Below are 110,913 nucleotides of genomic sequence, written 5' to 3'. Positions count from 1 at the left end.
GCTGCGGTCACAATACTATCGTGTCCGGGGCGATCACAAGACCATCATGAAGAAGGACATGTCCTCTCCTCATGAAATGAAGCGCTATGATATTTTAGTTAGGGTTGTGTGACGAACTAGCTCCGCAAAATAATTTGTTGTACATGCAACGGTGACAATGGGTAAAAAATTAAACTTTGTTATTTCGTTACTTTTGGTACTCGTTTACTGAGGTAGGTAGCGAATGACCTTAGGCTCTTGTCATCGTTTCAGAGAGAGGAAAAAAAGAGGCGTTTTATGAGAGCATGCTTTTTGATAATAAATAGTTCCCAGTGATCTCTCTGTAACCAGAGATTATCATCTTGCAGCTTTAATGAAATAGAAAGGCCCGTACACTAAATGCTAGAAGATTTAGCAGCCCCTGAAATCGCCAACCTAATAAATGCAAAATACAAATGACTAAGTAACTTATGGTTTGGCAAAAATAAATAACGAAAACTTCAATACCCAATCCTGTTACTGTGCGAGGTGTTTCCCTAAGTGCAACCTGTTCGTCGAGGTAGTGCTTCGGTGACGGTACTCGGCTGCTGACCCAAGACGATGGAGGCGAAATGGCAGAGGCCTGTGTTCTTTTCAGTTCCAGCGGCCGCAAGCAACACGAGTGATCATGCTTCAGGAGCCCTGTACTGCAGCGAGCCTTACATTCATACTATGGTTTAGTGCGTAAAACTGCAGATACTAACATTAGTCTAGTCATTATTTTGAAACATTTGCAAAAACTTTAACATAAAGTTAATTGAATTCTTGATCGGTACTTTCGCAATTACTTAAATTATCTTTACAGCAAAAGCTCTTACGAGATCACGACTCGCATGCCATGACGAAGCCACTTCTAGTCATCTAGGCTACACCCGAACATTGTGCCGACTACAATGAAAGTACTACTGGCCAATGTTGCCTGCTACTGAACATCACTTCCAAGCTTGCACAGACTGCCAAAGACGCAAAGCGCCTCCGAGCAAGTCAACTGGTTTTTTACATCCAGTAGAAGCACCAGCAAAGCCGTTCACCCAGATTGGGATAGATTTCCTGGGTCCTTCATAACTTCCACTACAGGGAACAGATGGATTATTGTGGTCCCAGATTACATCTCCCGTTATGCGGAAAATAAAGCTATGCAGCGCCATACAGCAGCTGAAGCCACTCATTTCTTCAGAAATTTTGTCCTTTGGCAAGGCGCACCAATAGCAGTGATCACAGACAGAGGACCTGCCCTGACCGCAGAGCTTTTGGAGTTGGTTCTCAGACTCAGTGATACAGCTCACCGGAGAACATCTGCATATGATTCTCGAACAAACGGACTGACGGAGCGCCTCAATTGGACTCTCACAGACATGATCAGCAACTACATTGATATGGAACATAAAAACTGGAATTAAATATTGCCATACGTGACCTCTGCCAGGAATACCGCTTCACAAGTATTCACAAACCACTATAATGACACCGCTCAGTCTGATCTATGGTCGTAAAGTCACGACAACGTTGGACGTTTTGTTTCTGCATGACTGTGACGACATCCATGTAGACGCTGAAGAATTCACTCAGTGCGCTGAGGAAGCCATACCGCTCGCGCGCGTGTGCATCTGTTATAGGCAGCATCAAGATTCACAACGGTACGACCGCCGATACACGTTCATTAACTACACACCAGGCTACAAGGTCTGGGATTCGGATACGTCGACGTGGACTGTCTAATATACTTCTAAGACAGTACTTTGGCCCACACAGCGTCACGCGACGCCTCAACGACGTGAACTACGAAGTTTTGCTCGACACTGATTGTAGTTGTCAGCGCCAAAAGCATTTATCCAAAGTTGTGTCTGTCATGCGTATTAAACCATATTTATCTAGTTAATTAGCTCTTTGTTACCCTGTTTGCACGACTACTTCGTACGCCTGACAGAGCGCCTATGTTTCGCATCGGGACGACGCCTCTTTCGGAGGGAGGCAAATGTCACGTTCTTCCGGCAAGAAAAACTATGGTAGTTGTGCATGTGCTATGAAGCATTATGAAATGGACGAAAAAGAACTCGCTTGCGTGTTCTATTAAAAAGACCGTCCTGCCTCTGGTGTCTCAATCTCTGCGGCAAGACCTCTGTTTGACGTCGTGACAATATTACATTGTCATTTGCGTAGGCGAGTAATTTTATTTCACTAGCGTTAACTTTAAAATCTTAAATATCTATATTATGCATTACACTTAAGAAGAATGGTTATAAAAATTGGCCAAAGAGAAAGGTGAAATAGTACCTCCTTGTTTTACACCCGACCTGATGTTAATGCGGCGAGTTACTGTTTGTTTAACTACAATTCGTGTTGATGCTTCATTGAAGAACATCTCTCCGCCTTCATAGAATCGAACCTACATATCCGTGTTTTATGACATTAAGGAGAATTTCATGCGATGTCTTGTCGAAAGCCTTGTCTAAGTAGTTGTATCATCGCAACTTTTTTCGAGAAGTCATCGCTGCACTTGACGATCTTTCTTGCAACGTGAATATTTGGTGTTATGGACCTCCCTTCATCCAACACATTGAGTGAAGACTTACCAGTTGTCGTGCAACATTTTAAAGCCTGCTTGTGAACACTTTCGCATATATCCTATAGTTTGTGTTCGTCAAGCTAATGGGTTGATAAATTTCAACTGATAGCTGTTTTTAGGGTCACTCAATTTTGCGAATAGCGCTGCAAGGTTTCGCCGAAAAGACTGTGGTAATGTTTCCTTATCATACGCCTTCGTTATTAGATCGTTCAAGACCCCGGCTAGCTCTTCCTTAAACACTTTATAGAAGCTGCACCAAAACCATCTTGTCCTCGTGACTTACCATTGCTCAAGTTTTTGTTGTGTTTTTCTATACCCGTGATGTTTATAGAGGCATCTATGCTTTCTCTCTCACTATCATCGAACTTTATCATTTTATGAAAAAATACTTCATTGAAACTTTCTGAAAAAACATCTTCCGAGTCTCGCACTATTATCTCATAATCGTTTTCAAAAGCACCGAGAAAACGTCTTTTACTCGGCTTACGTCAGTCTGTTACGTTATGGCTTTCACCTCATTCCTTTCAGCATAGCTCTTTTCATCAGATATTGACCGCTTCGTTGGTTCTTCACCGAACCAAAGTTTTCGGCGCATTCGCGTATAATGGTACCTTCATAGATTTCAACGTCCAATTGTTACATTTAAGCCTTCTTTCTTGTAATTCTAACGTGGAACTTCAAGGATTACTTTTTCCTGGTGAGGAGAAGTAGATGCAGATGCAAGTGTAAATCCTAAACATGTGGCTCACACACACCATAGGAGATTGGCCAAAGAATCGGGTTGATTAACTTTCATGAAGTAATATATATATTTAAATACTAGCCAAAAGACTATTAAAAGTATTGATTTTTTGTAAATAATTCCTGACAAAATTTGCGATGTATTAGTTCCTACTGAAGGAGCAATAAATGATTGATATCAGGAAAAATTTTTCAATAGTCTACATTGGTTAACACAAAACCTTTTGAATTGAGGTTATTGAGCAAATTTCTTTGACTGTACAATGAAATCATGCACGCAACGAACACTTTCCCGTTGCTGTGCCACAAGGTATGTGCACCTATAGAGATAGTAAATATGACATTGTCAAAGCTAATCCAAAGATTCGTAACGGAATATTTAGTGACACCTTTCTTAATGCTGAAAACTTTCTACAAGAGATCAAAAAGTGTTCCACAGTTTCGTATTGTCCACAAAAAAACAGAGCGGGGAGGGATTCAAGCCTGCTCTAATGATGATATGTAGGGTTTAACGTCCTGAAACGACCATATTACTATGAGAAACGCCGCAGTGGAGGGCTACGGAAATTTCGACCACCTGGGGTTCTCTAACGTGCACCCAAATCTGAGCACACGGGCCTACAACACTTCCGCCTCCATCCGAAATGCAGCAGCCGCAGCCGGGATTCAATCTCGCGACATGTGGGGCAGCAGCCGAGTACCTTAGCCACTAGACCACCACGGCGGGGCAAAGCCTGCTCTAAACAAAATAAAATTTAATCGAGGAATACGACAGCGCAATCAAGATATTAAAGCTCCTAGGTGCTGGCTGTGGCATGAGGAAGTTTTCCACGGTGTCTTAAGATAGTGGAAGTCCAGATAATTTTTATAGATGGGGTAGAAAAATCTCGCGTCATCATTTGCCTCCGAAATTTGGAGGCTACTATAAAGGTTGTTGTAGGGCTAATATTTATAGCTGGTTCGTCTAACGCCGCTTTCGCTTGTGCATCAGCTGTTTCATTTATAGTTATGCCCCTATGCCCCGGCACTCATTCTATTCGAACCCCAGTTAAGTGATTTGGTACTACAAATTTGAATTAGCTTACTGCTTTCGATTCACCAGATTCAGTGAGCGCACAGCAGACCGATGAGGAGTCCGTTATTGTTACGGCGGAATTTATTGATGTTGGCACTTTTCGAAGGTCCAGTGCTACAGCTAAAACATTCTGCAACAAAGATAGGTGTGAAATCGGGAATTCAGAGGGGAAAGGACCAGTCTAAAACAGGGTAGAATATACCGATTTTTTTCATCTTTTCATCTTTCTGGGAAGGGTTCATCGCAATGATGATCGGCGCTTGCCTTCCTAGCAGGTAGTCCTGTAAAGTACCTCTTAACATATCATTCGGTAGGTGTTTATACTGTTCGACAAAATGTAATCAAAGTATATTTAGATAGAACTTCTTCAGCTACAAATTGGAAGAACCTCCATAATTTGCGTGGCAGTGGGCTGAGAAGATAATGTACAAACTTTACTTGAGGTGTGTAACATCTAGGCCAACGACAATAAAAATAAACCAGGTTGCGCAATAAAAACTGTTTCTCAATGCCCTAAAGGAGATTGAAATGATCTTAAGTACGTTTGCAGAGTCAATATTCTGGATCTGGCGAGGAGTGAGAGAATTCTATGTTCTATATATAAAACGTTATTCGCTACAAATTTAGGTGGCCCTAAGCACATGCGCAGTGCTTGCTTCTCCAGAAGAACAAGAGGACGCAGCTTATCAGTAGGTGCCCCACATCCAAGTTGACACATCCAAATTCGAGAGCTGGCCTCACATACATGCGGTATACTGATAATAACATGACTCTGCGCATTCCTGATCTTCTGTTGTTTATCCTTCATTATAAGCCGACTGCCCGAACACCCTTTGCCGTAATACCTTCGATGTGGTTTCGCCACCCTAATTCTGGTAGATCCCTTTCTTTTCTTTTTTCAGCCTTGTTAGTAGACATTATCTTTCAATGGCGTCTAATTCAAGTTGCTTCTTAAAATATTCTCACGCTTCACAGCAACTTGTCTTGTGCATTTCGTTCACCCTAATAGAAGTTTAACTTTGCTTAAAAATTCGTCATCCTGTAAAATTTTGTCGTAATATTTCCACAGTTTTTAATTAAACTTTCAGTTTTTCTTCGAACCTATCTACATGAAACGCACTGCAGCCACTAAATCACAAATTTCTTACCCCACATTTTGTCTAACCTCACATGACTATATTTCTAGTAGTGCGTGAAATTTTGAATTTCTGAGTTTGCAAGTACACCGCCAACAATCGTAATTTTATGCCATTTTATCATTTTGGCGAGAGCTTTTGCACTAGTATGAAGAATCGGCGGAAAACATGACCCTATACATTACTCACACAGTTGAAATAATCGATCATAATCATCAACCCTTCGGCATTCAAATAAACATCCAAAATATAAAATATGCTCACCTGGTCACTTAGTTCATTAGGTGCGTACAAACAAATAACACGCCACTTCACTGCACATAACAATAATAATTTGCACATGACCTGGCCCACTGTGGCGTCTTCGTGACCCGATAAAAGCCACAGTGCCGAGCTTCCGCTGATTAAGGACGTCGGACCAGCACGCTGTGCATCTCTGACTGATGAGCCGCCGACGCTCAAATCAGTACCCGATGTCCAGGCATGGCCCCTCGGAGGCGCCTAGACCGCGATCGCCGTTCGACAAAGCTTGGGTGGTCGGCGCGAGCGGCGAGATGACAAGCACGTTTCAAAACGCTTGCTGGAAGCGAGATTCGCCGGAGGAGGCAGCATCGCTGGGGCCATAGAGGTGTTTGGTTTGTATACGTGTGTTTGTTCGGGGTTGTGCCGGCATAAGGACACTCGTGCGTGCTGTGGGACATGTTATTGGACAGTGCCGTATAGACCTATCCTCCGATCTAGGTATCTCGGGAAATGATAGTGTATTTATTAAGCCCTCTGGGGCTGCTTGAGGTGGTTAACAGAACTTGTTCAATAAACATACTTTTTTAATGTATAGCTTCAGGCCAGAGAGCCCGTGCCACGTAAATAATGTAAATAAACCCCATCTACGAAGTTCAACCTCCTCCTGCCTCGACATCTTGATCCCGGATCTCCGGTGCCGTGAGCCCCAGTTGCAACACCCTTTGTAGCTTAAAGAACAAAATTTTTGCATGAAGCTCGTATTTGCATTCTCTTTAGACGTTTCAACCCATTTTCACCATGATTTTTACCATATATAGATCGGTATAAACTGTGAAATGCAGGTTAAAAATCACGTGATAGAAATTTTCCTACGTGGTAAAACTGGATTTCGACATCATTTTACTACGTGCTTCAGAGGTGGTGGTAAAACTATATCATTTACCACCTTTTACTCCAACACGAGGTGGTAGTTTTAAACTCGAGAGAGTTTTCCGAGGTCATAAGCCGCAAAAACCCAAAACTCGGATAGTTTTTGCTTACAGTGGATGTTCCATCAGCGCACATGCTTTCCGCACGTACCCGATTAACCACTTATCTATATTTTCTTTGTCCTTGGCTTCTATTTCACTTTTCATTTTTTCAAATATTTCGATATATCTTCCCAGCTCTGCACTCTCCATTGAAATAACGAAACTAAGTTCCTTCTGAAGCTCGTGGTCTTTCATTCGTTCATATTAGCACCTGGTGGTGCCTATTGAGGCTGCGACCATCTCTTTGTGGACCTTGAATTCTTCCTGTGCTTCCGCGTAAATTAAAAACGTATTTCTCATCAACTTTCTAATCTGCATCGTCTCATTATTCATAAATTTGCCACCATCCCGGTGATCTTCAATAAATTTCCAAAGAGCCCAATCAAACTTCATTTTTGGGCTTGGTACCTAATGTAAACCACACTAAACTATGCTCACTGCGGGACACCAGCTGTGCAACATAGGTATCGCACGGAGACACTGGATTTAGGGATATAAAGACTCTGTCAAGTTTTGGCTGACTATCTTGCCAACAGTGCATAAACCGCGGCGTGAATGTACTGGCCATGAAGCAGCCTACATTTTTCAGGTTGTGATCACTTAATAAAGTGTTCAAGAACATCGCACTCTGGTCTCGGGGTACGCTTGGCACAATCTTCTGAAAAATACACACTGGTAAAATCGCCCGAAAGGATTATGTGCCTTCAGCCTTGCAGGTATTGTTCGACATATGTGAAGAGAAGTTCCCTTTCGTTTGTGTCATTTAAGGCATACACGCAAATGAGTCTCCACTGTGCTCTGCTAAAATGGAAATCACAGACTATCAGCCATTCGTGGTCGCTTACAGCGACGACCTCTTCAGTTATGCCTGTGCCCATTTGGACCAAGACCGCTCAGCCAATAGACGTGCAGAGAGCGTGGCCAATACTCACGTTGTAATATCATTTAAGGGGACTATTCATTTTATTCGTCTGCTTTTCACTTTAAACTTTTGTCTCTTGTATGGTGATGCTATTTAGGTTATTTTCGAATCATAGTCGGCTAAAACTATTACCGCCTCCGCCTTGCAGCGAGGCTGCGTACAATAATAGTAGCAACACAAAGTCCTTTCAGCAGATTCATTGTGATTATATGACAAAGAAAGTCTAAACACAAACACGTAGTCACACGTAACTCCTACATGTACTCAGTAGAATGAACAGTTGTTCATTACAACCAATTTAGGAAGCTTACTTTCTAATCGAATATAGCACACAGTGTACCTCGCTAGAAGAGCCACATCCCACGCCGCATATATCGTAGTGCTTAGTTAGCACTCGACGTCTCGCGCCCGAGTGCCTCCGTCTTTCAGTCTACTCTGGTGCGAGCGAAACTCTCGGTGCCTTTTGCGGTGGTTCCTCGCTGTTCAGAGCGTCATTCTTCGTGCCGTCGTTTCTTCTCGCCTGTCGTGTATCTTTTCCTATCGAGCTGCCAGTATTGGCAGCGTCCATAGGTTCACCGACAGCTGGTTCCACAGTCAGGGTAGGCGTTCTTTTCATTACGGCGCCTTCATTACGGGTATTAATGGCCGAGTCCTTGTTGACAGGTTTATAGGGTTGCCAGGCACACCTACTGCTCTGGCAACAGGTTGTCCCTGAATTTTCGGTGATTTCGTCGACACGCCCTTCACCTCCTTCACGCTTCCGGCCGAGGCTTCCGAGGCTTCCACTTCATCCAAGAGAAGTTCTGCGTTTTCATCTGCAGCTGTTGGTACCGCCTCGTTTGCGTAAGTCCTCACACACTGTGACTCCTTATGGCCGTCACGGCGACACCGTGCGCAGCGCGGAACATAGCAGTCGCGCCAATGTGCCCTGTGTTGCGGCATCGAAAGCACAGTGGTGCCCCTCCAGGAATCACAACTAGGGCTTTCTCGCCTACTATGCGTAGCAAATGGCCGACGTCATCCGCACCCACATCTTTCCTCGGCAGCAGGGTGACCAGTCGCGTCAAAGAACCTTTATTCAGAAGGCCAAGAACACGACACGTTTCCCTCGCCATGTCAGTGACCCAGCCGAAGGCCGCCAAGGCTTTACGGATGCTTTATTCGGCACGTTATTCAGCCTCCAACGTAGTTTGAGGTGCCCAGATTGATTGCGAGGGTAAATGATGGTGTACCGCTGTCTTTCACATTCACTTCTTTTGCCCGTAGAAATTTCTTCACTCATTCACAGGTTCTGAACATTACGGTCTATTAGTGACTGATTCGATATGCCTCCAGTTCAACTACATCTGTGAGCAGCTTCATGCTTGAAAATATATCAAGAAGATGCTTCGCCCTGCATAGCATTGCACGTATCTTTGTGTAAAAATAAGGTATTCGTAACAAGTCACCCTGTCGGCAGTTGAGGCCGAAGTACCTGGTAATTTGGATTCTCGTTGGCAAAAAACCTTGAACCGCAACACTGCTGGGCAACTGAAGCCACTCCTACGTAGCTCATGTCAAACACGTCCGCACCCTACGGAGCCGCAAGTACTCTCGCATGATACCACTACACCCGCGGCGCTTCTGCGTATGGTATGAGAGAATGGAAGCGTATTGTTTAAACTTCATCAGAACGAAAAATCCACATCGCACCTGGGAATAGGACACGGGACTCAAGGATAGGAATATTGCATGAAACTGCCACACCAGATGCACTTTTTTGTTTATTTCTGGTCTCAGACCGGAAATAAACGAAAAACAAAAAAACGGATTTTGAAGAAATTTTAGGTAGAAAAACGGATTTTCTACCTAAAATTTCCTCAATGTTGCCGGAAGTTATAACCTCGTCAGACATTCTGGCACGCCCTCTTGCATTTTTGTAGCCTCAATGTAAGCAGACATGCTTTCCCTGAAATCAATTCTTGCTGGCTTAGCATCGGGGTCGTAGTGGTATCCAGACATTCGTGCACGCCATATACAGAGGCCCGTCAACAACACTAGATCAAATGGTATTCCCTCATCATTCTTTACAGCCAGATACCTGATCTTATGTGGATCCAGTGGGAAATCCTTCTTTAATGTTTTTTTTTTCAAAATGCCCTCCCGAAAAGACCTCTTCCCAACAGTGAAAAAAACATGATCTATTGTTTCAGGCTTCTTGAAAATCAAGCAATGTAATCACCATGGAAAATAACAGCCCCGTTTCTCTGTGAATGTCTTTGCTGATGGTGTTCCGATGTTTAATTTCAAAGAAAATGTTTTCATTTCTTTAGGCACCTGCATGTTTTCACTCGTTCAGTACATTTTTCGCCGCTCTTCAACTGTATATGATCCTGTGCGACGACACTGGAAAAACAACGTCACATGAATCTCTGTAAAGTTATTTTCTTGTAACACTGGATAGATAATCAAAAAGAAAAAACGAACAAGTAAAAAGCGTAGCTATTTACTAATTCCTTGAGATAACCTAGCAATGTCCCCGGCATGCTTTTATCAGTGTGGATGGCGAGATTTGGTAAGGTGCAGCTTAACCTGAGTTGTCATGCATAGCGTACGCAGAAAAGGATCACTGACGCCACGGAAGAACAAGAGTCTATTTACTACCTGTCTTACAAACAGGCATGCAAAACCTAGACTCCCGTCCTACATGCGCCGGAACAAATTGGTCAGGCTGCACTTTTTTCATTCCAAGCCTCATATAAAGATCACGAAAACTCTCTGCAGCCTTTGCACGTTTATCCTCGAACAATGCAGCATCTGCATCACATACCATAGCTTCGTGATAAAAAATATGTTGCACGCAGTGAGTCTAAAAAAACAGACATGTTCATGCGTTTACACTTGTCTGCCTTTTTCTTCGTTTATCTTGTTTGATGCGAGCAATGCTGCTTGCTGCCTCTATAACTTTCAAAGGTAGCACCAATGTACCTAGTCGGTGTTTCAGTCCAGCACACATTCGCAAAATAGGCCAGTTTTGGAGGCCATCTTCTATGCCACAACCCGACAGACTTCCCCCAGTTTAGTCGGCTCACTGAGTAGGTACTAAAACGCTTGACAACACCTATCGTTGTGTCAACACTTTTTCTGTTATACAATGCACCGCAATGTCATATGCATATGCCAGCAGCTTAACTTCTGCGGCCGCCAAGCTGAAACCACGTATTTTATCGTTTTCACTGATTGCCAGAAATATGGCTTTAATATAAATAGAAAACAAAAGTGTACTGAGGGGGCAGCCTTGACGCACAGAACGCATTACGTGAATGAGGGCCCCCAAAGGCTTAATAACAGTGAAACGTGTTGTGCAGTTTTCGTGCAGCAAGGAAAATCTCTGCCTGACGATGGAATCAAGAATAACATGATCGAAGATGAAATACAAAATATTATGCGCAACAAAATCAAATGCTTTACTCAGGTCAAGCTGGGGCACAGCAAGGCCACGTAACGCTTCGTGACAACACTAGCACGCATCGCATCCTGTGAATATTATTGCTAATTGTTCTGCCGTTGATCCCACACGTTTGGTGTTCTGCCACTATTTTTTTGATGACACCCTGAAGCCTCGCTGCAAAAACATTCATAAGAATCTTGCAGTCTACAATGGTCAGCAATGTGTGCCTGTAAGATGTCACCAATTTTGCGTTTTTCTACTTCATCAATTTTAGAAATCAACATTGTACGCGCTTTGCTAAGTGGTGGTGTCAGTGTTTTCCTTTTGTTCATCTTGTTGAACAGCCTTGTAAACAACGGGGACAGTCCTCTCCTAGACGCCTTATAACACGCTGCCGTTAGGCCATCCGGTCCCCACGATCTTCCGGGTTCAAATGAACAATCGCGTGCTCGACTTAGCTTTCTCTTTCAATAGCTTCTTTGTGTTGTCTCTCAGCCGAGGTATGCGCCAAAGAAACTTATTTTTAAAACATTTCAGATCAGCTTGTCAAAATACGAAAAGTGACTAATAAACATTGGCAGATCCCACGTAGAGTGGGAATCGATCATATGCGAAGCACGAATGATAAATGTTGACTAACATTTTAAAATCAGCACAACGTTAGGAGGTAGAGGTAAATAATGCCGTACATGACTTCCGTGTCATGATTATCATGTTTCGATGTGTCGTTTACCTTCGTCATCTATTCACGTCACGTGATACCAAATTTATTAAATGTAAACATTCGACAGAAGTCTGTCTGGTTGTGTATGAAACTGGAAGATGATGCCGACAAGGGCAATTCGACGGTGGTGTTGGACAGCGGCGACTACGATTGGAAGGTTTCAGCTCTTTTAGAAGGGGACGCATACACGCAGATAGCAAAGGACCCAACTAAGCAAACCCAGACACAGCTAAACAAGCTACTCGCGGAGATTTTCAAGCATTACCTGGATCTCAGAACACTTTACCTGCGACTAATTTGCCGTAACAGATCCGCACCGAATTTTTTATGGACTACCAAAAATTTACAGACCTGACGTCCCCCTCTGACCGATTGTAGACTTCGCTTCCTCCCCATTTCGAGCCCTTTCAAATTTTCTACACCAAATCTTCACCCCACTAATCTTCGCCCCACTAAGACACCAACTCATGTCCATGACGCCAGCCACTTCGTGCAGCTAGCGTCAGATGTGAGCATCGGCGATGACGAGAGCATGGTCTCATTTGACGTCATTTCATTGTTCACCAACGTGCCAGTTCCCTTAGCTGCTCCACTGCCCGTTCTGCGTTTGAGGTGGATGCAAGCCTGACTGAAAGGACTTCCTTGGTGGTTGACGAGCTCTGTCGTCTACTGGAGTTCTGCCTCTATAGTACGTACTTCTCCTACAAAGGAACCATTTTCAGGCAGAACAGTGGAACCGCGATGGGAGCTTTCATCTCCGTCGCGATGGCAAACGTGACCATGTAGTACATAGAAGAAAAAGCACTCAGCTCCTTCTCGCCGCGACCCAAGCTTTTTCTTCGTTGCATGAACGACTCCTTTCGGGTCATTAAGATGACTGAAGTTGAAAACTTTAGACAACATCTAAATTTCGTGCACCCAGCCATACAATTCACGACCGAGTGTGAAAGCAACCACTGCCTGCTCTTTCTCGACGTCCAGGTGGCAAGAAATTGCAAGGTCTGGAGTTCTCCGTTCATAGGAAGCCAACGCACACTGGCCGCTATCTTCAAATCGATTCTTTCCACCCCGCCTGCCACAAGGCCTCGGTTGTGCCCATGCTACTCGAGAGACCTAGGAGCTTATGCTCTAATGACACCGAGCGAAAGAAAGAGGAGGCCCGCGTAATTGCTGACCTAAAAAAAAAGGGAACCCAAAAAACTTCATTCGAGCCGCCACCCACCGCACAGAGCAACAGAGGATACGAAAACCCCAATCAACCTTAATTGGCAGCCCCGCGAAACGCGTACCGGTTCCATACGGTCAGGGAACTAGCGAGATGATGGCGTGGATCTTGGTGGTGGTGGTAGTGGTAAGAAGATGAGAAAAGGCACCTAATTTCTGCAACCTGGTCGGGAGCACGGTGCAGTGCCTCGTGGATCTTCAGGAAGTAAGGGGTTCGCATCGCGCACGTGCCTTCGTGTACGCTGGGCTGCCTCTTCCCCCGCCCGAAAGACCGGCCAACAATAGACAGGAGCCCCACTGTCATTTACAAAATTCCCTGCGCCGAGTGCCCCTCGTCGTATATCGGCGATACAAAAAACCTACTGGAACGACTGAAGCAACACGCCAACGATGTGCGGAAGTTCTACAAAGAACGCAGCGCAGTCGCCTAACTTGCTGAGACGTTCGATCACAAAATAAATTTCAAAAGCGACGGCCATCCTTGAAAGCGAGCCGAACTGCAGGAGAAGGTTGTTACTCATGTCATGGCACATATAAAGGACAGCCCATAATATCAACCACTCTCTCGGAACCCTTCCCCCAGTGTATTCACACGGACTGCGCTCTACGGCAAAACGAGAGCGAGAATTACCATGTTTGCGCCAGTCATTTATTTCGCCATCCATTGATGTTACGTAACACCGAATTTGGTATACGTGGAGCTAGAAAAACGGCTGCGAGCGCATCATGAAGGCCCCGCCTAACATACTGCAATGTAGCGCTGACGCGCGTGCACGCTGGGCACAGCGACGCTACGTTTCCAAAACGCTACCACTCTATAGTCTGACGCCAGGCGCGACCAGCGTCCGTCGGCGCGGCCTGACGGCAATGTGCGCGAAATGCGACATGCTGCATTTCACGCCGATGTGTTACCCAAACAAAACTGCCTCTCCCTCTTTTCGTGACGAAGGGATGCCGGACGTGCTGAAACGCGTATGCGTCAAAGCAACGCGGTGCAGCCTGCGCCTGCGAGTATATGGCAGGACCGGTGCCTGGAGTGGCAACGCCGGCGTGAGGCAACAAAATGAAGGAAGGCGAGCACGCGCACCGCGTCACGTCAAAATGTATTGGCGCCTTGACTGTGGCATGTAGCCATGTTCCCAAATGACACACATCTCATGATTATGTTTGCGCCAGTCACATACCATGGTTCTCTATTGACGTCACGTGATATTGAATTTGGCCAATGAAAAGCTAGCGAAACGGCCGCGAGCGCATAATCAGTGTGGCATGTAGTCATGTTGTTACATGACTTGCATGTCGTGATTATCATGTTTGCACCAGTCACATAACTTTGTCATCTATTCACGAACTGCAATATCAAATTTGGTATACGTGATGCTAGCGAAACGCCGCGAGCGCTTCATGAGCGTGGCATGTAGTAAAGTTGTTGCATACACGCATATCATTATTTTCAATTTTCATGTTAGGGTTTGCCGCTTGTGTTCACCATGCAATCAGGTTATACCATACCAGTTTTGCAACATGTCATGTGAACGAAACCACCGCAAGCATTACAGGACCATGAAATGTAAATCATGGCATTCTTGACATACATATGATTTTTATGTTATGACTAGTCAAATATGTTCTACATACAGCCATGTTTTGCCATGCCAAGTTTGGTATCGATACCATTATGGAAACGGCCAGGAGAGCTTCAAGTCGTAGGCGGCTAGATAGATAGATAGATAGATAGATAGATAGATAGATAGATAGATAGATAGATAGATAGATAGATAGATAGATAGATAGATAGATAGATAGATAGATAGATAGATAGATAGATAGATAGATAGATAGATAGATAGATAGATAGATAGATAGATAGATAGGCTCAAAGTCGCCTAAGTTCGCTGAGAAAGGCTTCGCATTTAATAGGCTAAAAAATCTAGTTCGATGGTGTCATTGGCGCCTGCGAGTGTGCCATTGCAATACACTATGTGGATATTATTACGGCATGCTTGCGCTTTTTCTAGACCCAGCAGCCTTTTAGAGAGCGTCTACCTCGCGACCTGTTCTTTTGCTCGAGCACGGACCCAGCCGCCTTTATAACGCTCCTTGTGATATTGTTCAAGTTTTTCTTTTACATCGCGCACCTCGACTTTGCAGGTCCCAGGCTCTTTGCTTTCGAGGGCTATCAACTGCTGCAGTGTTTTATTTAGACTTTTTTTTTCTTTTTTTTGCCCCTCGAATTTCGGCGAACTCAATCTTTCAAGCGCTTTCATTTATACCTTTTGTTCAAAACATTGCCATGTCTGTGCTATAGTTCCTGTTTCTTCCGCAAGCATTTCATTATTGACCTCGTGCACATCTACAAATCGATCATCACTTAGCAATGACGCGTATAGTTGTGGTTGCTCTCAATTAAAAGTCTTTCGTTGTTGCTTCATACCTATGCGACAGTCAACCAACCAATGATTCGAAAAGATACTGGCACTAAGGAGATGTCATGGCACATTGTTATAACGTGTAGCAATAACTAGATGTGGCCGAACCGCGCATGGCTAGTACCTTGAAATCACGTTTATATGACTCCCCGATTCGCTTCGACGCATTCGCACCCGTCGTTCATGTCATGGTCACAAATAATTTACTTAACACGTCCCTACTTTTGTCACAAATGCTAGTAATGTTGACTCTATCACGAGCATTTAAATCACAATGGAAGTTTCCCAAAAAAAAACAATCTGCTTAACGCAATTCATTCACTGAAACAGATTTGCAAACAAAATTGGGCATGCTCTTCTACACAATCTTGCGTGTATATGCACATTACACAAAATTCTATGTTGCAAAATAGAAAATCACAATAAACAAGATTTCCGGACTGACATGAATATATACTTTCAATAACAGGTTTCTGCATCTGCAATTTTTTCACAAAAAAGACACACACCGCCGGCATCCCTATGGCATGGTCAACGGCTGCATAGTATCTGTCAGTGAAACGGCGCATCAAGCTCCCGGTATCCTTCATTAAGTCAACTTTAGTTTCCTGGGCGGCTAGGACATCCATGTCTTGGTCAGTGACCAACTGCAAGAGCTAACTTTGCCTACGCCTAGCCGCCAACACTCTGACGTTCAGCGTAGCTATGCTAAGTGAAGCGGTCAGTGCCATGGTGACTTATATGCTAAAGGAGTTGGCCCACAGCATGGTGCTTACCTTTCACGCCCAGCCACAAGCTAGCCGCCTCCAGGACCATCCTTCTTTCCGGCTTTTTTTCAGTTTGCCTCGCCCGGAAGTATAATTTCCGAATAAATGTTCGGTTTAGGTTTGAAATGCCACTGCCTTCCTTGAGGAGTCTTTGCAGGGGGCTCCTAGCTGTTGACGGTCGACTTCTTGTCACTTTCGGTTATCTGGTCAAACACACGCTTTATCCTGGCACTGGTGACCCGCATGTCCTCGCTGCCCGACGTCTCTTCCTGGGACTCTGTTGCGTCGACCGTGTCCACGGGCAACCCTTCCTTGAAGGCGCATTTAAGCTCATTGTTGGCGGTGTGAAGTCGGGTGCCGTCATGTGCCGAGGAGTCTTAGCCACCTTGGGTTCATCACCCGACGCCTAATGCCCCGTTTTCGCAAGAATCACTAGGTTGCCGGTACCTTCAGCGGCTTCCTCAGTCTCGGACATGTCCATGACGTGCTCGGTCGCCCCTTCATTTTTCGTTGTTCCGGTTGCCGAGGCATACGTTCTCACGCAGTCAGCCTCGACGTGCCCGAAGCTTCTACAGCGAGAGCAGCGGGGGACTTGCTTTTGCGGCATACGTGGCCAGTACCTTCGCTACGCAGGCACTGCATAGGACGGCGAGACCCCACAACCAAGGCCAACTCACCGTCGACAAGAATGTGATGACGGAGGTTCTCAACCTTGTAGCCGCTCTTGAGCTTGAGCAGCGCCATCGTTGTCATGAAACATTTGTCGGCGATTCCGCGGACGCGCCACCTCTCATGGTTCACTTCCACAATTTTCCGAAGTTCACAATAGTCATTCCTACATCTTCATCACTTACACTGTGGGGCAGCCAGTGCTGCCTTATCTTCAGCTGCTGGTCGACGACGAAGCAACACCTGAAGTTCCTTCAGCGCAAGTAGGTGTTTTGTAGGAGCGGCGTCGTTGAAGGCCACCGCCCATAAGTGGTTGATCTGATAAGCACCGAAGCTCACCACAATAGGCAGCCGCTCATCGACATCAGCTCATCACGGAAATCTTCAGCTTTGTAAGGCTGAAGAAACAAAAGAAACAACATAAAAAACATAAACATAAAAAAGAAACAAAAGTAGTCATTGCATGATAAGTAGTCATTGCATGATATTTCAGTGAACGTTCGATTGACGACGCGTGAAATATAGCTTGAGCCTTGACACATGCACCACATCACTTTGTGGAAACCAACGTGATTGTCTTGAGGTGTCCGCAGTAATAACTTCGTATGTAACGTCGCTGAGTCGGCGTAGAACTTTGTACGGGCCTAACTAGCACCGCAGCAACTTTTAAAGTGACCATGCTATCGAACGGGCGTTTACACAAACTTCATCGCCTAGTTCGAAGGTAACCTCTCGGTGTGTACGGTTGTAGCGGCGTGCTTCGGCAGTTTGGTGAGTCTGAATACGGTGTCAGGCGAATTGACGGGCCTCCTTGGCGTCTTGAGCGAACAAGGCAGCGTCCTCGTTGAACATGCTCAGGTTCTCGGGAAGGAGCATTGCGTCAAGCATAGCAGTGACCCCTCGACCACAAACTAAGCGAAATAGGGTGAAGCCTGTACTCTCTTGCACTGCCGTATTGTAAGCAAAAGTTTAGTAAGGGAGTATATCGTCCCGGCAAGATATCTTGCCGGTACTTAGCTACGGAGCTGAAACCTGGAGACTTACAAAGAGGGTTCAGCTTAAATTGAGGACGACGCAGCGAGCAATGGAAAGAAAAATGGTAGGTGTAACCTTAAGAGACAAGAAGAGAGCAGAGTGGATTAGGGAACAAACGGGGGTTAAGGATATCATAGCTGAAATCAAGAAGAAGAAATGGACATGGGCAGGGCATGTAGCGCGTAGACAGGATAACCGCTGGTCATTAAGGGTAACTGACTGGATTCCCAGAGAAGGGAAGCGGGTTAGGGGGAGACAGAAGGTTAGGTGGGCAGATGAGATTAAGAAGTTTGCGGGTATAAATTGGAAGCAGCAAGCACAGGACCGGGTTAACTGGTGGAACATGGGAGAGGCCTTTGTCCTGCAGTGGACGTAGTCAGGCTGATGATGATGATATCGTCCCAGTTGTCATCAACGGCAACATACACTGACAGCATACCTGCTATGGTCTTGTTCAGCCTTTCAGTGAGTCCGTTTTCTTGGGGGGGGGGGGGGGTTGATAGCCCACGGTTTTCAGATGTTCTGTACCACTTAGTATCAGCACTTCTTGAAGCATCTCTGCGGTGAAAGCTGTCCCACAATCAGTAATTGTCAAAGCTGGCGCTTTGTGATGGAGGACGATGCTGGTGACAAAAAACTGGGCATTCTCGGCTGCGGTAGCTCTGGGCAGGGCTTTGGTTTTGCTGTAACGTGTTAAATAATCGGTGACAATCACAATCCACCAATTTCCAGACGAAGATGTAGAAAAAAATCCGAGCAAGTCTATGTCAGTTTGATGAAATTATATTTTTGGTGTGGCGATAGGCTGTAGTAGTCCTGCTGGTCGCACAGGTTGAGTCTTACGGCGGTGGCAGTTGCGGCATGTGCGGACGTACTGCTTGATTTTCTTCGCGAAGCGTAGCCAGTAGTAGGAGCGGCGAATTCTTTCCAAAGCGTGCGTGTAGCCAAGGTGTCCGGATGATGGTTCGTTGTGACAAGCATGTTAAATATCGTCACGAAGCGAGGTAGGCGGAACCAGCAGGTAAGTAGCCTGGGTATGGTCGAAATTCTTGTTATGGAGTACTCTATCTCTGATGCAGAACGAGGCCAGCGAGCATGTGAAATTTCAATGAAGACTGCTTTTGTGGCCTTCGAGGCAGTCAACCAGCGGGCTTAGCTCCATGTCGGGCGTTCTTGTTGAGCCAAGTCGGCGCGTTCTTGTTGAGCCAAGTCGGTTGCTAATACAGAGGAAATGAATGTATCGTCCTCTTCAACGTCCGCATTCGTACTTGCGATTGGCGCACGTGACAGACAGTCAGCGTCGGTGTGTTTGTGTCCTGACTTCTGAATGATTGTAACGTCAAATTCTTGCAGCCGAAGGCTCCACCGTGCTAGACGACCGGAATGATCTTCGGGGTTGGCGAGCCAGAATAAAGATTGGTGGTCGCTAACTTCCCTGAATAGGCGACCATACAAATAGGGCCGAAACTTTGTAATATAGCTCAAACAACAGCTAAACTTTCTTTTTGTGTTGCAGAGTAATTTTTCTCTATAGATGATAATGTTCGACTTCCATAGGCAATCACGCGCTCTGCGCCGTTTTGCCATTGAAACAATACAGCTCCAAGACAGACATTGCTAGAATCCGTGCGTAGCTCTGTGGCAGCGTTATCATTCAAGCGACCGAGAACAGGTGGGGCTTTGAAATAGTTTCGTAGCGTGTCAAAAGCGTGACTTTGATCCTGACCCCAAACAAATATTATGCCATATTTTGTAAAATCATTTAGTGGTTCAGTGATTTTAGAAAAGCCTTTGACAAAGCGTCTGTATTACACGTACAGTCCCAGAAATCGGTGGAGATAGCACTTGTTCATTGGGACAGAAAACCCGGCAACAGCAATCATTTTCTCAGGGTCATAGCGTATACCGGTGCGGCTCACAACGTGACCAAGAAACTTCAGTTCCTCGAAAGCAAGGTGACATTTCTCGGGTTTGAGACAAAGTTCAGCTGTTCGAATCACCTGAAGAACTGTCTCTGTACTGGACGAGCTGCTAAGACGTGTACGAGAAGATGACGACATCGTCGAGGTAGACAACCCACGATTGCTATTTTAGCCCAGAAAAAACCGTGTCCACCATTCTTTGAAAAAAGGAAAGGACCTTGAGCTCGTAGAGTCCATCAGGAGTAATGAAGGCGGTCTTTTCGCGGTCGCGCTCATCAACAGCAGTTTCCCAATAGCCACTGCTTAGATCCATGAAAGAAAAGTAACGAGTGTTCCGAATGCGGTTCAGTGAGTCATCTATTCGTGGTAAAAGATACACATCTTATTTGTGCTCTTATTCAACTTTCGGTAGTCGTCTCCAAAGCGCAGGATACCATCAGTGTCCAAACGTCTTTATTTTAGAGAAGGCATGTTGCTTGCTTGCACAAGGGGGCGGGGGGACTGCCTTTAATTTGGCTGTTTCTCCTGTGGTCGTCAATCTAGTGAAATGTTCAGCTTCGGCTTGAACGATATTCATCGCGTCAAAGCCGTCTTAGGTGGTGTTGCGACGCGACTTGCTCCTTTTGAAAGGTTCGTGTAGTCGACGGTGTCACTGTGCCCTCGTTTGGCAGACATCGATGCAATGCCTTCCATTGCTTCACCGTCATTTTTTGGTGGGTTACATGATGCAGTGGCTCCAATCGCACAGTTTTCGGTCGTATTACGTTGGAGTGTCTCACATTTTGGTCCCGCCGACTTTTTCTACAACTTTTTAGGGTCGTTCTCTTGTCACCCGTTAACCTTTCGCTCTGGGGTTGTTACCTGCTTGTTTGGTTCATCTGGCGCCGCCGCTGCTGTTTCTTCGGCTTCAAGTTCGTCCATCAAACTTGTAGAATGATTGCTGTTTTTCGTGGGCGCTGCTATGTTTGCATACGTAGGCAACACTCACTTTCGTCGTGGCCAAACCGATGGCGCCGCTGGCATGGAAGTACTCAGCATTCACGGCGAATGTGATCTTTTCTTTGGCAGTGCAAGCAGAGAGAGTCTTTCCAGGAATTACGACAAGGGCAACTTCTCCGGCAAACACCTACTTTATGGGAAACGCCCTCAAATGTGACCCGTGCCTTTATCTTTAGGCTTGGCACACGTGTTGCTGAACCTTTCTCTGACACACCGAACATATGCCAGCTTCTTCTGTTCACGTCAGTGATTTCACTCTACGGCTTGAAGGCCACACGTGCGTCATCATTAGTCACATCGTAGATCACCCAGTCACGTGAGCCATCTGGTTTTTTGGGTCTATTACCAGACACCTCCTGTTTTTCACTTTAATATGTCCGGCAGCCAAAAATCTCACATACCTTTACGACATTTCAAGGTCACGGCCCACAGACGTTTCATTTGAAGCACACCTAAGGCTTTCACCTCAGGTAGCAATTCCAGTGGAGCAAGCACATCCCTGTAGTCTTTCACTCTATACGGTCTCGATTGAAAGTCATCATGAAAAAATGCAATGTGGCAAATATACGACCTTTTGGTAGATGTGGCAGCACTTTTTAATCATCCTGGTTATCTTCTATGGTGGCCCTGTTTCCGCGGCTAAACTGTGCCACCAGCACTGGCTCGTTGGAGCCCACGAAAACATGTCCGTCACCCGTGGCAGCCAGAAGTGGAATCCACAGTGGCACCTCTGCGGATGATATGAAATAATGAAAGCGTACACTTGAACAGAACAAAAAATGTCCTCTGCACCGCCCGGTAATCAAAGCTCGGACGCAAGAATTGTAATCTCGCACGACACCACTATACACCAGAGGCACCTCTGGCGGATTGTATGAAATAATGGAAGCGTATATTATAAAGTTAAGCAGAACGAAAAACATTCACCGCACTGCCTGGGAATCAAACCCAGGATGCAAAATTGGGAAGCTTGCACAATATCACTACACCAGCAGTTTTTTTTTCTTTATTACCCGTTTTTAGAGGTTGTCCCTCATAAACATGAGGGAAAAAATAATCTTGCAACAATTTTTGATCCGAAGTGTTCACATTAAGTTTTTTCAAGTTGCATATATAAGATTGCTAACCAGCTGGGAGGTTGTTGTTCTTGCTTACACACCGCAGTAATATACCATCTATTTGCAATAAATTCTCCCGGATAGAACGCAAATTTTGGTCAAGATGTCTGAAAGCCATTGTGGTCGTTGAGATGCATTGAAGGCTGATGAACATAACCATTTTGTATGGCAAGCTGCTCTCATTGTCCACACAAAAAAAACGATTGCCATGGCCCGTAATTGGAAAATTCATTTTCAACGTTCTTTGAAGGATGTCCCCTTGAAAGAGTGCGTCCCTTGAATGAATAAATACATGGTCTATGGCGTCAGGTGTTTTACAAAGTAAACAATTGGTCGTCGACCCGCCACGGTGATCTAGTGGCTAAGGTGCTGACCCGCAGGTCACAGGATCGCATCGTGGCGGCGGCGGCTGCTGCATTTCCGTTGGAGGCGGAAATGCTGTAGGTCCATGTGCTCAGATTTGGGTGCACGTTGAAGAACTCCAGATGGGGTTCCCTAATGTGTGTGTGGGGGGGGGGGGTTCTCTGAGAGAAAACAGTGTGTATCATTGCTTGATTTTGATTGATACGTGTGGTTTAACGTCCCAAAACCACCATATGATTATGAGAGATGCCGTAGTGAAGGGCTCCGAAATTTCGACCACCTGGGGTTCTTTAACGTGCAACCAAATCTGAGCACACGGGCCTACAACATTTCTGCCTCCATCGAAAACGCAGCCGCCGAAGCCGGGATACGAACCCGCAACCTGCGGGTCAGCAGCCTAGTATCTTAGCCACTAGACCACGGCAGCGGGGCAGTTTCAATCGCTAACTGTTTTTCTTCCTACAAAACCATTTCTTGCAGTGTGCCTCAAGGAAGCATCGTAGGGCCAATGCTCCTCAATATAAACATAAATGTGATTGTCGACATAAATAACGATGCTGAATTTCTACTGTACGCAGATGACACCAGTCTCTTTGTTTCATGAAAAAATTCAGCTGAGAATATTGTCAAAGCCCAAAGCGTATTATCAGATGTACTGCGGTGGCCTACTACTAATGACATGCGAATAAATGCGAAAAAAACGAAAGCTGGCTTTTTCAGATCCAGAGGCACGGAAACTAATCTTCACCAATCGTTAACGCTTGAGAGAAAACCCGTAGAAGTAGTGGACAAACATAAAATTCTAGGACTTTTTCCGCTCATATGACATGGTCATGTCATGTGGAATCATTGACTAAATCATTATCGTGTGCTGCTGGAGTATTGTGACGAGGTCGGCACTTTCTTCCGGAAAAAGCTTAAGTCTAAATCTACCATGCTTTGTTTTCTTCACACATGAACTACCACCTTCTTATCTGGGGCACGACAACCTTAGGCAACGTAAAAACTATACGCTTATTGCAAAAAAGGGCACTGCGCTACATTGCAAATATCCCACGCAGTATTTCCGCTGGTACTTTGTTCCACCACTGCAAAGTAATCAGCATGCAACACATTTACAATTTTCGACTCATTAACAACTACTTCTTAGCGAAGGAACACTTCTGAACATTTCTTAAAGACTTATCAAACATAGGTCTTCAACACATGGATTCACGAACCCGAAGCATCGACAGGTGGCTCGTTCCTCGTTCTTGTACAAATTATTTTCTGCAGTCCCTTAGATATACACTACCATCCCTGCCTAATGAGTATATAAATGATGAGCCGAACATTTTAACGCTCACAGAAATAAAAATGCGAGAATATTTCTTCACCCTGGCCTAGTATTTTTCTTTTTATCATGCTATGTTATCATTACTCGATGTACCGCATTTTTTTCAGTCTCTGTCATGTTTATTTTGATACTGTTCAGTGTATTCATGAGTGCAGATACATAGTTATTAGTATGGTCTGTGTCAATTTGTTCTACTGTTGTATTTGTAAAATAGTCGTCTAATAATTTGTTGTAATTGCGTACTTACATTAGAGCAAATCACCTACTTACATTACAGCAAATTTTTAAGAGCTTTAATTTCGAAACTGCTGGCATGTACGTGAGGCCTCAGGCACTCTCAAGTTGTTTTTCAACTGCTTTTTGCCTGAGGAACCCCCCATCTGTTTTTAAAAGACTTGTTGGAAATAAACAATGAATGAATGAATGGTCGAAATTTCTGGAGTACTCCACTATGGTGTCTCTCACAATTATATAGTGGTTTTGGGACGTTAAATCCCACATATCAATCAGGAATTGGTTGTCCATGGTACACCAATTTTCTTTTTTGATATCCACTGTTTTATTATGAGAGTATCGGAACGCAGTTTAAAAAAGAGAGTTTTGGCCCGTGCTTTTATTTTCATCCTTTTCACACTTTTTAAATGCCCTGTCCGAGTCCTTCATTGAATACAGATCTGTACAAAGCAGTTACTAACAAGACATCACGCAAATCCTTGTAACAGTGGTAAGATATTCAAGCGAAAATGCACTTTCAAAAACTCAAAAGGCTGTATAACTTCTCTCGAAATTCCAGTCACATATCGGCCCATATCACTGTTTGTTGACACAACAAAATCCGGGATGCATGATGTCAGCCTTACTTTTATCATTGTAGGAATTCGTTTCTTCTATAGTGAACAAAAATAAAACGACAGACAACTCATCTAATCAATAGATGACATAAACTGACTCCGGCATTGCTACCGGACTGGAATAAATTAGGCCGGCATTTACGATCCCATGGCGATCTACCTACTAATAAAGCAAAAGTCCTGTGAATTTTCTGCACATTTACGAGTGATATAGAGATAACTTGCATAATATAGCAGGTTTTTGATATCAGAAACTTGTTTCTTACACACTCACGTGTGAGTACTAATAAATCCCAACCCTCCCCCCTCCCCCCGAGCTCTTGTTTTCTGCCTAAGAGTTTCTGCTTCACCTTTGCAGTAGTTCGCGTTGACGGGATTGCTGTCCAAGTCCACACTAAGCTATTTTAGGGGTTGTTTATTTACCTATTTTACGTTAAGGTATTTCCAGATGTCGCATCTTAAATACAATGTGAAAAAAACAGTTGTTTTATTTCAGGTACTTACACTGACCGTATGTCATAAAATTTGTTTGCCATGTGAACGACTTCACATATACTCTGTCTAGCTTGGCAGAGTAATCCCAGCTGCGGCGGCTGCATTTCTGATGGAGGCGGAAATATTTTAGGCCCGTGTGCTCAGATTTTGGTGCACGTTAAAGAACCCCAGGTGGTCGAAATTTTCGGAGCCCTCCACTACGGTGTCTCTCACAATCATATGGAGGTTTCAAGACGTTAAACCCTACATATGAAATCATTATATCTTGGCAGAGTACCATGACATCGTCACCGTATGCAAGTAGCTTGCTTTCCGTGTTCTGTCTCTGAAAGTCATGCATACTTGAGTTTTGAATAATTGGTGAGTAAAAGGGTTCTAGGTAGATACGAACAAAATTGTTGAGGCCGCACATCTCTGTCAGTTAGAACTTTGTATTTCGCCCCGTCGCGGTGGTCTAGTGGCTAAGGTACTCGGCTGCTGACCCGCAGGTCGCGGGTTCGAATCCCGGCTGCGGCGGCTGCATTTCCGATGGAGGCGGAAATGTTGTAGGCCCGTGTGCTCAGATTTGGGTGCACGTTAAAGAACCCCAGGTGGTCAAAATTTCCGGAGCCCTCCACTACGGCGTCTCTCATAATCATATGGTGGTTTTGGGACGTTAAACCCTACAAATCAATCAATCAATCAACTTTGTATTTCAATTTATTCGCTGTGCTGTTGTTGGCTATCAGCTGCGTTACACACTGCTAATACGCCATCTTCTTACCATCCAAAATAACGCCACCAACTTCAACCTGCTTCAGCACACTGAGCAGTATTTCTTGCAAGACATGGTCAAACGCTTCCTGTGAATATATCTGCATGATTACTATTAGTTCTGCGTCACAATAATATATCTTGTACACTTCCTACTATATGTATGTTCGTTGTGATGCTGCGACCCTTTATGGCGCATGTCTGGTGTGTTCCTACATTTTTTTCAATGATATTCTGAACTCTTCTGGTTTGAAACTTTCATGAATATCTGGTATTCAGTGTTCAAAAGACTTATAAGGTCGTTATGACGTTACAGACTGAAGCTTGCTGCTATCATCTGTCTTTGAAATCAAGGCAGTATGCGCCTGCATGAAAGAGCGTGGCAGTTTGCTCTTTTCACATGCTTCTGCGATAATTTCCTATAGCGCAGTTGCTACGTCTTCTTTAAAAACTTGATAAAACTCAGCCCTTATTCCATCTGGGCCAGTCATTTTTTCTGTACTTAGGACATCAATAGCTTTTTTTTATTTTTTATTTGCTGTTCCCTGATAGGAGCCCCTAATTTTTATCATGAGTCGGCGTCAAGATTGGGCATGATGTCGAGAAAGATCTCGAAAAATGCCGCGGCCATCGGTGCTCGTTTTTCGAGAAGATCACGATAATGTTCCGCAAACGGGTGCATTATCTGACCTTTTTCATTTGTCAGTCTGTGATTGCGCTATATTTCTTAAATTTTTTTCTTTGTGCCTATTTATTTTTATCACACATAGCTCATTTTGTGGGTGCCACGCCCATTCATAGTTTTTCACTTCTGGCTGTTATTATAGCCCTTTTATACTTCTAGTTATCTAAAATCTTCCTTTTGTTTTTAGCGTTTCTAATTTCGTTGGTAAAAGCACCTGGTTTCACAGTTTCTTCTTGCAAAGCGCTTGTTATTGCCTCCGCAGGTTCCTTTCCTCCCGTTTCTTCTCCAATTTATTCTTAGCAGTTCCTGCTACTGCATTCAATTTAAGCTCTTGTTTGAACATTTCCCACTCCTTTTCCCAGTCATCATTTCGATGCCCGTAGAGTTTCGCTAGGGCATCGGTTCAGGATAAGGTCGTTTAGATACCACAAGTGCCAGTTAGGGAGCCCCGTCTCTAGCACCAAGTGTGAAACTAATCATACAGTTGTCGCCGAAAGAAACCGGTGTAACAACATATTCATCAGAGCACGTAATAAGGTCCAGCGAGATGTACGCTCTGTCTAAACGTGCGTGGCCTAGACCCTAAAAGTGCGTAAACTGATCACAGCATATACATAAGCCAACATCTTCTATCTCATTTTCTGCAATGATTTCATTTAAGGACACTGCGCTTTATCACATGACGGGACTTGTTAGGTGCGGCTATCCTTTCCTCATACGCAGTTAAAATCACACAAAGGATGATATTAATAATTGATGATTGATATGTGGGGTTCAACGTCCCGAACAACCCAATGATTATGAGAGACTCCGTAATCGAGAGCTACGGAAATTTTGACCACCTAGGGTTCCTTAAAGTGCACGCAAATCTGATCGCACTGGCCGAAATCACCAAAAAGTATTTCCTAATTGTCACATTCTAGTAAATTACTTTTTTCTTCAAAGAAAACTTCCCTTTCCCTGCCTCAGTTCGGGGCATAAATGCATATGACACGCCATTCAAAATTAGAGAAAAAAAATTCACACACTACGTAGCGTCCGTTATCACTGCTTGCTACACTTCTTTCAATAGCGCCTATCGATCTTTTTGTGAAGAGAGCACAGCTTCCTGATAGGCCATCAGAGTGGCATACGCAAATGGTATTCATTCAGGGAAAAGGAAACGCCATATGATCGGTATCTTTATTTGCCGCTATTTTAGTTTCCTTCACAGCAATCTCGTCAAAGTCATGCTCAAAAAACAGCCTATTCGTGGTACCACCGCCTTCTAGAAGCTAACTTGAGTACATTTATGCAGGAAAATCGCACTGTTCTTTCAAGTTGCAGTTTCATTTTTTATGGTAGAAGTGGATGCATACCCCACTGTCTGTGCCGAATAGCGGCTGTTTTGTCGTCTGATGCATCTTCTAGGGATAAGGCGGTACCTAATGCCGGTTCCCCCACCCTCTTTTTCCCTTCCGTGATATTAGGCTTGACCGAAAGTCACTGCCCCCGAAAGAAAGCTGCATTCGGTGGTGGTTCTTGATTTCATACATCAATTGGTTTTGATGAGGCTGTGTCGTGGTCTTTTCCCTCCGCTCCCTCGTTCCTTGGCGTCGTGCCACTCTATGGCACCACAGTCTGCAGCTTCCGGGACAGTTTGAGTAGATGTTTCGCTCTCACTTGTTCCAGCGGTAGCGCGCTTTCAAACGTGGGTCTCCTTTGCGTTCGTCAGTAGTTCTGCGTCCAATCGCCCACACGCACTTTCAGTTCGTTTTGCCGCTTCTTTCAACTCCATCACACCTCCTGTACTAAATGTTTTTCTTGCAGAAGTCACCTGTAATTTTACCGATGCATTCCCGATAAGTTACCCTTCCCCACTGTCGTTTGACCTTGGCGCTTCTTTCTGCAATCACGTCGTGCCTGCTGCATTAGGTGTTTTTCCTTCAGAAGTCGCCTTTAATTTCACCAATTCTTTCGACTCGGCCTCGTCTATAGAGAGTTTGAGTTTATCCTTGCTCCTAGTGTTCAGGGTAGCTGCCGCACACGTCCTCGTGCAGTTCACAGAGGCGTGTACAAAACACTTGCAGGTGTCGCACCGCAGGACTCGACAGTCTTTATTACTGTGGCCAGTCAGCCAGTGCGAACACCGTGGTGCTCTTCCGGGTACCACAATAAGTGTAAGCTTCCCCCCAAATTATAACTGGTGGGGTATATCATCCAGTGTAACGTAAGCCTTTAGCCGGGGCGTCATGGTTCTTGTCATGGTATTCTGCAGCGTGTAGCCGTTACATCCACATAAAAAGCAAATGCACAAAAAATCATATTAGTTTACTCCTGCCGACTCTAATAAATTAAAACATTTCATTTTGTGCAATTCATCACACGTCCATGCCACCCACGGGTTTATCCTACGTTCGATATATTTTATTTACTCATACTGTTGGGCTGTTCGCCGTGAGAAGGTGGGCCCCAAAAGCAGCACTTCTGCAAGTCCTATGCTACAATAAAAAAAAACGAACCTGAAAAATAGATTTCGTCAGCAAACATTAGAACAAGAAATGAAAAAAGTATGAAAAGAAAACTTAAGTGCAGATAACGAAATAGATCGTTCATAGATTGTTCAAATTATACAATAACAGAAACGCCAAGTTAAATACCAGTGTTAGAAAACATAAGCCAGCATTACCATACAAGGGAACATTAGCATACATAAGCAAAATACTCTATGCATACATCAATCCAATTAAACAGAACTAACAACCCAAGGCTAACAAATTATTTTAGGGGCACCTACACTGTAGACAACATGTGTAGTACATGTTTGCTTGTTTGATGTCGCGCAAGGTTATTTTTCAGACTTATCTGCACTGGTGCTTTCTCCTGGTAGTAGCGGCAATATAACCTCTTTTGTATTGGTTTCTGGGAAGAATGAAAACGCGTAACTGTAAATGTGCATCCGAGGCACTTCATAAGTACGCCCTTTCCCTATTCACAGTGCTGTAACTTTTTGCGCTTTGAAGTATTGGTCACTATTTATTTCAAACTTTTTTAGTAAGAAGGTAAAAAAATTCTCTTTCTATAGTCGCCTGGTTTCAGAAAGCGTGATGAATTTCTTCGAAACGACCCTTTCGAACATGGAATTTGTGTGAGAGAATAGCGATACAATCTTAGTGTTTTACGTCGACGTCTTGCCAATGTCTGAATCCTCCCTGACTGAAAAGGGTCCCTGATTAGGTTGGCATACTCCAGCGTGGGCCGTATTTAAGTTAGACGAACTCGCGGCTGAATGTAGGTGTGAACTAGGACCTATGTTACAAACGAGCTCTCAGAAAAGCGCACGCCGCCAAATCTTGGCGATGGTGACAATACTAAACGTCAAACGTCAGAGAGGCGTATCAAGGTCAACGCTGAAGAAGAAAACCAAGCATCCAAAGACCCCCCTCCCCAGGGCGCGCCATTTTTCCACCTCGGAAGCGTAGTTTCGCTGACAAACCTCCTCAAATCGGCCGTCGAACAAGCCCTGGAAAGATCTCGAAGAAAAGGGACGTGGTGATGCAGAGTTGCATCACGTGTCGCAGATAACTCTCGAAACGTTTCGCCCTTTCCCCAGCCTTGGCTGTGTGTCGCACCAGCAAAACGATTAGAGTTTTCCGGAATCTAGTACAAAAGGTATTTAAGCGAGCAACGGAGAAGAGAAATCAGGAGATGAAGCAGTTTACGCCAGTGTACGTAGGGAGGAGATGAAGACAATTCACGCCAGTGTGCGTAGGTAGGTGACGAAGGCAGTTTACGCCAGTGTTCGTAGAAAGGAGATGAAGGAAGGTTTGCGCAAGTGTGCGTATGGTCATTCATTCCGCCGTGCGACGAAGGCTTTTGTCGTCAGTGACAAAGCAGGTGATAAAGAGGGTTTCCACCTGAAGTGTGAAGGCTGGTGCTGCCAGCAGAAGAATTGTGGGAGTCTACCACCAGAGCGCGAAGACGCGTCCTGCAATTGCAGGCGTGGGCAGCCGAAGTATTTCCGGCGAAGTTTGGTGCTTTGAGCACCGACATTTGAAGACAAGGTTTCCTGGAAGAGAAACCTCAGGGGCAGCGGATTGACAACACTTATGGACTTTGAGTGAGTCTTTCCTAGGAAAGAAACATTAAATTTTGATACAAGAACTTTGGACTGGCTAAGTGTGTTGGTTGTTTGATTCATGTGATTGCATTATAGCGCGTATTGTTGTTTGTGTCTGGTGTTTCAAGTGTATCTTATTGTACTGTGTAGTCCGTTGTTAGATTGGTGAAACAGTGTATTGAACTATTGCCGAGTGTGCCTATTTGTGTATTGTTTGATCTGCCATATTTGAGAATATAATTTTCTTTACTTTATCAACCCTCAGCTCTGACTAGTTCTTTGGACCACAGCCGGCGTCTGCTGGCCTGCCAAATAGGACCACTTCTAAATTGTCCATGCGTTCATGGTGCTTATCGGGGGACCGGTACTTCAGCCCTTGGAATTAGCCCGGCGATTGCCTCCCTAATTAACGGGAACTGTGACAACCTATACGTAGCATATACTTCCCAGGTATCGGTTGTTCAATCATAACGCTTCCTCTCGCTGATTTTCAATTAGGATTCATATGCCACACTGCCATGCCTGTGATCAAGAGACAGTAGAAGCTCATACATTATCAAGCCAATGAAACACCGCCATGTTTTTGTAGTGCAAAATGACGTATTTCGTTAGGGGTCCTCAGTAGATGTTCTTTAGATGTAAAGCAGCCATGGCAAGTCTGTGTGACGCTGTCCCTCCGTCCGCACCCCTCATCTCACCGCAAGTGTTCGAGCGGTGCCAAGTAGCTGATGACCTCCTGTCAGTGCGCGGTGACGTCTCTCTCCCTCGCCTGCCGTATGCTCGCCGCGTGTCAGCCTTCTCTGGATTCATCCACACCACCATTCATTACGCTTGAGCCCAGTCTCAAATGGGCATAATCTCACCCGCCCCCTTCGCTCCATCTGTTATCGAGAAGCCGCTAGCCGGTGGGTGCGGCCGCCTCAATAATCTGGCAGCGCCGACAATGTGGACAGTGCGCCGCTGCTTGCCGCGTGATCGCGCTGACGGGCTGGACGCCGTCACGGCATGCTTCCCGCTAGTGTGGGCGTACCTTTTCCGGCTGTCGCCGGCGTTGCGAGAGTTAGCGAAGGCCATCGCGTTTGCGAATGGCGACGTCAACATTAACGAGAGGCGAGCCAAGGAAGCCGAGCGCCAGCGTGTTCAACGCGTCCCGCCTCCCATGTCCTTGCGTTTCAAACAATATTTAACTAAAGCAAACACTACACCAAGTTTCGCTTCAAACCTTTCTTTCAGCACCCGCGGCGACATCTGTTTCAACGGGGTCAACGCCATGCGCACCGCTGCTGCTTAGGATCCCATCATGGTTTCTTTCGGTGAGTTGGTCCATAGTTCTTCTTAAGGAGTGTCGAAAACAGACGAAAAAAAGGGAGGGATGAGTCCCAGCAGACAATGAACGTCTGCTGCAACGTCTGAAGTTTGTTAAGCAGAAAACAGTTTGCCGTCCACGGTTAAAATGTGCGCTTGCCTTTAGGCCATGTTTTCATGCGTAAGCTGGTACATAATATTAAAAAGTCGTCTGATATATCAACTAACTGTTATTTTCTTAATTATTTTGAGCACATCTTATCCCAGGCTTTCATTGTTTAGAGACCTATGAAATGGTATGGGGATCATTGCAGTCGTCAAGTTGCGGCACGGCCATTTATTTAAATCATTTTAATACTTTTATAACAAATCAGAAAAGCCTAACCTATACGGACATGAGTTGTCCACCCGAGTTCATGCTATTAGAGTCTAAAAAAATTGAGATAACTTAAGCTTTACGGCGAAGTTCACACACATTTTCTCCAGTATGCACTATCCTCACTTAATTATTTTGGGGGCCATTGCGCTAAGCTTACACAAGTTGTTGGCACAAAATGAAGTTACATGCCATACAGACAAAAATAACCAAGTGAAGTGAGTTTACTTAGGCTGTTATTTTTCTAGATATTTGCCAAGAATGAAGAAGTGTGGCGCTGTAAAAATGCCACTAATTATTTGTCACGCCAATTTTCGTAAGTCTCTGCGTACTTACAGCCAAACAATACATCTGCCTCACCTCCAAGAAAGCCGTTTATCTGCCCACTTCAACACGTAAATGAAAACACAAAAATGAGTCACAAGAAAGCACGTGAAAGAAAACAAATTGGTCATATTCCTAATTCCGCCCTGTCTTTGAACAGGGCTATCTTAACTAATTGGCAAGGGCTACGCATGAGTTTTCTCCTTGCCATTAAAGCCCTATCAGAAAATGACATTACTTTTCTCGATTTTTTCAAAGGCATTTAACCTCATGTTATATTTGTCTCCACCTTAAATAGTAGAAAAAACACGATAATGAACAAAATACTAATTTAGTTCAACGCAATAGCCAAAGTACTGCGGCAGTGTTAGCTGTTGGGCGAGTTGCTGTTTTCACGTCGAAACAATCCTGAGTTGCTCAGCTGCAGGGGTCACACGGGAAGGAATGAACGAGAAGCGCGCCTGTCCTCGTTCGTTCGCTCCCGTGTGTCCTATTTAGTTGCGCTACTCACGATGGTTTTTGTGTTGAAACTGTAGCCAGGTTGTGCAAAACAATTTGTATGAGTCTGCACACTTATGCTCGTTTCGAGCATGCCACATAGATTTTTTAAGGCTCCACTCTAGTTCATATTCACAAATGTTGATGTTGAAGACATTGGTTTTAAAATAACGCTGCACAATGACAATGTATATGCTCTTCATAGAAATCAAGTACTATCCAGATAAACTTCGTCTTACTTATTTTTTGAAAAAAGAACGTAGCCTTCTGATGCTACCGCTCACGTGAGCATGGTGATCTACAACCATCACGACCACAGATTAAGAATTTCAAAAAAAAAGGTCACATGTACTTAGAGCAAAACAAAACTAGAAAAGACCGTTCACACCCTCCTTTGAGAGCGTTCCTCTTCAAACTGTAACTCTGAAAAGTTTTTCGACCTATAACGCTCAAAAGGAATAAGGCATGAAGGCACAGGTTTTTTTATGCTGATCAAACATGCCTAAGTTCAAGCTCTTTCAGCAAACCTCAGCGGCGCTTTCATATCAGCTCTAGCGGCCTCGACTGAGCAGCTCATGTAGATCTCGCACTGAAAAAAAAAACAAATATAATTATTGCTGTCCCCAAACTCTCGAGTGAAGCTCCAATGTGGAGCCAAACGCCTTTCTGCGATGCAAATGCCAGTACTGAGGGGCTCGAGAGCACAACTCTGAAGATTCCGATTTAACTTTCCTGCTACAAAAAACCGGTTCTACACTCCAAAAGTGCGGACGGTAACGCAGGAGTAAAAAGGCCAAGTTACTTTTCAGAGTGTTCTTCTACTCTCGCAAAGCATCAGATAGAGTGAAATTTAATTTCACTCTGTATGAAACGGGAGAGTGAAACAGCTTTCTACTATGTCTCTTTTTGAGAGAGTGAAAAGCCCACATATTTTTCAGGCATGAGAGAGTACAACGCGGTTTCACTCTTGCTCTTGAGTACTTTTAGATGCGTCGACACACCGCGAGTGATTAGCACTACCTAATAACCACCAATATATGCAGTAAAACGTACTGAATTTGTTTTTAGACGTTAGAGATTATTAACAAAAATAATAGCGTTTCCAGTGCGCGCCAGTGAATTTCAGCACACTGGAAGGCACTTGGAACTCTTAATACACACGTTTTTAGCCTGGGATCTGTGTACTAAAACAAGCGAATAATATCTCGTCCAATCAGTCACGATCGAAACGCAACGCAAACGGCTATGACATTCTCCTTATATGTACATTGATGTTTTGCGCTACGACCATCGCACACGGGCGATGGTGCCGTAAACCTAACGTACTGTACAGCTACAGGGAAGTATCGTGGCCTTAGTCATAGAACATGAACAAAAATGTCCAAAGGTATGTCCAAAGAGGTGCTAATAAAAACTAAATTGTTTAGTGTACTTTTCCAATCCGCGATGTTTCGTAGGCAGAAATGACTAACCACTTAGCGAGTCAGTGCAAATAAGTCTCATATAATCAGATGCCCTAATCTTCCTTCTTCCATTGTAAAAAAAACGTGTCGCATAGATGTTCTGATGTAACGAAGCACTAAACAAACACAGTAAACAGGTTAGCTACACTCTGGTTTGTTTTGAGAAGCGCAGAGACACCTAAATATACGCGTCTCAACCAGAAAATTCAGATATAATAAAAACAATATTTATAACATAAATAAATAAACACCTATCCTTGGCCTTTCTGTGAGGTGTAGTGGTTAGTGTGTCAGGCTCGCAGTCTGTTGTGCGTCTAGAGGTCAAAGGTTTGAGTGCAGCTTAGTATTTATTTATTTATTTATTCAGATACCTACAGCGCCCAACTAGGCATTATTGTAGGGGGAAAACAAACAGGAAAAGATACAGGTAGTATATACAACGTTAAAAGCAACAAACATTATGTAGGAATAACGATAACATCAACACTCTACACATAATTAACATTATAAAAAGACTAAACATCACGTTACTAAAAGGTTGATACAGGTTGTACAATACGAAAAAGCAGCAAAACATAATATTAAAGTAAAAACTTTTAAACATAAATTAACTTTATAGATACATAACCTCATAAGAAAGACAGTAGAAACACAACTAGGCAGAAGCTGTAAATGGTGAGCTAAAGTTCAAAATATCCCACATATGTCATGTAAAACCTAGTTAAACAAACATTCTCCGAGGGCTTCATCAAAGGAAGTTGGCAATGACAGTACAACTTCATTCGGGAGACTATTCCAGTCATGGACTGTCCTTGGAAAAAAACAATGTTTATATAGGTTGATCCGACACCTATATTCCCGAACCTTCAGGGAATGGTCTACGCGGGCAGATCTATAGGTAGGATCAAGTATGTAGGTTTCTTTCTTTAAGCCTGTTGCACCTATAAAATGTTTGTGGAACAGTTTCAGGCGTATGCACTTCCGCCTATCCTGCAAAGACGGCCATCCAAGATTGTCCCGTATATCGGAAGAGCTTTTTCTGAAATCATAGTTTGATGATACAAATCGTGCTGCACGCTTTTAGATGCGCTCTAATTCGTCAATACATGTCTTAGGACCGGGGTCCCAAGCGGAACATCCATATTCTAATATAGTGCGAACATTTGAAAAGTAAAGACTTTCTTATAACTTAGGGGGAGCTTGCTTGAAGTTGAGGACCCGACTAGCCTTCGCTGCTACGTAATCAATATGGTCATTCCAGGAAAAGTCATTTTTGTAAAAACCCATAAATATTTGTAGCTGGGTACAATCGTGCGGCTTTCGCCATCAAGAGAGTATTTCGTATGTAAAGTATGACTTTTGTAGAAAACTGGACAATGTTACATTTAGAAAAATTTAGCGTCATATTCCACGTATTGCACCATAGTTGTATCTTGTCGAGGTCACTTTGTAGTTGTATACTGTCATTCAAAGTATTAATTTCACGGAAAAGACAACAGTCATCGGCATACAATCTGAGACGACTTGATACTCCTTCGCCTATATCATTGATAAATATCAAAAAAAGAAGAGGCCCGAGTACAGATCCCTGAGGAACACCTGACAAGACTGCTTTATGTGATGAGGTCATTCCGTTAAGAACAACACAGTGTTTTCGGTCACTAAGGTAAGCCTCAATCCACTGGAAAAGCACCGTGGGAATACTAAGTGCAGACAGTTTTACAAGTAATAAATTGTGTGCTACCGAGTCGAAGGCCTTTTGGAAGTCTAAGAAAATACAGTCCACCTGTTTGCCATTATTAATCGACAAAGCTATATCATGAGAAAACTCAATCAATTGAGTGTCGCATGAGAGACCTCTCTTAAAACCATGCTGTGCTGGGGTGAAAAAATTGTTTTCTTGGAGATGAGCCATTAGGTTAGCGTAAATGATATGCTCTAGTACCTTGTATGAAACACTAGTTAGTGAAATAGGTCTGTAGTTTCGGCTCTGTATGTTATTGCCGCTTTTGAATATAGGAACTACATTTGCTGTTTTCCAGTCACGCGGTAAAGTACCGGAATCAAATGGCTTTTGATAGAGAATCGTTAGAAAAGGGGCAAACGATGCAGCATAATTCTTTAATACATAATTAGAAATGTGATCGGGTCCGGGCGCTGTCTTCGCATTCACTTTTCGTAGTAGCGTTATTATTCCCTGCTCGCAAAAGGATATATCACTCATTTGTGGTAAGTTCAAAACAGTTTTCAGGCCACTGGCCAGGGGGATCGACCGTACGAATGAAGAGAGCGAAATATGGTACAAGAAAGTACTCTCTCAAAGAGTGTGCCCAGCACTCTTTTAGTTTTTAGAGCGTTCCAGCCCCGTTTCGACATCACATGGTTTGAAAGCCGTAAGGTGTTTAGCCCGTGGTCCTTCTGTATATTTTTAAATGGCAACTTCCAAACAAATTCTTTAGCTGAGCTACTATTAAGAAGAGGAAAGCGCGCGAACTTCATGACTAAATGTAGAAAAATGTTCCTGCGGAATGGCAGGTCTCGTTCTTTATCCAAGCATAATCAGGAACGAAAAAAATTGTCCCCATATGTGCATGTAATCTGCAAATGTCGTCGAAAGGCAATAGTCTTGCGTGTGGAGACAGTGAACAAAACATTTATTTGATGTTCTGCACGAGAAAATCGGTGAATGGTATTCCGGAGGCGCTGCGTTAGAGTGCCTCGAGCTTGCAGCGGAGGCGAACGAGCGCACCAAGTCACGTTACACGTGAGACATGAGCGCCATCTGGCAGTTTCTTTTGGAAAACAAAGCGCGTGGCCGTGCGCGCCCGTCTCAGAGGTGATAAGGTGTAGAACGTGAGGCGACGAGTAGGTGCCACTACCATCTCGTCTTAGCAAAGCGTTGGAAACACTCCCCGTTCCGTGAAAGCGTTGCATGGTAAGCGCAGGGTGATCAGCGCTACGGTCCTAAAATTACTTATGCACGCGTTTTATAGTAAGAGATGCATATGCAGAATATATGCGTGTTGTTATGGTGCCCCAGGCATGCGCAATAATTGCTTTTTGATTGACAATTGCACAAGCATGAACGCTCAACCTTGAGCAACAATGGTGGTCGCTGTGTATGGGGTCAGCCGTTTCAAGTACCCAATGCTGGTAAGAGTGGACAAACAGACAAATGTACAGACAGGCAGACACACAGACCCACAGACAGACACACAGACACACAGACACACAGACACACAGACAGACCACAATTTTTGCGTCGAAGGTCCACAAGAAAGACTATCGTCTTTAAAACACGTGATAGTAATGTTTGTGGTTGGTCAAGGACAACAAGAATAACTTTTAAGAACGCGCGCACCTGTGTGTGTGTGTGCGTGTGTGGGCGTGTGCGTGTGTGTGCGTGCGCGAGCGCGCGCGCGCGCGCGTGTGTGTGTGTGTGTGTGTGTGTGTGTGTGTGTGTTTTACCTCTATAATAACCAACCTAACAATCCTCTGCGCCGCCCTTCACGCTACTAGTAATCTGAAATAAACATGCATAGAAATATTGATTATATCAGTAAAACCATCAACAACAACAATAATAACAAGTTTAACCCTAAAGAAATGTATAATTTGGCTTCAGACGAATGTCCAGCCTTTCTTTTTCTTCAATCTTGTCGATCACGCCGTTCTAAGACCTCATGTATGACCTCCAAACGCACGCATGGATACGCTTGGGAAGGCCCACTGCATTTCTTTTCCAAGACACATATTGGGCGGCTCACCATCCCAATTGATCCGTTGAGCAAATGAATGATGGTGTTTAATGAGCCTGAAAAGCATAATGAGGTGGCCTTCGATTGGACCAGTGCCCTCTAACGTCTAATCGAACACGGCTCATGAGAGAGCAACCAACCACATCTCGGCAAGTTTGGTTCGGGAGCGTCGCACTTGCGTCCGCGGGGAAGCAGCGTCTCGGTGAACTTTAGTTTCCTGTTTCCGGTGCGAGATGGTGAACCTCGGGGACATGTTTCCTAACTTCACTGTCGAGACCACGATGGGCACCTTAGACCTTCATGAATTCTTTATGAACAGGTGAGACTGCTAAAAAGAAAGGTGCATGCGAGAAAAGTGCAACGTCCTTTGCTCTCTTTTCGGTGATCCTAGCTTCCTGCAGATTTGAGCTTTGAATAACCCTTTTGTCATGCTCTGCAATATATCTTTTCTTTGAAGTTGAATGAAATTTCAGCTATCACGAAATCTCAGACGTCAGTCTGCTGCGTGTTACAAAAAGACGTCCAAATGGTTTAGACAGGTTAAGATGATCAGCGTGCAATGAGAGGAAAGAAAGACATAACTTAACCACGAATTAAAAAAAGGTCAGCTGACATATCAGCTAAACTTTCTGTCATATTCTTTTCGCTGCACCAGACAAAGGTTAGAAATACCTAAAATCTTGAAAAGGATTGTGTGGTGAACAACATAGTTTTGATTTTAATGCCACTTTTCAGCCAAGTAGGACTTTGGTTCCGCTATGAAGATGCAATGCAGCGCATGGTCATGCTTGAAGGTCAAGTAATACTACTCGCTGTCTCTGCCTTTGGCGTGCCTTTGTGTCCCTTTGTTTCAAAGTACTTGCGTGCATTGACATAATAGGTTACCGTGTTAGCCCAAGTGAAGTGAAGCTACTATATTATGTGGATGACGTACCGCTTATTTGTTCTAACAAGGAAAGCGTTTCAAAAGTAGCCGTTGTGACAAAATAGTTCTGTAAAACATCAGGTGGTGTTATTAACTCTGCAAGTAAGCGGGCATCTTGGATGGGCACTATGAAAGCAGTCCAACAGAAATACAAGTTATCAAGTGGGACGCCTATGAGATACGTTGGTGTTTCGCTGCAGAATTTACGTCACCTTACGGACGTACGAATGCAAACAAGTGAAAAAACAACAACAAAGAAGTTTGGCGGTACAGATTTTTTTATGTGCGCAAGAGCAAACGTATTTATTCCTTTTTTTTGTCTATAGGATCGCGTTGCTACAACAGGCTCTGTGCACCTGAGACAGCTTACCAAAAAAGCAAAGATAATTCACCGTCTTTATGTGAAGATCTACATGTGGGCGTACAAGCCTAGGTTTTCTTCTGCCACTGCCGCCGGTTTCCATAACCCCTATCATGCTAAATCAGAAAACGTGAAACGAAAAACAATTTCTGGCAACTTTGGTGATGGTTACTTACTTTGGTAATCAACCAAGCATTAGCATTTTTAACAGAAGTTAAGGTTACATACCCTTGAAGGGACGCTAAAGCCAACTATTCGGTTAACGTTGATTGTTGAAATTGCAGCCCAGAAACCTCGTAGTGTTACTTTCGTGCCAAAGAAGGGCCTATTTTGAAATAAAATCACGTTTCAGTGCTCTGCACTGGGTTAGCTCTCTTCAAGTTACCCGCCTCAAGAAGCGGACCGACCGAACCATCTCACATACCTGTTGCTGTGCACAAAGTTGCCCGGCTTTACTGCACTAGTACCAGCAGTTTGAGAGAAGCGAGAGCCACAGCTGCAGCAACAGCCTTGATCGATTTCTTGCCATTGGCTTCGAGATTGCAAACACATTTGCATCAACTACGCCACGCTAGATGACACCACCTGTTTCGTGTAACTACGCGAAAATTGAATTTTTCAACCACTCGCGCCATTCCCCATAGTAACGTCTTGCGGTTCTTTTTTCCACTAATCAAACAAAAACGAACAAGTGGAACTTTATTTCGTAGCTAAAATTTATTTAGAGGTAAACCAAATTAACCATGGGCAAGCCTTATAAAGCCATGTTGAGCATCGTAAAACATGATTAGCTACGCATCACTTGGGTAATGAAATCACACTGTGATAAATATTATTTCAGCTGAGCTGAAAATATCCTATGCCTGATGAAGCCACGCAAAATAAGATGTGTGGAGCTTAGCCTAATGCTAGCTAAGATAGAGCCTAAATATAGCGCTAATTCATATAGTTAGCTAAGTAAGCTAAAGATAACATAACATGCCACCTAATTGAGACCAAGCTTCGGATATGCAAATTAGGCCAATAGTTTATTTAAAAATGGAGGGTACCCAGTGCTGCGATTGCGAAGCGATCCTCAATGGAACCCGATCGATACCTAGCAAATTCTCGTGAATTGCAATGTGATGGCGTGAAAAATTTGTCCATGGCTAGTGAACGAGTGCGAGTGAACGTGTGCCTAGCAAAACCTGAACAAGTCAGTGAAAACTTGCTTTGCTCTGCACCAGCCACGACTCAGCAAAAACTGAGAAAATATTTTCCTCTGTCTAAAATATTTTCCTGCGTCAATGTTGATATTTAAGTTACTTAGCTTGTAGCGTAGGTTATCCTTTCATCTTTGCGTTTTTTTTATCTTTTTTGTACTACTTAGCTTTCTCTGTCGGCATAGAAAGCGGTTATACTTCTTATAAAATTGTTGGTGGTTTTGCGATCAAAAATGCGATATGAATGTAAGAGATGTCGTAGTGCACGGCACAGTAATTCGATGACGTGCGGTTAACGTGCTTCTAAATCTGAGCACACGAGCTTTTTGCTAATAGCGTCAATCGAAATGTGGCCGCAAACTCGGTCTCGCAAACTAACACGGTGTTACTAACATATGGTTCAAAGTAGAAAGCATGGCCGCTGTGGCCACAATTTTTATAAAGGTGAAAATACTTGCGGCCTGTGTGCTTAAATAAGGGGCCCCTTCAAGCATCCCTGGCGACCGATATTCTCCGAACCCTCCACTACTGCATAATTCGTAATCATATGCTCGTTTTTGAAAGTCCAACCTCCAAATTTACTATATACTATGGTTATTTAAGTACAAGGTCATCGTTCTAGCAGGTGTTGGTTTGTGGGACAAACTAATTGATACATATCAAACATATGATCCCACACATATTATCTGCTGATCACTTCACTTAGTTCCTACAAGTACTCATCTAAACAAGAAACGCAAACAAAATAACCACATTTTAATGCTCGTTGATACATGATTTCTTCAATAAACTGGAGGTATTAAAACTATCTGGGCTCTCTAGTTCATGATGCGACCATGAGGCCCACCGGAGAGGACTCTCGCAATTGTGACCACATGGTGTTCTTTAGGGTACACTGACATTGCAGACTACACGGTCTTCTACCGTTCTACCTCCATCAAAATGCGACCATTGCGGCCGGTACCGAACCTAAACCTTTCGGGTCACCAGCCACCGACCTCCAAAGGCGCTGTGCAATTGCTGTGGTATATCTGCAGTGTCTCCACCGTCACCAAATTATCCATGAAAAAAAAACAAAATAAAATTTCAAATAGGAGTAATGTATGTCAGGGAGCTATACATATTATGACGGCGGATTGAATGTACGGGGTCTCGAAAGCGTGTCGCAGCTGCTGCTGGAAGGTAGCCCAGTCGAGTAAGTCAATGACATAGTTAAAATGCTATGTCTTTGTGACTCCGGTCAGAAAAAAAGGGACGTAACGCAGTTTGGCGGCCTCGTCCCACCGATTAGCGACACTTACGCGGTCGTACTCATCGAGCCAGTCTTCTACGTCTTTTCCACGAAGACCAGCGAAGAGCGGGGGTGCCCGCTGATGTCATTGTATGTAAATAGGAAGGGCAGCTTGCGTCGGAGCGTGGTTCATGACATCAGCGCCGGCAGGCTCGGTCTGAGACATGCTGCCTGACAGTGGGCGCAATCGGTGGCCTGAACGAAGCTCCAGGGGGTAGAGTGGGCTGCGGGAGGTTAGACGACCGAAAATCCACCTCCACCACGTATGAAGTCTTGGTAGTCTTGGTTGCGACAGCGTTTAATTGAGGAAAGACCTCGCAAAACGAACGGGCAGAGCCACTATAGAGACGATGACGATGATGATGGCACAGAGGGGCCATGAGGAAGAGGCTAGCGGATGATGGTGATTATGATCATGCAGTGATGAGAACGATGTAAGTAACAAACGCCCACAATATATAATCTCTGCAATGTTGGTGACGGTATTTTTAAAGGAGGCTTTCGCAGCGTTGGATTGCGAACAGCATGCGATAACACTTCATGAAGAGTATACCTTAGTAATTTGCGATTCGCTGATGACGATTGCTTTGTTGAGTAACTCGCATAAACTATTGCAACTGTATTGATGAGTGTTGTGTGTCATGCAAAGCTCGGCAAGCACACTGTCAGTGCTAAGCACGAGACCCTCGGCCCGGACGTTGTCGCTGATTACGCTGGCTAGGCCTACGCTCCTACCTGGTCTCTAATAACAGTTCTGACTGTCTCAGTTCTTTATTTTATTTGGTGGAGTTTGCTGGGTCTCCTTGCAATCCTGGAGTTGCGAAGCCAGACCTGACCTGCCGTCATGACAGCTGCACCTGCCACAACATTCCACCTGTGGCTCCCCAGGCCATCGTGTCCTCTGGCGCGGTCCGTCAGTGGGATCCTTCCATATTCAGCGGCACTGACGATCACGACGCCGACGACTGGCTGGCTACTTACGATTTCGTGAGTGTCTTGAACAAATGAGACGAAGTCACGAGACTGGCCACTGTCGGCATTTACCTCAGTGGCTTTGCCCACTTGTGGATTCGGAACCCTGAGCCCGACGTTCCCACCTGGACAGCAATCTAGGCAAAGTTCAGCGAAGTCTTCGGTGGTCCTGCTGTTTTCAAACTTCGTGCGGAACAGCACCTTCAGTCGAGATCTCAACTGCCTGGTGAGAATTTGACAAGTTACATAGAAGACGTCATTGACTTTTGCAAACGCGTCGATGCGAACGGGACAGAGGTGGACCTCATCAAGCATATTTTAAAGGGTATCGACGAGGACGACTTCCAGATGCTCATTCAAAAAGCCCTGCTACTGTTGCCCAAGTTACCAAGCTCTGCCAAAGTTTTGATGAGCTCCGCCGGCAACGTCTCGTCACCCAACGTGCTGTCCCACATCAAGAATCGATGTCCGGCTTAACTCCCTCGCAAGACCTGATCCTCCTCTTGCAGATCAAAGATTTCGTGCGCGAAGAAGTTGCCCGCCAACTCTCGCTCACCTCCTGCCTACCGGAGCGCAGTGCGCCACTTAGCCCAACACTACGGACTGTCATACAAGATCAAGTGTCTGAGGTCCTTCCTCCGCAGCTGGTGCCACCAGTCAATGGACCATTGATGTACGCCAAAGCAGCAGCACGACCACGACCACAGACGTTCCAAGTGCCGCCTCCACTGCCTGCTCCTGTTTTTGCCGCCCAGCCGCCATGACCTCCAGTCCGCCGAGTCTCTAATCCATGGCGCACTGCTGGCAACCGACCGATCTGCTTTTCATGTGGTCTACCTGGACACATCGCACGTCTGTGCCATCACCGCCCACTCCACTCACGTGGAAACCCACGTCCATATGAGAACGATTACACGTACACTCCCAACACTCCAGACCCCGAATTCTACGCTCCTCGAACAAGCCACCGACAAGCTCCACATCGCCGATCTTCTTCGCTCGCCCTCCCCAATGCGCCGACGCCCCCCTACAATCGACGCGGAAAACTAAATGACGCAGTTCCCAAGGCAAGAACTGCGTCCTCGTTGCAAACCACAAGCCGTCTTCGTTCGCCGCCGAATGTAATTAAAGCCGTTCTTGAAGACGTACCCGTACTTGCCCTTATTGATACTGGGGCCACAATTTCTGTCATCGCCGAAAAAGTTTGCCGTTCAATTCGAAAAGTGACAACGCCTTACTTCGGTTCATGTCTTCATACTGCCACTGCACAGCTTGTGCAGCCTGTGGCCGCGTGTACTGCCAGACTTATAATTCAAGGAGTGACCTACACAGCGCCGTTCGTAGTACACCCGCACTGTTCTCTTGACATTATTTTAGATTGGGACTTTCTCTCCCATCACCAAGTCGTCATTCATTACGTCCGTGCCGAAGTCGTCTTTTGTCCCCTTGGTGATGCGCTAGCAGCGCATGATCGCCCTTCCTACGTGACGTTGGTCATTAGTGACAACACCCAGATCCCTCCACACGCTACTGTTTTCGCACCTGTGTCGTGTTCTGCCGTCGTCGACGCTACCGCATTCTTCACGCCTTCCGCTGCTTTCATTCATCGCCACTTATCACCGATCCCAACCGCTCTCCTTACTCTTCAAGGTGGTGCGACCGACGTGCCTGTGGAGAATCCGTTCCCATTCACCATTGCCCCGCTGCGGTGGTCCAGTGGCTAAGGTACTCGGCTGCTGACCCGCAGGTCGCGGGATTGAATCCTGGCTGTGGTGGCTGCATTTCTGATGGAGGCGGAAATGTTGTACGCCCGTGTGCTCAGATTTGGGTGCACGTTAAAGAACCCCAGGTGGTCAAAATTTCCAGAGCCCTCCACTACGGCGTCTCTCATAATCATATGGTGGTTTTGGGACGGTAAACCCTACATATCAATTAATCATCAATCAATCCCATTTACGATTACACTCCTTCGAGGAGCATGTATTGGTTCGATAGAATCATTCGAAACCACCGCTACACTTGACGTTCCTGATGGATCATCGGAAGTCAGTGCCCTCTCCTGTAGTTCCGTGAATAACCCTCCACTACCGCCATTTTCAACCGTGTCATCGACGAAGGCCTAACCCCACAACAGAGGTGTGAGCTTTTGAGCCTCCTTGACAACTTTCGCCTATTTTTGGACAGTCACAGTACTACTTTAGGTCGAACATCTGTCACACCTGTCCCGTTATTAGGGAGGCGATCGCCGGGCTAATTCCAAGAGCCGAAGTATCGGCCCCCCGAACCGCTCCACGAAAGCGTGGACAATTTAGAAATGGTCCTTATTGGTGCGCCAGCGGACGCCGGCTGTGGCCCAAAGAACAAGACAGAGCCGAGAGTTGATAAACAGACAAAATTATATTCTCATTAACGGCAGATCAAAACACAATACACACGTATGCACACTCCACAATAGTTACATACAATACGTCACCAAACAAACAATGTACTACACAGTACAATCAACCACACTTGAAACAATGGACACAGACAACCATACGCACTACAATGCAGTCACATGCATTGAACAACCAAGACACTTAAAGACTAAAGAGATATAAAACCTATTCAGTCCAAAGTCCTTGGAACAAAAGTCTGAATGATACTCTTCCGAGAATCACTCACTCAAAGTCCAGCGTTGTTGTCGTTCCGCAGCTCTCGAAGTCTCTCTTCCAGGAAACCTCGCCGGAGTTTCTATTCCAGGAAAACTCCCGTCTTCAATAGGCCACTCTTCAAACTTCAACTTCTTCGCCGGAAATCCGTCGGCTTCACACACGCAGCTGTTGCCCGCGTCTTCGCTCGATAGCGGTAAACTCACGCTCTTGCCTGAAGCTCGAGCCGTCCCTACGGACCAAAACTTTGCCGACTACACGGCGGACTCTCTACGCACTCTGGCGCTCACTTCCGTCTCCTCCTGTTCTGTCTCTACGGGCAGAACCTTCGCCGACTCCACGGCGGAATTCCTACGCGCTCTGGCGTTAACTTCCGTCACCACCTGTTCTGTCACTACGGGCAGAACCTTCGCCGACTACACGGCGGAATCCCTACGCGCTCTGGCGTTAACTTCCGTCACCTCCTGTTCTGTAACTACGGCAGAACCTTCGCCGACTACACGGCGGAATTCCTACGCGCTCCGGCGCTAACTCTCCGTCTTCTCCTGTTCTCTCGTCTCGGCCGCTCGATTAAATACCTTCCGCGCCACTTTCCAGAATTTTCTCGTCCTTTCGTCGGCGCGATACGCAGCGAAGGCTGGAGAGAGGCGAGTCGGTTTGTCAGCCCTCCGCGTCGGGTGACTCAGCTCGGCGTAGCCACGCCTCCTTCGTTCTGGAAATTTCTAGCGCTTACCCGGCCGCCGCTGTGGGGTGAGGAGGTTCGTCTGCGAAGCCGTGCTTCTGCGGGGAGAGCGCGCGCCCGGGAGCCTTGGATGTTTGCTTTCTTTTTTTTTTTCTTTTTACCTCGCGGCGTTTCTACCGCCCGTTGTCGCAAGGATTTGGCGGCGCGCTCTCTTTTTAGCGCTCGTTCTGTGACACTGCCCCCCACTTTAAGAATATTATCTCATAATATTCAAAACCACACAAACGAGCGCGGAAAGTCACCACACACTCTCACAGACTGTAACACCATCAGTCGCTCATAACACTTCACATTCACAATAGATCACGCAATACAATCTTACATTGTAGTTCAATTCCACAACACATGAAATATAGCCACAGGTACATGCCTACAACACTTCATCCCACATTCCAAACAATACAAACGTACAAAGTTCTGTCGATACAACAATTATACCACACTTTACATCACATCATCGCACAGAACACTGACTCGCTCGACATACACTTGAGACACAGGATAACAAGAACAATAACACAACATATGGCACTCAACCCTGCCAAACACAATCTGATTCCACCTCAGCACCTATCTTGAGTACTTCGAACAGCGCTTGCGCCCTTTCTTGCGGTGCTCGCTCGACTTCTTGTTTTTCCACGTTCCCTTTCGGCGAGCCCTTTCCAACGACGATATCTGAGGCGTCGTCTCAGCCATCGTTGTCTCTTCCGACACCGTTAACGCGTCATTCCATTCGACGGGTCCTGTCTGTTTATTTACCCGCTTGATCATACTTCTACATTTTTCCCGACTGACCAACTCCGTCTCCTTTACACTGTCGGTCGGTTGAAGTCGTGCCGACGTAAGTCCGGTTGCTCGGCCCGTGAACTGATTCGACACGATCGTCTTCTCCTTCGCTGTCTCTTGCGCCGCAGCTTCCCCTTGGGCTCTAGTGAGACCCGTCACGGGATGTTCCTCCACTGTATCTCGCGGCCGCTGTGTTGGCGAGGGCTCTATTTTCGGGTCTTCTCCCAAACATTCTGGATCACTTGGCCCTCGCGCCCCGTCGATGTTTCCGATGACAAGGTCATACAGGGGGGTCGTCATGCATAACGCAGTAACCTTCCCGCTGAAGTACGGGGTTTCAACCTCAATTTCTGCTTCGGGAAGCATCCGGACCGTACGGTCAATTAGGCAAACCGGTTTCGTTCTGCCTGTCAACTCTCTTTCCCGTACCAAATTTCTTCTCACGATAACCGTGGAGCTACCGGTGTCTCTTAGAACCGTAATCTTCTTGCCTGCAATCTTTCCAGGAAGCGTTGGCATTCCCTTCGTAACACCGGTTGGCTGTTTTGACATTACAGCCCCCACAATAGGAATTTTCTCCCCATTCTTCAACTCTACGAATCCATCGGTGACGGCATTATTATCAGATTTCGGTGCCGCTTGCACACAAGATACCTGGTGAGTTTGACTCACTCCGTTCCGACAAGCGTCTGCTTTGTGCCCAGTCTGACCACACTTAAAACATTTTACAACCGTAGGGCTCGTAAAGATCGTTCGACAGTTTTTCGCGCGATGACCCACTCGGTTACACAGAAAACATCGCTGCATGCTCTCTGGTGCACGCTTCTTTTCTTCAGTAGCCAATTTCTTCGAATCCTCGGGACAATCCTTCTTGACCTTGGCCAAATTAGTTCCTCCTTGCGCTTCTAAGAATTGATCAGCCAATTCAAGCATTCCTTCAAATGACTCCGCCTTCCTCTCTTTCAAATACAGCGACAGGCTTGGGTGGCAACTAGTAAGAAATTGTTCTTTAATTAACAGCTCTCTAAGCTCATCGTACTCCTGTGCTGTCCCTGAAAGTTCAATCCATCTGTCGAAATAATGGCAAAGTCGGGCGGCATACTGCGTAGCCGTCTCACCATCAGCTGGCTTTCCTGTCCGAAATCTGTCCCGGAACCCTTCCACAGTGAACCTAAATCGCTTCAACAAAGCAGCTTTCACCTTTGCGTAGTTGGCTGCATCGGTCGGCATCAGCCTACCGTACACACTGAGCGCTTCACCACTCAAGCAAGTACTCAAAGCAGTTGCCCATTGATGTTCCGGCCAATTCTGGCTCTTCGCAATCGTCTCAAATCGGTGGAGGTACGCGTCTAGGTCGTCCTTCCTTTCATCAAACGCTACGAGCAGCTTGCTTGGGTTCAAGCGGAAGCCGTGATCCTCTCGTTCGCTGCTTTCCACTCTAGCTTGGACCGGAGTTTCACTTCGCTGTTGCAAACGGAGCCGCTCGAGTTCTATCTCGTGCTGTCGCTGCCGTTCCCTTTCCTCTCTTTCTTCTTTCGCCCTTTCAGCTGCCAACCTCTCTCTCTCCAGCTCCAACTTCAATTGCTGCTCTCGTTCTTCCTTCAGCTGTCGCTCTTTTGCCTCTCTTTCTTCTTTCAGCTGTCGCTCCTTTGCTTCTCTTTCTTCTCTCGCCCTTTCAGCGGCCAGCCTTTCTCTCTCCAACTCAGCTGCCTTTTCCTCCTTGGCCCTCTCTGCCGCCAACCTCTCTCTTTCCAGCTCGGCTGCTTTTTCTTCTTTGGCTCTCTCTTTTTCTTCTTTTTCCTTCTGGGTGACCCACTTCCGTAGTTCGGCGCCAGAAAGACCCATCTTTTCACCAAGAGCAACTAACTTTTCGAGATCCATTGTGTCTCGCAACTCGCAACTAAAACCTTGCCGCGTGCAAAAAGTATCTGCCTAAATCAGTCTATCGGAACACTCTCCTGCACTCGTTAACGAGAACACTGAACAACACACAAAATCGTTCCGATAGCACTATCAACAACTCGAGGCTCTTTCTCACTACTTTGGACACACTGTGCACCAAAAGGTCCTGTTTCGCGGACGCCAGATTAATTGTCACACCTGTCCCGTTATTAGGGAGGCGATCGCCGGGCTAATTCCAAGAGCCGAAGTATCGGCCCCCCGAACCGCACCACGAAAGCGTGGACAATTTAGAAATGGTCCTTATTGGTGCGCCAGCGGACGCCGGCTGTGGCCCAAAGAACAAGACAGAGCCGAGAGTTGATAAACAGACAAAATTATATTCTCATTAACGGCAGATCAAAACACAATACACACGTATGCACACTCCACAATAGTTACATACAATACGTCACCAAACAAACAATGTACTACACAGTACAATCAACCACACTTGAAACAATGGACACAGACAACCATACGCACTACAATGCAGTCACATGCATTGAACAACCAAGACACTTAAAGACTAAAGAGATATAAAACCTATTCAGTCCAAAGTCCTTGGAACAAAAGTCTGAATGATACTCTTCCGAGAATCACTCACTCAAAGTCCAGCGTTGTTGTCGTTCCGCAGCTCTCGAAGTCTCTCTTCCAGGAAACCTCGCCGGAGTTTCTATTCCAGGAAAACTCCCGTCTTCAATAGGCCACTCTTCAAACTTCAACTTCTTCGCCGGAAATCCGTCGGCTTCACACACGCAGCTGTTGCCCGCGTCTTCGCTCGATAGCGGTAAACTCACGCTCTTGCCTGAAGCTCGAGCCGTCCCTACGGACCAAAACTTTGCCGACTACACGGCGGACTCTCTACGCACTCTGGCGCTCACTTCCGTCTCCTCCTGTTCTGTCTCTACGGGCAGAACCTTCGCCGACTCCACGGCGGAATTCCTACGCGCTCTGGCGTTAACTTCCGTCACCACCTGTTCTGTCACTACGGGCAGAACCTTCGCCGACTACACGGCGGAATCCCTACGCGCTCTGGCGTTAACTTCCGTCACCTCCTGTTCTGTAACTACGGCAGAACCTTCGCCGACTACACGGCGGAATTCCTACGCGCTCCGGCGCTAACTCTCCGTCTTCTCCTGTTCTCTCGTCTCGGCCGCTCGATTAAATACCTTCCGCGCCACTTTCCAGAATTTTCTCGTCCTTTCGTCGGCGCGATACGCAGCGAAGGCTGGAGAGAGGCGAGTCGGTTTGTCAGCCCTCCGCGTCGGGTGACTCAGCTCGGCGTAGCCACGCCTCCTTCGTTCTGGAAATTTCTAGCGCTTACCCGGCCGCCGCTGTGGGGTGAGGAGGTTCGTCTGCGAAGCCGTGCTTCTGCGGGGAGAGCGCGCGCCCGGGAGCCTTGGATGTTTGCTTTCTTTTTTTTTTTCTTTTTACCTCGCGGCGTTTCTACCGCCCGTTGTCGCAAGGATTTGGCGGCGCGCTCTCTTTTTAGCGCTCGTTCTGTGACAACATCTACCGTATGCCACCAGATCGGCACAAGTAATCACCCACCACTACAGCAGCGGCCATACCGTGTTTCGCCGACTGAACGGCGTGTCATCAATCAACAAGTAGGTGACATGCTAAAGCGAGGCGTCGTTCAACTATCAAACAGTCCTTGGGAGTCGCCGGTTGTTTTAGTTAAAAATAAGGATGGCAAGATACGCTTTTGCGTAGATTATCGTCGCCTAAACAAAATAACACGAAAGGATGTTTATCCTTTGCCTCGAATTGATGACGTCCTTGACTTTTTACAAGGCGCAAAGTTCTTTTCCTCCCTTGATCTACGCTCTGGGTACTGGCAAGTGCCTATGAATGCGGATGATAGGCCAAAACTGCCTTTGTTACACCAGACGGCTTTTACGAATTTAACGTGATGCCTTTCGGCCTATGCAATGCACCGGCCACATTTGAGTGCATGATGGACACTATCCTACGAGGCCTCAAATGGAACACGTGTTTGTGCTACTTAGACGATGTTGTGGTATTCTCATCTGATTTTCTCACGCACCTTCGTTGGTTGGAGAAGGTTCTACGCTGCCTCTCTGCAGCAGGCCTTCAACTCAACTTCAAGAAGTGTTGTTTTGGAGCACGCAAGCTGACCATTCTCGGACACGTCGTGTCGACGGATGGCGTTCTTCCTGACCCCGCTAGCTACGTGCTGTTCGCGAGTTCCTGAGGCCCGCCTCTCTCAAGCAGCTGCGTAGTTTTATTGGGCTTCGCTCATACCTTTGCCGTTCGTCCGGCATTTCACCTCGATCATGGCGCCTTTGACAGTCCTATTTCAGCGAGACCGCAATCTATCTGTGTGGTCTCCAGCCTGCGACAGTGCCTTTGCGAAGCTTCGTGAACTGTTTACAACACCACCCATACTGCGTCATTTTGATTCAAGCGCTCCCACAGAAATCCACACAGATGCTAGCGGTGTCGGTCTTGGCGCTGTACTCGCCCAATGAAATCCTGGTTAACAAGAATATGTTGTTGCGTACGCGAGCCGCACTCTTACAAGAACAGACGCAAATTATTCGGTAACTGAGAAAGAATGCCTAGCGATTACCTGGGTCATTACGAAATTTCAGCCTTATCTGTACGGCCGCCCTTTCGATGTTGTTACCGACCACCATGCGCTCTGCTGGTTATCCTCCCTCGAAGATCCCTCCGCACGCTTGGCACGATGGGCTTTACGGCTCCAAGAGTACGACATCTGTGTCATTTATCGCTCAGGCCAAAATCACGCCGATGTCGACGCTCTTTCGCATTCGCCTGTTTCTACTGATATTGCGAGTGTCTCCATCTAAGACAACTTCCTTCCACTATCAGGACCCATCAACATGGCTGCGGAGCAGCGCAAAGATTCATGGATTGCGTTTCTGATGGATTACCTATCTGAAACACTCGCCCACCCACCATCTCGAGCGCTACACCGACAAGCCTCTCACTTCGCCATCCGTGATGGAATACTTTATCGCCGCAACTACCACCCTGACGGCCGCAAATGGCTACTCGTCATACCCAGGCATCTCCGTGCCAGCATATGTGCTGCTTTTCATGCCGATCCGCAGTGTGCACACGCCGGTTTGTTGCAAACCTACGCCCGACTAAGTTTTCTATTTTATTGGCGCGGCATGTACACAATCGTTCAAAAGTACATTCAATCTTGTACAGAGTGCCAATGCCGCAAGCACAATCCTAGCCGTTCTACTGCACCAATGCAGCCGGTATCGTGCCCAGTGCGCCCATTCGACTGGGTTGGAATAGACCTTTATGATCCTCTACCATATACATTAGCTGGAAATCGCAGAAACGGCTGCTCTACCAGCCGTGAGGGCACGTGACGTTGCGTCTTTCCTGCTGCAACGTTTTGTTCTGCGTCACGGTGCTCCACGTAAACTTTTGAGCAACTGAGGCCGCGTCTTTCTCTCAGATGTTATTCAAGAACTTCTTGCTGAATGTCATGTGATTCACCGCTGTACTGCCGCATATCGGCCAGAAACAAATGGCTTGACCCAGCATTTCAACCGCACTCTTGGCGACACGCTTTCTATGTTTGTTGCCTCTAACCACACCAACTGCATGGGATCTTATCCTTCCCTACGTAACGTACGCTTACAACACGGCACTTCAAGCGACGACAGGTTTTTCTCTCTTCTTTTTACTTTACGGTCGAGAACCATCCTCTCCAATTGACACCATTCTCCCCTACCAGCCCGACTCATCTGAAGGCACACCAGTTTCTGAAGCCGCTCGATATGCGGAAGAATATCAGCAATTAGCTCGCACCCTTACAACACAAAAACAAGGGCTACAGAAATTTTGTCACTACGATGGACGGCCCAACTACCAGTTTTCGCCCAACTCTCTTGTTTGGCTGTGGGTGCTTCCCAGTGCTGCTCCTGGTATTTCTACAAAGTTTGTCAGCAGGTACGATGGACCTTATCGCGCCATAGAACAAACTTCCGCTTTTAACTACCTCATCGAACCCCTCACGGCCACTGTGGACCTGCGTCGCCGAGGCCGCGAAATCGTACATGTGGATCGCCTCAAACCATATTGCCACGTTCCATTTCTCAAGTTTTGTGATCGCCCCAAAACACTACACAATTCTCAGCGCAAAATGCGCGTGCAGTTTTTGAGAAGCTTCCGGAGTTTAGTAGGTCATTTCGATAAGATCACGCCCACTCTGTGCTGCGAACTGTACAGATTATTCTGGAAGCTACGCCACTGCCAGCGATAACGCTAGAACATTCGATGGCAAGAGTATAAATGCCGACGCACTTCGCCGCTTGTCAGTAATTGATCGACGGCCGACGCTCCGTTCACTGCTATCTGTGCAAGACTGCTACTGTAATCGGACCTTCCGTTTGCCGGGCACAGGTTCGCCCGAATAAACAGTTTGGTCCCAACATAAAGTCTCCTGTCTTCCGTCACATCACGACCCTGTGACAATATCACGAACCACTTGTCCTCACGACACCTTAGAACACTTACTTGGCACTATCTTCAACGAGAGGGAAATATGTAATGATAAATATAGTGGGTCATGCAAAGCTCGACAAACACATTGTCAGTGCTAAGCACGAGGCGCTCAGCCCGTACGTTGTCGCTGATTTTGCTGGCTAGGCCTACGCTCCTACCTGGTCTCGAATAACAGTTCTGACTGTCTCAGTTCTTTATTATACAACTTTTAATTACTGAATTACACCGCAGATTGCAGACCGTGGGTTTGAAAATTTATATGCATAAAAATAAAATAATGTTGAGCAGCCTTGGAAGAAAATAGTTGTTCCCGGTACCAATATAGATACTAGAAGTGGTAAAGAAATATGTCTATTTTGGAAATTATGTGCTCACAGAGGCGAACCATGCGAATAAAGTAAATAGGCGAATAAGAATGTTGGGTGGTGAATTTGGCAGGTATTCTGAGATAATGAATGAGAGTTTGCTAATAATTTTCAAGCAAAAAGTTTATAACAGCTGCATTTTACTGGTACTTACTTATACGGGAAGAAACATGAAGGTTTACGAAAAGGCGTTTACGTTGATCTTACATTGAGTACGACGCCGCGTGCCATGAAAATATATATGATACGTGTAACCTTAATATGGGCAACAAGCAGCAGAGTGGACGAGAGAACAGATGACTGTTAAGGTTATCTTAGTCAACAATAAGAAAGCAGCCAAAAGGCAACACAACTGGTGGCCAATAAAGGGACAGCGTAGGTTGTAACAGAAGACAAACGCGAAAATGGGAGGTCGAAAGTAAAACGGTCACATCACATTTAAAAGTTTCCGGAGTTCACTTAGGCACAGTATGCACAAGACCAGGCTGATGAGCAACAGGGGGGTGGCATGTACCCTACAATTAGCATAGTCACGTTCCTCAAGGTGATGTTGATGACAACCACTCCCTTGTGAAATGAAAATGCGCAAGTATGATTACATATTTGGTACACAGTTTAAAATCTTTTTATTAACCGTATTCTTACTGTCACAAGAAGTGTGTTAAGAGGCCAATCAGGCTGTAGCTTTAGCGTTTTCGTTGAGCGTAACATGTGCTTAGGTTTCATTGATTATTCGTTTTCCTGTAATTAAGTCGAGTGCCTTGACACTTTAGGGGTGAGTGGAGTACACGTGTGTGACAATAAGAATTATACTAATGTTGCAGCGGATACTTTTATTATTATTTCATGGTTGGCTGTAGGACATCGTACACATTCACCTCGTGAGCTGGTCAACGTGAGAAGGAACGCGAACACAAACACAAACAGGTTCAAAGGCACGGTTGACTATCTAACGAAAATTCTCTAGTTTTGTTTCTAATAGAATTATCGCCACTATTTTCATTCGAAATATTTAGCCGCAGGTTTCGCAAGACGGATCCACCTGCAAGAAATTATGATGCCACCAGTTTTGAAGTAACCATTTCCGAACATCACAGAGAAACGCATTGTCATTCAAATTTTTTCTTAACAAAACATTATTTCGTGTGTCGAAGCCCAAAGCTCAATGATGACATGGTTTAACACTGTTTCACACAGACTTCGAGCAGCCGATGGGCATCACCCATTGAAATCGTGAAAAAAGTTGGCCCCGTATGTGCATGTAATCAACAAATGTCGTCGAAAGACGATAGTCTTGCGTGTGAAGAGAGTGAACAAAACATTTATTCGATGTTCTGCGCAAGAAAATCGGTGAATGGTATTTCGGAGGCAGTGCGTTAGAGTGCCTCGAGCGTGCAGCAGAGGCGAGCGCATCAAGTCACGTCACACGTGAGACATGAGCGCCATGTGGCAGTTCCTTTTGGAAAACAAAGCGCGTGGCCGTTTGCGGCCGTCTCAGAGGTGATAAGGTGTAGAACGCGAGGCCACGGGTAGGTGCCACCACTATCTCGTCTTAGCAAAGCGTTGGAAACAGTCCCCGTTCTGTGCAAGCATTGCATGGTAAGCGCAGCGTGATAAGCGCTATGGTCCTTAAAATTACTTATGTATGCATTTTCTAGTAAGAGATGCATATGCAGAATTTATGCGTGTTGTTATGGTGCCCCAGACATGCGCAATAATTGCTTTTTAATTGACAATTGCACAAGCATGAACGCTCAACTTTGAGCAACATTGGTGATCGCTGCGGATGGGGTCGGCCGTTTCAAGTACCCGATGCTGGTGAGAGTGGACAAACAGACAAATGTACAGACAGACAGACAGATAGACAGACAGACAGACAGACAGACAGACCAAATTTTTTGTGTCGAAGGTCTATCGTCTTTAAAAAGAAAGAAAGAAAAAGACGGCGCAATCGCCAAATTTTTTTGTGCTCTACGGTTTCCTGAACAAAATCACACGTACAGACATCTATCCTTAGCCCCGTGTCGATGACGCCAGAACCACTGGCATCAAGGATCATAGTTTTTGTCTATTCGTTGGTTTCGTGCTCCGGGTACTGGCAGCCCCGATAGCTGAACTTGACCACTCCACGGTAGCCTTCGTTATACTCAATGGCTTATAGAAATGCACATACACGTGATTCGGCCTGTGATACACGCTTGGATCGTTCGGATGCACGATCGATATATTCTTCGCGGCTTCAAATGGCAGATTAATTTTTGTTACCTGGATGGCACTGTGATATTTTCCAACGACTTTGAGATCTATATACATACAAAACGTCGAAGCTATACTCACTACCTTCACCTTCAATGGCTTTGGTGCACAAAAGCGGTTTATTCAGGGCCTTGTCTTCATCTGAGATGGCACAATGCCGGATCCAACGGCACTTCGTGCTGTTGCTGCTGTGCATAGATTGACAATAAAATGCGTTTGCAGCATTTTGTGCCTCTATTTTATGCGTTTAGTTTGCAGCTTTCCCACAATAAAATTGCCTTTCATTGGCCTGTTTCGCGGCCGCGACCTTTCAATGCGGTCGCCACATGTGGCGATGCATCTGGCAAACTCTACTACGTTCTTACGTCGCCTCCAATCTTGTGAAGTTTTCATCTGCTCGACCCTATTGAGAGACAAAGCGAGTGAAGTTGAGTATGACAAAAAAAGCTGAGAGCACCTTAAACGAAACAATGACACTGGCTGTGTCAACTTCGGCACTGTGCTTGCCCAGCGGGAGTGTGTTGAGTTAGTCGTTGCTTATGCCACATATGCACCTACGAAAGCACGCGCGAAAATAAGCAGGTGTGTTAAGCTCCGAACCCTACCTCACCCCACCTGCCTCCGCCGAAAAAAGTTCTGACTAGGGTGCTCGAGTACTATTAGCAGAAGAACTTTGTGGGACGTTACATCCACAACAAATGCTAATTTATGCTACATCAGGGCTTAATGCTTACAATCAAGCTGGTTACTGTGTATGTCGGAATGCCAAGCGCAGTATGGAGCATTTATTTCAAAACTACATTACCAGACAAAGCGATAATTCAGATATTTCGGACATTTTGCCTCCCTCAAAATTTTTCTGTTGATTGTATACGTACGACGCATTACAACTCATTGTCACCGACGTGCTTGTGGAGTGAATCATGAATCCCTTCATCGCTTCCTTTGTGAACTTATTCCATGAAACAACGTTACCTACCCTGCTTAATGAAGTATGGCATCTAAGACTCCATTTAAATCTTCGCGACAGTTCTTTTTTGATTGAGACGAAATATTTTTGATTTAGGCGAAAACGCTGTAGACCCGTGTGCTCAGATTTGGGTCCACGTTGAAGAACCCCAGGTGGTCAACATTTTCTGAGCCCTCCACTAGGGCGCCTCTCATATTCGTATGGTGGTTTTGGGACGTTAAATTCCGCATATAAATTATTATTAATGAGTTGCGCTATAATCGCTACTACCTCTGTGTATTATTCCGTGCCATCTACGTTACGACATAGGCGCCCCTTCAGCGCTGACTCGCGGTGTGCACATACAAAGAAGTGAAGACTTGTACTTTCCTCCAGCTATGCTAACGTGGAATGTACCACTGCATCTACCAATGGCAGAGCTTGGGGGTGGGGGGGGGGAAGGGTTCGAATCAGTTTCTACCCCGAAAATTTTCAATTTCCCTTGCGTATATATACACGCACACATGCAAACGCATGCATCAACATACATAAAGTATGGTTGAAGCCCCCTTCCACCCGATAAAAATTTTTGCCTATGCCCCTGTTGTCCACCGCTACAACTGCTGCGTCACGCACAGCGCCGCAAGAATCCCCCCTGCCATTTTCCTGCTTCGTATTGACCACGGCCCTCTAATTTTTTTGAAATACGTCGACGATAATTCGCATTCTTCTCATTGCTCCTAGTACCAAAAGACAGTTCTTGTAATCGATCACATACTAAGCAGAGACTTCGTCATCGCCGTAGACAAGAGTTTTTCACAGTGATACTTAACGGAAAATCTGGCGTCTGTGAGCTGATGGATGCAAAAGAATGACGGCATGCGCGAGGTTGGAACTTGACTCGGATTTGTACACCTCAAAAACGCGTCTGGTTTCACGTTAAACTGGTTGATTTTTTTACTAAAAAGCGTGTATTAGGCTTATTATTTTTTTAATTCCACAGAAACGTGTTGTATTCCACACTAGAACCATCTACGTTGGTGCACAATTTGGCGAAGCATAAGAAGTAACCAACGGCCGCTAAACTTGGCAGGTAAACGTCCAAGGAAGCGTTCTTTCTGCCACGTTTTTGTTGTCTGTTTCTTTTCTTTGCCATTTGGTTGTGCCATCAAGGCGAGTGAAATTTCGTTATAGAATATTGTTACGTTTTAAAGGGACTGTTAGAGATTTAAAGGGGTCATTACGTTCTGAGAGGCAGCTCAGAAACGGCCGACTGGTTAGAGGTCCTCCTGATCCTCTTTCTCTTTTTTACCTCAGGGCGACAAGTGCGTTCACCGTATATGCTTCGTTGGCTTCGTTCATGTGCGCAACATTCCTCTCCGTGGAGATGAAGGCCGCTGGACGAGTCAGTCGAATTGTCGTGGCGTGAACAGTTTTAGGGGGGCAACATGAACCACTTGAGTTTTGGCAGATCGTCGGCCACTCGCCGTGAGGCGAGCTATTACGTAGGTGACCTCTGCAAGTCCGTCGACAATAATAAAAAGTCCATCGTAAGTGGCCAAACATTTTTGGCATAACCCGCGCTAGCGCATCGGAGTCCACAACCACACCAAGTCACTACGGCGATAAGTCACAGGTCGATGGTGAAGGTCATAGCACGCTTTCGCTTTGTCTTGCAATGCCAATGTGCGTAGGCGAGCTATGCGACGCGCATCATTGGCGAGGCAGAGAGTCTCGGCGACAATGATGTTGTCGTGATCACTGAAAGGTAAGATTGTGTCGATTGTGTGCCGGGGCGAACGTGCATATAGCAAAAAGAAAGGCCTATAACCTGTAGTCTCATGCTTCGCGGTGGTGAACGGGTACGTAATGAACGGGAGTACGTCATCCCATTTCTTGTGGTCAGATGAGACATACATAGACACAATTTTGATAATCGTGCAGTTGGTACGTTTTGTCAGCGTATTCGTTTGGGGGTGGTATGGTGCCGATTGACGCAGGTGCGATTCAGACAAACAATATAGCTCCTCTGCGACATCCACTGTGAATTGTCATCCACAATCGCTGATAATCAGGTGAGGTGGGCCGTGTCGGAGGATGACGTACTGTAGCAAGAACGACGAGACGTCACTGGCAGTGGCGGAGGGTACGGCTGCTGTCTCGAAGTAGCGTGTGTGGTAGTCCACGCAATCCATCGGTTGCCCTTAGCCGATTTTGGAGAACGGCCCAGAAAGTCAATCCCCACTTGTTCGAAAGGTGCACTTGGAGTTGGCATCGGCCACAGAAGACCAGCTGGAGCAGTACATGGACGTTTGTGACGCTGACATTGCATGCAGCTGGCCACGTAAGTCTCAACGTACTTTTGCATACCAAGGCAAAAAAGCGTTTTTTAGTCCGGTGAAGCGTTTGCGCCGAACCTAAATGTCCAGATGTAGGGTCGTCGTGCATGACACTCATAATAACTATTCGCAGGCTCTCCGGGATCACTGGAAGGAAGCGCGCGCCACCGCTGGAAAGGTTTCTTTTGAACAACCGTCCATCACGCACACAAAAACGGCATGCAGTAGTGGAAGCGGATGCAGTGGCGAAGAGTGGTGCTAGTTTAGCGTCCTTCCGCTGTTCTGCTTTGAAACTGGGGTAGTGCAGAAATGTAGGTGACACAGATGATGATTGATATGTGGGGTTTAACGTCCCAAAACCACCATATGATTATGAGAGACGCCGTAGTGGAGGGCTCCGGAAATTTCGACCACCTGGGGTTCTTTAACGTGCACCCAAATCTGAGTACACGGGCCTACAACATTTCCGCCTCCATCGGAAATGCAGCCGCCGCAGCCGGGATCCGAACTCGCGACGTGCGGGTCAGCAGCCGAGTACCTTAGCCACTAGACCACCGCGGCGGGGCAGGTGACACAGACGCTACAAGATGGTCAAGGTCATCGGCTTCACAGTCCGTAGTGCTAAGCGGCATACGTGAAACGCAGTCCGCATCTGCATATCGACAACTCTTGTAAGCGACGCTAAAGCGGTATTCTTGCAGCTGGAGTGCCCAGCACTCAAGGCGGCCACAACGGTCACGAAGGTTTACAAGCCAACACAACGAGTGATGGTCGATAAAGACTGTGAATGGGCGCCCGTATAGGTAAGACCAAAACCGCTGAATTACAAATATTACCACCAGACATTCTTGTTCCGTGACAGTGTAATGTCGCTCCGGCCTGCTTAGGGAGCAACTTGCGTATGCGATGACATGTTCGCGGTCGCCGTAACGCTGTACTAGGAGGGCTCCGATACTTATGCCGCTAGCATGCGTATGAAGTACTAGTGGAGCAGGAGGACTGAAGTGCTGAAGGACGAGTCGTGAGGTCAGCAAAAGCTTAAATTGACGGAATGAAGAATCACACTCGAGAGTCCACTGAAAAGAATTTTCCTTTCGTAAGGGGCCTGTGAGAGAATACACAACGTCGGCAAACTTCGGAATAGAGCAGTGGAAGTACAAACAAAGCCCCAGAAAACTACGAAGTTTCTTTACGGCACGCGGAGCTTTGAATGCCTCGACTGCTGTTGTCTTCTGGGCGCGGATGCCCTTCTTGTCAACGAGATGCCCGTGCACAAGCGTCTGGTGGTCTCCGAAGGGGCATTTCTTCGAGTTAATAACTAGGCCATCGTTTCAGATGCAGTTCAAAACAATATCCAGACGCGAGTTGTGTTCACTGAACGTGCGGCCAAAGATGACGACGTCTTCGAGGTAGCGACAGCATGAACACACCGCGAGTGAAAAAATAGACTTGAAAATATCACACTCCAGGAAACAAATCACTGCACCCTCAAAGGGTGCCAGCACTTGCTGTCCCAGCTAAAAGTGGTCAAAATATTCTAGCATTTTTCCAACGGAAACAGTGCCGCAAACATACATATTTTTTCGCCGTCACATATTATCATATTTGACACTGAACGGATCGAAACATTTCCGGACGTCTCACAGGCCTATCGCTAACCTATACTGCATCATTTGAGATGAATTTGAGTGCATCATTTTTGAAAAAAAAGTCACAGCTTCGCCCAGAGGCGAAGCAATGATTGCGATAGCAACTAATTTTAATATCATGCGAACAAGGCAAGCTGATCGAAACGTGTCCCGCATTGCTCACGCGAATAAGTGCCTCAGCTGTTACTTCGCTGTGTCTCAAAAGAGCGCCCTTTTCGCAAACAGAGAATATGCAGAAAGTGCGGTGTCCTTTGCGCGCAGGGTAACTACAACAGAATGGTTCCGATGAGAGCCCGAAGAGAATGATTCTTCGCACCGCAAAATAAGCGCGCACACGCGTGAGCGTCCACCCTCTTTCCCTCACCGCTGGGCAAAATACGCTTGGGAAATAAGAGCGCGCACCACTGCATCGTGACGATCTAAAGACGCTTGCTGATAGTGCCATTTCGCTGGTAATTCTGGAACACGATAGTTCCCCCAAGATGGGTGTCACCAGAGGTAAGTGTAAATTGCGTAATATATAAATAGTGTAAATATAAATTGCTTCCCGTTTCGATGTTAAAGAAGGTGCTCCTTCGTGGCTCAGTGGCGAATGCCTCACACTCACAAGCCATAGGTCAGGCGTTCGATTCCGCGCACTGGAGTCTTTTTTCTGTTTTATTTTTCTTTCTTGCGTTCTCTATATATAGATACGTATTCATATACGGTGAATGACGGTGGCGGCAAAATCCAGCCGAGAGTCTCATTATAATTTCTATTACGACAGAAAGAAAAAAACTGCGGCCTTATGTATACCCACCATGCAAACGCAGAGCTTTCCACGCTCCAGAAGAGTTGCCAGACGAATGATGGCAGTGCCTGCGGAGTAATAAACCGGCGCCCAATCGCAACTCGAGAAAACGCTTTGTGTGATGGCAACACCGATCAAAAAAAAAAACAAAGATGGCTACGCTGAATGGGTTTAACGCGGCACTTTCGCTTGACGCTGTCTAGAATTTTGGTGATTTTGCTGTTGGATTGCGTTGCTTTGTCGAAGGCGAAAGGTTGCTGGTCGTGAACCACATCATTCTCATCGGTATGGAATATTTCACGGGCTAAACAGTGGAAATACTTGCGCTGGGCAATCAAACAGTGAGCGAGACTCTTCGGCGAAGCACATCAAATTTACTTCAAGTCGAAAAACATGTCTAGTGAGTCCGAGGTTGAAGACGGCAAATGTTAATGCGTAGCAGGCCTCTCCGAAAGGTGCTAGCATTTTTGCCCTATGGCTGCGTTTCTACACAGCTACAGGCGAGGCCTTGACAATTTTCGAGGTAACTGCGCTGTGGCTCGCGCTGCGGGTTGCATGTACCCCATTGTGTTTGGTTGTCCTGTCAAAAGCTGAATACAAATGACTTTCACTTACAGAACAGAGCTACGCCTAAGCCGGTGTATCTTGGGATAAGGCAAATCGTACTTTCGATTGCATATAGGAGTGCGCCTATTTTATCATTCGCAGATCCATGTTATTAGATTTTAAGAGGTCGTGTGCTTCTTAGCCTTCACTTGTTTAAATAGGCAGTAGTTGATTTTCAAAGCGGCTATATGAACGCACACTACCCCCGCTACGACTGCACGGATGATATATATATATATATATATATATATATATATATATATATATATATATATATATATATATATATTTAGTCTAGGCATTCATTAAGCACATCATCTATCTTTACACATATTCATCATCATGAGTGGTCGCCATTTTCTTCTGCTGTGGGGACTTGGCTTGTCTGAGTTCTGTGCCTTGGGCGTGGTCGCTTCATCGTGTCTTCTGGGCCTAATAAAGGTTGCCTTCACCGTTACATCACAAGTGGTGGAGTGTGCTCTACGATCTTCCGTCCTCTCCCAGCCCGATCTGCCTCCTGGAGCTGCGCTCTGGTCGTCGTTTGTACCAGGTGTCCGGTAACATGCCTCAAGACGAGCCAACCGGCTCTTCTGCGTCTACCTCCACGGCCCCGGCTACCACGGCCTATCCATCGTGGATTATCACCGCGCTCCAGCGTGAGGCACCCACGTTCGCCGCACTTCGAGGTGAAGATGTGGAAGATTGGTTGGACCAGTTCAATCGAGCGAGTTCCACTAACAACTGGGATGATCCTACGAAGCTTCGCCGTGTTTCTTTCTACCTCACAGGCGTGGCGAAAACATGGTTTTTCAATCATGAAACGGACATTACGGACTGGACACGTTTCAAGCAACAGCTTCGCCAAATTTTCGGCACCCCGGCGGTTCGTTCAGCTCTCGCGGAGCTGGATTCTCGCAAGCAACAATGCGGTGAGTCCTACACATCGTATATAGAGGTTGTGCTTGCTCTCTGTCACCGTTTCAGCACGTCCATGTCTGAATCAGAGAGAGTTCGTCATCTATTGAAAGAGATAGGCACGGTCGCGTTCAATGCCTTGGTCATTCAAAACCCGACTACAGTCGCTGATGTTGTTGCCACGTGCCAACGCCTAGAGGAACTTGAATCGCAACGGTTACAGCCGGACAGCTCTGAAAACACTACCACGACTGATGCCTCATTGCGTGCCATGATCCGGGCGATTATACGGGAAGAGCTGCAATCTTTCGGCCTCTCAATGACACCGAGTCCACCTCCCCCCTCCAACACTGTTTTGCGGGATGTTATCAAAGAGGAGTTGGCGTCCATGACCGCGCCTGCGTTTGTAGACTCTCCAGTACCTCGACTCCTGCCGACGTACGCACAAGTCCTCGCTGGCTCACCACCCGTGGTACAACCGATGCCCGCACACTCGACGCCTTTCCCGCTGGCTTCGTTAACTCCGAGTGTGACTAGCCAGCCCTTTCACCCACCGTGGCGGCCGCATCGTCCGATCTGTTATTACTGCGGCTATCGGGGACACATCGCACGCGTCCGTCGGAAGCGTCAGCAGGACGAGCGTCGTGGACTCGACACCTACGGACGGAATGATTGGACAAGCTGGTACGCTTTTCAACTTCGTTCTTATGATCCGCCGCTACGCCGCTCACCGTATCCAACTGCGACATCTGAGCCAACCAGTTCCTACCGCTCTACTAGACGCCGCTCACCCTCACCCCTCCGCCGTTCCTCGTCTCCATTGCGACCTGTCTCGCAATTCACCAACCAACGCCCGGAAAACTAACCTCTGCAGCTCTTAGAGGAAAAGCTGCATGGAACGAAAAGACAGAAATTCCTCCAGTGCGTCCATATAATACGATAGCTGTTTTAATAGAAGGTGTGTACGTGGACGCTTTAATAGACACTGGTGCTTCTTTGTCTGTGATTGATCGTTCTTTGTGCTCACGTCTACGAAAAGTCACCACCCCTTATGATGGACCTACACTGCACGCTGCTCAAGGGGACGCCATTAGACCTGCCGCTATATGCACCGCTCGTGTTTTCATAGCCGGTATTCTTCATTTTGTACAATTTGCTGTGCTAAATTCGTGTGACCACCAGATTATATTAGGCTGGAATTTTCTGTCTACGGCGAACGCTTCCATCTGCTGTCGAGAAAACGTTGTTCATATGATGGAAACTGACTATGCCCTGTATGCGAATGATAAGCCCGTTCGCTTGCTCGCTGCTGAAGAGACCGAGCTACCACCTGGTCATCAGCGGATAGTTGCCATCACTTCTAATGTGATCGATTCTGGTGACGTGTTTGTCCAACCAACTGCACGCTGTCTCGTAAGAGGTATAGCCCTTGCTTCACGTCTAGCGCGATTCCACAATGGCTCCGGACTTCTCTACGCTACAAACCAGACTTCTGAGAAAATTCTCATTTCTAAAGGCACCACATTGGCTTGCGTTTCTGAATCTCAACCTGTCTCTGTTGTCCCGCTTATTCCAGCGTGTTCTGACCTTCCTTCTATTGGACGTTCATCAAGCGTTTCTGTTCTTGCTGCGACTATTAGTCCAGAACTGACGTCTTCACAGACAGATGAGTTGCTTACCTTGCTACAAAAGCATAGGAGATTGTTTGATGCCCATTCCTCATCTCTGGGACAGACGTCCATTATTAGGCATCGTATCCAGACCGATGGCACTTCCATCGTACGCCGTCAACCATATTGCGTCTCCTCATCCGAGTGTGAGATCATTGAACAAAATGTAGCCGATATGCTACAACGGAACATTATACGTCCCTCCGCGAGTCCTTGGTCATCCCCTGTTGTTTTAGTAAGGAAAAAAGATAGCTCCGTGCGATTTTGCGTGGACTACAGAGCACTTATTAAGATTACCCACAAGGATGTTTACCCCATGCCACGCATAGACGATGCTTTGGATTCACTGCAAGGGGCTGAGTACTTCTCATGCCTAGACCTTCGTTCAGGTTACTGGCGAATACCCATGCACGAGGATGACAAAAAAAAGACAGCGTTTTCAACACCAGATGGGCTGTATGAATTCAACGTCATGCCATTCGGCCTTTGCAATGCTCCAGCAACATTCGAGCGGATGATCGACACAGTTTTACGAGGCTTGAAGTGGAAGACTTGCTTGTGCTATTTAGACGATATCGTTATTTTCTCGTCAACCTTCCCTCAGCACTTGCAACGACTGGACGAAGTTCTTACGTGCCTTGCAAACGCAGGCCTTCAGCTGAACACCAAGAAGTGCCGTTTTGCGAGCAAGACAATTAAAGTGTTAGGCCACATCGTAAGCAAGGACGGTATTCGTCCCGATCCTGACAAGATTTCCGCTGTCCAACGCTTCCCGCGTCCTGAAAAAGCCAAAGATTTGCGCAGTTTCCTCGGCCTCGCTTCTTATTTTCGCTGATTCATTCGAGACTTCGCCTTAATAGCTTCACCATTGCACAAGTTGCTCATATCAGGCGTCGCCTTTGTGTGGTCTCCTGAAGGTGAAGCGGCGTTTGCCCAACTGAAGTGTGCACTCACATCCGAACCAGTCCTCTGCCATTTCGACGAAACCATGCCTACGCTCCTGCATACAGACGCTAGTGGTCGAGGCATTGGTGGAATTCTCCTACAGCGAGACAAATCTTCACGTGAGAAAGTCGTCGCATACGCGAGCCGTGCACTGACCCCTGCTGAAAAGAATTATACCATCACCGAACAGGAGTGCCTAGTGGTCGTATGGTCGATACAAAAGTTTCGACCTTATCTCCACGGCCGCCACTTTACTGTGGTTACAGACCATCACGCCTTGTGCTGGCTCTCGACAATCAAGAACTTGTCCGGCCGCCTTGGTCGCTGGATTCTTCGCTTACAAGAATACGACTTCACTATCACATACAAGTCGGGAAACAAGCATCAAGACGCCGACGCACTTTCGCGTTGCCCGCTCTCTTCGGAGCCGCTTAAAAAACCCGCCACTGCCACACACGAGAAGCTTTCGGCCGTCTCTTCCCTACATGTTTCGTCATTAACTACTTTGGACCCAGCTTCTCCAAGCGAGTGTGTTTTGTTCTTATCTCACCACCGTGCTGACCCTTACTGTCGCCGCATCATGGACCGTCTTGACAAGACTTGCCGGCCCCCTAACGCCAGTCTTCGCCGACAGCTGACGCAATTCAAGCTCAACAACCACGTCCTGTACCGTCATATCTACCAATCTGATGGTCAACGCTGGGTGCCCGTTCTACCTCGCTCTCTTCGGGCTCAAATCATCAAGACATATCACGAAGACATGACTGCTGGACACATGGGCTTCCAGAAAACGTATGACCACATAAGATGTCACTACTACTGGCCGGGCTTGTCCACCTGTGTCGCGAAGTACGTTGCCTCATGCGCTCTTTGTCAGCGTCGCAAGCTACCTACATCAACTCGAAGTGGACAATTACAACCGCTCCCGTGTCCCCTGCAACCATTCGAGGTAGTTGGCATTGACCTGTATGGTCTCCTTCCTATGACTGTCACGGGCAATCGATGGATAGTTACAGCTGTCGACCACCTGACCCGCTACGCCGAAACAGCTCCCGTGCCTTCTGCATCAGCTTCGGAAGTGGCCGACTTCATCCTTCGAGCAATATTCCTTCGACACGGAGCTCCTCGTGTAATCCTGAGTGACCGTGGAAGAGTATTTCTTTCAGCACTCGTCGTAGAAGTGCTCAAGGCAGCCGGCACTACACACAAAACAAGCTCCAGTTACCATCCTCAGACGAACGGCCTGACTGAGCGCTTCCATCGTACACTGTCAGATATGATTGCGATGTATATCGAACCCGACCACAGAAACTGGGACACCATTTTGCCATTTGTCACTTTTGCGTATAATACCTCTGTACAGCGCACAACCGGTTACTCGCCGTTCTACCTCGTCCACGGTCGCTTCCCCTCTTCTTTCCTCGATGTTTCGTTCTTCTCTGCGCCTGTCAAACCATGTTCATCTTCAAGTGAAGAATACGTGTCTCGTCTACTTCACTGCCGCCAACTGACTCGCGTCATTACTGAAGCCAAGCAACAGGATCGCAGGCTTGAATATGATGCCTCTCATCATGCCGTGTCTTTCAGCCCTGGTGACGAAGTCCTCCTTCTTACACCCATTCGCACTCCCGGACTGTGCGAGAAGTTTCAATTACGTTTTATTGGCCCCTACACTGTCTTGGAGCAAACGTCTCCTGTGAATTATCGCGTGGCACCCGTTCTTCTTCCGACGAACCGCCGCTACAGGGCAGCAGAAATAGTCCACGTATCCCGCATGAAGCCTTTCATACAGCGTTCATCTTCGCTTTAAAATGCGGCCAAGAACTGCGGTCAGGATGACCGCTTTCACGTGGGGGGGGGGGGGGGGAGTTAGTGTAGGCATTCATTAAGCACATCATCTATCTTTACACATATTCATCACCATGAGTGGTCGTCATCTTCTTCTGCTGTGGAGACTTGGCTTGTCTGAGTTCTGTGCCTTGGGCGTGGTCGCTTCATCGTGTTTTCTGGGCCTAATAAAGGTTGCAATATATATATATATATATATATATATATATATATATATATATATATATATATATATATATATATATATATATATATATATATATATATATATATATATATATATATATATATATATATATATATATATATATATATATATATATATTGTGTGCGCGTTTGTGTGCGTTTATATACACACATGCGAAATACAAAATGCCTGCAGCCTAATTTAGAGTCGGTAGCACTACGACTTGCGCAGAAAACGAGCATATGTGCAGAATGCAAACACACACGTAACACAACAAATTTCCTAAAGCGCTTGCTTAAATAAACAAAATATGCTCAGTGCTTAGAGAAACCCGAATATTGATAAGAATGTACACACGCTATATAATGGTGCAATCACCGAATAGAATTAAGCTGTCGTAAGGGAATCGACCAGAACAAACTATACCTTATAGTGTCCGTCACCTGCTTTCCGATGCGTAAGTTTCTGATTTGCGCCGTTCTCCGCAACGCGTCATCTGCAGCTTTCGGGATATATATATATATATATATATATATATATATATATATAGAGAGAGAGAGAGAGAGAGAGAGAGAGAGTGGAAAAAGTTTAGTAGGTCCAGTTCACATATAGTAAGAAAATAAAGGAGCACACGAAAATACACAGCCTGCCTGCCTCACTGTATTTGGAGCAAAGGCCCTTAGTCAGGCTTTTAGCATTTTGCCTTCAGTAAATTTCTGTACTGGCACTGAAAGAAACATTAGCTACAATTTTACTCGCGGCCGAAACGTAAATGATAAAAAAGTATCCAATTTCCTTTTTAATTGTGCTGCATCCTTTACATATATATATATATATATATATATATATATATATATATATATGTATGTATATATGTATGTATATATACTATATATATATATATATATATATATATATATATATATATATATATATATATATATATATATATATAGTGGGAGTAATAATTCATTGAGCCAGTTAGTCTTCGTGAAGGTATGGGATATGGCACAACGGGAGCGTTGTCAACAAGGATAAATATATTTATTTCCCAACAGTTTCGGGAGGGGTCCTCCCTTCATCAGGGGATAAGTTATACTGACATAAACTTCCAAACTTCGTTGCTGCCGCGTCCCTCCCCGTGTACTCAGATTTGGGTGCACGTTAAAGAACCCCAGGTGGTCAAAATTTCCGGAGCCCTCTACTACGGCGTCTCTCATAATCATATGGTGGTTTTGGGACGTTCAACCCCACAAATCAATCAATGCCGCGTCCCTCTCGCCTTGAAAGATGTTTGCGAGAGTGAGAGGGAACTAAAAAAAGGAAAAAAAACAAAAAAGGGGAGAAAAAAGACGAAAAAGAAAAAGAAAGAAAAGAAAGAAAGTTAAAAAGAGGAAGAACCACTGTCAACACTGAGAACGAAACCAACTGTCCGTGTACAACCACATACGGTTGATATGAACCATACACGTGATATGAACCGTATAAGGTTGTACATGGACAGTTGGTTTCGTTCTCAGTGTTGACAGTGGTTCTTTCTCTTTTTTACTTTCTTTCTTTTCTTTCTTTTTATTTTTCGTCTTTTTCCTCCCCCTTTTTTGTTTTTTTTCCTTTTTTTAGTTCCCTCTCACTCTCGCAAACAACTTTCAAGGCGAGAGGGACGCGGCAGCAACGAAGTTTGAAAGTTTATGTCAGTATAACTCATCCCCTGATGAAGGGAGGACCCCTCCCGAAAGTGTTGGGAAATAAATATATTTATCCTTGTTGACAACGCTCCCGTTGTGCCATATCCTATATATATATATATATATATATATATATATATATATATATATATATATATATATATATATATATATATATATATATATATATATATATATATATATATATATATATATATATATATATATATATATATGTATACATAGGGTGTCTGACGTAAGACTAGCCAGATTATAAATATGTGCCGGAAGACGTCATTACGACACGACCGAAGGGATGTTGCTCACCGTTGCCTGGAGTTAGTCACACAGTTTTTTGGGTTCTGAATTATTGTTTAATTAAATTTTTTTATGGAACTAACTAAGGAACAAAGATGCATAAAACATTTACTGGAGAAAGATGTATATCGTTTTGCATAACCTTCAAATAGATAGTTTTTAACTTTATATCTGTTAAGTATTAGTGCTGTTGGTAATCGCAAATGCCCATGAAGTACAAAAAAATACCACGTGACAAACCCGCTCGCGCGTAAGTGCGCATGGTGATTCTAGTGCTCCCTAACGTTCTGCATATGAATGACACGCTTCCCTCGCACCAGTTTATGACAGCGATAAGCAGACACAGTGGTTGTCGTTTTTGGGGCCGATAGCAAAACGCGTTCATCGTAAAGCCACCACCATCATGGAGACCTTGACTTGACAGCACAATGAGGCAAATGCTACGGTCGTTCATGCGTGGAACGTTAGGGAGCACTAGAATCATTGTGCGCACTGGTGCAGGCGCAGGTTTGTCGCCTGGTATTTTTGTATGGCGCATGCACTTGTAATTAGCAGAAAAACACTAGTACTTTACAATTACAAAGTTCAAAACTCTCTAATCGAATGTTTTAAAACCGATTTACAATTTTTTCATTGAAAATCGTTCTCTATTTTCCTATCTTGAACAGTTAGTTTATGAAACATACATAATAAAAAAATGCTTGAGAACACAAATATATTCTGACTAAAACTCTCGGCAACGGTGAGCAACATGCACTCCGGCATACTCTGGCTCAATGCGAGTACACGTACCAGAGAGCACATTACATTTATGCTTATTGTTTCAGCCGTGGCACAGCTAAAACGTTAGGCTTAAAAGTATTGCTTTTTCGACGTGTACTGGCTTGTGTTTCTATATATATATATATATATATATATATATATATATATATATATATATATATATATATATATATATATATATATATATATATATATATATATATATATAATCTGTGTGCGTGTGTGTGTGTGCGTCTTGATGGCGCTGAGCGTACTTCAATAATAAAAAAATTGTTTGCACCAATATGTGCACTAATAATAGCATGCGTAATATCAGCTTTTTCGAAAACATTAAAAATATTTGCTCTCTCTGTATTCTGGAATACTTTTCGCAACTTCTTGTAAATGTATTTCCGAAATATACCGTTACATCTACAGTAGATGTACTTCAGTATCTGTTTCAGCCTTCCAACCAACGTATTTGGATATCTGTTCTCCGGAATACTTTTCAGAGTATCTCTACCCAACCCTGGTAACAACGCGACTATGAATAAACTTTTCTCCACGGAGACTCCAATACTTAAAGCACGACTATATATCCGGCGTATCCGCATATGGTAAATCATAAGTAGGCCCGGATCAAGATGGGAAAAAAGTGCAGTATAGAAGAAACTGTTTTTCCTAGCGATCAGTCAAGTATATACACCTTTTCAGAGAGACATTTATAGAAAAAAGAGGCCCTTCTTCAGCAAAACCAGGTCCCGCTTTGAGGAATATTACTATTCAAGGGCTTAAGGGGTCCTGGCGACGCCAGTGCAAGTTGCATGAGCCAGGAAAAATTCACGTAAAGCTTTTAGTCGTCGCCACTTTAGCCTAGTACTTCGCCTTGGCATAAAGTAAACGGCAATAAACACCTTATTTTTTGAAACAAGACGTCAAATGAACCACTCGCGTTTACGTCTAGCACGCAAGCGTTGATATTTGAGAATCAATGGTAGTCTTCACCGCAGCACAAGAATCAACATTCGCGAAAGGTACATCACATCACTTTGCTTTGAGTCACAGTTTCCATGGTTACACAGCAAACATAGAAGAAAACTCTCAGATAATGTTTTCAAAAACAAAGGCTCAAATATACAAGGTACCTTAATACATTTGAATAATGTCCGTCCCTTTTTCGTTTTGTGCAACACTAAATAACAATTTTTTATTTAAAACTTTACATTAAGTGTGGCTTTCTTCGTTTTAGTACCACAATGGAAAGGCAGCACAAACGTCGTTTTTGTGACGCATATTACTTCGTAGACTCTCAGATTACAGATGGAGGGGGGGGGGCTATTTAAGTAACACATATAAATGTTAAGGTGACGCTGAAATCCGTGCCGTCGCGAGTTTTTTCATTACCGTTGATTTTTTATTTCAATATCAATGAAGTTTTGCAAGATAATGATTCTCTGCGTGAAAATTTATTGCCACTGTTTAGAAACTACTTTCTTTGTTGCACAGAGGCATAAAAACATGAAGGAAGTGCAAAGAAAGCCTGAAGCATTACATCACGCGATTGAAGCTTGGCCCAACAAGTGCATCAAGCGTTATAGCATGTGGTAAGTTTTATTCCTCCGTGGTGAGCCAGGTGGTCTGCATCGAGCACGTGGCGCCGAGCAAGCGCGTTTTGATTAAAAGCTACAGGGCACCATGCGTGACGTCTCGGCAAGTCTCATTTTCATAGGCTGGCGAACTAACTCGGACTCACTCAGACTCATCAAATTGTGAGTCTGAGTGAGCTAGGGTGAGGTATAATTTGGCGAGTCTCAGTCCAGTTTAAGAAAAAAACTCTTTATTGTGAGTCCGCCTGAGTAAAACTTTGCTGATTCTTAGGCCGAGAGAGTCTGAAGCGCAAAATGTATTTCAGGAGTGACTCTGAGAGAGCTTTACAAGTTTTGCCAACCTAGGCTCATTTCTTGCGTGATCTCAACGCAAAAGTTCAGCTGCTGGGCCAACAGTGCTGGCTTAAAAACAGGTTGACTTGCCAAGGCTGGTTGCGTGACGTACTAATCTCTCCTTTTGTTTTCTCTCCATAAAAAATAAGCGCGATGCGGCATCGTGGGTGGAGCCTACATTCATTCTTATGCTGTCAACAACTGTAGTTGTTATCGCCTTTATTTTTCTGCACTTAGCTTACCCCTTTTAGTCCCCGAGAACATTTTGCCAAAAAATAGTTCATTTTCACTGGCTCTCATGATCGTGTCTCTGTATTTTTCAGTATGAATTGCCTCCAATTGCTTATTTCAATGCTTAATTTTTGTCTACTTTCTACGTTCACTGCGAAGTGTTCACTGCGAATTATAATTCTTATTCCTTTTCACTTCTACGTAGCGCATCGATCTTTCAATTGCTCTTATCTTTCATTTCTTCCTAAACAATTCTAGGTCTCGGTTTCACTTACTTGGGGCTCAGCAATCATTTTGCTAAAGATCTCCTGTTCAGCTCTTACAATTTCTTCGTCTTTTCAAATATTTTTTGTTCAATTTTGTTACGTCTGAGTAAAACGCAATCTCTTTTGTTTGGGCTCTATAGTGAGCATCAGTAAGCTACGGTCGCTGAAAAGTACACTTTTTAATTGATAATTTGAACATTGTTTCGATTTAATTTTATTGACATTAGACTCAGTCAAGCATTTCATGGCTCTCGTGCATATATGCACTTCACACACTCTTAAGAGTGTGGGAAGTGTTCTCCTGCCGAAAGCACGTTACCTCTAGTGATGAGCTCTTCTAGGGTGGACACGCGAGCACGTGGCCGACGGCACTATCAGCACTGCCTATCACCCATCGTTGAAAAAATGGCACATGTGCAGTTTGTGTTCGACGATGCATTCTTTCCACCGCGAGCACAACTTCATGCATACGCTTGTTGGTCGTCTTCTACGCGCATTTTTATGTGATAAGATGATGCATCTCTGCATTAGAAGCTATTTCTTTCTTGGCGGTATTATTTCATAAATATTTCAAGTGTAAACTGTTTTAAACTAAATTTTTGCCATTATTGCACCAAGTTTCATCGTAAATGGCTATTGAATGGCACCAGTGTAACCGACAAAAATGCGGCTAGCAGGCGACGAACAAGCTTATCTTTGATGTGGTGGGCGTAGTGGAAAGAATGTAGTGCAGAGCACATGCGCAGGTTACGCGGCGTTCACAGTGCTGTAAGCCACGCGCTTGCGTGTTCAACTTAAAGGCGCCTTTACAGTAGAGAGATACGAGACCTATTTTGGCCTGCTGATTAACTTTAGGAGTGTATTTTGTCTTGCGTTGTCACATTTGCACTGCAATGACACAGACAGTACACCGATGATCACTCGAAGACTCACCACCGTATTCTAGAACGCCCCTTTACTCAACGCTCCACCTCCACTTGAGAAAGCCGATGGAAGCGCCATCTATAGGCAGGGCAAGTCACTGCATATCAGTGATGTTTTGCTGCTATTCTTGAGTAACGCAGTGTCATTTTCAGCAGAGCAGCAGCGCAGTGCTCAACTCTGTCAAGTGAAGGGTGAAAGTCGAGTCTAGGAACGTTTGTAAATACGGGGGTCAGTCTACGCCTTGTTTTGCGCACAGCCTTTTGTTGTCCCATTCGGTAGTTGCACTGCAGGCACACACATCGACACCGACTCAATTTGCGCACCTGCACCTCATTTTGAGCCATGCTTCCTGCTCTGTCATTGTCCCTCTCCGGCTATGTGCCGCAGGCCTCGCCATTATCTACGACGTTGAGAGACTTGGGTGCGCAGACACAAAAGGGAAGCATGGATTTCGGTGGGGTGCGCAAGATGCCTATCCAAACGTCGTGGAAGCCTGGGAAGGGGCATTGTTATCTCCCCTAAAACTTTTCCCTTCGTGGTCGTTTAAAGCAAAGACGTGAACAAATTTTCGCTAAGCCGCAAGTCTCCCGACGACAGGTCTGCCGATGCGTTTTTCTGGTGTTTTTGGTCTGTCACGGTACACTATGACGGCATGCTATCATTTGAGGCAGCGTCGTCGTCGTCATCGGCCTAGTGAGACCAGGGGGTCTGGCGACTTTGTCGGCCGGTGACTCATCGGCTGATGGTCTGCCTCGTGTCTTCATTGGGGTCATGTGAGTGTCGTGCGGCTCTCGTGTAACCGCGTCTTATCAGCGCCATTTGCTGTACATCTTTAAGATGACTTCCGATGGAGGCGGAAATGTCGAGGCCCGTGTGCTCAGATTTGGGTGCACGTTAAAGAACCCCAGGTGGTCGAAATTTCCGGAGCCCTCCACTACGGCGTCTCTCATAATCATATGGTGGTTTTGGGACGTTAAACCCCACAAATCAATCAATCTTTAAGATGACAATGTTCTACAATAGTGTTGAGTAGCTTGGTATTTTGATCATTTATGGCTGCTTTTGTCACCCTGCCTTGAGGCCTAAAAACAACGCAAATATCTGAACATAATCATAATTCCTGCACAACTAACAGGAAAGAAAGAAAGGAAAATAGGATGAAAAGAACGGCAGGCAGGCTAAGCAGCCTCTAGGCAGCCGGTTTGTTACCCTATGCATGGGAGGGGGAGGGGGAGATGAACGATAGAGAGGAGAGAGGGAAGAAAGATAAACACAAAACATTAGGCCGCACACGCGCGCACACTTAGTCATAGTCCAGTCTTGTCTTTCATGGTGTGTGACATTGCTGTTACAGCCGCTTGTTCAAGTCAGTGTCACGTAGGAATTTCAACAGTGCTCTTGTCGCCTTCTGTTGCAATGTCTTCTTTCGCTCACTTGAAAAAATAGTGTCCACAGACATTTGGCTGTTGTCGATGTGCGCAAACTGTCTCTGGATGTCATACAACGGACAGTCGCAGAGGATGTGGTGTAGCGCCTCTTCGCAATGACGGGCATCGCAGAGAGCGTTGTCGGCCATTCCTATGACAAATGAATAAGATTTTTAATGCCACCCCTAGCCATAAGCGATAAAGAATGGTGACTTCTCTTCGGTCAAGCCTAGTGGGCATGCGGAGAGCCATCAAAGAGGACAGGTGGTGTTGACAATTTGTGTCGTTGCTTGGTGGGCACCATAGTGAAAACTTGATTTCACGCGCAAGTTGTCGAAGATTACTGGCAGCATCGGTCCGCAAAAGTGGTATGGCTTTTTTCACAACCAACAAATCGCTGCAGAACAAGTTCGCTTTCTTGAACTGCGCACACACTGGGTCTTGTCGTGGCCTAAGCGATGGTAGAGCCCGCACCGGATATGCTTAGTCGCTTGTGCTCAGGTTTGGGCGCACGTTGAAGAATTCCAGGTGGTCGAAATTCCGGAACCCTCCCCTATGGCGTCTCTTATACACATATGGTGATTTTGGGATGTTAACTCCCCCATGTCAATCAACTCAATCAATCAGAGCCCTCAGCGTGGGTCTCCGGCGCCCCAGTACAAAAGCAGAGTGGTGGCCTGCATGGAACATGCACGAGTGCATGGCCGTCCTCTCCAACGCACGGTTGACACGGCAAGCCTTCCATGGTGATTCCTGCCTTAAAACGTAAGGAAACCAGACACGTGTCAGACTTGTGTCTGCGCAGCCTTTGACGCGTCATTATTCACGAGCAATTTCACTTACGGTTCAGAAAGGCAACAGGGAGGGTCTTGCATCTTCATCCAAAGTAGTATGCAAAAGCGAGTAAATATTCATCCTGATAAATTGATTACATTGGTCTATCACAACACACTTGTGTTCTTTGATGCTGGGGGCCAGAGCTAAAAGAATCACATTTGCGTTTTTGTTCTTGAACCTTATCACCTATACGTGATTTATTCGATTACCAGGAGAATATTTATGTTTAAACGCAGACCAAAAACAACTGCCAGGCAGACTTGCAAGAAGAAGCCAACATTTCGCTTCTTTCGACTAATGGATATGGAATCGTTGGTGATGCGAAATCCACTAGACACGAGGCGTGGGGATGGGGAGGGAGTGGCTTTACTGCATGCATACGGAAAAAGACAACTGTCAGTCAGGAGCAAATGACTATTTTCTCTGCTGACGCCATGCAAAATTTGAGATGCCCACGTGATTCCTGCTACCTTGAAAAAATTTGAACTGCTCACGCATCCTAATTGTAGCTCGGCGTGGTCAACTTTCTTTGAGCAGAGCTTTAGCGCTGGGTGCGAAGCGTACGTCACGTGGGAAGGAATATAGAGTAAACAGCTGCCCTACGTGAGCCCTCTCTTCGTAATAAATGAATCAAGGTGCTCAGCACACTGCCTATCTGCCAAAAGTCTAGTCGTGGCGGATTAAACACTATGTACCTAAAAAGAACTGTCCAACCAGGAAGTCATTCCACAGGAAAAGCTGTTATGGGATCACAACACGGGTTACGCGCAGAGTCATAGTTGTCCACTGCCGCCACCTCTGACATAAGCTGCACACTGTTTAAAGCATCGCGGAAATTTTCAACGTGGTAAGGTCTTGCGTGCACGTGAGCGGGAAAATTATCGTGGTAGTTACGGTCATACCTGCAGGCAACTGGAGCAAAATAAGCTGTAGTTTTAGGTCGTTGTGTCGTTTACCCACGTCCCGGCTGGGCTGCCTAAACCACCCGTTTTCAAATGCACATTACACTTCCGTTGACTACGAGAGTTAGAGGTGCAATCCACACTGCCACGGCTGGTACGACACCTGGCGAATCGAACAGGCATAGATTTCTTCTTTCACAGACCGCAAATCCAGTTACGATTTCAATAAAGAAATTCTGATCATAGAAGATACGAATCGTGTAAACAAGCTTTGACTTTCATATGAGTTCCCAGGGTTATAAGGGATTGTGCCACACCAGTTCCCCTAAAAATTATGCAAGTATGATGGGAAAAATTGGACGCAGCCGACAGAGTTCGAGTCTGTGCGGGGAGACTCTAAATGATTTCATCTCTTTATCCACTCGGCCACGACAGCTACATTTAAGCAATAGCGTTAGAGAGCTCGAGTCGCAGAAATTCCGCCGTCGGCGTCGGCCCTGTTGGTTGTGAGTGAAAGATCGTCCTTGAGCGAAAAAGCTCGTTACAGAGATTGCCGCGGGAGGCTACTACTTGTTCACGCGTGCGCGCGCGTTTACACTGAGAAAGCCGCGCATTCGATGAAAAAGAGAAAAGAAGTGCTCAAGGTACCGAGGCGTGGGTGACGTAGTTTCTTTGTCCCTTCCATGCCTCCCTGCTTAGCTTCAAGCGCTTTCATCGGGACGAGAGAATGCGGTTGCAGCATGCGACAAACTTTTGTAACTCCTTTCACACTGGAAGGATTCTTGAAATTTTTGCTGCGTTGAATAGGCTCTTCTAGTGAGTTCATTCCAAGGTTACTTGAAAAAGTGTTTCAGGGCGCCTTTTACGCATTTTCTTTGACAGGTGTCATCACGAAAACGAGCCTATTCGGTGATTTGTAGGTGCATTTAGGAGGCCTTAAACTACGTCAAAAACGACCGGGATACCGCAGCCATCGCCGCTAAAAACACACAGGAACTTTCAAACAGCTCTAAAAATGGAGAACTATGTCCATCTAGCGGAAAACATATCATGTCTTTCCAAAGGCGTTGATCAAGTAAACAGCAAACGCTAGATAGTGTGCTGCCATCTGTGAGGCATTGTCAGAATCTTTATGGCCTGCCGAATGGCGACCGCGTGGCATGTATCTTGCGGGACATGTGACTATTGCTTTAGACCAAATACATGTATGTACCATTCGCATGCGCGCTCTGGTACATTCTACTGTGTGCGTGTGTTTGCGCGTGTGTGCGTGTATGTAACGAAACAATAATAACTATGCACTTAGCGGTTGAAGGGCACACTAGAGGCCGGATTTCGATATCGCGTTCAACTCCTAAAGGAGAAGCTTAAGGGTTCCCCGTTTTTTTTTCTTTGATAGAACTTATTACAAATGTGCGAATTGTACAACATAGCGAACAAAATGCCTAAGTGAGTTTTTATAATCGGAATGTAAACGTTGCACTGAATAAGGTTTTAAGCAGCAATGTATTTAAAAAGGAATCAGTGCAATGCCTTTCCCGAACAGTGTATACTAGTCTGGCTGCAGTTCTAGGTATTTAGAAAAGCCCCGGATGCGGGACCGAATGCGCAATCGGTCCCGCATTCCTGTCTAAGGAGCAAGTTATCTATAAGCTCTGCATTCTCGTTAGTAAAACCTTGTCAACAAGCAGAATTGTTTTGGGTGGCAGAAGATAACACATGCCATGAGAATTTAAATACAAACCCTTTGCTAGACGTTCCTTCAAAGAATGACAGCCTTACAGATTATGAAACAATGTTCTATGGCCTCTGCAACTGCACAGAGGCGGAAATTATTCGAAGATACAAAAATGCCTATGCCGTTTAACCAGGTCTTCACAGGTAGGGCATTTTTGTGTGCACTTTAAAGACAAACGATTCGTATATTGGTTAAACTATCATTTTCTTCACCCATACAAGCACGTCATGTCCCTGTTTTCGTTAAATTATATCGGTAAAATAGCAAAGGAAATCACATATCTAATATTTCATTACGTAGGTCTATCCTTGAAATAGAAAACAAATATATATTTAATAATCTGACTCTCTGAAAACTCACTGATTTGTACACCGAACGCATAAATCCTTGAAAATTGGGTAGTGGGACAGAGTTATAGGGCACAACTAAACTTGAGAAGACATCGGCAGGGTAGACTTCCAAGAATGATCGAGGCAGCGGGTAGGCGCAGTCTCGAAAGTAGAAGAAACGAGACACTATTTGTCTAACAGAGAGGTACACTAATCCAAATCCACCTGCGCAAACTTGTCTAAGAACACTGTCACTTCTCATTGACTCATAGTTTGTTGACCAAATAAAGGTAACAAATATTAGCCAAAACCTTTGAAGATACACCCCGGAGAAATTGAGTACTTGCAGTACACACAATACTTTTGTTCCCAGAAATAAATTACGTGCTGTAGCTCTGCCAGATATTGAAAGGTCATGGTTTATAAATGTTTACTGGTGTCACAAAACAAGCGCTCAAAAGGGGCGCGCCGCCAAATTCTCGTGACGAAACGCCGGAGTGACGCCGCGAGGCCAACGATAAAAAAAAGAAGAAAACAAACATCCAAAGACTCCCCGGGCGAGCGACTCTCTCCCCTCGGAAGCGTGGGTTCGCCGACGAACCTCCTCTCATCGGCGCCCGAGCAAGCCCTCGGATGTTCTAGACGGAAAGGGGCGTGGTGATGCCGGGTTGAGTCATCCGTCGCGGACGGCCCTCGTATCGTCTCGACCTTTCCCCCAGCCTTCGCTGCGCATCGCGCCGACGAAATGATGAGAACTTTCTGGAATCTCGCGCGGAAGGTATTGAATCAAGCAGCTGAGACGAGAGATCAGAAGAAGACGGAAGTTAGCGCCAGAGCGCGTAGGGATTCCGCCGTGTAGTCGGCGAAGGTTTTGTCCGTAGAGACAAAGCAGGAGAAGAAGATGATTTCCCCCTGAGGAGTGACGACTCGAGCTACAGGCAAGAGCGTGTGTTTACCGCTATCGAGCGAAGACGCGTGGCAACAGCTGCGTGTGTGAAGCCGACGTGTTTCCGGCGAAGAAGTTTGAAGCTTGGAGAGTGGCCAATTGAATACGCGAGGTTTCCTGGAAGAGAAGCTTCGGCGAGGTTTCCTGGAAGAGAAACTTCAGGGGCAGCGGAACGACAACAACGCTGGACTTTGAGTGAGTGATTCTCGGAAGAGTATGCTCCAGACTTTTGTTCCAAGAACTTTGGACCGAATAGGTTTTCTATCTCTTTAGTCTTTAAGTGTCTTGGTTGTTCAATGCATGCGACTGCATTGTAGTGCGTATTGTTGTCTGTGTCCGTTGTTTCGAGTGTGGCTGATTGTACTGTGTAGTACGTTGTTTGATTGGTGACATATTGTATGCAACTATTGTGGAGTGTGCATACTTGTGTATTGTTTTTTATCTGCCAATAATGAGAATATAATTTTGTTTGTTTATCAACTCTCGGCTCTGACTTGTTTTTTGTGCCACAGCCGGCGTCCGCTGGCGCGCCAAAAAGGACCACTTCTAAATTGTCCACGCTTTCAATGTGCTGTTCGGGGGGCCGATACTTCGGCCCATGGAATTAGCCCGGCGATCGCCTCCCGAATTAATGGGACCTGTGACAACTGGGCATAACATTTAAGGTTGATATACGTTCTTCCTAATAAGGTGTGCTTGTCTTATAAGCATACAATGAAACGCCAAGGTATTTTGGTGGTACACAGTACCATGCTCGAAATCTGTTGGTTTACAAGTGCATGGGCCATACCGGATTCCCGAATTCTTAGCAAAATTGATCCGTGCAGCAAAATAGGTTCCAAACTCTTCAATTGTGGACACCATTGTTTTTTACTGAAATTGTTTCTACAAAAGAATGCCAGGTCATCCGCATACGCTAATACTTCGAAACTCATTACCATAAACACTGAAAGCCTTCACTTGGTATGGTGTGATCACGGTTAAGCACAGTGCTTCCGGGTGGAAAAAGCTCCAGGCCTGCACGGAAGAAGCAGAACAATCACAACGAAAGCATGAAGAGTGGCTTTCAAAGCCTCTCTGAACACTGTTGGAAAATTGCTTGAAGCACAGATGCAAGGTATCCACTACGCCATAAATATTCATAACTTCTACAGAGTAAGCCGACATTCACTATGCATGCTATCCTTCGTCATTTTTTGGAGAATCCTAGTATCCGCTAAACACGTGGAACGAGTTTTGTGTTGAATTCAGTGGCTGACGACGATGAAGAATTGCCCGTGAAGTGAGTATGGGCCACAGTTAGTGGGTAATGAAAAACAAGCTTTTGTAATGTGTTGTAGCATTGGACGACCCACTTGTTGCGCGATTTGCATTGTGTGAAGCCTGGTTTTTCCTCTGTCAATATAAAACGCCTTATTACTCGTATTAGCGCGATATCTTTTGCCGACATCAAACCGACCTAGAGCAAGTTTGCAAACGAGTACTCAGCAGCGGCGTGGCTCAGTGGTAAAATACTCGGCTGGCACGCTGTGAGCACTGGTTTTAATCTGACTATGACAATACATGTCCTTGATGTTCTTTATTAGAGTTTTTTTGTTTCGTGTGATAACTATTACGAGCACAGGCGGTGGCGGCCGCAGACAACTACGGTTTTGCGGCTCTGCGCGTAACCCGTGTTGCGATCCCATAACAGCTTTCGCTGTAGAAGCACTTTCTGGATGGACATTTCTTCTTTAACTACATGGTGTTTAATCCGCTACGACTTGAAATGCTGTGCTACCTTTGTGTTCTGTGTGAAACAGCTTCGCTCATTATACCTCTTCAAGAAGTGCAATGACTGCTCGAGTTTTTAAACAAAATAAAGGGTGCCATATGATGATGATGATATCTCGCTGCTCTTTTTTCGACATTTTCTGCACAAGAGGTTGCCACAGTATGGAAGAAAATGTGTTCAATAGTTCTATACATTTGGCAAATGGGCCGTTTGCTGAGAAACTAGATTCATTTATTACGAAAAGAGGCCTCATGTGGGGGAGCTGTTTACTCTATATTCCTTCCCACGTGTTGTACACTTCGCAACCAGCCTTACAGCTCTGCTCAAAGAAAGTTGACCACGCAGAGCTACAATTAGGATGCGTGAGCAGTTCAAATTTTTTCATGGTAGCAACAATCGCGTGAGCATCTCAAATTTCGCATGGCGTCAGCAGAGAAAATGTCACTTGCTCCCGACTGCCAGTTGTCTTCTTCAGTATGCAGGCAGTAAAGCCACTCCCTCCCCCCCCCCCCCCAACCCCTCGTGTCCAGAGGCTTTCGCCTCTCCGACCATTTCATCTCCATTAGTCGAAAGAAGCGAAACGTTCGCTTCATCTTTGCAAGTGTGCCTGGCAGTTGTTTTTGGCCTGCGTTTGAACACAAATATCTCCCTGTGTACCAAAGAAGCGACTCCGTGATCATTACGACGCTGCAGCTCATTTTGAGGAAACGCCGACAAGCTGAAATCATATTGCTTTCAAATTGGCTGCCTTCTTGTGAACCCTTTATCAGCCAATCTCATTCAATCAGGATATTGTGCTAGAAATAGTTATGCTTTTCCCTCTCTTTCTAAAGTACCGTACCATGCAGTGTACTGCATCAAAATTTTCTTCCTGAGCGTATATGACTCCGCCAGAAGTATACGGCTAAATGGGCACGCGTGTCTTTGTTTAGGAAGCACGGCCGACAATAACGATAGCAATTCGTGTCTGATAATGGATCCTTTATTTGTGGCTACGGACTGAAACAAGTTTGACTGGACGTGTATTCTGCAATACGTAAGGCACTGCCTTTTTTTTCTGTGCAGCTGGGGCATCCTGTTCTCACATCCATCGGATTTCACCCCGGTGTGCACCACCGAGCTGGGCGCAATGGCGAAGATCCACTCCGACTTCGAGAAGCACAACATCCGCGTCATCGCCCTATCTTGCAACTCTCTCGAGTCACATAAGATGTGGATCAAGGTGGGCCATTTTCACGGACCTCATTGCTCGTTTTCTGAAATTGAATATGAGCTGGATTTTCAACTTACAAACTTGTTTATTATATTCAGCTGGTTTTACAGGCTGTGAAATCTTATGACAATATATCGTCTCCCTATCTACACCTTGCTATTCTGAGACGCTAGGCAAGAAGAGTAGTTACAGTCGTGGACAGTTTAAAATTACATTTGAACCCCTTAGTAACGAAAGTCGTAAAGAGAGAACTTATCGCCAAAGAGAACAAATTTGGTCTCTCTGGCGAATGTCCAGACATTGGAATGCACTTGCCACATCTCGGCAGAAAAGAAACATTAAATAGCACTCGTGCTATGCCGAAAGTTTTAGACAGGGATCCTTCACCTGTTTTGTCAACTAAGAGCTAGCTGTGATACCACAAGTTTCAGAATTGCTGCGACGCTTATTGGACAAATAGAGTCCATACACTATGGCCAAGAAGCATCGGTGTCACTATTGCTTTCAGATTTGCCAGTTGTGCTTAAAATAAACAAACCTGAGCTTCTTTCTTTGCCGACTCACCCGGAGGAGTTGACAGCCGCCTGCCTTGTTTTTGGGGTGCCTTACATGCATTTTCCCAACAAACGTAGTTATTTCAGGAGCCATCACATTCATCTGTGTGCGTTTTTCGTTCTCTAATAGCTCGCTTGCGGATCTTTAAAGTAGTTAAGTGTTGAAGTCGAACATACCTTCCTGTGTGACTGTGAGCACATGGCACTAGCGACGAAGTGCACTCCCTCGAAGTGCACTCAAGTTGCCCTGCATGACAAGGGTGTCACTCAAGCACTGGCAGACGTGCCTGCAAACAGATGAACACTAACTTGGCGAGAACTCCTAAAATCAACTACATGCGCTCGTTCATTTCTGGAGCTCTCCTCTACGACGTCTCTCATAATCATGCGGTGGTTTTGGGACGTTAAACCCCACAAATCAATCAATAAATCTCACTGCACTGGCTTGGTCTGCACCATGTTGGTTTGTGGTGAATGGCCTCCCGGCGGTGAGGCTGCTTTCGTCACTCCTCGAACAGCCAATGCATACCGCTGAGCGATAAGCCGGAGCGATTGGAGAGCATCCACCGGAGCAAAAGTGATGCGCAGGAGCATTTCCGGAGCAAAAACGAGAGCATAATCATGGGATTAGCCCCGTTTTCCTCCAATTTCCTTCGTCCGGCACCCACCGGAGGAACGGTAGAAAACGAATTTGCTCCGGTACCATCCCGTTTAGGTTAGGCCACCGGAGCAGAGCGGGCACAACATTCGCCGATTCCTCCCAGCTGGGTATATTTTTGTTTACAGTGTATAAGCAAAACACTTGCATCTTATTCAGATATTTGAGTGTGCATAACATTTCCACTTGTGTTTACTGCGTACTACATCTATGCGCCTTGTAACATTGTGGTGATTTTAAAGTGAGATGTCAACCATCATTCGTGCTTCGCACATCATCAATTCCCACTGCACGTGAGATCTGCTCATTTTTTAACGAGTCAATACCGGTGGCCTTGATGCTGATCAATCCGAGAGAGCCGTCACTGAAGAGGGCGAGGATTGTGTGAGCTGTTAGGAGGGATCATACACGGGACAATGTATAGTGATAAAGAGTGAACCAACCAGCCAGCATTTTTGCCTTATGTACGTACGTTTCATTATAGTTCCCGCAACCTAATGTATCTGAAACACCCAGGACATCATCGCGTTCAACGACCTGCGAATGAACAACCTGCCATTTCCCATTATATCGGACGAGAAACGCGAGCTGGCCGTGCAACTTGGCATGCTGGATCCCATCGACAAGGACACCGAGGGCATACCTCTCACATGCAGGGCGGTGCGTATACCTGTCTTCAATGTAAAGGTGTCCCCGCATAGGACAGTTGCCCTGCAAATGCAGTGCGGGCACATTTTTCACGCCTCCAGATTTTGCCATGTAGTGTTTTTATAATAGTTAGTTCAATTTTCACGTTAGTATTGTAATAAACTCCATTTGCGACCATTTCACAAGAAAAAATCTTGTGGACAAAATGTTTTGCAGACATTGTAAACCTCAACGAAAGGGTGCTTCAGTTATATAATGTGTGGCATTCGATTGATTGATTGATATGTGGGGTTTAACGTCCCAAAACCACCATATGATTATGAGAGACGCCGTAATGGAGGGCTCCGGAAATTTCGACCACCTTGGGTTCTTTAACGTGCACCCAAATCTGAGCACACGGGCCTACAGCATTTCCGCCTCCATCGGAAATGCAGCCGCCGCAGCCGGGATTTGAACCCGCGACCTGCGGGTCAGCAGCCGAGTATCTTAGCCACTAGACCACCGTGACGGGGCAATGTGTGGCATTCAACTTTGCCGAAATACATTTTCTTGTAGTAAACTAGAAATGCATCTTCATGTGAAAGCAACTGAAACACACGCCAACTTGTGTCGGGCAAATATATACCGACATATCAGTTCTCAACTTGAAAGATAACGCGCCTTGTTTCTTAGTGTAGCTTTCTGTCTGATGCCCCGTAAACAGCTTTCATGCAAAACAAGACGCGTTTAGATTTGTTGGTCAAAATCAATTGATGTATTACATCGGCGAACTCGGTAGCAGCAGAACTGGGATAAAAGCACGCTTAATTTATGGCGTACAATTCGTTATCATGATAGGATGCTTTTCTGCACGCATTAACCACACCAAATGTTTCGATCGTACCGAAGGCCAGGTCAGACGCTTTAAGATTAATGCTATAGAAATACGACGGCGCTTCATCAAAAAGAAGAATATCAGAAGCAGTTTGGATGAACAAAACCAGAATTTCAACAGCTTTACCCCGTATTTTCGAGAACACATTAGGCTGAGCTAATACATTATGGTTACCAAATTACAAGCGAATCCTTTTTTTTGTTTTTACAGCATTTTGCACTACGGATAGCTTTTTTTTGCAGGTGCACCCAAAGCACGGCTTATTATCACCTTTTCATTGTACCAGCATTCAACAGCAACAGTACTGTGCGGAACTGAAAACCGTGACTTCGACCGTTACAGTAAAGCTTTACATATCCCCACTGACTGTGGCGGGCCATGTTGTCTGTTTGTTTTAGAAATTTGAGAGCCACATTTTGAAAGGGCCCAATGCTCCAACGTAGCTTCTAATCAGTACAGTTGAAGTGCATTGTCATCGGTGGATGTTATTGAATTAGCATACGCCGTTTCAAAGAATTTCATTAAGCCAACGTCGTGAAAATACGCAAAATACATTGTGGAATTTGTTCCATCACGCACGAAGATTACGGCCCGAAATTCAAAAACTAAACTTCTACCTTGAGTTTCTTCGCTAATAAACTTCTGACAGTGAAACTTACGATATCAGAGTTCTCAGTGTTCAGTTTATCAATCTAAAACTCTAAATTGAAATCTAAATCATAATCGTTTCTTCTTAGTGCTCACTTAAAAAATACGTGATTGTTCTGAATAATTCGAATGTTATTTACAACTCAATCTTCATTGTGATACTTGGTAAGCGAGGAAACGCGAAAAAACAAACCGCGGTTAGAGACGCCACCTTCACACTCCCGTACCAGACACTGTGCCAACATACATTTTGAAAGGGTCCACTGGTCCAACGTAGCTTCTAATCAATACTATTGAAGTGCATTGTCATCGATGAATGTCAAAGACTTAGGATGCGCCATTTCAGAAAGTTTAATCCAGCCGACGTCGGGAAAATGCGCAAAATACATTGTAAAATTTGTACCGTCACGTGCGAAGATTACGGCCCGAAATTCAAAAACTAAAGTTTTACCTTGCGTTTCTTCGCTAATGATGAACTTATGACAGTGAAACTTATGATATCACAGTTCTCAGAGTTCAGTTTATCAATCTAAAACTCTAAATTGAAGTCTAAGTCATAATCGTTTTTTCTTAATGCTCATTTAGGACGAACGTGATGGTTCTGAATGATTTGATTGTTATTTACAACTCAATCTTCATTGTGATACTTCGTAAGCGAGGAAACGCGAGAAATAAACCGCGGTTATAAACGCCACCTTCACACTCCTGTACCAGACACTGTGCCAAAATACATTTTGATAGGGTCCACTGGTCCAACGAAGTTCTAATCAATACAATTGAAGTGCATTGTCATCGATGTATGTCAGAGACTTGGGATGCGCCGTTTCAGAAAGTTTAATCGTAGCCAACGTCGTGAAAAGACGCAAAATACATTGTGAAATTTGTACGATCACGCGCGAAGATTACGGCCCGAAATTTAAAAACTAAAGTTCTACCTTGAGTTTCTTCGCTAATTATGAACTTATGACAGTGAAACTTATGATATCACAGTTCTCAGAGTTCAGTTTATCAACCTAAAACTATAAATTCAAATCTAAATCTTAATCGCTTCTTTTTAGTGTCTATTTAAGACATACGTGATGGTTCTGAATGAATAGAATGGTAATTACAACGCAATCTAGATTGTCCTATACCTAATTGACTGTTTTTGCGTCTTTTTTTACCCTCAAAGGTGTTCATCATCGCACCTGACAAGAAACTGAAGCTCTCTATGCTGTATCCAGCCACCAGTGGCAGAAACTTTCCGTAAGTATGCACTCGTAATATTGTAGGGCAACTCCTTTAATTACATAAAGAATTTAGCATTGCCACAGCTCCCGTCTATTTATGCATGCCAATTGAACTGCACACAAACACACACACACACACACACACACACACACACACACACACATATATATATATATATATATATATATATATATATATATATATATATATATATATATATATATATATATATATATATATATATATATATATATATATATATATATATATATATATATATATATATATATATATATATATATATATATTCAGATAAATTGTGGACTCAAGGTGAACCACGAGTTAATTATCTAGACAAGTACATTGCAGCCGTCCAACGTGATATAATCAGGGAATATGAAAAGCACCGACCCATTCGTAACAATCTGTCCAAGGAGGAGTGGGAGGCTTTGCACAGTTTAAGTGCCAGCCAGGGCATCATTATCAAACGTGCTGATAAGGGTGGTGCTGTAGTTGTTCTCGACAGGACTGACTACATCAAAGAAGGGCTTCGCCAACTGGCAGATGGAAATTTCTATAAAGAACCCCCTTGTGATCCGACAGAAGAATATGAAAGTACAAGCAAGGTCTCACTAATATCATTACGTAAGTGTGGTAAGATAACGTATCCTATGCTTAAAATGATTTCACCTGGCAACTCGTCTCCTGGGCGCTCCCATATACTACCCAAAATTTATAGGATTAACAATCCCGGCCGACCTATAGTTTCCAGCAACGGCACTGCTACTGAAAAAACCTCGTTTCATTGACTCTCTCTATAAGCACATCCCTCAATCATTCTCATCATACATTAAAGATACCAGCTCTTCCTTCGACAAGTCTCCAAACTTTATGCGCCTCTATAATGCTATTTGGTCACCATGGATGTCTCATCACTGTAGATAAACATTCCCCACACCGAAGGAATCGCCGCCACAATTACCACCTATGGAAAAAGTAAATCAGCGAGTGAGTTCGACGAAGGCTCTTTAGAGGTGCTCCTAAATCTTGTACTTTAACATAACAACTGAATTTGACCAAAAACATTACCTACAAGTGAACGGAACTGCCATGGAAACCAAAATGGCCTCAAATTACGCAAATATTTTCATGGCCTCTTTGGAGATTCCTTTCCTCAAAAATTCTTCATTCAAACCAATATTCTACCGACGTTTACTTGATGATATATTCTTCGTGTGGGCTCATGATGAGCATATTCTTTCCAAATTGATTTCCGATTTCAACTCTGTGCATGATTCGATAACCTTCACGCACACGTATTTGCAGAAGTGTCCACTTCCTTGATGTCACTGTATCACTCAGTTGCACCACGATATCTACTTCCTTGTATAAAAAAACCAACTGACCACCAACAGTATCTCCGCTTCCACAGCAGCCACCCCCCTCACTGCAAAACAGGTGTTCCTTACTCTCAAGCCCACAGATACAGAAGAATTTGCTCTGAAATTACGCAATGCGTCACCCACGCACAGGAATCAAGAACAGCCTTCTTGCGTCTAAGGTACCCCGAAAAAATGACTGGCAATGCAATTGAGCATGCTCGCTCTTTGGACCGAGAGTCAACAATGGGAGAAATAAGCGGAAATAAAGATATAATGTCAGGGGCAAATTTAATCCTCACATACCCCACCGCCGCCCCTCGGGTGAATTCTATACTAAGCCGCCACTTTAACATACTTAAACAGAGTAGTCGCCTCTCTGCCGTTTTTCAGACTCCACCCAAGGTTGTTTACCGAAGAAATAAAAACCTGAGAGACTAACTGGTCAGGGTCAAAACACACAAATCTGACCACTATCAGGGGTGAACCGTGTGGGGAACCTCGCTGCAGAGTGTGCACACACATGGTGACCACAAATACGGCCGAAGCCTCCTGTTCAGGCTTGTGTACAAAATTAAAAACTACCTTAACTGTGACTCAGCCGATTTGGTATACAAAGTTCGCTGTGAGGTGTGAAAACAGGAACATACTGGACAAACGGAAACCACGTTCCGTTTGCGCTTCAACAACCACAGGGCACACGTAAAGGGCCTCCCCATTTTTCCGTTCTCCAAACATATCAACCTCCAAGGCAACTCTTTCGAACGCGTAAGTATTATACTGCTTCGATCCGGCCTCCAGATCACACGGGAGTGCGAGTAGTGGGAGTCTTACTTGATACAGAAATTCCGATCACTTACCCACGAAATCAACGAGAGCCCTGGGCGACTGATGTGCCTCCGCGAAGTTTCGTGAAACACAGACAGCGAATTACTCAATTAATTTATTTACACATACATAAAGTCGCCCACATAGGATGATCAACCTAGTGCTTGAAAATAAACGAATTCGATGCTACGTGCATCAACCGGCACGTGTTTGCATTATTAATTTATTTATTTTTAAGCACTTTTTATTTCTTTGTTAATGTTTTTGTTTGTTCATTTCCTAAAGAATATAGATTTATTTATTTTGAGTATAGCTTGTTATACACTTTTCTACAAGAGAGGCCAGAAGGGGGAGAGGGCACATTTGGCTTTGCATTGTGGCCAATGTGTTCCTGAAGCTGGAGCAGGCCGTATGTTTCTTGTTTGTGTGTGTGTGGCCCGACCACGTGAACTTTAACTCGATCCATGTGTGGGATGCGAGTAAGCGGAAATATGTTTCACTTTTCTCCTTTTTCTTGGTCGCCACCTCTACAGGCGCGTCTTATCGACCTTTAGTTATAATTACACACCTGCTTCTGGCGGCTCTCCGTCGCTCCTTTATTCTTCTTCTTCTTTTTCTTCTTCTTCTCTGTCGCTTGCCTCGTTAGCCCAGTTTCCTCGTTTTTCTTCTTTCTTTCTTTCTTTCTTTTCTTTTTTCTTTTCGTTTGGGCCTCCAAACTGTGAGGGTGGCTCCGGCTACGGGAACCTGTATCATTTCACCAAGATCCTTCCAAGAAGGCTGGTCCACCAGCCGAAACTGTTAGTAATAAATAAATAAATGATTTTTTGTGTCCCATACTGCCCTATTCTCGAAGTTTGTGATATATATATATATATATATATATATATATATATATATATATATATATATATATATATATATATATATATATATATATATATATTTATATTTATATATATATATAACAATTTTCAATTTACTCTGTCCAGTCTCGAGCTCCTTCTTGTAAACAAAGCAATCTGGTGGTGCTCTTGATAAAATGATGCAGGCGTAATGAAACACGATTATGCTTATTACTACAATAAGCGACTTGATGACCACTCAACGGTAAAAAATACAACCAAAAATGTGTCATCGCTTTTAGGAGCTTATGGGGGTCGCTTATTTTGCAGAGAATTGTTTCGAGCGGTGGCATCCCTGAAGCTCACGGAGGAGAAGAAGGTGGCTACTCCGGCCAATTGGATGGTGAGCGTGCGTGATAATTTTGGTATAAAATGGCTCTGCATGCAAATCCTAACGCAGGAGAGAAGTCAGGACAACAGAAATGGTGTTCGTGGTGTATTGTTTTCATTAATGTTTCCGTGCCTGCACGCCCAATCTTTTACCCCAAATACGTGCTAACTAGATCTGCTCTCTGTTATTCCAAGATAATTTTCAAGAGCGTGCGTATCATTGCTTGGTGTTTTAGACGAGGAAAGCGAGTAATACCACAGTAATGCACACATTACCGAGCCGTATACTGGAAGGTGATGAAGTAACAGTGACGTACGCACGCACGCACGGAGACAGACACAGAAACATACCGACACAAACACACGCACGCAGTCACATACACACTTGAACACACACTGACACACACACCAATATATGCACTCACACTCACACGCAGACACACAGTGATCTGCAAACGCGCACACGTGCGCACGCAAGCACACGCACAGACACGCACGCACGCAAATACGTTCTTTATTGGTGGTCATTATTAGCCTTAATCGTTATTTGCCGTTCAGAAGTGTGCAGTACACGTGGCCTGCACATTACGGAATGTAGGGAAACTCGCTATGTAGACTGCCAGCTTGGCTTTCTGTTGAACAAATGCGCACTTAACAGAGACAACGACGAACGGAAAATGTACGAACAAGGCGTCCTTCCTGCGTTACTCAGACCGAAATGGTGAGGGTTACCACAAAACGCTCAACTAGCTCTACCTTTTTTTTCTCACATGTAGATGAAAATTTTTCCATGTGGGTGCCATAGAATCCAGGATTGTAGCCATAGCTAATTCATCGTAAAATGGTAGAGATCAAATCGTGGCCCGCCTCGTTTGACTTCGCTGTGCTCCTTCATATGCTGTAATTTTTTAGAAACTTGATTTATTTATTGGCTTCCTTGGTGCAAGATTCTCGATTCACGTTTTTTTTTTTTGCTGTTATTGCGATTGTTCACACATTTTCACGCATTTCTATTGCAGCATTGTTTTGCGAACTCCTCAACATCTTGAAATGTTAAACAATGCGCTTATACATCGTAGTTTATTTTCTTGTTCGTGTATTGTAAATATGTAACCGTATGAAACTACCTGGGTTCTTTGAAACTGTAATTGAACATCGATATTTTCTATTCTTTAGCGTACTTTGCGTATTTGCAGCCGGGTGAGCCGTGCATGGTGATTCCGAGCGTGAAAGACGAAGAGATCCCACTGCTGTTCCCCAAGGGCGTGACATCCTACAATGTGCCATCGGGCAGAAAGTACATCCGTGTCACCCCCCAGCCTGATCCATGACTTGGCTGTGGACGGGCGCACCATATACTGCATCACAGGCACCATGTTACTGCATCAACTCACAGGGAACATTCCCGAACGCTTAGACAACTTCACATAGCCAATCCTGTAGTATGCACACTGCTTATTTCATGGGCTTGCTTCAAATTGTACCCGCGCTGAAAAGAAGCAGCAATAAACTCGATTCATGTAACTGGCCATACATATCCCATGCGCGTCACCATTCTATGCTGTCCGCTAGCTTCAAAGTTATATCTGCGTTATATTCAAGCAACCTGGGGCTGAACTTCTTCCACGATCACCCCAAATTTTATGAGAGATAAGATATTGAGTAATGCAAGTGCGAAAAGAATGATTCATCAATGCGTGTGCCATTAAACCAAGACATGCTTTGGAAAAGAGCTCTGTTTAAACAAGGCTGGTTTGTGAAATGAAGTATGAACAAATACACAAACAAAAATCCCAGAGGTTCAATGAACTGTCAAGCTGACTAAAAATCTACTGCGTCATCGAAACCGCATTGGCCAGAGAACTGTCGGCTTACTTGGAAGCAACTGGTTGTGCAATACGCGACATTGGTTCTCGCTTCCTTTGAATAGTCGATATAGCTACCGTGAATAAATAAATGAACAAATTAATAAATAAATAAGCACGAGGAATATCTGTCAGAATTCATCCCCTTAATGCGTGTTTATAAGGAAAGGAAGGAAAACTCAGTGGGACACAGCTAATTTTCATTTTCAATACTGGGACCGAAAAATATGCCATATACATATAACTCTGCACCATTATCCACGTGAAAAGCAGTCACTGGCTGCCACAGCTAGGACAATCACATCGGTTTTAAGACGCAAAACAGCAATCTATATTATTCGCAATCACTTTGCGAGAGCACGACATCATCTAAAAAAGAATGTCGGCATTTCTATAATTCAAAAGAATATAATACAGCTAGAGGTCACTAATAGAGTTAAAGGTCTAACAGAAAGTGGACAAGAAAATGTTCGAATTAAGCGAAGTCATCAGTAACAACATTATCAAGGTGCTGCTTTGTTTGTGGCACGTGATCTTCCATTGACAACAGGTGGCGAGACGAATGAAAACCTAATTTTTCTTGAAGGTCCGTAGACCGAAAGTTAACCCGAAATAAAAGATTCTCAGTATTGCGAAAATTGCAGATAATGTGAAATTTCTTGTTACATTGCGTTGCACGGAGAATAACTTTGTCTTTCACGTTGAAATCTATAATACGTTAATTTTCATGGTTCCCTGGAACTTGTACACCCTTTATATTTCTGACTCTATACATCAGCTTCTTTTATAGTGCTCTTTCGTAAATTATTGCATGAACCGGGCAAAAAAACGTTGCTTACCTTTGGTCCCAGCACGTCTGGTTGAGAGAAAGCTTGGAGAGTCTGCGAGTCCGAGTGACTCCACTTCTGTAAATTTTTGGCGAATGTGAATTCAGCTGAGTTATATTTTTGTTGTATTTTCATTAGTCCTATTCCAAGAGACATATTTTGTTGAGTGTGAGACCGGCTGAGTGATAATTTAGTGACTCCGAGTATGATTGAGGCAGTTTCATTGAAATATTCGTGAGTGTGAGTGAGTTTGGTTGCAGACAATTTTCATGAATGAGTCTGAGCGAGTCTGCTGCAGCGAAATTTGGTGTGTCTGGGTCCGAGTGAGTCAAGTGTAAAATATTTTCATTGAGTGAGTCTGAGGGAGCTCTGTTCATTTTGCCGCCCTATGACAGCATGTGAAAAAACCCCGGGTGTTCAAAACATCTATAGAAGCCCACTGTGGCGTGCCTCATGTTCATATTGTGGTGAAGGTACGTGAAACTGACATAATCTAGGGACCATAGTGAAACCCTTGAAACTAGTATTACACGTACTGTACATAAATTGAGAACGTCCAGCTTGAAATACTTTGCAATTATTAGGCATACTGAACCATACACACACACACACACACACACACACATATATATATATATATATATATATATATGTATACATATATATATATATATATATATATATTAAGTAAATACACATCTATGCTGAAAAACAAAATGTTTCGCGCAACGTTTGCCAGTCCTGTGACTTCTAGTACGAAACGCAGTAATATCGCCTTTTGAACTTGTACTCTCACTTTTCACGCCGCCGACTCCACCGCCTCCTATAAAGAGTGGCCGTGTGCGACCACCGATGATTTACCCGGCATGCGTAAATTCCTTAAATGAAACAACAAATCCGTGCAGGGCGGGGCCTCGCCTCAATGGCTTAGGCACCATTTTTTTTTCTTTGCGGCATGGTGGTCACCGTTTACAATTCTTTATTTTTATCTCTCTCTCTCTCTCTCTTTCTCTCTGGCGGTGCGAGCGCCGTTCTTTCGCGGTATGGGTTGTGCTGTTTCCATTGTGGCCAGAGGTGCGATATGACGATGCCCGAGCCTTTTGACCGACAAAACGTGATCGAAAAGTAGCTCTAAGGGTTACATCATCATGAAGACTGCTACTCCCACGGCTACCTGAAGTCGGATGATGGGCTTGAAAAGGCTCATCAGTGCCAGCATCCATAGAAAATACATGTGTACTTTTGGAAGTTCTAGCTCGTTCAAATGTGGTCAGATTTCCACGGGGATTTCGGCACTGTATTGCATTTTTGTATATGAAGAAATTTTGCGCATACACTTTCTTTTCAGGTTTTTTTTTTTTATTTTTTCATAAACCGGAGGAAAATATCCAGAAAAATTGTACTTGTGTTATATCGCTCTTTTTTTCTTGTCTCTTGCAGACTATAACTCAATTATTGAAATTATTTCCGCAACATTTCCTCTTTTCTCTTTTTCTCAATGTTATGGTATACATTTGAGCTGATCATTCCGACGGTTCACATTTTACAGGCTCAAAAGTGTTGTGTGTGCTTTCTGCGCGTATTTAAAAACCGCGCCTAATTCAACAGGCGCGACGTGGCTCCGCCTGGTGCCACCTATGCTCAGCGATACTACACCCTACCACCAACCACTCATGTGGATGTATTCATGCGCCGCGGAAGAAAGAAATGGACGCGCTCACTGCGCTTGAAAGAGCCTTTTTTTCTAATGTGGGGTGGTAGAGGCGGGGGAGGATCGTAATGGTTTATTTGTTCCCGTTTTTGTATTTTGTAGATATCTATCGATCGTGCACCACGCAACATTGAAGATGAAGGCTGTGTGTGCGCTCCAAACACAAAGCAGCGTTTGGATGAACACTTTCTCAAAGCAGGGTCACCCTAGCAGGTTGTCCGGAAATGCTCGGTGTTCAGAGATTATTGTTACCAAAGTAGTTATTCCCTGACCGTGCCTAATCATCGCACTCAACGACGCAAGGGCTTGATCTGGTGGCAAGAATAACCGCCATGGCTTCTGCAAGAGAGAGACTTATCCGCGTTTGCTCCCTTAGGGCGATCGGGGTGACGCTGATTCAATGACAAGAGCGACATTATCACTGCTTAGAAACTTCATAAGGAAAGGCAAACATATTTTCGGATTCGATAGCGCAATATATATACGCACACAAACACTCCCTGTTGTGTGTGTACAAACAGATAACCTGAGCATGGATTTTGACAATGAAAAGCACTTCAGAGACTAATTGAACTCAGCCATACTATTCTCACGATCCTGTAGATACTCAGATATTTTTGTTTCCTCTTAGGGTAACTGCTTAATTATATTTAATTACAAATTTTTTTCCATTATTGGCTAAAAACCCAAAATATGCCCATTGAGCTGTATAACACCTTCAGAAACCACCGACACAATTGTTTTCTCTAAGATATACGTGTCACGCTGTTATTATTTTCTTGCGCCTTGTATAGAAGGCTCAAGAAACCTGAAAAGCCGCGTGACGGACCACGAGCGTGCTTTTGTCGATGCGAAAAAAAATAACAGCGTAACACGTATCGTGCAGGAAACAATTGAGTCGGTAGTTTCTGAAAGTGCTGTACAGCTCAGAGATCAGATTTGGGAGTTTCCGCTAATAAATAAAAATTTTGGTAAATATATAATTAGCTTAGGGGGAAATAAGAAATAGTCCGAGTATCTACAGGCTAGTGTGAGTAGTATACGTTTGGTTGAATTTGCCTCTGAAGTGCCTTTTGTTTTAAAAATCTTGGCTCAAGTTGCCGGACAGCCTATATATATATATGAAATGTTACTATGAATACGTTTTTCGTTCCACCGAATAACATTAAGTTTTTCGTGCACAAAGAGCAACGCACGTATCTCTCGTATCTTCGAATCTTCTTTGAAAGGTATTTTCCCAAAGTAGCCATTCAATCTACGTGACTAAGTTGTCAATATGGCGGCGAAGCAGATCACAGGGTTTCAGAGACAAAACAATAGAAGCCGTGCCCGAAACGCACGTTATCTTTTTTAGAAAAGCTGCTTTTAAGGCATATTCAGTTGTTAATCGTAGTGAGATGATTCCGCCTACAAATAATAAATCTTGTAGGTTGTAAATACGATTGTAGAATGCCGTGACAATACAAAGTAGCATTCCAACATAAAACATAACTGTTCATTAGTGAAGTTGCAGCAGCGTCGCTAGCATGCCGACACTACTCGAAAGGTTAGAGTAACAATGATAACTTCCAAGTTTGGCAGTTCGGGTTGATAGCCACCAGTGGTGACGGAAGCCTCCGGTGACGCTGCGGTGGCGCGGTCACTTATTGGAGGCGTGTTGCAGGAAGTGGCCGTGTCACGCTGGGCTAGATAGATAGTGACGAGACGGAGGATGCTCAAGTTTGGGCGAAGTGGTCGCCACATCACCCCCCGTGGAGTGTAGAACTCGCAGGGCCTGTAGAAATCTGGCAGGCGTACCAGACGACCAGAGCATCTCAAAGAAAGGAGCGGGCTGTGACGTCGGCGGCTGTAGATAGATGCCTGAGAAAGGAGTGGCACTGCCCCGGTTCGTTCGCAGAGAAGGATGCGGGCTTCAGTCGTTCAATCGAGATGCTGACGTCATTCCCGTTTATGCGCAGAGTGACGTTCTTGTCGTCACAATGGACCACTAGGTAGGGTCCGTTGTAGGGTGGCTGGAAAGAATGGCGTGGTACAGTGAATGATTGCCAACACTGAGTATAATTTGATGCTTGGCTTTTCGGCCCTTTTTGCTGGCTTGGTGTGGAATGTCCCGTTGTGGCGTCGAGGAGATGGTCGGGGCGGCAGTCCAAGAGGAAGTTGTAATGAGCCAGAAAGTGCGAGGTGATGATTGGTTCAGTGATGTCGGTGATGACAACATTCCAATGAAAGTTGCGGCCTAGCTTCTTGAGTTGGATGTGCTGGCGCAGCGAGCCGTACATCTTGATTGTGGACCGGTTTGCCGCGCTGAGCTCGGAAGATATCAGCGGGTGAGGACTTTGAATATGGTCTCATGGGTAGCAGCAGATGTCGGAACCGCTATCGACCTGGAATCACTGCCTTGTGATTTGGTCGGGGACGAAGATGCGACGGCCTCCAGATTGGCAGCTTGCAGCAGTGTCTAGGAGCTGCCGTTGGCGCTTCCCTCGTGCCGAGTGGAGCGGGGTGGTCGACATTGTCGGGCTCTGTGTCCGTAGCATCGGTGGTAGTAACACCAGCCGTGCTCACCATGCTGCTGTGACGAGTCGTTGTTGTGTTCTCTGCTTGGATAGTGGAAGCATGGGCGCCTGCGTTGATACAGGTGTTGTTCAATGAATCTGAGCTGTCTTTCGACGTTGTCGATGTGGCGCGCAAGCTTGCGGAGAGTGGAAAGTTCCTCCGGGTCGGCCATGGTGGTGCGGTTTCTTTGTTTTCCGGGTCTCCAGATGTGGGATGCTGAGATTGATGGCGGCTGGTAACTTCCACATGCAGTAGAATAGGACTGTTCAGCGATTTATTGGCCGGCCCCATTTTTAGGAATCTTTTCCAAAGCCTGCTTGAGTAAACGGTTTTCTTTTGCGTCTGTGATATAATCAGGCTCACGAATCGGAAGGCCACGGCTCCTTCTTGGATCCACAGGCTCTAGTGGGATGCACTGCATATAAAGTCTTTTGAGCCGAGGCAACATCTCGTTTTTCCAAAAGGCTTCATTCCTAGAAATTTCCTCAATGCTTATGCCATTTTTTGTCCACGTCTCGAACAAGCACTTCTCATGACAAGAGATAAATATTTGGCCTCGTACTTGGTACAAATAATTCCTATTTGACCCAAGCTGCAATTTGCCGTCCTCGGTTTTTTTCGCATGGACTCCTTCTTGTGGAGTAAGGTCCCTCGCTGATTATGGACATTTGGCTTCGACGAGAACATCCTCACTGTCCTTAGCTAACCTTGAAACATGTTGGAAAATTATAAAGCATAGTTTATTTGAAAATAAAAACAAAGATGTAGCTTAACCTAATACTTTTAATTGTCATCAATAAATTTTTATTGCAAGAATTGAGAAAAAGTAGGACTTGAAACAATTGTTCATAGTTGAAGCAATAAAATTGGCGCGTTCTTTCTACAAGCATTTATTGTACACAGAACAATGTATATCTAAAGTAGGAGTTCCGCTGTTTTTCTTCAATATTTTTATGCGCTGATTCTCCAAGGCCAATCTGGGCAACATTAAAAATCAGACGTTCCCTGTTCGCCACCCGAGAATCTTAGTAATGTTTGTTGTGCAAAGTAATGATCATTTACCACAGCGCACGCTTTAAAACACGCACGGCTACTAAGCTAAATTTGGGCATATCAGCATCGCGATCGAAGCATATGAAGAGTACAAAGTCCCATTCTCATGACGAGTTGTTGCATGCGGCACGATTTTGCAAGCCGCTACCACATGTACATATGCCACATTATCTAGGAAACTCTGGTAAGTAGCGGCGACTATTTGCGGGGCATGCACCGAAATACAGAGCGACGATTCCATGCTGCGTTGCAGCGCGCGCCACCAGTTTTATACAGCCCATGCTCTAGTGACGCCATCTTGTGCCATCAACGTGACCAGCGTCGCTCGCCATCACTCCCTGTAACCAATACCCAGCATATTCTAGTACACCGTATTAAAGTCAGGGGGCTCACCTGACGTTTCTCTGTGGCCTTGCCATCCCCTCCTTGCTTAGCTTCCAGTGCTTTCGACGGGACGAGAGAAGAGAGAATGTGGTTGGAGCGTGTGACACATCTTAGTAACTCCGCTCGTACTGGGAAAATTCTTGAACATTTCACGGTGTTGAATTCATGAGACAATAAGCTCTTCGAGTGAATTCATTCCATGGTTACTTGAAAAACTATTTCAAAGATTTTTTAAGCTTTTGAGAGGTCATTGGCTGCAGAGAACGAGAGGTATGCTGTGCAGACCTAAAGAGACCTTACCAAGCCATCCAAATGTAAGGATATATCGAGTGCTTTTGAAAGTGTCGCTATATGCTTTGATTTGGCATTCAAAAGCGCAGTAGTAATTTAACTCATCAGAACAAGTTTTTAGTTAAGGTTATTGCAACAACAGAGATAGGGTTAGTGCAAAAGTTTGCCGTTTTGGGAGATCGAGTTATTATTGTTATGGTTACCGATTCAGAGTTTTCCTGGCACCTATTTTTTTTCGTTTATTGGAGCGTTGTTTAGGTTACCAGGGCATAACCCGATGTTCAAAAATTATTACAAAGGTATTTGGAACTTGACTATTATTTTTTGAATTCAGTAATCATTAGACAGGCGCAAGCACGCTAATGGGCACTCTAAAAATAACTACTAAGTCTACCCCTGTGATGTTTACATTAATACTTTGAATTCTGTGAATAGCCGCGCGTGGTCGTTTGTTTTGTATATGTACCTGTGAATTTTTTGCATATTCAAAAAGCATTCGTGCGCAACACGACACACAATGTGTAGTTGCGCTCAACTCCATGTCGGGACATGACCGTATGTGCCATCTATCATCCTGCTAAAAGTGTGAATTAGGCGTTGAGAGTGAGGCATAGGCCTGATGACTCTGTATACTAAATGCTGATGTACGTGTCACCGGCAAGCTTTTTGTCGTATTATTGTAAAGTTCTAAGGCCCAACCAAACTGTAGCATGTTGGTGTTCTTTCAGGATGTTCCGCCTTAAAACCACACAAAAAAGGCTGCATGATTTGTAAATATAATCATATTTATTTTCATTGAGGAGAGCGAAAACTTTGTGGCGGAGGCAGCGCATATTTAGGTTTCTTTGCAGCCATTACACAAAAACTATAATTAACATTTCCATCTGGCATGCATAAAACTAGGCATAATCATTATATTGTATGTATTGTTCTTTTTTATTTTGCAGCCATTGTCTTCTTCATTATTCACTTCAGCTGTAAACTCTCTCTCGAACATGTGCCGTTTTGAGTTGTGAAGGAAGCCATCAAAGTCTGCATAGTTGGAACGGAATACTATAGGAAAACTCCAGAGGAAAAAAAAGGATCTGGTATGTCTTATGGTTATGCGCTTCAAAACGTTGCAATGTCGTGCAGATATCCAGCCCCCTTACAATTCAAAGATTGTGTATGGAAGTATGCCACTTCTTTTTCGTACTTACCAAAGCCGCATTGCGTTGCAGATGACGCGTGTTTTTTTTTTTTGAATCAATGTAAAAGGAACAGTAATAAATGTTTCTAATTTAGTTTACACGACTCAAGCACCACTGACAGGCCGAAGGAGGCATACGAGAATTCAATATTCAAGTGCCGCTGACTGGCCGCAGAGTGACCACAAGCAATAAAAAAGTGAATGAACCTACAAAGCACAAAAGCAGAAATTTCGCAAGGCTTTCGTTTTTACTGTGGAACGCCTATGTACTGTGCAGCATACTCATGACTGATACCACCATACATACATTGGATGTTTCGATAACATGACAGGAAAAAGCTAGGCAGCTCAGCATTGATGTTCTACGATACTAAAACGACATGTTGAAGACCTTAATGGGAAAACATTCGCTAATAAATTCTATTTTGAGATAGAGAGAGAAAGAGAGAAACGACTTTGTTTATACACACAGTGGGCCGGTAGTTCAGGCTTTGTGGCTTAAGGTGGTGGCACCGAGTCTCTGCACTCGGGCGGCATCCTCGGCTTGCCGCACGGCCCAGAGCTGGGCGTTCAGGTCCGAGCTTTAGAGGGCCGCCTCCCAGCGGCGGCGGCGCGGACGAAGAAGATCCCACGCGGCTCCCGCAGCCGGGGCGACAGCGAGAACCAGCGAGCTCGAGGCTAGCTGTGGTCTGCGATTTACAGCCGCTATCGGCGCATTGCGATCGGCAGCTTTTTCATGACAGTTGTCACCGGAACAATCCCAGAGCATGTGGCTGGGCGTTGCTCGATGCCCACATGCTTTACATACATGTATCGGTGGGGTATAAATCTGTGTAGCAGTGGTGTAGGATGACCGGGCTTGGGTATGAATGTGTTTGAAGTAAGCTAAAGCTTACGGCATCGTGTCTGTTTAATTTATCGTGCGTTGGCGGGAAGTTACGCTTTTTGAGCATATAATGCTGGGCGATGTCTCGGAACGTTTTGAGACGATCACCCCACGACCATAGCCATTCTTGTTGCTGTGTATCTGTCAAAGTGTCTCGATCCAGCAGACCCAACACCTCATTTTGGAATTTGGTGGTGGCAGCCATGTAATTGGCCGCGGCTCGGCGACTGAGACCTCGAGCCGCAGCGTGGGCCACCTCGTTTCTCGCGAGTGGGACGTAGGTGTGTGCCGCGGTCCGTAGGAGGAAAACTGTTGGAACTTATGTTAGCGAGTGCGAAGCCGAGTTGCCATCGTCACACATTTGAAGAATGCAGGCCGCTTCATGCGGGACACGGCCGCGCGCGAAACCTCGGACTGCCACCTGCGAATCGTTTATCACGATCTCTGCATTCGGCACTGTGGCCAGAGCTAAGGCTATCGCCGCTTCTTCGGCCGCCTCCGTTTGTCCCGTCTTCACCGTGACGCTCGCAAGGCATTTGCTTGTATGGTCAACGACCACACTTGCGTGCGCGCTTAGCGCTCCCCCTTATCTCACGGCCTCCACATATACAACGTCCTTAATTTTACCATACTCCTTTTGAAGCTCTCTCGCGCGCTGGTTACGTCTGCCTACGTGGTGTGCCGGGTGATGATCAGGTGGTCGCCGACCAATGCAGGAACGTCGTCTTTTCTCCCTGCTGAGTATTATACTCGATACCCAGTGACTCAATGATGTGTGGGCCAGCCTTTATTTTGATAAGCGTTCGTATTGCGCAACATCATGGGCCTCAATCAACTCGTCGAGTGAGTTCTGAAGTTCAAGCGCTAGAAACCTTTCTGTGCTCGCGTTGAGTGGCAGGCTGATTGCTCTCTTGAAAGCTTTTCGTATCATGCTTTCGATTTTTTTTTCTGTGCCTATCCACTTAAGGTAGGGGGCAACGTACGTAATGCGGCTTATCGCGTATGCCTGGACGAGAAGAATCACGCAGTGTTCGCGCAGACCGTTATGTCTATTCGTGATACGACGCAAGAGGCGGATGGTGTCGTCTACCGACGACGGAGGCGGCACACCGTTTCTCCATTACGACCGCTTGCCTGTGGGTGCAATGTCAAAATTCTGATTTTATCAACGTGTGGTATTGGTGTACCATCAGCTAATTAAACGGTTATTTTGAAGCATTTTTTTTTCGTCATCACGCGCAGCCTTCCGTCCTCTACTTGTGGGCTTGTAGAATAAAAGTTCGGACTTGGTTACTGAGCATGCACTCGAGGCCCATTCCTCGCAAGTACTCCTTAACTTGTTTACTCCCACTTGTAGCGTTCGCCCGACGTGACCATCACAACCTCCTCCAGGAACCCAGAGGGTGATGTTATCGGCGTATATTCTGTAATGCAATCCACGTATGTCTAATAATAATTTCTTGCGTAGCCCCAACAGAACTACATTGAACAGTAACAGGGAAATTACGGAGCCTTTCAGCGTTTTCATTCAGCCCATCTCAAATTTCTGCAGCTCCTGCACTGAGAGAATATTAGGGCATACTGCAAGAGCAGAGGGACTGTGTTACTCTCCCCAGAGTTCTTCAACTCCGTGGGGTTGTAGGGCATAGTTGGCCGCGGAACGTACTCTTTCATTGAATACAGAGTAAACGAGACCGCGAACTCTCTGCTACTCAAGTGGAGTTCCTAATCTATGCACATCTCGTGCCGATGAGGCATGAATAAGATCTGGCACTCCGTCCTTGCTGACGGAGTAGAATCGAGAGCTTGCATGTTACCACCGACGCCGCTAAGCAATATACCTGTCTCGTAACCATACGCCTCTGAGCGTATACGCCCCAAATGTAAGTTAAATGCGTCAAGTAATAGGATAACTTTCAGTGATAAAAAAAGCATGATTGTGTGAACATGACCATTTAGTTCCCGAAGCGCCAACACCAACGTCTTCGAAGAAGGAACAGCAGCAACATATAAAGCGTCACTAAAAGTTAGTTTACCACACAAACGGATTGCTACTAGAGTAAGGAAAAAGAGCCAGCACATATTCTAAAAAATTTGTAAAAACTTGTTACAGAGGGGGTCCGAACTCGCCGCCTACTTATGACGAGGCGGGTATTCTACCACTACGCCACGTTGTACCATGCTCACTGCTGTGTAAAAAACTAGTTAAAAGAGAACACACTGTTTCGCTTCACGGGTCGTAGTTTGAGTACTGTTGCGAAGCGCGCCTCCAACGACGTTACGAAGGGCGCCACGAATCTCACCGCTGCAACCACTGTTCCGAAAGATGGCGACGCCAACACGGTCCCGAAGGCACCACTGCTTCGAATTCCGCCGGAAACGTCACCAGCCGTTTGGTAGCGTAGGCTTCTCAGCTCGCGACTGCTTCTGCGCAGTGCTGATAGACGAGCGGACGAGACGACGGTGAGTTAAACAAGGTTTATGTACAGCATATATACAGAGGCATTACAAGTTTGGCTCTGGGGCCGACAACTTAGAGACTCGAAGAGCCGAGCTCTCTTCTCTGACACATAAGTCAACTGCTCGCGACGCGACGCAAGGCTTTTTTATATGCACCGGGTGGATTCTTTGAGTAACCAAATGTCCGACCAGAAGCGCCGTTGGTCGTGAGGTCAGAATCCTCCAATGGGGTCGCCGCTGGGCCGCGTCATTCTCATCAAATCTGGAGCCGCTGCGCTGCACGTGGCTGCACCCAAGGACGAGTGACGTCGCCACGCATTGCGTCAGACTAGCCAGACAGGAAGGCGCCGATTGCTTCGACGGGCTCGCTCGCTGAGGTGACTCACTGTGCGTGCGCGGCAGAAAGGCACCGCCGCGTGATGACGCCGTTGAGTTGTTCGCGTCAGGCGGGCTCGCGGGCTGGCCTTGACACAGATTGCCTTTTTCAGTGGCATGGACGTTCGCTGTGGACTCGCAGGCATAACAGTACATACGCGATTTTCGTTTCTAACTAAACCTTCCGTCTTCATGATATAGCAACTACTGGCGTCCACGCATTTCATGCGACTAATGACAAGATGCCAAGTTTCTTTCAGAATTGACAACATAGAAAAGGAAATATACAAGAATTACCGAGAACATGGCGCAGATAATTCACTGCTGAGGGCCATGGCCATTACTCGCTTTTTTGCCGGTTGACGTGCATCAAAGTTGTATATCGACTGTAATGCTCGATAAGTACGCGCGTATATGATTGAATTAGGAGTACTTTTGAGCGCAAGCGACGATACGCTATAGTGCAGCGGCCGTGTTAGAGTGTACCGATTTGAATGTGTATACTGATATCTGGAACTACATAGCCGATAGCTAAAAACGTGATTGCATGTGCTCGAAAATGTCTCATCGGGCTACTTTTTGAACACACACCGAACGACAAGCCTGTGTTTAAACGTATGAGTCAGCGGATTTCCGACGAGTGCACCCGGCGGCTATCGTTGGTGGCCCGTGTGCGTTGCACCATAGGCTGAGAGCGCGTCGCATCGATGCTCATCGGTCCTTGTGCGCACGGAATACGCAAAAAACAATGGTTTATTCAAGTTAACCGATAGCAAGGGTCTACTGCTCAGTCATTCTTACTTCTCAGCATAGCACATAATTAAACCGAGTAGAGCCGATGTCATGTATGACGGTCTTGGCCAGTAAGCTAGGCCTACATTCGGTGGGAGTTGTACTCGTACGGGTCACGTTTACGTCCACTGATCTCGGGCCAGGTGGCTCGAAAACGTTGACGTTTGAGCGATCCTCAAGCCTCTCATTGTTGTATTAAAGTGTACACGAGGTAAGCAACACTAAAAGAATTGCCAGAGATGCGTTTGAGTTGTGTTTTTGCCGACCAGCGTTGTTTTTTGGCGTACTAGTACACACCGCGGCATCGCAAGTCGGATCGGCCGCCGGATCGTAACGTTCTCAGATCATTTTTCGGCCACCACTGCTCACAGATCGTGCCAACTATGTTTGTAAGCGCCTAAGTAGAACTCTCCTCCCCGCATTCACAAACTCTCCTCGACTCGACTTTCACCCTTCACTTGACAGAGTTGAGCAGTGCGCCACTGCTCGGCTGAAAATGACGCTGTGCTACTCAAGAATCGCAGCAGATTATCCCTGATATGTAGTTACTTGCCGTTCTTGGAGAGGGCACTCCCATCAGTTTTTTCAAGTGAAGGCGAAACGTTCAGTGAAAGGACGTTCTAGATTACGGGGGTCAGGCTTGAGCACAACTGGCTTCACCGCACTGAGGCGATACAGAATACCAGATAGTAGTTAGAATTCAGTATTGGAAATGGCGTTGTATCTCTTGTAGTTTACAATAAAAGGTCGACGCACCTACAGAGCACCTAACGATCAGCAGATAGTTACACATGTTAGATCTATATTTGCTCTTCAAAATGCGTAGTAGGAATGTAGCGCCACCTGCACTAGAAAGGGGCTAGACAACATGAGTATAAATACCGGTTGCTGTTTGAATGATTGACCATAGCGCGAGATGTATATCTTCAGTGTTGTTATTCGAGCGAGAGCAGAGGCGTAGGAGACCCACGCCGAGGGAGGCGCTGCGGAGCGTGGCGCTGTCAGTCAATGTGGGGAGAGAACTGGTTACTCGAGTGTTGGCCCCTCCGCTGTCTCTTTCAACCTGCCTTGAAAACGCGTTGCTTTGCTCGCACGCTGCACGCGTTCTGCACGTGTTCTTGAGAGTCTCGCGTCGCGCGCAGTTATGATGTATGCGCTCTGTCCGCATTTAATAGGTTGCCGCAATTGAGGATTTTTTTTTTCGTGGCAGCAATTTGGTAAGAGGGCAGCGAAGCAAGTTGTAGCAGACGACGCCGTCCTCGTCAGAGCGAAGTGCGTTTCGCAAGTGAAAGACGACGCTGTTTACGACGTTAGAGGTGAATAAAACTTTCTGTACGTTCATAATTATATACCTGTTTTATTTGGTTCACTCTGTGTACTATGCACTATGTTTGTTCCTGGATGCATGGGTAAGGCCGCTTCTCGTGCTTTAGGTTAAGCGGTTCTTGCGCTGTGACTGCTATTAGTTGGGATACCTTAATTTACTAGCACCCACCCAAGTTATCGTGCGGTGTATACACAACACTTCAAAAATAAATGGTCTATTTGGGGCTTCTTTCTGACCTACAACAATAATTGACATCTATCTCGCGTGTCTTTCCTTGCGTTATCACCGTTCTCATCGCGGGTACCTTGAGTTCACGAACAGCGTGCGTACCATGATTATGAGCGCCCAGCCTTCAGAGAAACTTTTTTGTGTGTGTCTAATCTGCAGGGGAAGAGCTCATTGCTATCTTGCTCACGTATCAAAAATGCACCGTATTGTTCGGGCTACTCCTGCACACTCAGTAACAACTAGTTCACTGTATCTGCCAACGGACGTCCAACAACGGCTAATGCATTTTTTTTTTTATTTTTTTCATAGTTGTCCAAGCTTTTGGCAACCACAAACTTCCGTCGGCGTTGCGTAGATTTAAAAATATATAACAACACATTACCAATACCACATGTGCACACAGCTTCAACTACTGCGTCCCCAACAATATCGAATAATAGTAGCAGCATAAAATATTTCTTCGCTATTTTTCAACAGTGCTCTAAAGACGGGCGTTGAAAATTTATACTTTTAAGTTGGGGACATGCATCTCCCAGTAACTCGATAGATTAGAGGAACGGTGACGTAGGAATTAACACCCGTAATTTTGCATGCATTGTGCGCGTGCTAATTTTTATGAAAAAAAATTGTTTACATGCTTTTTTCGGCGCACTGCTTTAATCCATTTCTGTCGTCTGCGTGTTTCGTACCATCAGTTTGGGAATCGGTAGAATTTCACTGGTGGAGTCGACCTCTTCGTGTTTGCATGGTTATTGTGACAGTTGACGACGCAGCGATGTCACCCCCTTATCTGTTGGGGTGACTTCGCGGAACGAGGGACGTTTCACGTACAGCGCGTGCTTCGCAAATGCGTGGAAGCCAAAGGGAGCGGAAGGGTCGGAAGACTCTACTGATGTGCGCTTTTTCTGGCAGGGGAAAGGCAAGCGCTGGCGTTGCCGGGCAAACTTGAGCGGGTCTCCCCTATGGGGGAGACTCCTACCAAGCGCGCGCTTAGAATCGAGAAATCACGAGCACGTCGTAATCACAACGACGAAATGAGGAAAATGGAACTCTGCTAAATACTAACAGCACTATCGCTGAAGCTTTCTTTCGGTATTACAAGGGTCTCTTCCCAGCCGCATTAGCAGATGTTACGAATTGATTGATTGATTTGTGGGGTTTAACGTCCCAAAACCACCATATGATTATGAGAGACGCCGTAGTGGAGGACTCCGGAAATTTTGACCACCTGGGGTTCTTTAACGTGCACCCAAATCTGAGCACACGGGCCTACGACATTTCCGCCTCCATCGGAAATGCGGCCGCCGCAGCCGGGATTTGAACCCGTGACCTGCGGGTCAGCAGCCGAGTAGCCGAGTACCTAGCCACTAGACCACCGCGGCGGGGCGTTACGAAGTTTAAGGACACTTTCTTGAGCCGGATGCCGCAATTATCCCTCGAAACGAAAGAAGCGTTAGAGCGGTCTATAACCGTTTCTGAAATTGAATATGCAATAGATAATCTCGCCGCTGGGAAGTCACAGGGGCCTGATGGTCTCGGTGCGATGTGGTATAAAGCTTTTAGAACAGAAGTTTCACCAGTGTCACAAGCTGTCTTCAAGGAAGCCTACGCAATTAAAGCATTACTACCTTCATTTGCCGAGACGCACACTATTCTAATACCTAAGGCGGATGACAAAGCAAAATTAAAACTAATTTCGTCATATAGGCCCATTTCGCTAACCACCACTGACTACAAAATACTCATGAAAGTATTGGCAGGTAGATTGCACTCCGTAATCACCGGAATAGTTGGGGAGCACCAAACGTGTGGCATCAATGGGCGCTCAATATTGATGAACACACACAATGCGATGTGTCCTTGAGAGTTGCAATCCTTTTAATTCTCATGTTGCGATCCTCCAGCTTGATTTAGAAAAGGCTTTTGACTGCGTCTCGCAAGATGTGTGTTCTCCATACTTGAACATGTCAATGTCGGATCGGTGATTACAGAGGGCATAGTTTTGGCGTATAAAAACTCTACTACACGACTAATCATTAACAAGATCCCAGGGTCTCCCAATAGGCTGGAACGTTCTGTGCGCCAGGGCTCTTGTTTGCATTGTACATAGAGAGCTTGTGCTTGGCCATAATAGAAAACGAGACCATCCGTGGTTTCAGACTGCTTGACGCCGAGGTAAAGGTTTTGGCATACGCTGATGATGTAACAGTGTGTTGCACCACCAAAGAAAGTGTACAAGAGACAGTTGCCGTTGTTAAAAATTTTGGAGAAATTGCAGGAAGTCGGGTTATTTGGGGAAAGTGTCTGGGGTTGTGGCACGGAGACTGGACATCAACCCCAAATACCTATGCTAACGTTCACTGGTTTATTACTCCAGTAAAATATCTAGGCGTGTCTTTCCAGCACTACAAAGACAATAATGACTACTGGACTGAACAAATAAAAGAAACGCGCAAAAGGACAGCGCAGTGAAACGGCAACTGTCTCTCAATGTTTGCCAGAGCCACTGTGTGCAACATATTTTTATTAGCAAATTATGGTCTGTGATGCAGGTTTTGTGTTGCTCACGGGTGCATGTGAGAAAGCTGCATAGGATATTTGCTGTGTTTATATCGGGGTCTATTTGGGAAAAATGTAGTAGGACGAATCTGTTCCGAAGAGTAAAACAGGGGGACTAAGCCTGTCGCATCTGTTCGTGCGACAACTAGTTATTCGTTTTATTTTCTTTCGAGATGTTCAACACCCCTTTTTAAGAACGGTATGCCAGTTACGCCTTTGTCGTGTTCTGCCTAACCTTGTGGTTAGCACCGCAAGCATGCCCGGAGCTACGCGAGGTTTTTTTAAGGAATTTGCGGACAGTGTCTGGTTCTTGTCAGTTTGGTTTTGCAATGAATACCTTTTTTCGGTCGGGCGAAAGAAATTGCATAGAGACATATGCGACATAAGTTTTCCAGCTCTTATGTATAAGTTAATCAATAGCGGGGGAGAAGGCAATGATGTTCTTAAGCGTGTTAAGAAAATGCAAATTCAGTCTAGTGCAAAGAGCTTTTTCTTTAAATTACACCTCGGAACGCTACCGGTTAATACTTCTTTAGAAGATAGAGGAGTTTATATGCCATGGGGTTCAAACTGTTTGATCTGCCAAAAGTCAGAAACAATAGATCACGTTTTTTTCGCGTTGTTGGGAAGGGGTTTATTTCTGGGATGTTTTACAGAGAACTCTAAAAATGTAACTTCCCTCACATTCACTGGGTATCAGGTTTTTAACAGTAGAAAAAGAAAAGGGACTGCCTTTTGATCTTATATTGCGCTTGGCCTCCATTGTCTATGGCGGGCAAGAATGGCCGGTTACTACTGTGACCCTGA

General features: G+C 45.3%; 1 protein-coding gene across 1 annotated transcript; it reads left to right on the top strand.

The window, feature by feature from the left end:
* Positions 1–38,540: 38,540 nt before the first annotated feature.
* LOC119161937 (peroxiredoxin-6) lies at positions 38,541–93,132 on the top strand. The gene is made up of 6 exons (XM_037414433.2): positions 38,541–38,674; positions 83,405–83,561; positions 85,281–85,424; positions 88,106–88,179; positions 91,544–91,616; positions 92,800–93,132. The coding sequence occupies exons 1-6, from the start codon at positions 38,589–38,591 to the stop codon at positions 92,932–92,934; spliced, it is 669 nt and encodes a 222-aa protein (XP_037270330.1). The 5' UTR covers positions 38,541–38,588; the 3' UTR covers positions 92,935–93,132.
* The last annotated feature ends 17,781 nt before the right edge of the window (positions 93,133–110,913 follow it).

This window comes from Rhipicephalus microplus, chromosome X (genome assembly GCF_043290135.1).
Source record: "Rhipicephalus microplus isolate Deutch F79 chromosome X, USDA_Rmic, whole genome shotgun sequence".
Lineage (NCBI taxonomy): Eukaryota > Metazoa > Arthropoda > Arachnida > Ixodida > Ixodidae > Rhipicephalus > Rhipicephalus microplus.
Note: the sequence above shows the minus strand (reverse complement) of the source record. Positions and strands in the feature narration are given on the sequence as shown.

Bases quoted from the DNA above. Each gene is read 5' to 3' on its own strand.
- LOC119161937 (XM_037414433.2), top strand. From the start codon at position 38,589: ATGGTGAACCTCGGGGACATGTTTCCTAACTTCACTGTCGAGACCACG. The intron at 83,562-85,280 runs GTGGGCCATTTT...TGAAACACCCAG, and splicing joins CACATAAGATGTGGATCAAG to GACATCATCGCGTTCAACGA. The intron at 85,425-88,105 runs GTGCGTATACCT...TTACCCTCAAAG, and splicing joins TACCTCTCACATGCAGGGCG to GTGTTCATCATCGCACCTGA.